The following is a 139,936-nucleotide window of genomic DNA, read 5'->3' as shown; positions in this document are numbered from 1 at the left end:
CACAGGATTGCTGAATCAAAGGTAATAGCAATGATAAGATCAGTGTAGAGAGAGGACTGTGGAACTGAACCCTTAGAGAAATGAAAGCTTTACTGAGTCTGAGCCAAAAACAACATCATTTGTTGACTTTGCATAAATGCATTATAAGATTTGTGCAAATATTTAAAGATCTACAAAGAGAAAGAAAGAGGGAATGCCTGTTGGATTGCTGAAAGTCTCAGTAAAATGATTTCCATTTCACTGAGATTTACAGTAGCTCAACTGAATCACATGCTATATGCTTACTTTAAGTGCAACAATTAAAAAATAAAATAAAATACAGTTTCATATGATCCTTTAACAATTCAATGCATTTTTATTACAGTGAACATATGAATTTCCTCAAATGAGAAAATATATTTTTAAAACATACATACATAATGGATAACTAATATACATATTACAAAAACTAATATGATATTATATCATTTTAATATTATTTTAGTTTTATTTTAAACTTTAAATGAAAATATCATGCAAAACTATTATATACATACAACAAAAATGTATAGATTTTTTCCAAAAATGAAATTAAAACTAATCTATATATTGTAACAATTTAATACACTTATATATATATATATATATATATATAATGAACTTTTAAAAACATGTTATATAACTTTATATTATGTGTATTGTTTTTTTTCTTTAACTGTAATACATAGAATTTTTAAATATAAATTTCACCCCAAAAACAATTTAAATATTATATAATTTTATACAACATAGATTTTTTTTTATTTTTTAAATAAAAATTAGTGCTGTCAAATGTCATCCAAAATAAAAGTTTTTATTTACATAATATATGTGTGGGTACTGTGTATATTTATTATGTATATATAAATGCACACACATGCATGTATATATTTAAGAAAATATATTTGTATATTAAATATATTTATGTAATATACATTATATAAATATATACTGTAAAGCCCCATTCACACCAAGCAAGACAACGATAAAGATATAGTTCTAAAAATCGTTCTCAATATTAGAGAATAGCCGAGTCCACACCACAACTACAACGATAAAGGCACAGAAAAACTATATCATTGGAATTACTTTCAGAACGATTTTTTCCAGTTGATGAACAATACAAACATTGGCAGCCAATCAGAATTCATCCTGCTATAACGAGCTCGAGAATTTAAAGCGGCAGACACGCCTGCGCTTAGATATACAAACGATATCGTCTGCTGGTGTGGATGCTAATATCGTTATCTTTATAGTTATCGTTCTTGGTGTGAACGGGGCTTTACAGTATGAATTTTGAAAATATTTACATGTGTATTATATATAAATATATTTAATATACAAATATAACATTTTTCTTAAATATATACATGCATGTGTGTGTATTTATATATACATAATAAATATACACAGTACACACACATATTATGTAAACAAAAACTTTTATTTTGGATTCAATTAATCAGGATTAATCATTTGACAGCACTAATAAAAATAAAATTCAGCGCTATTTTAATACATTACACTTTTTTTTTTTTTGACATTTTTAAAGCTACAATCTTAATTAGAGAAATGTTGGTTGTAAAGAAAATGCATTAAACAGTTAATACCATATTTCACATTTCAGAAGAATATTACACATCCAATATGTAATCCCTAAAAAAGATATAGTACAAGCATGTCACATGCATGACAACAGATTATCAATAACAACAGAAACACCTAAAGCACCTAAATACACCCAAAAAATGCTCAGGTCTTCAGCTGGGGACGTCTCTCCCGGCACGTACACGTTTGAAGTGCTGATTAGATTGATTCTGACAGGTTGATACACAAAGGCACTGTATCTACTCTCTGCCCAAATAAAAAAAAACGAGCACTTCTTTGTTCATCTGAGCCAACAGGCAACACAAGTGAGGCTTATTTCTCATCAGTGAGCGCTAATGGTGTGCACAGGCGGAAGAGTGAATAGAGACCACACAGATCTCCACAAAGCACAAAAGCTTCTTGGCCAGGTCATGTCCCAGCTTCCTCTGCAGGCATAGAAGCTGCACAGGAGACACTAGAAGGTAGACCAAAGAAAAAAAGAGGCTTGCTTTATTTTTTTAAGTGCACTATAGCATCCTCTTTAGTTGCTAGCAACAGGGGGGTTTTGTGCTTCAAATGGATCAGACGCTTTACTGACACAGCACCCCACAATCCACAGGCCACTGCTAATCCTATTAAAATGAAGGCAGGCCGGCACAGGACAGGAACACCACATTAGATCCATCAAGCTCTAAATCAAAACTCATGTCTCTGGTCATTACCAATCTAGTGAAATGAAAGGAAATGATTTGAGACCTTTGTGTAATGATGAAGCCATAACATTACATCAACATTTTGTGGAAAAGCTTCCAACTAAACATCCCCTGAAGCAAGAGCAAACTAACTCGCATCCATCTTTCTGTTGTTACAGCCAAGTTTTGTTGTTCATTCTTTTACAAGTTCACTCTCATCTGTAATGTAATTTCTGAGAGTGTTTGTTGTATTGCGACTTCGATTTGAACTGTGATATATGTTCAGCATCTAATATTTTCTGCTGCTTAGATAAAGCCTGAAAAAAGGGCAAAAAACAAAAACAAAACACACACACACACACACACACACACACACACTGTAAACTGCAGCTCTCATATTGAGCAGTACAAAAAAACCAAACAAACAAACAAAAACTTGATCAATGTGAATTTGTGGTCTAATTTTGTTTATGTATGATTTAGGATTTATTTATGTATTTATGTATTATTTAATCCATGTCAAAGTTGACTGAGAATTTAATAAAATTCTCATTTATTTATTGTAATATAATGCTGAATAACAACAATGCAAAGCTAAATGAAGGCGAAGAAATTGACCAAACATGCAAAATAATAATAATAATAATAAAAATGATTATTTATTATTCTTATTCTTAGCATTCTTGGAGTAAAGAGTAAAACAGACACAGGTTGTAATTCACTTGTCAAAAAAGTACATTTTTTGGTCCAGTTTGTTTGTTTAATGTATGTGTTTATTTATTTAATGTCAAAGTTGACTGCAAAATTAATAAAATGCCTATTTGCATATTGTAACACAATGCTGCAAAAATGAAGGTGAAGAAATTGACCAAAAATGTATTACTACATTATTCTAACAAAATAATAATAAAATAATAATGTATTACTCGTATTCTTGTTATTATTAAGATTATTTTATGTTATTCAAATATATGTTATTCAAATATTTTAATTAATACAAAAATAATTGTATATTTAATTTGTTTTCATTTCAATTTTTCAATCATTAATTTAATTTACTTTTCCCCAGTTGATTGCGTAATCCTAGTTTTTAGGGCAAAGGTAAGAACAGGACTTCAGTAAAGTGCATACAGTTTATAAGTGGGTATAATTCTACCTTAATTAGTGGCTAATGTGATTAGTTCAATAATTGAAGGGGGCAGGGAGAAGGCGGCCAAAATAATGAATCTAGACAGATAATCTGTTGGGTTTTAATTAAATGACAGCTACAAAGACGCAGTGCGATTGTAGAGGTAGCCATGTGATCCTACAGCGCGTCCAATAAAGTTAATCTGCGCTGCTGTCTTCTACTGTGCAGTAAACCTGCTGTACATATGGCCTCCCTCTTTCAGCGCTGATTACGGCCTGTCTGATTTAGAAGGCCCGAAAGGCCATCAGCTGTGACCAACAGCCCATTTTAGAGCCCCATGGGCAGTGATGGGTCAGGCTGCACTGGCCTGCAGTTCATTTCGGCCCACACATCACAAATGACAATCATCTGCCTTGGCAATCACAGAGAGAAGCTGCTCCCTCAGAGAGCCAATAGAGTGGGACGACGGCCATCCAATCTCAGGCTGTTCTGACAGCGCTTCACTTCAGTAATCAAGCAGGAGGGACAGAGAGAGAGAGAGAGAGAGAGAGAGAGGCCCCCTCTGCTTACCACACGATCGAAAAGAGAAGGGAAAAACCTCGGCTTGCTCCCAATCCCAAGATTTCAGTCTAGACGCCATCTGGACAATGGACATGGTTATCAAGAGGCACCTGCATGATTTAAGTACTTTATTAAAGTACAAATAATACATTTACAGTAAATATGTCTGATGTCAATGTAGTAATTTGCAAATGATTAAAGCATACTTTTTGAGCTTAAATTATTAAAAAAAGAGCTTTGATGTGATGTTTAATAGCTGTTTTCTATTAGTCTCTCTCTCTCTATATATATCTATATCTATATCTATCTATACATCTATATCTATACATCTATATCTCTATATCTCTATATCTCTATATCTCTCTCTCTATATCTCTCTCTCTATATCTCTCTCTCTATATCTCTCTCTCTCTCTATCTCTATCTATCTATCTATCTATCTATCTATCTATATCTATCTATCTATCTATCTATCTATCTATCTATCTATATCTATCTATATCTATCTATCTATATATGACCCTGGACCACAAAACCAGTCTTAAAAAAGAAAAAAAAAAAAAACAGCTGTTCTGAAGTTGTTATATGCACAAAAGTTTGAGAGAGAGTAAAACTGATGCTTTAAATTCATTCTGATTATATCGTGAGATAGCTGGAGATACCAGTACTATTTAGGCCAAGTACCTTTGCAGAACATTTCTTCGGCATTGGTATTTCTGTCAGACACATACAGAATGGTGTTTTTCACTGTTTAAACCCCGGACACAGCAGGACTGCAGTAAATTGGAGAAATGGTTGGTCTGAGGTTACAGCCTTGAGAAAGTTCACCTTACGAGGTCATGGCCATAGTAATTGTTAGTCAGATTACTCAGTGGGAGACACCAAAACCCCACATACATACGCCAGCTACAGTAGAGCGGGTTGTGTTTAATAGTGTTTGTGGTTTGTCAGAAGGCTGCTGACCCAGAACTCAGGGGTTAGAACACGTCACAGAGAGAATGGTCCAAGAGGAGCCTCTCAGAGAACAAAAACGTCTATACATTCCTCAACTTTTAACAATCCATTGCGAATCCAGTTGTTCCTGAGGGCAATGAGAACACTGAGAATACAGTCCAGCAATACATTAATAAAATTTGGATAAAAGCATCTGCCAAATGCACAAATTCAAATGTAACTTTTTATTAAAAGTTATTTAAATATTTAAGTGAAACAATGTGGTAATTTAATTGAGATGTCTTTGAGCCAACGGTTAAGTAAAAAAATAAAAATGTAATAGTAAAAAAAAAACACTTAAAATTAACTTTGTTACACTAACCTATGACAGATAAATTGAGAAAATGTATTATACATTAATATTTGACAATAGTTTTAATAGCAGTAGTAAACAAATTATTCACCATTCCTTAGTGTGGCGAAAAGTTCATTTATTAGCTTATTTTAATTTTAGTTTTAAGTTCATTGTTTTAATACAATTTTTTACATTAAATTAATCAAATTTATAATTTTATAGCTAAATATATAATATTAAACTTTTTTTCTTTGCATATTTGTGATACTCACAATACCATTTAGAGAAATAAATAGAAAAACAAAACTAAAATTCCACTGAGGTTGTCATAAAACACATGCGTTACAGCAGATCTTTTCTTAAGTTGGAGTCGATTTTATGTATGTCACTTACACTTTCGATTTATACTACTTAACATTGCGTTTCCTAATAAAGTTACCATCCAACTGGTTACAGGTAAAGTTACAATTGACTCACCAAAGCCAACTTAACTAGCACTTGCCGCTGGAAGACAGTGTTCATTCTAGGCTCTGATTCCATCTATACACTCAGTCAATGACAGACTACTGTCACGGCATTATGAACTTAAAGCAAAAACATTTATAATGCCGTAAAGCGAATGCAGCTGTTTCAAAAGCAGCTTCAACTCAAATGGCACAGGTGGCTGTTCAATCTGGTATTTTATTTTATGACATCTCTACTCAAACCAAAAGATGAGGCAATACGTTTCCCCCATTCTGGATGTGCCAAAATACTCCCTGAAGTTATATGACTTAACCCACAGCTTGAAGTCTCTTAAACTCGCAGGCCACTGGCACGCACTTGGAGAAGTTTTGCACTGTCTGTGCATAAAAATTGATGAGCCTCAGTTTTAATCTTATCCCAAAAACTCTAAGTATAGAAGTCAACCATTTACTACACCCGCAAGGAAACACACTGCACTAATTAAAAAGAAAACACAACAGACTAACGAACAAAGTGAACAGACACATTCTGCTTGACCAGAATATGCCAATGATCTAACGCTTTCTCGCAAGAGACTCTTTGAGTCAATGGCATAATCACAGTCATCTGGAATGCTGATTTCTACATCACACTCCCCATGAATTGTCCTCAAATAAAAGTACAGAAGAGGAGGAACAAAAAAAAATTAGAAAAAGAAACACCCACAATGCCTTGCAAACATGACCATCTGGACTGAGCTGTTGGAGGATTAAAAGGGGGCCATGTAGGGGTGGTGCGAGCTGTAGAGTGTCTCTCGCTCTAATTTTTCTCTCTCTGAGATAATTACAGGGTACCGCTGGGATGGACGGATTGAGGAGAGAGATGCTCCGAGTCTGGGTTGCCGCCCTTGGTTCTCGACATCACCACAGAGCCAAAGTGTGCGGTCGGATCCACAGGGTGGACACTCCAGCAGCGCCTGAGGAGAACAGAGCCAGACAGCACCACAAAACCCAAACCAACAGCGCAGGCTATTTAAAGCACACACCAGCTCATCCCTGCAGCCTCAGCTAAACAGGCTTGGAAACTAAACTACCAGCAGAACCACTCGGAAAATTGCTTAATGGAGAAGAGTCAGTGGGGAGGTTTAATATGACATCCAGTTCTTACAGTGTAAAGCTAAAAGCACCAAAGAGATGCTGCTTTGAAACATCCTTGCGAAACATATTTTAAGGCATTATAGAAGCAGAATTTACAGTACTCACATTCTTAAAGGCATTATGAACTGTTAACAACCCATTTAATCACATTATGAAATAGTTAATGTTTTTATTATATATAAATCAATCAATCCGTAAAATAACAGGAAAAGTACTGGCAGCTTATTATCCGTTAATTCTAAAACAGTAACATGTAAAATTCAAAATACTGGTGAAACATCTTAAATAAATACAGAAAAAGTCCTTCAAATTATACAGTACATTTTACCATATTTTTACACATTTTTAATGAAAAATACATGAAAATCTAAACAAATGTATGAAAGCAAATACATAAATGTATATTTATTTATGTTTAGAATTTTATAAATATACAGACACACATTAAAAACGGTTTTATTCATGAATGCAATTTCATGCTGCTTGAAGTACTCAAAACCTAATGCTATTTGACTTCAAAAATGAATTTAAAAATAAGTATATCTATTCGTCCAATTCAAACCCTTCTTGTTTCCACATCCACAAAATTTACAAATATTTTATAATTTCTCCTTACATAGCCGCGGTTGCAAAGAAAGGGAAAAAATATTAACTTTTCACGGTCCAGACAAATCCCATATTGCATTATTTTCAGCTCCATATTCTTCTACACTCTGAAGACTGTCACATTATGGAAGATGAATGCATTGCAAATGCCATTTCATGCTGTCTTTATAAGTACTTGTGGAGGAAGTACTCAAAACGTATCTGATTCTACTCGACATGCGAAAGGAAAAAAGAAAAATTACCCATTTTAGGAACTCATTCATCCGACTCAAAGCCTTCTCTTTCCAAAACCACAAACCCCAAATAAATACAGCCCGCGAGAACTTGAAACGGCAATGGGTTTGCCCTCAATTTCAGGTGAATGACGACGATTCCTCATGCGAGTTCATCTATCAGGCCTCTGGACAGGTTCACAGCAGGCCACGGAGATGAGGCCATAACTCAGCCCTGGCATCTATCCACTCTTTGCTCCATCTCTGCTCTGGGTGTGGGGATTATGGCGTCACAGATATGAGCTCCACAAGTTACGGCCTCCACTCTGTAGCGCAGGTGTCAGGGTCGAGTGTGATTTGGAGACAGAGAGCTGATACAGAGGGCTCCCTAGGGAAAGCTGGACACACAGCACTAAAGTTGAGCTTACTGAGCGCCTAATAGACTTGAGTGATGGTATGTCACAACAGCAGAAACGGTACACGGATTAGAGAGGAGGAAGCAGCTGAAGTTTTTAATGAGAAAGCGATAGAAAGTTTAGCTTCCTGTATTAGAGGGGCAATTTCAATTTAGATTTACAGTAACTGTCGTTTCACAAATGGATTTAGCAGTGCATCATGTATAAAACCACAAGAGATGCAGATGCACTTTTAAAAGGCAACTTATTTAAATCAGGAACATGTTTTTTCACTTAGAATTCTGTTATAATCCTTAAGACAATAATTCCTGTCCGACACGAAACATCCACGAGTTGCCTGAAAAAACTAAATGTCATGCTTAAAAAGTGACTAGGCAATCCAGACATATAATGTAATGTTGACGAATAATTCATGCTGCCTTTGCCGTCAAAATTTCACATTTTTCATTTTTGGGAGCTTTTCAGCCAGCATTTTGAAGCGAATGTTTTGTGCATTACTCTGGTCGCAATATATATGTGCAGAGCCACTTTGCTAAGTGCTCCGTTTCCTGTCTCCACATTAAAAATCATAACCCCCATTCCTCAACGCTTTTATTATGCTCCAAAATCAAATGCCAACCTCCCGTTTTTAATAAAGCCCTTATACGACTAGGGATATCTGATAGTGCTCATTTAAATGTTACCAACCTTGGTCCTCACAAGCCTTTGGTTGAATAACAGAGGTCAGTGCAGTGATTTAAGAGACGGTTCTCGTTTACATGTGTGATATCAGAACTCCAAACCAAAAAAAAAGCTTCTCTACCCCCGCCACGTCACATCTGTTCTTTCTCAACGCAAATTAAATGATAACTAGCACAAGAGGCGTAACACTGCCCAGGACTGGCCAGACACTTGTTTCTGCACTCCTTCCACCTCAGGGAATGCCGTGAGACAAAATGTCATTTCTAGTTTTAAATGAAGCCTGCTACTAATTACAAACATGAGGCATTTGAAAACAGAAGGCACTGCTTGACGAATCTACTCTGACTGCAGCTTACTCAACAAAAGCAATACAGTGCACAATCTGCAATACCTGCAGTAACTGGAACTTTGGTATTATTGCCCAGAGGATTCACACTCGCTCTAATAGCTATGCTATGAGGGAAAATGACAGAGAAATGCATGTCTTGACAACCTGAGGAAAATGATAAACCTCATTTTTAAGATTCCACACATTTCAAATGCTACAAGAAAGAAAAACATGTTAAGCCTATATGGTTTGTATAGCATAAGAATGTCAGTAGGCCTCTAATTAAATAAATTAGTCACTGTAAATGTAGGAATCTAACCCTGGAGACACATTCATTTCATAACTGGCGACAGTGGACGCTCTCTTGCTCTATTGCTTCTCAACGGCGCGTAACTGTCGTGCAGCTCTAGTTTTCTTTAATGTTATTATAACGTGCACTAAGGCCACTTAGGAAAATAAATGTGTCATCCCAATGGGGTAGAGGGGTAAAAAGATTACGAAAAGCTACCGTTTGGTTCTCCATGTGAGAGAGTTGATGGACATGTGGCTTTTCCGTCCGTTAGAAACAAGTGGCGGGACCAAGTGTTGAGATATGTTCTACAACGCGTATTTGAATATTACTAAGGCTGGCATCAGAGAGTCATGATATGTTCATGATATTCGAGTTGAGTCGGTTCTTCTCGTACAGTGCGACTGGTACAGTCCGATTCCAGAACAAAATATTTCCATGATCTGGTTCTTTTTCAGCGAATCATAATGATACAACGCGACCGGTGCAGTCCGATTCCCCAGTGAATAACTCTTGAGCTGGTTCCTCTCGACCCGATCTCATGAAAGTACGTATAAATAGTATGCCAAATAAAAACGAAAAATCGTGATACCGATACGCAAAAAAAAAAAAAATACGGACTTTGGGTTGTGCTACGCGATGGGTAGGATTAGGGTTGTGGGGTAGATGCGTATTATATGTAGGCGAAAACTGTGTATTATATGCACGCCAAACACATTCGTATCATACATACGCCAAAGTCCATTTTTGCATATCAATACCATGAGTTTTCATTTTTATTTGGCGTACTATTTATACGCATTTTCACGAGTTAATCAAAGACATACAAAGCGGCCAGTGCAGTCCTATTCCCCAAATAACGTCTCTGTGAGGAGTCGTTTGTTTTAGGGAATTAAAAACAAGTATGAATCAGTCTGAGTGGTTTTTGAATTGATCTGACTCACTTGCTTAACCGCAAATTAATGCCCGATCCAAAATGAACCAATAGCCTACTTAAGGTTCGTTTTAATAAGAAAATGTGTAGTTTTTAAAAAGTCGGTAAAAGTTTGTGTTAACACACTTTTTAATATTATTTCTCATTCGTTGGACTTTATCGGTTTTGTAGATAAGCCTACACGATTCTCTCATTATTTTGGCAACAGACTGCTGAGGGCAGTAAATGCATGCCACAAGAATCGCATGCCTCAAAAGTACTCAAAGCATCATAAATGGAACCGAAACACATTTCCCATACCTAAATATCACCATTTGACTCTAATTCTAAACTGCCAGGCTCAAACACGGTCAGTTCCCCCCGGGCTGACAATTCCCCTGTTATAAATTAACGAGCAGAGTGCGATATTCTTAGGCATCATCACTTTCCCGACAATCACAAATAGACAGCACGTGATTCGCGTCCTTGAGTGCATTCCAAAAAAAAAAAACACACGCTCAAGACTTTAATGTTTCAAAGTTGCACGACTGGCTCTGTTTATCCGCTGACAGTTGTCATGCTCGCGCCGCCATTCCCTGCGCTGTCGCAACATGTAACAGAATGAAAAGAACAAAAGCCGCCGCTACAACATTCGGCTCAACGTTCTCCGGTTGCTATGAAACCGGTGAACTCACTAACATGATCAAAAACGTGCAGATGTATCGGGTTCATTCACAGGCATACCTGTCATCGTAGCAGAAATCGGCGTCCAGTGTGTTGACATACAGGAGCAGTGCCACGGCGCTGCACACCAACTCTGCGATCATCTCTCAAAAAGAAAAGAAGGAAAGGAAATGAAAGAGTAGAAGGATGATATTAAAGCCCTTCTTTGATTTCTCTCTTCGTCTTTGTCAAAATGCCTCTGTCAAAAAACAATATCCGAGTCCCCATCCTTGCAAAGTGTTGAAATGAATTATCCAGACATCCTCCTCTTAACCCATGTTATTTGCGGAGAGAATCCTGTAGGCTAGAGAGGATGGTGCACATACAGTATTTACAGTACGCTCGACTGTGTTTGGACGTCCTTACACCGAGAGTGTTGAGATGATGCATAGTGGACGCCGAATAAATGTCGTGATTGAGCCGCGTGTGGTTAGTGGCTACAGTGCGCCTGCGCACAACCCCTCCTCCTGGGTATGTATACACATGCACACGGTCTGACTTAACCCTCTATTGCACGCATTCTGAAATGTTGACAAAACATTGGATTCACTTTTCTTGCACATTTTTAGTCAACAAAATTTCCAAATTGCAATCCTTTCGGCGCCCTTGGCACCATTAATAACAGTGCTAGATACATTTTAAATAAGGAAATTTGATCTTTTTAACAGGTATGCAATAAAGAATATCAAGATTAATCTTTTGTTGTCTGTTATATTTGCTCTTATTTCTTATAATGATAGTTTGTTACATTTTATGTTGTTAACTGCACACTTTGCACTGTTTAAGTGTTATCATGGTTTATGTCAAAGCCACTCAAGGATGAATGTTGATGAATGATGAATGGTGTGTTTTACAGTGGAAATGAGTGCAGGAGTGTAGTGCATATGCAGAAATTATTTTTCACACAGATATGATGAAATATTTTGGGTGAAATTAATTTTAAGGTATTCATTTAAGTCTTTCTTCTGTAGCCTAAAATGCAGCTCATGACATAAGAGTGCAAGGCATGTCCTTTGAGTGAAATAATTATTCATGTCTCAGATTTAATTTGCTGTGGTGTTAACATTAATTATTGAATCGTGTCACAAATATAGCGGCGTGAATTTAAAATGTGCTAAAACTGCATCCTAGACAAGAAAGTGAAAATTAAAAAGGGAGTAATTTTGTGATTATGCAGATGATCAGCAGACCATTGAGGCACAAAATGAATATTTTGACATGTTTTCTCATTTGAATTTGAAGCAGATGTGTCCCGTTGAAAGAACTGGTGTTTTAGGTCTGCAACATAACCAACAGTTGTGATTGCTGTTGATTTGTCTAGTTTTCAACACTCAGTTCTTGTTAAAACCAGGGGCCTGTACCATGAAGCCGGATTTTCTGGCTAGCCAGGTAAGTTTCAGTTTAGTTTGCACCAATCCTGGGTTTTAGGTACCATGAAAGTGGCTTGGCTTGGCTTTTAGCTGCGTTCATTGCCATAGTAACTTACGCTCCACAGCTAACCTGCTCCAGGGCAGGTAATGTTCTGAGTTAGAGATCTCAAACTGAAATTGGACCAATCAAATGTGAGCAAAGTGACACATCTGACACAAAAAAGTCACTCCCCCAGTTTATCTCTCTCCAAATTAAAGGTCACTAGTACTAAAAAAAAAAAAAAAAAAGATTGTCTGGCTTTATTTATAATTACCTAGAGTTATTTTATATGATTCATACAATTATATGATTTATATTATTATTAATCCATTACACACAAGCAATTTTAGTTTAACAGTTATTATAAATAATTTATTTTAAATGAATGTTAATATGTACAGATCGTATGTAATATAAATAAGCTGTAGAATCAATAGATAATGCTTTAAAAAGGACTACGTGACCTTACATGTTCGAGTCTCTATCGCTGTATATTTCCAACTATATAAACTAACTTAACAAGTTTCACTTGTGACTGCACTGATAAAGCAAGATAATTTCTTTTATTTGTCCTCTTTCATGAACAAGAACTTTTTTTTCATTGCTAATGCATTTAAATTCATCATATTCTTCGATCTCTTGCAAAACCTTTAACGAAGGCTCGTGATTGGCTGTTTGCTAGTGATGTCACACATTCATGTGCACGTGCTCCACAAACTCAGGATCAAAGCCTGAGTTGATAAAGAAAGTTGATGATCAGCATCATGGTACCAACAAAGCCGGATTGGAGTGGTTTGGTTTTGTCAACTCGAAACTAATCCTGTAACTCTGAATTTGTTCATCTACCATTATGGTACAGGTGCCCGGTCAGTTATTATTAATAACATATATCAAAAGTCACAATGATAAAAATGCCAAGTCTATACATGCAGTCCTTAATGAGCAGAATTTTAAAACATCCAGTAGAGGGCCCACATTCAGAAAACAAGCCATTGTCTTTGGCAAAAGTGGGAAAACACTGTCTTTGCAAATGAATTGCTCCTATAATCAGGTCTTTAACCTACACATATTTTTCATTTAGCAGAAGCCATACGCTTTAGGCAGGCTTTATGGGTAATATGTACTGCTTTCTTCAAACAGCAGGGAGTATTTGGATCCCTTTGAAGACTTGAGAAATTGAAGAAAAGAAACTGAGGAAGAGAGAAAAAATCAATCTTGTAGTTGCTGAGGACACAAAGAGTGCTCTATATGGTCCAGTGAATATTGATGCAATTCTAGTTCAATAGCGAGACCCAGGCTACTTAGACAGTCTTCAATGTGGCCATTCACAGAACAGCAGGATGCTATGATGTAATCTATTACAGAACTGAAGGAATCACAGGAACTGACCCTTCTGTCTCACTGTAACAGACTCAGTGGATTTTCACTGAAATTGTCTTATAGGACTGGGTGTGCCGCTAGAAAACCATTTGTTTTTTCTGAGACTGCAATTACCATTTAGCTCCCTCCTGACCGCATTACTTAATTTGAGATAATTCTGTGCACACAGCACTAAAACAGTATTTTACATTTACAATGTTAGCTGTATTGTATTTCATTTTCACAAATTAAAAGTTTTCATAAACGTTACAGTAGTATAATTCTGTATTTTTACCATTTTATTCTAAATTAGTAGGTTCTATGTTGCCCAAATCCTGTTTTTTGGGTATACCACGTATCAGATCTGCAAACAATTTTTGTTTGCCTCCTACTAGGAATATAGACGGAAACCTCAGAATTCCTGTCACTGTGATAATTCTACATAGATAAGGGCAGTATTTAAACTAAGACCCACAAATTTAGGCTTAGCACAGTCTGAAATCCCACAAAAACTCTTTTAAAGCAGAATAAGTAAGTTTGAAGTACGTGGCCCCTCAAATTCATTTGCAGCACAGTGCCAGCTTCAAATTACATGGCAAACTTCACATTTGAAAGTATAAATGGTTTGTTTAAGTTCACAATAAAGAGCTCAAAAGCCTTCATATTGTTTGCTTATGGGTAACACGTTAAGCTTATGAAGAATTATATACCATGTATATTTGATGTAGGTTTAATGTAGCATGCTGAAATGTCATTACCTAAAGTATAATATCAAATTCCCGTACATGAAATAGGTGTAATCCCTCTTGTACATGTATTATTTGTGCATGTCATTTGTCAATGTCAAATTTGTATGATTTTCTAATAATCTGTTTCCTGTGTGGGGAAAAACCTCCATTACTCTAAAGCGAACAGCCTGCTATTTGCATATAGCTTTTAAACCCAGTTGCCTATAGTTATTTATATTTACAACCAGCACTTTTTGCTGCATTATATGCTTCATAAATATGTTCTGAAAATTTAAGAGAGCCCTTGATTCGTGGTTTACCATATATTGTTAAATGACTGAGCCGTTTTTGCAGTTCTGTTTCAATAGAGTGTCTTTTTGGATTGTGGAAATTTTCAGTTTACAAATGCATTTAAAGGAATAATTTACCCAAAAATGAACATATCCTGAAAACATGCTCACTCTCAGGCCATCCGAGATGTCGATGAGTTTCTTCATCAGAACAAATTTGGAGAAATTTAGCAAATCACGTGCTCTCCAATGGATCCTCTGTCCAAACAACTGATAAAAACTTCACAATAATCCACATGATTCACCAACACGACAGTGTGATATTGCTCTAATTTAACATTTCAATAAACAAGAGGTTAATTTTAAGTACATTTTAGACACAATATTGCCAGTTAGTTTGTGTATTTTTGCTCCACTAAAGAAAATAGTTGAATTATATGACTAAAAGTTAAAAGTTTGTACTTTCTTTGTACTTTTATATCCATCTCTTTTCAAAGCTCCCCCCCCCCCCTCCCATGTCCATCTATGCCCTTGTAACTGTTATTTAATGAATAACAGCCATGAGGGAGACCACAAGATCACATGTCTACAATTAAAAACAGTTTCTTAAAGTTGCCTTCAGCCACATAAGTGATATTAAATCATTCTGCCTTGAAATGAAATGATAATGTAGGAGGATGGCGTGATGGATGGGAGAACCTGGGTGGCATATTTGATACCATAAGATAAGAACGAGTGGCACTTGTGATTGATAACATTTGCTCCTTCATTATTCATTTTTGGCTGCAGGTTTGGGAAGCTTGGAACCATGGGCTGCAATTGTACACAATATTGCATTTCTGCTGTCTTTTGTTTCACAATGCATGTTTTGTTATTAAGTTCCCATCAGTGTTTGAAGAGATTTTCCTGGCCAAAAAATAAGCTGACATTTAGCAAGACGCCATTTCAATAACAGACCACTTAGGGAGAAGGGTTCTTTGTGCATAAATTAAAATATGCCATTAGTGAGGCATTCATGAAAGTGAAAGTCATTCACTAGAAAGAAGGTTGTAAGTCAGCCAACTTGTAAAATGAACACATACCTTTCCTCTTCTTTTTGATTTTACATTTTGACTTCAAACATCATGTGAATAACTGCATAGTGCATAGTGACCTTCAACAGAGGTGGAAAACCGAGGCCTTTTGGATGTCTTTCAATGATTAAACTCAAAATTGAATTTGACAGATCTGGGATGTATGAGTCATGGATGACTAACTTTCACATTTCCGGTCATATGTGTGCATGATTTCGACTTTGGTAACCTTATCTGGGAAAAGATAAGATTTTGCCAGTTCCCTACTGAGCACCTATTTTCTCGAAGACGTGTGTGTGTGTGTGTGTGATGTGAAGTATGAATGAATTCTGCATTTGGAAAAGATCCACTAGTCTACATTATGTGAGTTGGAGTGAAGTGTTTCATGTCCATAAAGCCCAAAGAATCTGTATTTTACGCTTGAGTACCCGCACCTGCACACATTCGCAACACATCAGAAGTAGTTAGGGTTATTTCCAGCAGAGATGGAAATCTCATATTACTCACAGAAGTGCGATAAAGAATGAACGGATGAACGACACGGGCAACAGAAGAAAGTAATACAACATTTAACCCAGAACATCACTGTAAAAACAACAGGAGATTATAGATAACCTTTCTTCAGGCTCACATCTACATGAATTTATGTGTAAGGAAATTCCAGGGTGTAAAAGATTGCTTCGTCGTGGTATCAGGTAAAGGATCCTACCTTTTGCAGCAGAATATCTTAAATTTCCCATCTGTTTATGCTGTACGAATGTAGGAATGTGAGCATTTTTGTGGCTTTATTCTCAAAAAGTCATAGACAGAAGGGGGTCAATGACTGTCATTAAGAGGCTTGGATGGAGGCCTGTTCCCCACAACCGGCCCGTTCCAGCTGCCCATAGTTTCTCTCCGCATCCAATGGCTTTCCCACATCTGATTTACATAATCAAATAACCCCGTTGCACAGTTTTTCCACACTCAAAACTCTTGAATCGCTCAAATAAACCTTTCCTCCATATCCTCACACATTTTTTTCCTCACATATCAGTCAAATATCCAAGTAGAGCATGTTTTAGAGTCAAATGTCTGGTATTCACAACCCATTATATGACACATTTCCAACTTGAACAGGATTTTCAATAATAAAAATAAAAATAAAAAATAAGACGGAACTTGATTTTATCTGTCGAGAAATCATGGATCTTAAAAAGTAGATGGTTTGTTGAAAAATAAGAGGCATTGGTGACGTCACCTGAAAAGGAAAGTAATTTTTCTGACTCTATATATTTATTTCTTTAGTATAACATCCAGTGATGAATTGTTTACAATATGACCAGGAATATGTATAAAAAGGAAAATAAAGCTAGTTTCCATTGATGAGAGTATCTTCGGTCCATGCACCATGATGGTCTCCAAACGTATGCTTTAAATGATTCTCTCTAATCCATCACATTTTAGGAATTTCCCCAGGTGTGATTCAGCAGGCATGCTGACATTTGACCTATTCATGTGCACAGATGGTGCGCTGCAGAATGCCTTCCAGTCGTTGGCCGGGCATTCCTTCTGGTGCCTCATCGAAAAGTGGGTCAGCAGACTTGCTGGTGTTGACCTTCAAGTCTGGGACCGAGAGAGGGTGGCTGCAAGACATTTGGAATAATTAAGTTATCTAGATTTATTTATAGGCTAGGATGGTTGCAGGAAACATCATAACAGTTTAAAAAGCCTAAATAAAAATGGAAGTTTTGTGGCTTTTAGTGCATTTTAAGTTTTCAGATTTGTATTGTTCAATGTTGATATATGTAAATGAACAATGTGCAGTCTACCTCTGTTTTAACTGCACACAGAAATCCCTGTTTAATTTCTCTGCAAATGTCAGCCAGATGATGCAAATTGTATCATTTTGTGTCATCCAGTGGATTTTTGACGCCTCCAGGTCTTTTGGAAATAGAGATTGATATTTAGCATTTTTGTATTTACCCCCACAGAGAGTCACATCAACAGTGACGCCAAAATTAAAAGTGAATTATGGGAGTTAAAGCTTTGGGTAAAAGAGAAAAACACCACAGATTTTTTCTCAGTTTTCTCAATCAGAAATTTGTTCGCCTTTCTTCTGCATTAACAGTTAAGTTTTATTAAAAGCCCATCTTTGCAGCAATAAATTACCCCATTAACTCAGTCAATACCTGTTTGTTCAAATTATAGTTTACCCCTAAAAGGAGCACAAACAGTGGAGAATGGCGCTAGTAAGGGCAAGGTCATGGGTTCGATTCGAATCAGGGAAAGCTGATGTAAAAAAACATGTACATTGTATGTGGCTTTGGATAAAAAAAAAAAACACATTTTGGGGGGAAACATAAATACGCATATTGGCATTTCATGTTTTTGCCAGGCTGTGACATAAACTAAATCCTCTGTAAGGAAGTGAATACTGTACTTATATTTCCAATAATTAAGTCATGTTTATCTAGCTTGCATTCATCTGTCTCCACTTTTGAGTGCAACACTTGCATCAAAAAAAAAAAAAAAAAGGTAGAGTTGTTTACTGATGATGACCGGATAATTTCATAGGGCGTTTACAGCGACAACTGTTAATGTTTCATAATTCTCTCATAGCCAAGTACACTTCAAATTTTTGGATGAAAAAATTATTGACAGCTTTGGTGGCTGCACATAACGCTCAGCACCAAGGATCAATCAAACCTTCCCATCAATCATTCCTGCATATCCAGGGTTTGGCACCCTTTGAACTGTCACTGACAACATGACACACTCTTCAACAGAGCAGCTGCAGAGGTATGTGGGATGTTTCTAGACCCAAACCTTTTTGATAAAGGCTTTTACAACCAGCAGTGGAGCAGCGCTGGTTCTGATGAGCAACATGCCATCATAAAGCCAAGAAGCATGTGATGAGATTCCCAGCAGATTGAAGCTAATGTGTCTGGCAGAGGATCCACATGGAAAGCTGAATCATCCTGTAGACCACAGACAGAGCATTCAGGCGTATTACTGCTCTTTGTACGACACACACACACACTTGTCCAGACACACCTGACAGCAGAGCATATTGCGGGGGAGCTTTCTGGATGAGCTATACAGGATAAGATATCAACACTGACAGAAAACAAAAGAGTCTGGAAGGTTAAGTTCATTGAAAAATGAAAATCTGTCATCACTTATTCACTCTCATATCAGATTAGACCCATATTGTCAGACACCCAACACTTTTGAATTTACATGATTCTTCCTTTCCAGTAGTTTCTGATTAGTGAATAAAGATTTTAAACAAACATTTTTATTCAAACCGATTCCTGAATTAATTATTCAGATAAATGTGTGAACCAGTTCAACTGATTCATAAAAATTATCTGTAATTGCTATAGCACGCAAATTCTACACAACACAAGAATGTCTCATCAGATAACTATAAAAATGCGCATTCAGAAATAACATGACTTTTCAGTACATATAAGAAAACGGTAACACTTTACAATAAGGTTCATTAGTTAAACATTAGTTAATGTATTAACTAACATGAACTAACCATGAGCAATACATTTGTTACTGTATTTACTAATCTTCACTAACGTTAGTTAATAAAAATACAGATGTTCATTATTAAATGTTGAAATTAACTAATGTAGTTAACTAATGAACCTTAGTGTAAAGTGTTACTAAGAAAACCTGTTCTTTTAAAAATTTTAAAATGGTCGGACAGTCACACTGATATGATTCAAAATAAAGTGATTCATGAACAACTGCGTCTGTTGCATGAAAAAATGAATGAAAGACTCAGTATGTGAACTAATCATGTATGTTCTCAAAACTGTAACTGCATAATGTTTTCCTTGTTCAGAATATGATCAAAGACTGTGCATGTGGATCTGCTCTGGGAATTTAGCTATTGTAAATATAAAATATTAACAAATTTTATGTAGCATAATCAGAGGCAAAGCAAATATTACAATAACCATCTAGGGTTTAATTTAATGGGGGTAAAAACTTTCAGCTTTTCTCAACTGTACTAGACATTTCAGGGAATTTTACGGTGAAATACCATTTTTGGAAGTGAAAAAGAATGTAAAATTTACAGGGAAAAAACGTAAATTGACGTTCCCAGAATTCCCTGCATTGCATTTCAGATTTTGTTTGAATTTGATGTTTTTTCTTTGAAATAACTAGGTTTCTTAGTTTTTTCTTATCAGTTATGTTTACTAGGATTGTATGTTACATCTAATGGTGTTAAATTAATGTTTATTGCATATTTCAGTTTAATGAGTCTCACCATGATGGTGTTTAATGTTTGTGTGAATAACACTGTGCACCTTCTATATATGTTATTATTTAAAAGCTGCTTGTGATGGGCTTTGGTTGATCATGTGACTTTCTCATCACCACCTGCATTTGGTGGTTATCAGTGTATTTCAAAGGTACAAAACAGATTTCAGTACTTCAATAGGTTGGTATATTAACATTATATCAGTTAATGAAATTACGGTATTTAACTGTAAATTTAAGTTAAAACCGTAAAGCCTAAAATGTTGCTACCGTATTTTTTAAGGTGGGATTCTGGCAACCACATCTGCCGTTTTTTTACCGTAAATTTTTTTTTTTACAGTGTACCATAAACATTCCCTATGAATTATACCATAAACATTCCCTAAAACATTCTCCATTTGTCTCTTGCACTGTATTGCAAGTCTTCAGAGGCCAATGTAGTGAGGAGTGAAACTTTGACCTCTCTATTGCCATCTGTGGTTGAAACATAAACTGCAAGAAAAATAAAACTGTAGTTAAATTGCAATTACGTTCAGATTTGATGAGTACTAAAGAGAGAATTTTAGGCAACAGGAAAAAGTTATATAACCTCTACTTCAAAGCCAAACATAAAATGAAAGCTTTAAAAAGAGATTTAATTAAGCTCTTCAGATATCAGAGAAACGGAGAACAATCAATGCATGATACATCAATGACTAGAGATTGATATTAACTGCAAGAGACCCAGTTATCTGGTGGTGAGAGTGAAATAAGCTTGCATACTGTATATGGCTAATAAATGAGTTTTTTTAAAGGGCGTGAGGAGTAATGCATTATGCATTAGAGCAAATGTAGGTGAGTGTGAACTGAACTCTCACTGGGTATAGAGTTCAGGAAGAGAAAGACAGCAGGTGTTGGCAGGTAATGGTGTGTTACTTTGAGCCTAGACCAGAGATTAACCAGCCTGTGACGCTACAGCGACTTACAATGAAGTGCACAAATCACATGAATGGCAATTATCTGTCATGGAAATAACCATTAACATGATTTGTGCACTTTATTTTAAGTCACTTTGGTCTGAAAGCATCTGCTAAGAACATAAATGTAAACTCACGCTGACCTTGCTGTGTGTTTAAAAGAAAGAAAAGGACATCGGTGCCTGAAACTGCATTTAAAAAACACATTATTGCACATTAAGGCTCTGTTTGCCGTCAACACTGATGCCTGAGATACAAGACAGACCTTCTCAGAAAAATAATCAAGCTTGCTTAAGGCTTTTTGTAGTTTTTCATGAAGAAATTCAAGTCTAATGCAGAATTTAGCACCTCTGAGGAAGCTCACAAAATTGCCTTTTGGTAACTTACAACTTCCCCTCCTAAGACCCATTACATTAAAAGCATTACATGAGGAAGTTTGCCAAGGGCATGTAGCTTTTAAAAGCTTCGCTTTCCCACATAGGAAATAAAACTCACTCTTTTTGAATACTCAGATAGTCATTTACAAGCTTTAAAAAAAAAAAAAAAAACACCTGCATGTACTGTGTGTAGTTTGCAGTTTGACTATTATTAACCAGTGATTTACATTAAGTACTTTTTTGTTCATTCTTTGTTGGCCTGAATAAGAAATACACTGCATATTTGTCACTCCATGGTTCATTTATTCTGTCCCCGAAAGTGTCTGTTAATATGGAGGCTTTTGATATAAAAATGAATAGTATTCGTCTGGTTATTTGAAGTCAATTTTTGACTGTTTATCTTATGCATGTATGCAAACCTGTTCTAAATTCAGTGTTTATTCATTAGATCTGTGATATCTGGGTTTTGTAAAGTTAGTAATTCATTTATAGTGTACAGGCAGACATGCAGAAGGCAAGAAAACTGTCGGAATTGTAATGAGTCCAGTCCTGAATACTAATGCGAGGAGTGACTCTGTTTTCTGCTGCAAGGCACCAACAATAGAACTGGCCCAGTTTACTGACTGCTGATTTACCGCTGAGTGTTTGGACAAAATATACTCTCTCTTTCCTTCTCCTTCTCCTTCTCTTTTTTTTCTCTCTTTCTCAGATTTAAATATAAAAACTATAATAATACATTTTTACAACACAAAAATTGTGAGAAAATACTGCCAAATATGCTAAACTTTGCTGAATATAGTAGGCTACATGAAATAATTGCAGCTTTCGTAAGACAGGGTTTCAGGCATCAGTGCTACAGATACAGTTATTTCCTTGGTTGGAAACTTGCACGCAGAGCACAATTATTATGACAACCATCGCCGCATCCGCAATGTAGTGAAATGCTTCATATGCATCTCCATAAACAGAGAGGACTGTGCTACTTGTGACCAGGGGCATAGCACCAAATGTTGGACCCCAGGCACAGAATTATCTTCCGGTCTCCTAACTGATTTACAGTTTCATAAAATTTAGAGGGTCAAAACATAAATAAATAAATTACATTGTGTTAAGAAAGAATATATGCAACATTATTTATGGTTTTAGTTGAACTGAAAGGGAAAGAATGTATAACTGTACTGCAGTATAGTTGTTTTAATTATTACTTTTATTTAGCAAGGAAAAACAAACAAAACATTTCAAAATTATGTTCTTTTTGTTAAATTTGAAAAAGTTGTCAGAAATCATTGTAAAATTCTTATTTGGTGCTCAGGAATAATTTCTTGTGGAAATATGAGACTACTATTCAAAAGTAAAAAAAAAAAAAAAAACTTTTATTCAGCAAGGATGCATTAAATTGATCAAAAGTGACAGTAAATACATTTGTAATGTTACAAATGATTTCTATTTCAAATAAATTCTGCTGATTATGAAACTTTCTAATCATCAAAGAATCCTGGAGAAGAAAAAAAAAATTTCAGGTTTCCACAAAAAAATATTAAGCAGCAAAAATTGTTGTCAATATTGATAATGAAATTCCATCACAGGAACAAATAATATTTTATGGTATATTTTTAAAACTGTAATTTTAAATTGTAATGATTTCACAGTATTATAGTTTTTACTGTATTTTTAAATGAATAAATGCAGCCCTAAAAATGCAGACGTCTTACAAAAACATCAACAAAATATATTATTTTATACTTATTCTTATATATGTATGTATACATATATAGGAACATCACAAGATTAAATTAAGGGTGAAAATCCTAATGGTCTAGTGGTTCGCTCCTTAACATTACCACTTAGACAACAATGCATTTGGCAAGATTTAAATGGAAAAAAAATAAATAAAAAAAATGATGGAAATACATTATGACAAACTGAATCCCTGGTTCAGAATTTTTTTTATCTGAGTCATGAAACATTAAAAAACTGTGGTCTGCATATTTTCCCTGCATGCAAAAAGTTAAACTAAAGGCACCACATGGACAATATCCTCAGCTCCAGAGGAGCTGCTTTTGTGCACCGCTTGAGGTGCTTTAATTACATCCTACTGGTTACAGCTCTGTCTGAGATTATAGAAGCTCTCTGAGCCGTGGCTTCAGTATTGAGTCTGGGAAGTGATCTGTTTGTGTGTCGTGGGCTTTTATCTGGACATCAGGTCAGCACAGTAGGCATATCAGTATAACACAGAGTGAGACAGATGTACAATGTGAGGGAAAAATATTTAGATTGGTCATATTGATTGATAATATTTTGACAGTCATCCAAAACACAGTCTCTTTTTCCATAACCCAGAGCCATGTCTGTTTCCACTCAGCTGGACTAAAACATAAAGACCACTTTGAATTCTATACGGTAAACATTGCTGAAATATGCTTTTAGGTTACTTCGTGTTTGGGTTGCCACACAAACTATGCACACTGTCCCCCACAAATTACATTTCACCAGTTACTTTAGACAAAAATATTGCCCTGGTCTGACCACACCTTTGATAAGAAATCATTTTCAAATCTTGCTAAAATAAAGCCAAGAAACCATACTTGCACACGTGTAAACAAAGCTGACCATCAAACTGTCGAACATGATACCCTGAACTTACAAACGTAACACACCAACCATCAAATGTTATCTTTTTCTCACCTACAAACTGCTAGCAATGAAAAACAGGATGGAAAATGATTGGTTATCTGTATGTGAGAAGGACAAACAGCAGTGACTGAGCTGGAAATGGTTTTTCCATTGAAACGTCATACTGTTAGGCCACACAGGTCACACCATGTCAATTAGGAAGATAAAGTTTTACTCAACATATTATTTACACCAAGAACAGTAATTTGAAACTGGCTTTCCATGCACAGTATCCCTGAAGATCACTCCATATTGGTCAAATAATCCCAATGACCATGTCTAACGGTGTTCAATTTATACTTAATTATACAAGCTGCATTACAGTACACATTTTCCATTGTTGTTTTAAATTAGCTGATACAGGGTACTGATAATTCTATTCCTAAAAGTATATAAATATAAAATTTTTACTGTTTGTACATGTTAGTGTCACGAATCCAGTTTGTGGCCTTCCGTCTGATTGCCACCAGAGATCACTCTTCCATCATATTGACTCTCACACTACACAGACTGTTTCACATTACCTTGCACTACAATTCCCATCAGCCATTGCACTGACGACACACACAGCTGATTGCACTGATCACACGCCCTACATAAACCATGGGCTTCCTCTTTGCCGAGTATTGTATAGTGTTTATCACTCTCCTAGCGATAGCTACTCTACGGGGCCCACTTAGTTGTCATAGTCCTGCCTTGCCTTGCGTGTTTTGATTCTTGCCCGTGTTTCCTGGATTTACTCCTTGCCTTGCCGTACAGACTCTGTTTGCACCTCTCTTGGATTATAGCTAGTGTACCTGGATTATCTCTCTGCCTTGCCTCATTGGACCTTGTTCGCCGATCGTCGACCCACGCTAGCCCTATGATTACTCTGTGTCTTTCCCATGCCATATCCGTTTGCTATTGTTTGACCCTGCCTGTGATTTGACTATGTTTATAAATAAAAGTTCCCAATAAAAGATCCAGCGGCTTTCCTGAGGAACATTGGCCAGGTATGGACACAGCAAGAATCTTGTTAGCCCTTAGACACGGTCCGCGATCGCTAGAGAACCATATTCGTGAATTTATAGCCATCGCGAACTATTCTGATTTACCAGATTATCTTTTAATAGAGATTTTTTGTGATGGCATTAATCAGCCTCTGCGATCTCAGTTTAGACGCGAGGGTCCGCGTTCGTCACTGAGTTGTTTTTTGGACTTTGCTTTGTTGACTGTTGGCTCACTATTCACTGTGGGTGTCACGGATGAGAATCGTGTCACTGTATCTATGACTGAAATGGTGGCGGCATCAGACCGCACTCATAAAATGGCGGTCATAACAACCGGTCACGTCATTACTGCCATTCATGAATCAAGTCAAGTCACAGCTGCTGTTTCCAAGTCAAGTCACCGCTGATATTCATGAATCAAGTCAGGTTACAGAGATTCTGGAAGATCAGCGGAGACATAACTTGGCACTCGCTGCAGCTTCTTCAGAAGTGGTGGCACATGCTACCGAACCTCCTGAAGCAGCGGTGCTCGCTTCAGCTCCTTGTATGATGGTGGCGCCCAGCAATATACTCTCAGCCTGTTGTGTTGCGGTCAAAGAGACTATTACTGAACTCTCCCTGTGTCCGGAGTTTACCATCGTAGAACCTCCAGAGGTGGCGGCTGCTGCAGAACCTCCAGAGGTGTCAATGGTATCCGTCTGTGATTCCTTGTCCTGCCCTGTCACGGCTATGGAGGCCGTCTGTGAACTCTTGCCTTGCTTTGAACTGGCTACGGAGGCCAATAATGAACCTTCTTTTGCTCATGTCACGGCCATGGAGGCCGCTTTTGAACATTTGCCCTACTCTGACCCGGCCAAGGAGGCTCTCTCTGAACTCTCGCCCCGTTCTGAACCAGCCATGGTGGCTGATTTCGAACTGTCTGGCCATCTCATCTTAACTAATGTGTCTAATTTTGAACTCTGTCTTGCCTGACTCTGCCAAAGAATCTAAACTTGAACTGTCTGTCTTGAGCTCTGAAACCATAAATGCACCCCATATCTGTCCTGTTAACCCTGTCATTGCCACGGAGACCATTAGTGTACAGTCTGTCTGTCCCCTTCCAGTCAATGTGTTTACTCCTGAATTATTTGTCTGTCCTGTTTCGATGAATAAGCCTGACTGTGAATTATCTGCCATTGTTTTCCACACTGAAAAATCTACCAGTGGTGGTCGGCTGCTCAGGTCTGGTGGTCTTCTGCTCCGCTGTGGAGGTCTTCTGCCCTGTCTGCTCCGCACTGGTGGGCTCCTGCTCTGTCTGCTCCGCTGTTCAGGTCGGCTGTCTCGCTCTGGTGTCTGGTGGTCTTCTGCTCTGCCGGGGCAGTCTTCTGCTTCGTCTGCTCAGGTCTGGTGGTCATCTGTTCTGCCGTGGTGGTCTCCTGCTCAGGTCTGGTGGTCATCTGCTCCACCCTGGTGCTCGGCTCTGCCTCAGTCCCCAGTCTTTCACTTCCATGTTGACCTGGCCCTCTGTCCCTCCCCCTGTTCCGCCTCCGCTCCACCACCGTCCTGGATGGTATGGCTCTAGGAGCGTCTGGAAGCCGCTCCTTGGAGGGGGGGGCTCTGTCACAAATCCGGTTTGTGGCCTTCCATCTGATTGCCACCAGAGATCACTCTTCCATCATATTGACTCTCACACTACACTGTTTCACATTACCTTGCACTACAATTCCCATCAGCCATTGCACTGACGACACATACAGCTGACTGCACTGATCACACACCCTACATAAACCATGTACTTCCTCTTCGCCAAGTATTGTATAGCGTTTATCACTCTCCTAGCTATAGCTACTCTACGGAGCCCACTTAGTTGTCATAGTCCTGCCTTGCCTTGCGTGTTTTCTAGTGTTTTGATTCTTGCCCATGTTTCCTGAATTTACCCCTTGCCTTGCCGTCGGACTCTGTTTGCACCTCTCCTGGATTATAGCTAGTGTACCTGGATTATCTCTCTGCCTTGCCCCATTGGATCTTGTTCGCCGATCGTCGACCCACACTAGCCCTAGGATTACTGTGTCTTGCCCATGCCATATCCGTTTGCTATTGTTTGACCCTGCCTGTGATTTGACTAGGTTTATAAATAAAAGCTTGCACTTGGATCCGCATGCCTCACGTCTCATCGGCTCCGTAACCGATAGACTGTAAGCATGTTGAGAATCAAAAATACTGCAAAAGAATCTATGTAAGTGAAGAAGACTGGATACAACACGCTGGATAAATCAGGCTTTTTTGGATCCTCAAAATAAAATGAAATAAAATAAAATCTAAATATTTAACTTAAACTTAAATGAAAATTAAAAATATTGAATTGGCAACAACCTGAAATAAAATAAGTTTGAGTTGAAGTAGCCTGTAACAAAAGCTAGTTTAAAATACCAATAAATACAAATAGCAAAGTAATTTGACTAATGTTGCTAAGAAAATGACCACATATGCTAATTGCTAAAATAAAAAACACAAAGCACATACATTTGCAAAAATGAGTGAAATATGACAGAATTTAAAGGTAAACTATTTTTTTCAGTATTAAGAAAAATGAACAAAATCCCATTACTGAGTGATTGAAATAGCATTATTCAGAACTTTTATCTTGATTCACTTTATCTTGATTTTTGCACTGATTCACTACAATACAATACAATATAAATGTTAAATTGAGCTGACAGGTCAAACTTGGCAGAAAATCGTCAAATCATCTGAACAATCCATGGAAAAAGTGAATCAAAAAACAACTCTGCAATTTTAATTAGCAATTTCATGTGACAGAGAGGCCAAAGTTTATTAATGCACCAATGAACGAATTATGTGAAGTACACAAGATCTTCATCTATATGCATGTGCTAAAACAAACAATGGAATGAATAACAGGACATATGTTAGACAAGTAGTGTACTGTACTCAACTTCATGATGAGCCACTCTCCTCAAGATCATATCCGTCACACTTTATCACACAGCTAAGAGAAGTTATAAATGGATTTCTTTGAAGGCTGAATGGATGGTGTCGTTTCAGTGAGTGGTAATTCTAAGCACTTACTGTACCTTATTTCCAGCATGTGTAGCGTATTGTCAGCATGGCTGCCTGTTGACAGACAGGCTTAAAAATGAGGCCGGCATTCTATTGTGAAAAAAACTGACAGAACTGAACTGTGCTCTCTCTCTCTCCACATGCTGGTAAAATCTCCTTTTCACAAACAATTGCACATGCACACTAAGCACAAAACATAAACACAGGAATTGTCTTCTAATGAGACAGTTTAAGCAGTAGCAAAACAAAATCCCAGACAACAGCATAAAAAAACAATTTATAAAGCCATGGTGGCCTGGGCATCAGATCTCTGGGCTCCAGTCCCAGCTAGCTATAAACAGGTTGTGATAATGTTATTTTTTATAAGTACCTTTAATAACTATACTTTTGTACATTTATTAAAGTAATAATTACATATTTTGAGTAGTTGCAGTAATGCTTTTTTACAGTAATCTGTTAAAATTAAGAAATTTTCATTTAAAAAGTCACTTCCATTCACAAAGATTAGATATAGATAGATAGATAAACATATTTAAGTTGAAGTACTACAATTACTAAAACTAAAATAAAAATACATTAAAGCTAACTAGAAATACTTTAAAAAAAGACTAACAAAATTTCACAAGCACATAGCATAAAAGTACATTTAAAACTGAAAATATAAAAATAAAAGCCGATTTAAATATTAACAAATACTACACTAGTATATAATACTAAAATAAAGTAGCAAAATAATAGATAGATAGATAGATAGATAGATAGATAGATAGATAGATAGATAGATAGATAGATAGATAGATAGATAGATAGATAGATAATTTATAAACACTAATAAATACTATGCAATAGTATATACAGTAAATAATGGTAAATAAATAATAAAGTATTTTATATAGATATATATATATATATATATATATATGTGTGTGTGTGTGTGTGTGTGTGTATGTGTGTGTTACCCTGGACCACAAACCCAGTCTTAAGTCGCTGGGGTATATTTGTAGCAATAGCCAAAAATACACTGTATGGGTCAAAATTATTGATTTTTCTTTTATGCCAAAAATCATTAGGACATTAAGTAAAGATCATGTTCCATGAAGATATTTTGTAAGTTTCCTACTGTAAATATATCAAAACTTAATTTTTGATTAGTAATATGCATTGCTATTTTAAAGGCGATTTTCTCAATATTTTGATGTTTTTGCACCCTCAGATTCAAGATTTTCAAATAGTTGTATCTCGGCCAAATATTGTCCGATCCTAACAAAACATACATCAATTTTTTACATTACAATATATTATAGGGGGCAGGTGTGGCTTAATGGATAGAGAGTCAGACTTGTAACCCAAAGGTCGTTTGAGTCTCAGGTCGGGGGAGTGAATGTCCAGCGGTCTCTCCACCCTCAATACCATGACTGAGGTGAGACCCTTGAGCAAGGCACCAAACCCCCAACTGCTCCCCAGGCACCGCACCATTGGATGTGGGCGTGGGCGTGGATGGGTTAAATGCAGAGCACAAATTCCAAGTATGGGACTGCCACACATCATGTCCTTTCCTTTTCCTTTTACTTATTAGAACCAACTTGATTTAATTTACACATGCAATTGTACTGCAGATAACATTCTGGTACAACCGCTACATATCTCGGACCATTTCTTCATTACATTTACACTACATTTTGCTACCCGTGTGCCACCAACCCCCCTACCGGTTACTTTTAGACGAAACCTACGCTCCCTTTCTCCTTCCCATCTTTCCTCTGTAGTATCATCCTCTCTTCCCTCACCTACCCATTTCTCATCTCTGGATGTAAACGCAGCTACTGAAACTTTATGCTCTACCTTAACTTCTTGTTTAGACGACATTTGTCCTCTCTCCTCTAGGTCAGCACGGGCTGCCCCTTCTAACCCCTGGTTATCTGATGTTCTTCGTGAACATCGGACTAAACTCAGAGCGGCAGAGAGAAAATGGCGCAAATCAAACAACCCGTCGGACCTGAGTAGGTATCAGTCTCTGCTCTCATCTTTCTCTACTGATGTCCACACTGCCAAATCCTCACATTTCCACAACAAGATCAACACCGCTCCAGACATGCGTAATCTCTTCAGAACATTTAATTCTCTCCTCTGTCCCCCTCCACCACCTCCCACCACTTCTATTACAGCTGATGACTTTGCAACTTTTTTTACAGACAAAACTAGATCGATCAGTGATCAGTTCTCACCTCCACGCACACAGGACCCCCAACCAACCACATCCACTGCTAAAACTCCCATCTTCTCCTTCTGTCCCCTGACGGAGGCTGAAGTATCCAAACTTCTCCTCTCCAACCATCCTACAACATGTCCTCTTGATCCAATCCCCTCACACCTTCTGCAAGCAATCTCTCCCACGCTCTTACCGGCACTCACACACATCATCAACACATCCTTCCTCACAGGCAACTTCCCCACTGCGTTCAAGCAGGCTCGGGTAACCCCACTGCTCAAAAAACCTACATTAAACGCTTCTCTTATAGAAAACTATAGACCTGTCTCTCTGCTTCCATTCATAGTGAAAACACTTGAACGTGTTGTCTTCAACCAGGTGCCATTGTTTCTTTTACAGAACAACAAACTGGACGCTAAACAGTCAGGTTTCAGGAGTGGCCATTCAACTGAGACTGCGCTTCTCTCGGTCACTGAAGCCCTGCAAATTGCAAAAGCCCATTCCAAATCATCAGTCCTCATTCTGCTGGATCTATCTGTCGCGTTTGACACTGTCAATCATCAGATACTCCTCTCCACCCTCTCATCACTGGGCATCGCTGGAATTCCACTTCGCTGGTTTGAATCCTATCTCACTGGTAGGTCTTTCAGGGTGGCCTGGGCAGGGGAGATATCCAAAGCACATACACTGGTCACTGGGGTTCCTCAGGGATCGGTTCTTGGACCCCTCCTCTTCTCCACATACACTACATCACTTGGTCCCATCATACAGGCACATGGATTCTCCTACCACTGCTATGCTGATGACACACAGCTCTATCTCTCCTTTCAACCAGATGATCCAACGGTAGCTGCAAGGATCTCAGGTTGCCTGGCGGACATCTCGGCATGGATGAAAGAACATCACCTTCAGCTCAACCTGGCAAAGACTGAGCTTCTTGTCTTTCCCGCCGCTCCAACTCTACAGCATGACATCACGATCCAGTTAGGTTCATCAACAATTACCCCATCAACTTCGGTCAGAAATCTTGGTGTAATCTTTGATGACCAGCTGACCTTCAAAGACCACATTGCAAAGACTGCTCGATCTTGCAGGTTTGCACTACACAACATCAGAAAGATCAGGCCCTTTCTGACGGAGCATGCTGCACAACTTCTTGTCCAGGCCCTTGTCATTTCTAGGCTGGACTACTGCAATGCTCTTCTGGCTGGACTTCCATCAAACACAGTCAAACCTCTACAAATGATTCAGAATGCGGCGGCACGACTGGTCTTCAAGGAACCCAAAAGAGCCCATGTTACACCTCTCTTTATCTCATTGCATTGGCTACCAGTCGCAGCTCGCATCAAGTTCAAGACACTGATGCTTGCTTATAGAACAACCACAGGCTCAGCACCGCCTACATGCACTCACTATTAAGAATCTACATCCCTCCAGAAGTCTGAGATCTGCTAGTGAGCGACGCCGTGGTACCATCACAAAGAGGCTCAAAATCACTCTCCAGAACATTCTCGTTCACCATTCCTGGCTGGTGGAATGATCTTCCCACCCATATTCGGAGTGCTGGATCCCTGTCAATCTTCAAGCAACAGCTGAAAACTCATCTCTTTCGACACTACTTGACTTCACCCTACACATAAAAAAAAAAAAATAAAAACTCTTTCTCCTTATTTATTCCTTCCCTTGCTAGCTTGTACTTATTTAAACAATGCCTAAGACTTGGTGTTACAAGCACTTCGTTTGTCGGATTGCCTCTTCAAGATGACTCGCTTTATGTATTCCCCAAATTGTAAGTCGCTTTGGATAAAAGCGTCTGCAAAATGACTAAATGTAAATGTAAATGTAAACCCTTTTCACGTGTTATATGGGGAGTTTCCTATAACTGCAACCAAAATGCCACATTGAGAAACGTTTTACAAACATCTCATGCTTGCTTGGTTCAGTTAAATGTGCCTGTGCATAAAACTAACAATTCAAATTCAATTACATTTCATCTGCACTATAACATCCTGGTCACTCTCTGTATTCATATTTTCCACTATTCCCCTAGCCAACAATAGGATTCACTAAAAATGAATCACTGAGAGTCGTCTGAACATCCTCCCAAGACTAAAGGTTTTTAATTAGCTTCTTGTATTTATCTTTTCCATATAACAGTTATGGGAAACAATGTTTATTTATTGCGTGACACATAAGGGCACAATGAAAACAACACAGCTCTGTTTACTAACTGGAACCGAGCACATGTGGCTTTGTGCGAGGTGTGCATGCGAGGACCCGACAACAGGACGCAACAACAGTCCCTCTCTCACTGTTTGCCTTAAAAAGTACATGCACACATCTTGAATTGCTTAATCTCATCAGTGCAGTTTTATTTGTGTTGCGGTGTGCTCTGAAGTGGTGGGCTTCCTGGCTCCTGCCTGTTCCACCCATACATAATAAAGGGCGGCCAGATGAGGACAGAGGTTGCCAGAGTCCAATTAGCGTGCCGTTCATTATGGCTGATCTGGAGGCCCTCACTGCGCTTAACTACTGATTAAGAACCATATCTACCAACCACCAAGCTTGACTTTCCACTTAACCCTGGAATCAAACATGGAATATTGCATTAATGTTTTCCAAAAGCTAGAGCTGCCTCTCTGTCCTGTCTATACATCACAGCACACACATATATTGAGTGACATATTGAGTGCATTTCTAATTATTCTAGTAGAGGTATATTGATTGACTCATTGCTGTCCTAAATAAAATATGCATTAAATTGATCAAAAGTGAGAGTAAAGACTGTTACAAAAAATAAATGCTGTCTTTTCTTATTCATCAAAAAATCCTGAGAAAAAAAGAAATGTTTCTTAATCACCAAATATTAGAATAATTTCTGAAGGATCATGTGACACTGAAGACTGGAGTAATTATTCTGAAGATTCAGCTTTGCATCACAAGAATAAAATACATAAAAAAAAAAAAAAAACTATTATTATAAATTGTAATAACATTTTACAATATTCTATTTCATTTGTGTATTTTATTTAATAAATAAATGCAGCTTTGGTTAGCAAAATAAAAGTCCCTGTGGTCCATCCAATGCTGCTTTTGATGATAATAATAATAATGCATATTAAATAATAATAATAATAATTATTATTATTATTAGTAGTAGTAGTAGTATTGTTGTTGTTGTTGTTGTTATAACTGTCAAAAATACTGTAAAATATTTTTTACAACACTTAATATAATTATATTGGCAGTTTTAGGTGCCAGTAAGAGTACAGTAAATTATTAACTACAATTGTACTGTAATAAGCACAACATATGCTATGCACATATACTGTAAATGAGCCATGTTGTTGCAGTTGTCACTGTAAAATTACAATAGAAAAAAATATATGCTTATTATAAATATGTTGCTGATATTACAGGAGCAAATGTGAGCTTACAGTATACATTACATAAATTCCATAAATTAGAGCACTGAAATTCAGTTCACTTTGCTAAAATAAATACAGGTGAAATTTTTGGTTAAAAAAACAAATAAAAACAAAACAAGGGCAACATTACATTGCTGAAACATGAATTTGGCAAAAAGCTTAGAAATAAACATAATCAAAATAATTGAAAACAAATAAAAAATTAACAAGTACCCCTATTTCCCCTAATTCATTATTGAATGCATTTATTAAATAACTTTTGCCAGTGGAAAGATAAAAAAAAAAACCTCATCATAAAGAGCATGTAATCAAAAGTTGCAAGCATTGTCACATCCTATAGACTAGCACTTTGCAGACATGCTGGTATTATATTAATACGCTTTCTGTAGGCTATAATCTGCTGTATTTACGTTAACTCCTCCTTTAAATTAAATTTAAAAACAAAGCAAACTGGTTACTTAAAACGTTGGGTGGAAAACGTCCTGTGTAAGTGTGCAGATCTTGGCCAGAATATGAGTACCAGACTGTGAAAAGTCTGTCTACGTGAGCCTAACACCAGCATAAAACTCACATCTTCTGCAGAAGACCTGTTTATTAGAACAGACCCAGCAGCCAACAGCGTGTCCTCCCACCTATTGTGCTCAGAGAGTGTCTTCAGACCGCGTATGGAGCAGACAATTACCATGGGGCCCAGGCATACGTCTGCCGCCCATATCAAGAGGGAAGCATGCGGCTCTCATCCCACACGTTCACATTACAAAGCCACTGTTGGTCTGTGATACATTTCACGGCATCTGGAGCCAATCTCGCCACGCTGACATACGAGCCCCTCTCAGGCACTGACCTGACTGTCATCCGTATACTCAGCCTTTGTGTTTTATATCACTCCTAATGCATAGAGGAAAAGATTTAGCACGGAGGCAAAATGTTAGAGGGGAGCGTGCTTGGAGATAAGAGACACTTCTCCCTGAAGAAGTGATTTTGGTACCTTAATGAGATGCTGAGCTCAAATATGTCAAAACTGAGTTATGGTGGTTTACAGGAGGTAGGGGACTACGTCTTGTGTATTTAACTTAAAAGCATGACTTGAACGGACCCACATTGCCACATAGGCAAGCCTGGACAAACCAAAGAGCTAATGTTGGCTAGAATACTGGCAAGTTTGCCCCTACTGGTAGATGCTGCAACTACAACATTCCACCAGAAAACATCTTTCATTGTTTTCATTCATTCCATATTTTCATTGACAACCATAGTAGCACATATATAGACATAGATTTACACAAATATCTACCAATTTTATGTAATGTATACAAATGTTATATGTATGTGTAAATTTTTATAATTAAACACACACACACACACACACACATATATATATATATATATATGTGTGTGTGTGTGTGTGTGTGTGTGTGTGTTTAATTATAAATTAATATATATATATTTTTTTTTTTTTTTTTTACAAAAATACAAATTATAATAAAAATAAAAGTGTGCAGATCAAAAAATGAATCAAAGGTACAAAAGAACAGTATTTGATTTGATTTGATTTATTTTTATTTATTTATCTATTGCAAAATTGTAAATGTCTTTACTGTCACTTTAATTTAATGTAAATTAAATTTGCAAAAATATATAACTGTTATAAAGAAAGAAAGAAAAAACTTAGCCCAAACTTACATGATAGTACATGGATAGTAAAAAGGTCAGTAACTATTAACTGAGCACCAAATCAGCATATTAGAATCACAGGAATATTATGCATTTTAAAATATATTAAAATACAAAATAAAATAAATTGTAATAATCAAATAAATTTAGCCTTGTTCAGGATGGAACTTCTTTCAAAAGCATAAAAAAATCCTAATTATTCCAAAATTTTAACCGGTATGTATAATTTACATATTTGAGATGTTTATAAATATATAATATAATACATTTGTAATCATTATAAATACATACGTTCAGGAAATCCTGCGCCTGCTGAGCAACTGTCATTGAGATAAATGTGAATGCTTCCAGATATATGCTTTCTCTGGGTACTATAGACCACTTTAAGACAAAATGATAAATGGATTTGACCAAAACATTGGGGAGGTAGCTATGTGAGCTTAAATGGTATTCCTTCCGCCATTAAACGACCAATTGTTCACATCTTCAGGGGGAGATTAGTGAAAGTGTCCATTCAGAATATCTGCTGGGAAACAGAAAATGTGTGCATGTAAAATGAATGCATCTGGGGCCCAAGCAAATCTCAAATACATCCGTTCACATCTGTGTGAGTGGGACCCTCCTCTCACATCAGCAGTTTCAAAACTGCATTAGCACACAACCCTGGGTAATACAGGCCCAATGATAAATGTGCGTGATGATAGAAAGAATTAAAGCAAAGTTCTATGTGTAGTCTGACAATAGCGAGCCATTGCTCGGAAAATGGGCCCTCAGCCTAATTCATTCTCACCCTTGGGTGATATTTGTGAGGAAGACAGGCGCAAGAGTGGCTAGATCCATCCTTGCTCACTCGCCTCACTCTGCTTTCAATTTACACGAGACTGTGAGATAGCAATTGATGTGAAATGGTGGACAAATTGGTCCTCTGAAAGAGGATGCTCTCAGGTTACATTTGTGATTGATTTTGCTCTTACCTTCACAAAAGATCTATTAAGATCTGAAATTTGATAATTAGCCAGCACAGGATATTGCTCCATTTGAAGGTTGTTTCTGATGGAACTGTGCATCGCTAATAAGAACAGGCTCGTGGGAATGATCAACCTCAGCAAAGAAAAAGATTAGCTATCCTTATCACCTTTAGGACGACACGCTTCTGCATGCAAACAACCTTTATCGGTGGAAGAGATATAATATAATTTGAGAGTTTTCAAATGTGTGCCTGATGCACAATGCTTTATTAACCAATGAGAACTTGTACATTATTAACTGTTGTCATTTTTTCATGTATTGCAGACAATTATCAAATATACATTCAAGGTGAACGTCATATGTCATATAGTATCAAAATAAATGTCAGTTCTATCTATCTATCTATCTATCTATCTATCTATCTATCTATCTATCTATCTATCTATCTATCTATCTATCTATCTATCTATCTATCTATCTATCTCTTTGTGAATGGGACTTTTGAATGAAAATCTATCCATATTTATATGCAGTTTTTTATAAAACATGTATTTTCCATGTGATTCAACTTGAAGGAAGTCTTTTATCCTTGTGAAATATTATTAGAATTTAATATTGTGTTATTACAATTTAATACTGCTATTATGATGGCAAAGCTAAATTTTTTGACAGCCATTACACTAGTCACTTGAATGTTCATTTTCCCCAACATTTAAAAAAAAAAAAAAAATTGTTATATATATATATATATATATATATATATATATATATATATATATATATATATATATATATATATAATAATAAAAAATAGTAATAGATGCTGAAAATTCTGTGGAAGCCAATTCCTCCCAAAAATAAATAAAAATAAAAATCATGCCTTAAAAATATGACATTAAAAGCTGTAATTATGAGATAAAAAGTTAAAATTATGACTTATAAATATTAAATTATGACTTAATTACTAGATAAAAAGTAAATAATTACAAAAGTCATAATTATGAGATAAAAATAAATTATGACTCATAAAGTCCAAAATTATGAAATTGTGACTTTAAAAGTCGAAATTATGAGATAAATCACAATTATGACTTACAAAGTCGAAATGACGAGAAAAAAAGTCAAAATTATGATTTACAAAATCTAAATGATGACTTAGTTGAAATTATGACAAAAGTCGAAATTATGACATACTAAATCAAAACTGTGAGATTAAAAAGTCAAAACTATGAATTTAAAAGCCAAAATTATACAGAAGTCTATTTCTGCCACATAAGAAAAAAATTCATGCATTGAAAAGTCTAAATTATTTCACAATATTACTGTTTTTACTTATTTTTATCAAATAAATGCAGCCTTGTTAAAGATAAGAGAAAAAAAAAACAGTTGAAAAATACATGATAAAAACAATACAAAACACTGTTTTCTTAAAAAACGAAGTTTCATGAAAACAGGAAAAGCCACACACCCGGCACACAATTATATGATTTCAAAACATACACTCCACAGCTGATAAGAGCTCTTAAAAAATAAAACCCGAGAGATATGCGGCGGTTTTCTGATTCAAAGCAGTTCACCATTATGCTGCCAGAATGTTCCTTTCACCCCATTTCAGCCGAGCACCTGTCCTCTCAGGGCGAATTGAGAATATACGATCATCATTAATAAGCCAAGGGAGTCTTGATTTTCTCCCAGCAGGACTGAGCAAACCCAAAGCTCAGGTAGTAAGTGTTTATGAAGCATGCACAGAAACATGGAAAACCCTCCTTTTTTCATAAAATAGAATTTCTCAGCGGTCTAAACTTTGGCAGAAGGGATTAAAAAGAGCAGAAAAAGCTGCTAAATCACGACACATTTGGGAGTCTGTAGACACAGTGCAGGCTCTGCACTCTCTAGCCCAGAGAACTGTCAGGGGACATTACATATAATTAACTCCAGCCCACTGCCATCACCAATCAATACATCTGAGCTTTTTCCAAAGAAATGTGCAAAATTAGATCTGCAGCCATGCCAAAAACATACTCAGAAAACTTTATTGTGCAATATTCTTTTTGAACTGTATGACAAGTTAAGTATGTAAATAAATTAACCAATACATAGTCATAATAATGTTTAATTAATAAAATTACATTTTTCCATACTTGCTCAATGGAAAAAAATATCACAAGATTTGGCTGAAAGTGCACAGTTCTGTTCCACCTTTAAGTTATGAAAGCATGCTTCTGCCATAGGATGTAAAAAAGAAGAAAAAAATTATTGTAGCATTTTATTTCACAATTCTTACTTTTCTCCTCACAATTCTCACAATTTAGACTATTTTTCTTGCAATTATGAGTCAGAATTGCATGTTAAAAAGTTAGAACTATGAGATATAAACTCACAGTTGTGAGAAAAAGTCTGAATTATGAAATAAAGTCGCAATTACCTTTTTTATTTTTTGATCCATTGCAGAAAAAAAAATTGACTTGCGAGATGTAAACTCAAAATTCAGAAAAAAAGGTCAGCAATGCAAGATGTAATGTAAACTCAGAATTGCGAGGTATAAACTTTCATAAACTTTTTCAACTTTCAAAAAATAAGTCAGAATTGTGAGATAAAAATACCTTTTTTAAATGTATTTATTTATTATTATTATTATTATTATATCCTGTAGGAGGAATGAGCTTTCATAATAGAATATAATAGAATAGAATAGAATGAATTTGATTTGAAATATATTTTTTAAATAAAATGAAAAAATAATTACAAATAATAAACAAAAATACAGATAAGTTAATATTGCAAATAATTTTGGCAGGACATTTTTCAGCTGTTTTACAGACTAAAACAGAAATAAACATTTCAAATCATTTCTAAATGTCACAAAACTAGGAGCAACTTTTCATTTTGATCCTCTTAAGTGACTGATTTTCTATGTTTCTTTATAAACAGACAGACAGACGCACAGACAGATGGAAGGATGGATGATTTTTGCCTACAAATTTAGCTAAAATGATGGATCTTATGAGGCAGCGTAATTATATCATTAATCTGTGCTGCCCTGAGATGCTGTCTACATATGCAGCTCATATGGAACAGCACATTTGTGTTAATCTCTTCTTTCATGTCGCTGATTTTTGACTTGGTGGTTACAGACTCCATTCAGACAGAGCAGAGATCCTCCACCATTAAAAGAATAAAATAACAGGCATTATGTGGCTTTCACATAGTCTGTAATCTTGCTATGGTTATTGTAGCGAAATGCAGCTCTAAAAAGAAAAACAGGCAATTTTGCTAGACTGCGTCAGCAGCACTAAGATTATCCTTTCTAGTGTGAATCATAAATGACCTCGAGGTATAGATGTAAACAAGTTTTTGCACATCCTTTTTTTCATTTTTACTTTAATAATAAAGGTGTCCCAATTTATAATTCATGGCAAACGGATATCCAGAACTACCCTATTTTTCACCCAAAGTGTTTTAAAGGGCCAAAGGAAAAGTACAATTCAAGAAGAATAATCTTAAGTGAAACCTTGTGAATTATCGTCACCACTTTTTTCATAATTTACTAAGGGCCAGAGGGTCTGGTTAGTTGAGCTCAGCTCTTAAATACAACGATAGAGCTCCATACATCACTACATGCATCACTCCTCTTGCGAGGAGAATTTCAAAGCTTTCTTAGTTAGAAAGCCAAAATTTAGACACTTTATGTGTCAGAATTTTAGATTATTTTAAGTGAGAAATGATTATAACGGGTTACATATCTAAAATATATATTTTTAAAATGTCGAAGTGACTTTGACAACAATGTGGTATCATCAAGACAACTGTTTTCCTACTTATCACAAACTTACTGTGCATTATTGTAATTCTAATCGATTACAAAAGTAAAACGTGTCATCTCTGACAGTGATGTATTGCACATCTGCAGAAAACCAGATGTAACAGTGAAGCACATATCTGTTTCATTCTTTTCAGCTCTGTCATAGCCATGTCTAACCTCCTCTGTAACACTGTGGTTTCCCTGCCATATGTTTTGAGTAACTCTGTGGTCGTATCATTTTAACACTATGGCAACCTTCTTGTATCACCGTAATAAAACAACACAAGACTCTTGTTACCTCAATAGGTAGTTAGTGTTACATTTCTCATACTGTACCTCTAGGGTGACAACAAGTCAATGGCAGCACTGTTGTGGTAAGAGTGGAAATTTTTTTATTGCTTTCATATTTCCAGGGCAACAATTCGTTAACCCACTGTTCTTTAACTCACTGATCTATGTATTTGCTTTCTACAAAAGCTTTTTTTCCTGCAGGTTACATTGTTACACAACAAATGACTGCGTTTATGAGTGAGTGAGTCAATAAATCATTCATTCAAACAATTTGTTCAAAATACGGATTCATTAAGGAATGAGACAAGTAATGCTTTAGGAGTGAGTTATTTAAACATTCACTCAAGCGATTAAAAACGCTAATTTATTCATGAAAAAAAGTGATTGTCTTCATGTGCAAGTTACTGAATCATTCACTCAAATGGTTTGTTCAAAATACGATTCGTTCTTGTTCAGTGACACACTACGATTTCCGCTGTGGCTATTGGAACTATTTATAACCAAATTTAAACTAAATAAATTGCAATACTGTAACTAAAATGTATCAAAAACAACTTTATAGAACTGTTGTAGTGAAGTAATAGCTCACCCAAATATGAAAAAAAATTGCAGATTAATTTGTTTCTTTGTCAGATTTGGAGAAATTTAGCATTTTATCCTTTGCTCACTAATGAAGTCTCTTTAGTGAATGGGTGCCGTCAGAATGAGAATTCAAACAGCTGATAAAACCATCACAATAATTTACAAGTAATCCACACGACTCCAGTCCATCAATGAACGACTTGTGAAGTAAAAATCTGCATGTTTGTAAGAAACAAATCCATCAGTAAAATGTTTTTAACGTCAACTCACTGTTTCTTGCTAAAATATGATTCCACTATCCATAATATCATGTCACAAGATGTTAACTGATGGACTGGATTACTTACATATGTATGGAAAAACTAAATAACACTTGATGAGATTTTAACTTTGATTAATGCACAAACACTGATATGTTAATTTTGTTGGAAATGCCCAACTTTTTGGGGTCACTGCATACTATGTAGAAAGGGTTCTGCAGGATCTGTCAAAAGACTCAGACTGCATTTTCAATCATGAAAGACTCCATAAGGATAACATTACATGACTTCAAATAAGTGGCATGGCGTCCCTGCCATAATCAGCTAAAGCTAACTTAACTCCACTTAAACCACAAACAATGCAGTCTGTCTTTTCTAAAACCTCACCAAATTTGCAACCCAAAGCTTCATTGGCTCATCTTTCACCATGTGAAAATATGCAAATGAACACAAAAGCCCTACCGTGCAGATGGCGAATTATGAACTTCCACGATGTCTGCTCAGATTTCCCTCATTGGAGCTTGCTTGCGTGTCCGTCATCAAGACACTCTAACTAGTATGAAAGCTGTGTTGACTAGAGGGGTGGAACTATGGAAAAACAGACATTTTTTCACATTTGTTATGATATGTAACATAAGTTCACTTTTTAGAGGGTCATATGGGAATTAAGGAACATTTGCAGACCAGTACTGCTGAGAATCAAGTAGTTTTTGCCTATACTAAGTTGTAATTACAATTTAATGGTTCCTAAACTTAAACCACTGTCCACTTTTACTGAAGGTTTGTTCATATTCTTATATATATATATATATACACACACACACATTGCACATTGCCTTTGTTGCCTTCTTACACGTGAGTAACTCACTCACTCTCACATTCAGAAAAAAATTAATCACAGTGTAATTGTGGTTTACTTGGTCATTGAGCCTTCTCAGACTAAATTTAATCTATCATGATTTCCACTTTAATGAATGAGATCGAGACAAGAGACTGCAGCAAAGAGAAAATTACCCAAACATGCTTTATCTTCTTTGTCAGACAGACATTACATAGAAACCCAACAAATGGCAACAAACACACAATGTATCAGTTTGATCCATTGAAAACAGCTTCAGGGTGAGCTCTCTGTTAGATGTCAGGTTGGTGGGATGTGTGAAGCTTTAGAGTTTCAACCAGCATCACTGGAATAAACTGACTGGCATGCCACATGTATTCGGTGTTCATATGTGAATACTTTATTCATTCTGGAGTTCTAGGGCGAAAGGCAGAGACTTGTAATTATAGGAGAAATTAAAGACACATCAGGTTGTGTGTCAGTGGCTTAAACATGTGAAATCACACATCTGTGCTGCACATGTTTAGAAGGGCATACTCTGTCACACAGGACACGACGGATGTTCTGGTCATATAGAAACGCCTTATAGGGAATGAATTATGTTCGATGGTAATGAAACATGTTTGGACACATTCTTTTTATGAATGTCATTGCATTAGGAAATATAAAAAACCAAATCACATTTGCAAATAATCTCTTACAGAACAAACATTTAACCAACTAACATTTTTGAAAGAAAGAAATATTTCCATTCAGCAAGGACACATTAAATTGTTACAAAATGACAAAATCATTTATAATGTTCAAGCAAATACTGTTCTTTTGAACTTTATATTCATCAAGGAATCCTGAAGTAAAGAAAAAAAGCAGAGAAGTTCAATCAAATTAGCATATTATAATGATTTCTGTAGGCTCATGTGAGTGTCAAGACTGGAGTAATGACTGCTGGAAATTCAGATTTGCAATCACAGAAATAAATGGCATTTTAAAATGCATTAATATAGAAACATACACTGTAAAAAGTGATAAGTTGACTTAACTTAAAAAAATTGAGGAAACCCGTTGCCCTAAAATTTTTAGGTAAATGATAATTTAAAAAAATAAGTTAATTGAATTGTCTAGTTCACTTAACTTTTTTTTTTTTTTTCATTATTATGTACTTAATAATTTTAAGGCAATGGGTTTCCTCAATTTTTTTAAGTTAAGTCAACTTTCACTTTTTACAGTGTAATTATTTTAAATTGTAATAACATTTCGCAATATCAACAGTTTACTGTATTTTCGATCACATAGATGCCTTGGTGAGCATAAGAGCCTTCTTTCAAACAATGGAAAATTAAACAATCTTACTGACCACAAACTTTTCAATGGCACTGTACACAGTATAAATAATTTTTAACCTTTAACTTTTTCTTTTTGTCCACAACTGAGTTTTCCATTTGATTTCTCCACAGTGGAATGACATTTATACATTTCAAAGTGTGGCCTAAATATCCAAATACTTTTTGGGTCCACTGTATGGTTTTATAAATTGCTCAAAGCCTCACAAAGATGAAAATATAAAACACTTTAAAAATGGCTAAGATTGTGGTCTAGATAAAAACAATAAAAAAGCAGCTCAAGTATCACTGGAACCTCAGGGTTGTAAAATTGGACCTGCACTAAAATCGCACAAAATCAACTAAAGCTAGGGTAGCACTAAAATAATACGGGTGATAAAAATGCAAGAATCTGACTTAAACATGTGCATAAATTTAAACATCTATTTAAACATAAATTTTAACATTCTGTCATTAAAGGAATAGTTCCCCCTAAATTAAACTCATGTCATTATTTACTCAACCTCAAGTTGTTCCAAACCTGAAACACTAAAGGAGCTGTCCAAAAATTTATTATTTATTTATTTATTTGCCCTTTTTGGTCACTATAGGCTTTTTCTTATATGACAAAAAGCATTATGCATGCCACAAAATTAATCATTTTGTGTTCCATGGAAGAATAAAAGTCATACAGGTTTGGAACGACATAAGAGTGAGGAAATGCTGACAGAATTTTCATATTTCTTCTGAATCAAAAAGGATACATGTTGATATATGAGGACTACGCCAAACTGTTTCCTTAATCATCCAGTACAAATGCATAGATTTGTCTCTTTTTCCACAGTTACACCACTTCCCAGCGTTCACCCTTGACAGTCTATAAATGAGTGTGTGGAAATGCATGTCAGTAGTAAATAAATCAGTGGACAGATCATAGCGTATTTACATTGAGCCCCAAGCATGTGTGTCAAACTGACACGGCTTGATGTTGACTGATTTGGGTCCGTGACTCTAGTGTGTATGAGTGTTTATGTGACTCAGTGTCCATTTCTACGCGTGCATCCGCTCCGACATCGCCTGCCCATCTATATGAAGCAAAGATGCCTGGGAACGTATTTCTACAAGTGGAAGGAGCAGCTGAGAAATCTCCGCCACAGGATTAGAGCCTGTGAAGGAAACACGGTGGGTTTCCAAAAGTTCCGTGCTGATGTAGAATGGATCGATCCTTCATGTTAATCCCAGTATTTACCCAACACACTCCAGTAACTATAAACACTGGCCGGCACACACAGCGAAACGGATATGTGTGATCAATCAGGGAACAACTGTGGAAAAAAAAAAAAACAGGTTTGTTGACAGGTACAGTGAAGAACGTTGGTTCTATAGAGCTTCATATGCTAGAGGACTTGAATGAGGCTATTTATCTTGCCAATTCAGTATTATCACCTGATCCATCTCGTTCTCAAATGCTGTGATGGTTTCTTGGTAATGCCTGACAGATTTGCATTACAGAATTTAAAGTAGGGAATATATCTTACAAGGAGAAATAAATCCATGTTTATTTAATAAATCAAGGTTTGTACAATGAAGTGTTTTATCTTACCAAAGGAAAAAATAACTGCTGAGAGGTTGATTTCACATAACCTATAGGAGACTTAACACGGTTCTCATTTTGTTTTAAGTTTCTTTTTTATTTTACTCAGAAAAACTTTAGTTTAAAAGATTTTTTAAAAGATTGATAGATTTTAATATATTTTTTAAAACAATTCAAATGTATTTTTATTTTCAATTATTTTAAAGAAAGCGCAAACTCAGTTGTGGAAAAAAATAAAAAATAAAATGCATATACACAAATGTCCAAAGTCTGGTCGATATGATTTGCATAAGATTTGCCTCTTATGCTCACTAATGCATTTATTTGATCAAAATATAGTAAAACAGTAACTGATAACATAGAGCGTTTTAGCGAACATTTGAAATAGAAATATTTTGTAACATCATACACATCTTTACTGTCTCTTTTGATCAATGAAATGCATGTATCCTCATTGAATAAATGTATTAACTTCTTTAAAAATAAATAAATAAATATTACTGACCACAAACATTTGAACAGCAGTGTATTACTCTTAAAGGGGAAGATAATAAAATTATATATATATATATATATATATATATATATATATATATATATAACATAACATGGATACTTTTATCTTAAAAGAATTTGATAAGAATTGGAGCTCATATTAAGACATCAATGTGTGACATCTCTTGTGAAACCACTGAGGCAACATACAAGCCTGAGAAGCATGATACTAGAATGAAAGGTCTGAGAAACATTATACAATAAGATAGAAAGATATCGAAGTGACCTTATTTGTGATTAGTCGTCGTCTTCTCCATTTTTTATTTTTATTTTTTTACAGGATACTACACACCAAGAACTAATACAAAACATGTTCATTTCTATTTCAGCATTTTGAATGGATCAGCTCACCAAAGAGCTGTTCATTTAACCACAATGCCACAAGGATCTCTCCAGGGAAATGATTTCATATGGGGAAATCAGAGAGGGCAAAGGAAACCCACCTTGCCAGGGTCCTTCATCTTCTCCTGCGCTTGTGTTTGAACAGAGCTGTCATAGAACAGAAAAAAGATGTGTAATGCATATGCCCTCTGGTCCTATGAAAATGACAACAGAGAAAATTGATTGCCAAAAAATGATCTTTAATCCATCATGTGCAGAGTTAAAATAAATGTCCATGGGCACAACTTGAAAAGAAAAACAGTGGACACCCTTAACTTTCAAAACAGAATGTCAATAAGATTTTAAGCACACATTAAACACTGACAGATAATGAAATGTTGGCCTAGAAGTCAAATCCATATAATTAATTAAGTCTAAATAGCTGAAAATCAATGCAATTTATGCTGAATATTTTCTTAGGGCCAATTGAATGCATTGTGTGTAATACTGTGAATCCAAAAAGTATTTGAACTATTAAGCCACATTTAAAAGCATATTTTGTGAAATGTCTATTTAAAAACCTTTCAGATTTAAAGCATTTGTTGCTATTATGGTGTGACTTTGTTTTATATTGCATATCTTATCCAGAGCCACACATTTTATTGTATACGTAATTCAATAACATGCATACTGTAGATGTGTTCAAACACTTTTTGCTTTTGGGGATTTTTGCACATCTAGTGGCAACTTTTACAATATATATCCTTAATTATTAGTTGTGTATTAAACTTTGGCCTGCAACTCAATCCACACTGTTTCTGCTAAAACTTTAACTGGAGAAACATTAAAAATAAAGCAACTACACTGTTCAGCAAGCATTTTAAGCCGAATGTTTTTTTCTGAAAGAAAAAGAGAGATTTCCTGTTTACCTTTTCAATGTAACATTTGGTTCATTAATAACATCTTAAAATACATTTGGCATGTGGAAAAGCAAACACCATCTTTGACTTTGTGAGCTGAACCTGTGTTGTCAGGGGCATTTATGTAAGATAGAGCTGATGTTTTCAGCACTCATTTATCATATGTTCTCTCTGGACGCGATTCAAATTCAACTTTACTTGCTCTCGGATGGCCAATGCTATACGGCCCAGCATCCAGTAAAAAACGGGTCAGGGCTTTCCATAGGTCACAACAAGGCGGACAAAAACATTCCATCCCCTCGGTTGTAATGTAACTGTTGATGGATGTTAACAATCTGGCATTTTTTCACATTAATGCACAGTTTCATACTACATAGAATATATGCCGCCCACATCTGTGGTTCATCTGATGGTATAATAAGGGTATAATGCAGTTAGTTTTGAGAATATTTATCATTGTGATTATGTCTTGAGTAGTGCTAAGGGTTTGTGATTAAAGCATTCTCTTGAATTGAGATGAATCACAACATTGACAAGTTTAAAGTACCTTGGGTCTGGTTCACAACTTCACATTAAATTGCTCAGTTATCAGACAAAAGTGTCCAATTGAGATCATCAATGCTGCCGCTTTAAGGGCACACTGGGAATTTGGCAGAATTTGGACATGTTTGCAGGTACACATGACTAATTATCATTTTTCATAAATGCATTGAACGTAAAGAACATAAATGACAGATGTTTTAGTTTTGAGGCATCATTCTAATCATTCTTTGATGAATGAGAAGTTAAAAAGAAAAGCATTTATTCAAAATAGAAATCTTTTCAAACAATATATGTCTTGGTTATGACATTTTATCAATTTCACATATCCTTGCTGAATAAAAGCATTTCTTTCAAAAAAAAGAAAAAAGAAAAGAAAGAAAGAGAAAAAAAGTGCTGACCCCATACTGTTAATCGGTAGTGTACATTGTCACAAAAGATTTGTATTTTGAATAAATGCTGTTCTTTTTATCTTTTTATTCATCAAAGAATCCTGAAAAAAAAGTATCACAGGTTCCAAAAAAATATTAAGCAGCAAAAACTGTTTCACAACATTGATAATAAATCAGCATATTATAATGATTTCATGTGACACTGAAGACTACGGCTGATGAAAATTCAGCTTTGCATCACAGGAATAAATTATATTTTAAAGTAGGCTATGTTAGAATAGAAAACTGTTATTTTAAATCGCAATAATATTTCACAATATTACTGTTTTTACTGTATTTTTGATCAAATAAATGCAGCCTTGATGAGCATACTGTAAGACACTTCTTTAAAAAACTTACTGATCCCAGACTTTTGAATACCTTTTGATACCTTATTAACCTTAACATAACGTGATACCTTAAGATGAATATGTAGTCTCTTTTTGGACTCAAAATATTATGGGAAATCCACACTATAAAGGATGCAAGGGTGACCAAGAAAACTCAATGTAATGACAGTTGATAAAAAAGATAAATATGCAGAAGTATGACAGACGGAGAGGCCTAAAACTGCTGCTACCATCCATGTAAGTAGACAATAATAATACCTGCAGTTCATCCTGTTGTGCATTTCATTAAAAAGGGTGCGTTTGGCAGTTCAGTAATCTGCTGGACTCCATGCTCTCTCAATGTTGAAGAAGCGGAAGTGGAAATTCGACCACCTCTGTGCATGCATATGCTCCTAAAATATGGTGGCAAACCGAAGTTGCTGACTCTTTATTTGTTTGTGAAAAGCATATTTTCTCATCATACAGTAAAGTTTTTGTCTTCTGCTGAAACCACAGAGGATTGGAAACACTTATCTATATTGTCCATGAAGCTGGCTTCCTTCACAACAGCATAATTAAAAGCAAGCAACACCAGTGAATTGTGCAAAACCAGATGTGCACTTGTCATAATGTTGTCACCACTTGAAACAAGCATAGAAACTTGTTATCCACTCCCAAACCTTTTGCACTTTTAATTTAGAACTGTTGCGCAACCTTAAAATTCACACTAGCCATTATAAGAGAGATTATTACGCTGTTCTATTTGATGTTTCATCAATGTAGCAACAGAAAAGAAATCATGTTGTATTCTCTGTACAATTGTATATTTTTGCTTAAGAGATCTTTCCTCCCACATTCCTTGGCTCTGAAACAGAGGAAAGCAGCGTGATAGAGAGAAAGATGTGTGAGAGTGCAGTATTATGTCATTCGACCCAGGTATTACAGGATTTATCACCCATGTGGTGACCACATGTCTACCTTTCAGAGGAGGACACTTGATTCATGCTCGTACACTCAGTCTGATGGGCTTTATCTGCTTCGGCAGCTTTCTTCATTTCATAAAATAGGTGAAAAAATGACCTGAAAACACATGGGTGAACTGGAATATACTCAAGATAACCTGGTGTGACTGTTTGAGGGTTTAGTTTCATTATTTATTATTCATTATTATCCTTTTTTTTTTTTTTTTTTAAAGAAGAAGAAAAAGAAATTAATCACAATGCACAGATTGATTAATCAAATTACAGTTTTTGTTGCTCGTTTGGTACTAATTTCACAAGTGAGGTGTACTTTTTCAAAACTCTTAGTACAAAAATCCAAACTGATCACACTTGTAACACAGCTTGTCATTCGTTCAAAACCTGATGTAATGCTTTTATTCAGTTGCACATATTTTCAGTCCACATAATCACTGTTTCAAACACAAGATTAGTGTAATATGTAATGACAACATTTGGTTTAATCACCGAAACACAACAGTATGATCTTCTTTCAGTTTAATACTTTTAACAGTCAGTTAATTTAATAGCAAACAATACAAGATACATGTTTCAACTCACCTTTGTTGCTGAAATAATTACAGTAATAGAGGCAATAACTGTCATGTCAGAAATTACACTTACATTACCTAGCTTGCATAACTCGCATAAAATGCATAATGTTTGTAAAAGTATTTATACAGTGTGTTACTGGATCAAAAGGTGTGATGAAGATATGACGTGGCCATAAGGTTTGGTGCTAGACAGAGTTTACTGTATGACATATGACTGAATCTACACTGTAACTGCACTTTTCAGATGAGTTATAGTAATGTGCAGTCTCTACCATGGTAATGCCTCTATATACAGTATCACATGGCATAATGTAATGTAAAATGCTGTATTTGATGCCATCTGTCTCCCTTCTTCTGATACATCTCTGATCAATCTCTGATCAGTTCCTCTCCCTTGTATCCTGCTGTATGTTCACAAATTGCAAAACACACAGTTTTACAAATGAGGAAGTCCTCAGATGTGTGTGTGTGTGTGTGTGTGTGTGATTTTATCAGGTTTTGCTCACTTCTTGGTAACAATTTGTCCCCAAAATATGGTTAATTAGGTACACACACACACACACACACACACAGAGGTATTCCTATCATTATGATGACATTTCATAGGAGTAATGGGTTTTATAGCATACTGTACAAACTATATATTCTATCCCCCTACACTAACCCTACTCCTAAACCTACCCTTAAAATTTTTTTTTTTTTTTTTTTTTTTTATAGAAAAAAGGTCTCCCACAAGGAAATTGATTTCAGATATTGCCATCTTTGAGGAACATTTTGTTCCCATAACATAGGGTTTACCTGAACCACACACACACATGTACAAAATAGTGGTTATCATCGAAGATAAATCACCTTTAGTGCAAAAAAAAAAAAAAAAATTAATTATTACATTTGTTTGCCCCTAAATAGCAAACAAGTTCTTTAGAAACGATATCTATTGAATCTATATCTATAGATATATATAGCTGCACCAAATGATTCACTGGTTAACCATTAAGATGAGTTAGATTAAATAATAGACAAATGTATGAAACTGAATGAGAAGACATGCAAATGAAAAGCTTGATAGTAAGAACATTATGAAAAGCAGTTACTGTGAATGAAACATTGATATAGATTAAACAATTATTTTGTGTAGTGAAAAGGATACTTTGTGATTGTGTGTATTGTACTAAGACAATTGAAAATATGCTGAAATGTTTGAAAAAAGTGCATTTTTGATGATCTGTTGAGATATTAGTACTAAGAGTTTTGAAAAAGTACACCTTACTTGACTGAAATTAGTACCAAAGCGAGCAACAAAAACTGTAATTGCCATTGAATGGATGGATGGATGCATGCATGCATACATACATGAATGGATAGCTAGACAGATGGATGAATGGTTGGATGCATGCCTGCATGCATGGATAAAAAGATGGACAGATGGATGGATGGACTGACGGACAAACATATAGATGGATGTATGGACAAATGGATGAATGGATAGATAGATAGATGGATGGATGGATGCATGCATGGTTAGATCAACAGATGGATGGATGGATGGATGGACTGACAGATGGACAGATGGATTGATGGATAGATGGATGGATCAGTGGATGGATAGACTGATGGATGGATGAATGGATGGACTGACAGACAAATGGACAGATAGATGTATAGATAGATGGACAGATGGATGGACGGATGGATGGACAGATGGATGGATGGATTGATACATGGACGGATGGATGGACGGATGGATGGATGGATGGTTGCATGCATGCATGGATAGATGGACAGACAGATGGATGAATCAGTGGATGGATGGATGGTTGCATGGATTGACGGATGGTCAGATGGATTGATGAATGCGTGCATGCATGCATGGATAGATTAACAGATGGATGGTTGGATGGATGAATAATAAATAAATAATATACTATATAAATGAATAATATATTACATAGCGCCTTTAGAATCAGCTTTTCAGAGCTGATTAACTACTCATTAATCAATTCAGAAACTATCACTGTGCCAGGAAAAAACAGAACATGAAAAGAGGATGAGAACATGCAACATCTACAGTACATGCATCTTACTGGTAACTGCCAGAGGAACTCTGTTTAGTGCTGAATTTCAGTGCCAACACATTTCAGTGTGGATTATTTCCAGGGCTGAGCCATCACAACACTGATGAGGCAGGAAATTGGACTGTAGTGTAGCATGGTGCAATGACCACAGACTCCCGTAGGACATTACAGGTGGAGTGACATCATCCATACAAATAGCCAGCAGAAAAGCAGAACATATTGAAAGCACTTAGAAGGAACTGGCTGAACTTCATAATGTTCCCTGCAAGAAAATGGTGGGAACCACAACACACTAAAGGGAAACTAAGACTTGTACCACAACCAAAGGCCTATTTGCACCAAATGTGAAGCAAAAATGCAAAACACATAAAATGTAATTACCAGACTTTAAAAAGAAACTGAGTTCATGTCTGTGCAGTACAGAAAAGGGAAATAAGAAGAAAAATAACGAGAAGATAAATAATACTTAGAAAAAGAATATATAGCTGTAAAAAGAAATGTTACTGTAAATCTACTGTAATTAAGCAAAATATTGTTCAGACAAATAGTGTAATTTTAGTATAACTGAGAAACTATTACAGCTTTTATTGTAATATTTTAATTTTAAATTAAATTTAAGTTTTTGTTGTGTGTCATTTTTTGTAGTTCTTTTAAAGCTGCAGTCCGTAAGTTTTGTCTCTTTGTCGCCATCTCTGTTTGAAAACCTGGAATTGCAGTTACTTGCGGAATTATCTTCCTTGCCTGGGGTTGTGCTCCGGCACGGCTCAGATGAATCTAATGTTTTGAGGAGTATGTGTGGCAGTCAGTCACCGCAACGGTGTGGATGTTTACTGTACAATCACAGATTTTAGCCTATGTCTTGGAATATATGACCCAAATAAGAATTTTCACTCTATATTTCCATCTGAACAAGTAAGTAACAAGTCTGCCACGTTTGTTCTGACCAACTAAGGAAAAAAGCATTACAATAAATCGCGCTATCAATGGTGATTAAATCTAGCGATCGGTTAGCTCATATCACATCAAACCATGCAAATTATTATTATTGTTATACTTTATTCTCAAATTATTAATGTTAACAATATTAGCATTGCGTGACTATGAGTATAATGTGTATTAACGTGTAGATTTCAATTTATGTACAGTCATGTAAAGAAATTCTTCTAATCCAAAAAGCAAACTATGCTCCTTTCGAACTGGTTTTCTTTAAAATACAAATCTTGTGTAATCTCAGGCTATCTGTAATCAGAAGCACATTTAAAACTGGAAAATAATTTAATTTCATTCACATGTGTATCATAAACACATAATCCTTTCTGGATTACAATCCGCCATCAAAATGATACATTTAATTATTCCAGCTGCTGTGAGAAAAGGCTAAACGATCTGCAGGATCCTCACATGCGATAGCCAAGTAGCCAGGACAATTTCTTTATCTTTACAGACGTGGCGTAATGACGCAGTGCCATGCTCGAATTTCCCGCTAAAACCTACCTGCACCACTCAAATTAGAAAACATTATTATAAACTAACCGTTGTGAATCGGGCTAAAGTAAGACAATAGTTTTGAACACTGGCTGGTTATGTACTTTCTCAAATATTGATTTCGGATCATTTTTAACAAAAAAAAGTTACGGACTATAGTTTTCGTTTTAGTTATTTTAGTACATCAAGTTAAACTAAATTTAACTGAATAATTAAATGAAAATTAAATAAATAATTAAAAGGAAACATTAGAAATATTACCTTGTCAACTAGCTGAAATTTAAAAAAATTAAAAGGTTGAATTTTATAGTTTATTTTACTTCAATTAATATCTATTTCAAGTAATGAAAATGTGTGTGGTTTTGGGTTTTAGTTTTACTTTTAGTTAACTGTTTTAACCCTGCAACAAATATTTATTCTTGGTGTGAATGCATTTCAAAGCTTACGGTTTTACATGTCCTAATCATACATTACCTCAGCAGAGCAGACTTCACACAAGGAAATCATTAACTCAACGAGTTGAATTAAAGAGTCTCTGTAGCCAATCAGGCAGCATCTGATTTGGATATATATATTAAAAAAATAGTTCAAACTGACTTAAAAAAGTAAAGTTATAGCATCCAAGAAGTACAAAATTAGGAACCTCTTGCACACTGACAACTCCAATAAGCCTTCCAGAGTAACAGCACAGCCACAGCAGGGTGTATCATGTGAACAGATTGGCAGTTCATTTTAGTTTTGGCCTTGCGTAAGAAAGTTATAAACAATTAATTTATGCTGCTGCAGTCCAAGACACATCCCCCACCAACACCTATAAAGAATCAGAGATTTATTTCCTCAGAGTTTATGTATAATCTGCCAGAGTTTGTGTTTCCAAAATATTTCTTTTTCCATCGTTTTTTGGCTTCTCTCAGCAGCTGTCAGGATCTAAAGCATATTCATGTTGTTCTTGACCTCACAACACCTTTGATGAACACACAGGAAGAATTACAATGTTCACCTTCAACATGGCTTTTGAATGAAAAGCCACAAAAGCCTCAATCCATAACAACTAAAATGTAATAATATGTGTGGAGACTCCGGTTTGAGGGTCTGTCTGTGACATACTACTTTGTCTTTCCCAGCAAATATCATAATATTCAGCTCACGGCTAATTTAGTATAGTGAATATACAGTGTCAATTTCCCAAAGTGAATTCTGCTTGAATAGATATTTACCTCCAACCCACAAACCACTGCAACCACATTGAGTTCCATCTAATTCTTACAAGTATCTTACTGGCTCCTATAAAGAATTATAGGGAATAACAACATTAATTTAATTTAAAAATGTCTTTGAGTTTGGATATCTGAATACATTGACTTTTTGCTCAGTTTTCTGTAATTTAACATTATCATTGTGGTGGGTTTTTTACCGTAAATGAGAGAGAATCCTATTCTAAGCTCCTAAGAGTCCCCGGCTCAACTTGAGTACAAACGTCAATTGAAGCGTGGGAAGTAAACGATTCCCAGCCAAACATTTGTTTTCACTTTAGCCTTCGAGTCTAGTTTTTTCAGTGTTAAAATACTTTCTATCCTAGTTTCATATGCAGAGTCAACTATAAAGCATTTGCAGGTTGATTTCCTGAAAAGTGTACAAACTGTGGTGTAACTATATCGGTTTGTGGGCGGGACTATCTGTCTGTCTCACCAATGGAAGGCTGGCAGGCATTATTTTCTGCAATTCCATTTGGTAACATTTCTTCTTATTCCATTTAATTCAGAAGTATGTAATGGAGAAAAAATGGGTTGCAAATACTGTTTCATGATTACTTCTCCCTTAATATCCATTCAGTTGCTTTGACTTTGGCTGACAAATAAAGAAAAATATACCAGTAAGTGAGGTTCAAGGCCAGATGAACTACTGTAAAAACCCAAATAGCTGGTGTGTTAATCTTGGATGCATTTAAATACAACCCAGAGTCAGATTATTTCTCTGCGGCCCTGACTATCAGCAGAAGCATAAATCAATATACAAACCAAATTAAATAAATCGAAGGTTTTCAAAAGAGGTTGAAAATGTTTTGCTATTTCTGGTTTCTAAGAGGTCAAATGAAATTGCATGGAAAGACCTTGTGCAATGTAGTACCGTTTGCTTTTTTAGGGGTTGAACTTTATATTTTAACAAGATTTCACACTGTTTTGTGCACCTATTAAAATAATGCAAAGCTGTTATTGAAGGATGTGACAGATACAACTATTATGTAAATAAAACAAAGATTATTGGAGCATATTTTACAAGAAAATACTATTTCAGTCATTCTACTTAAGAAATTCATGCCATTTGCCATTTCTTTGCAATTACTTGTGAAATTTACTAGCAATTTCTGCATGAAAATGGATTCATAGTAAATGCTAAACTATTTTTTTTCCATTGGCAGTATAACCAACCTAATACCAAACCAACAGAAGTCATTTAAAGAAGGCAAAAAAATGAATTTTAATGGTCAAACGGTCAAAGAGGATGAGGCAAATGGCAATGTAATGATGTATAAATATAAAATAATATGTAATATCTTCAAATCAATCATACTGCCAAAAGATTATGTTTTGAGTACTTGTCCGACACCCTTACACATGCAGGCTAAAATGAAATAATAGTAAAATAATGAACAATTGCATTTTAATGAACCCCATTTTATTCATTTGCAATCCTCTGAATATATCTTCTTGTCATTTATAGACCACAAAAGCATCTCCAAGACACCATTAGTAATATGGACAGAAACTGTGAAAAAACACCTCCATTCTAAGCGTCATATTCTCCATCAAACTCTCTCCAGAAATCTGTGTGAGTTACAGCCCATGTCTTGACATTTACGGAGTCATCCCCTAAAGCCAAAATTTACTAGGTCCAATTGTTTTAAATTATCTGTAAAGTTTGCCCTGAGACAAAAGGCCAGTAATCTAAATCAAGACTGGCATAAAAGCAAGAAATAGAATGGAGACAGAAAAAGAAATAGAAAGAAAAAAAAAAAAAAACAGTTTGTGTGATCTATTTATTGTATCGCACTTTGACTGCTATACCACTTTTTTATTATTCCTGAAATATTTAACACGTGACGAAGCAAATATATGGCGGTAGGTTTTTGTTTCAGCTGCACTCTCTTATGGTCACCAAGCCTACATTATTATAAAATATTATTACACTTTAAAATAACCTTTTCTGTTTCATTATATTTTAAAATATATTTATTTCTGTAATGGCAAAGCTGAATTTTAAGCAGAAATTACTCCAAACTTCAGTATCACGTGATTCTTCAGAGATCATTCTAATATGCTGATTTGCTGCTCAAGAAATATTTCCTACTATTATTGCTGAAAGCAGCTGCTTAATATTTTTTTAATACTTCAGGAACTTTAAAAGCATGCCATTTATTTGAAATATATCATGTGTATGTTCAGTTTTGGGTTTTGTTCTAGTTCTGTTATGTTCCTGTTTACAGTTATTTATATATATATATATACACATATATAGTTCACTTAACATGCAACACAATCCAATCCAAAATAACTATACACAGAAATGACATTGCAGCTTTTCATGGACATCACAAGTAGATTAAATAAGCACGTCTGCAAAGTCTATGCTAAAAGCCCACTGGGTTACTGTACTTCAGTGATAATCCTCCCAACCTTGAACAAGGTCTCTCCTTCATGTCTGCTGGGCTCTAAATTACAAGGGGTATTTCCACTTCTGTCTGAGTGACAGCCTGGCGTTCACCAACCTCGAACCAAAACATGGATTTCAATGGTATCTGACTGTCGGCAAAAACCAGGGAATTTACCCATGCTAGCAGCAATGTCCACTCAGCACAGCCCTGGGTGGTCCACCATCATCTGGACAGGCTTGAATCAAGTTGTATCCAAGATGCCTCAGAGCAAGCACCACATTTAGAGGAAAAGTATGGTATAATGAGAAAACCTGAGCACTTTAAACAACCATCACCCACCCTCCTTCTCAACACACTTGCACTTCGTTAAGTTTCAGCAAGACACAAAACCTTTTGTGACACGGAGGAATCCGACTGAATTTAATACCTCCAGGAGGTGAACGAAAGCACGATTTACCGCTTTTGGCAAGGAAAATAGAAGGAGCAGGAGTACAGATAAACCACAGCATAAATGCTGGCCAACAGGTATTGCCCTCAGAGAGCAAGAGGGGGAAAAGAAAAATGAAAATAAAAACATTGCAAAGATTAAGGCTTGAGGGGAGACAGAGAGAACCAGAGGAACAAAACAGTGGCTCACATTCCAGCAGCAACCAAGAATCCAAAATATGTTTTGTGCTCCTGAAGAAAAGAAGGGAAAAAATAGTTTTCCCTTGCACCAAAGCTGTCAATCATGATGTCTGTACACTACAGACAAAATGTTCCAATCCAATTTAATATTTTACTTTAAAGTTGAAGTGTGCAATTTTTGGGTGTTAAAGCAATAGTTGACCCAAAATGAAAATTCTGTCACCATTCACTTACCCCCATGTTGTTCCAAAGCAGACGTCCTTTTTTCTCCGGGACACAATGTAGACTAAAATAGTTTATATTTAGCTTGGCGATTACAGAATTACCTGATGATGTCTGCACACTAGATCAGTCACGCTGCTTTGCTCCAAAAGAATCCTCATGATGACCACCTGATGGGTGAATACGGATATAAGCCCATTTATTATCCAGCACTCAACTGTTAGAAGTGCATTCCTGAGGAAAAGTGAGCTCAGTTATGCTCATTCAAAGCAAAAGAAAAGTGATTTTCAAGATGGTGTACAGTATGAAAAAAAAAAAAAAAACAATGCGAGCCAGAGCTCAGTTTTACAGTAATGAACAGTGAGACTCATTTTTACCTCTGTGGCTCAAAGTTCTCCTGCTGAGAGAGTTTCTAAGTTTTGTTTTACAGATGTCAGGTGTACAGATGTGTGTGTGTAACCTTTACTTTATCACTTTACTTATGTACAAATATACATTACAGTAAGTAATGAGAAAAAAAAGAAGAAGAGCCAATCAAAATCACACATGTAGATGAGTTTGTTTCTTCATTGGAACAAATTTGAGAAATGTAGCATTACATTAGTTGCTCGCCAATGGATCCTCTGTAGTGAATGGGTGCCGTCAGAATGAGAGTCCAAACTGCTGATAAAGATTTAATAATCCACAAGTATTGCACATGACTCCAGTCCACCACTTAATGTCTTTGTAAGAAACAAATCCATCTTTAAGGGGTTTTTCCTTTAAACTGTCACTTCTGGCTAAAATACCAGTCCATAATAATGCTTCCTCCAGAGAAAAAGTCAATCTCCCGTTGTCCTCTCAAATCAAATCCAGCAACATATTTGTTAAGAACTGTTTTGGCTTGTAAACATTGCTTGATCTGTGCAGATTTCTCTCCTGATTCAGGTGAGATGACATTTCCACTGGAGAAAGCCATTATTATGGATAACGGACGTGTATTTTAGCCAGAAGCAATGGTTTGATGGTCATCATGATGGATTTGTTTATACTAATAATTATGGCTGAGTAACAATAAATAAAATAAAAATGCATGACAAAATACAACCTATACAGTTGTGTACATGAGAGGTAAGAAACATGATCGCTTATAGTCTAGGCCAAACTACAACTGTTTATAGTTTTCATTGATTTTGAGAATAACATACTTTGCTTTAGCAAAGATTTATGCAAATTACATATGTCCATGCACACCTGTTGTATGCTTACTTTGCATGTAAATAAACAAATTCTATAAAATTAATAGTGAACAAGGCTCGCTGAGAACACTGAATAGGATATGGACTCACATAATTGCTGAATTATGACTAAATGTTTGAGTACACTTTCACATGACAACCAATGTTTGGTGCCCACTGTTTAACATCTGGTCTTAACACTTCAAATGAAACCAACATGCAGTTGTTCAAGCACTTATTTAGTTGCTAGGTTACATTAGTTGAACTTTGAACTATATTTAGAGGATTCAATTATTTCTATAGCCAAGACATGAACTAATTTAAAAACTAATTATAGTGTGAGCATGATATCACATAGCAAGTTAAGTTTGATGTTTCAAATATGCCTCTTCTCTGTGATTACGATTCATTTAAGGAGCAAATTATCATGTCAAGAACCTCTTTATATTAAAACTGTTCTCCTTTTGGTTAGACTTCAGTCTTTTCCACAAACAACTACGTAATCTTTGATCACACCATAGCAGTTTATGTCATTTGGTGACTCGGCTACCATTAAAAAACAACATTAATGCATCAGCACAACACAGTTCAATGCAGATTTTCAGTCATAAAACCAGACTCAGCAGTGGCACGAGGGACTTATGCTTTTAATTGGCCTGGGTTCTGCTGAGAAATGAGTTCTAAATCTGGATGTCTAACATTGGCGGTAACAAGCACACGCAAGGTAGTGATTACTTTTGCATTGTTGAACCAAATCCGCTGGAAAACAAACTACCCTTGCATCTGACCTGCAGTATTCACAAACAAATATCAGGAAAAACACTGCAGCAAATGCTAGCCTTATTTAGACACACAACGAGGCTTTTGTAAGTCTCCACAGACATTTTCCTTTTTTTTTTTTTTGATAGAAGAAAGATATGATCAACTGTTATATGATGGTTTACTCAAATACAAAGCTGTAAATTACTGAAAAACTGGAAGTTTATCATTTTAATAAATTACACAATTGCAAGTATTTTTTTCTGTTGTTATGCTTCTCTTTATGTAGTTTGTAATATCATTTCTCAATGAATTTGTCTCTCTTTTCAGCAAAATATATAATGCTGGGTCAAAAATAACACACAGTAAATACAAATCTGCAATGGCCTTTTGTTGTCGGTGCTATTGATGATGGATTTTAAAAAGAAAATGCTTAATTTTGCGTAAAAATAGTGTCATTTGGAAAGAATTGGCAATATGGCTTTCACACTTTGAAGATTGGCAGCACAGCTTGACAGATAGACGACATACTGTGACTGCTTTTAGCTGCTCATCACAATGTCATCTGACTCTCTGTGGTAAGTAATAATGGCACTGACTCTCACTTCTGCTGAATTTGCACAGTCACTCCCACTATTATGGCACTGCCATGGGTGAATGCCTTCACAAAATGAAGGAAGACTGAAGTGTCTGACACATTTGAATTCAGAATGTCATTCCGTATGATTTACAATAACAATAGGCTTAAAAAACATTATGCCAATTTACTGAGGAAATGTGTTTTTAATGTGTTAAAAAAGAAATAAAATAAAAATACAATGTTGTGTTACATTCTTATTCATTCTTGACTTTTCTTTTATGCTTTTTCTTGCATTGCCTCAAAAATTTGTGGTTGGGTGTTTCTTCAGCTATGGGCACTTTTATGTCCTCTTTTATGAGGCCAGCTTATTCAAACTACAGAAAAAGAAAAGGAAACTTTTCTCTTTGTTATATGCAGGTTACATAAAACTGTCTTGGACACTTTTTAATGTGCCTTCATCATTTATTTTTACTATTTTTTTTAATGCTATCAAATGCACTGTTTCACCTTGGTCTAAAGCTTAAAATAAGAACATTTTATTTTATTTTCAAAAGTCAACAAACCAATTATTATGTGAAAATAAATTAAATACATTTTTACACAAATTAAATTGTAATGTATTTTCAACCATAACTAATTATTAGTGCTGTCAAACGATTAATCGCATCCAAAATAAAAGTTTTTGTTTGCATAATATATGTGTGTGTTCTGTGTATATTTATTATGTGTATATAAATACACAGACATACTGTATATATTCTGAAAATATTTACATTTACATACGTATCTATATTTATATTCATATAATTTATATTATTATAAATAAATAAAATACATTTTATATATAAGTAACATATTTCTCTGAAATATATACATGCATGTGTGTGCATTTATATATTATATACATAATAAATATACACAGTGCACATACATATATTATGTAAACAAAAACTTTTATTTTGGATGCGATTAATAGTTTGACAGCACTACTAATTATGTTTCAGTTTTTAGTGAAACACTAGCTAAATTACAGCAAGAGAGTTAGCTATTTTATTCCAGAAATGTTTAAAATGCAATTTAATCCAGAATGTCATCAAAAACAATATTTCATATGAGATGGAAAACTGACCGTTCAATTTCAAATTACTCTCATAGGCTCAGTTCAAAATAACCACACTGTATATCTGTTAAGCACATTGAATTATCATGCAAACTAGTTTATCTTGAACCTAAATGACTGTAAATGAAATCAATCAAAATTTCTGCTGACACAAATATTATTTTACTAATAACAGAGAGTTATAAATGACTCAAGGAGAAAATGCTGAGATTGATTAATAAATTCATTCTATGATCTTTATATCCAGGAAGCTTCCCTCCAAGTTAAATATTGTCTCTCAGACCAAGTAATGAACTGAAGAAAAATATAATTAAAATGACATTTAAAGGCCAAGCTGACTAAAACAAGTTGATAAATCAATCTATTATTTATTGCAGGATCTGTAAGGCATATATTATGTCTGGAATTTCATTTCCATGTTGGAACAGCTTGTGAAAATCAAAGGCAGTGCACCTGTCCTGAGGGATTTGAAGAATTATAGGACAGATTAACTAAATATTTTTAGCTGTCCTGGTCAGTGTAGGTTAAATGACACCATGGAACATAACTAAACATTTCATATATGAATGTACAAGGGAAAATCTTCAGAACAACATTAAATTGACTTGCGTATTGTATTGCATGTTTTTGCATTAAGATAAATTGTCATATGGATGCTATGGTTCAGTATTAATGAGGATTAATATTTTTTTTTTTTTAAATTATATATATATATATATACATAAATATACATTTTTTACATCAAATCCAAGTTATATAGTATTAATGGTTTCAACAGATTTCTATAAATGACTAATTTATTTGCAAATGATTTTGAAAGGTGTTCTCTGAGAAGAGAACGTTGACATTTCTGAGTGACTCACCATCTACATTTACAAAGCCTGTAATATTAATAGATTTGTAATTTAGTAGAACAGCACCAAAACCAGCAGTGTAAGTATTTCCTTTAGCTGTTTTGTGGTTTCAGCCTCAGATGTTTGTGGTCTTGGGATGACAGTGACTCACAAGCAGTTTGGAAGTGTTGGAGAAGAAATGTAGAGCGCATGCAAAATAAAAGTAAGCCAAACATAGACCTGGTGGTGGTGAACTATGAAAGAAACTGATATGAAGTCAAGTAAAAAAAAACAACAAAAAAAAACAGTAAAGTCTGGAGTTTCATCTAATGTCATTCGCTTTATTTAGAGAGCCAAAACACATAGACCGCATTCTGAATGGTTTAGCAAAAGCTTTAAATATTTATCTTAAAATATAGACCGTGGATTCGGCGAAATAACACCTGCTATTCATTTCTATTTGCAACATGTATATTTATGTAGTGCAGGTTAAACCGTTCGGTCTCTTTCCTCTGTAGAGTCTTGGGTTCTGACTCCAGTGGGCTGTAAAAAAGGTGATTTTTGAGGAACTAAGCCAAATAAAATGCATAGAGATAATGTTTTCACTTGCCGTGGTAAGAATTGGATCTGGAATTAAAAGGCAGGTGTTTAAAACTACACTCTTGGTGACTAACTGAACTAAACAGTCATGTGGTCCATCAGTTTTAATGCACCTCTGACATTACGTGAAAACACCTCACAAGAGAGAAGTTCTTCAACCACATAACTACTGTATATCTTCAAATAAGATGATGTTTGACAATTTTGAAGAAATTTAAGGAGGCCTGTTTTTGCCATGGAATAAAATAAAATAAAATAAAATCCAAGCTTGGTGATCCAAGCCATATTTTTCATAAGAAGAGTATGAGCTGATGAGGTAATAGGTATAAATTCAATACATTATTGAATAATAGGAAACAGGGTTTGTGGGAAATGTGTGGGTATAGTAAAATGCATTTAGTGTATGAAAATGGAATATTAATATTGTGTTTTTTTGTTTTGTTTTGTTTTTGTAATTTGTAATTATTATTTTTTAATTTATTTTGATCTTCTCTCTTGACTGCTCAAGACAAATTTCTCCTTATGGAGACAATAAAGAAATAAAATAAAATAAAATAAAATAGTGACTTTTAATTTCACAATTCTGAGAAAAATAAATAGTCTGAAAAAGAGGGCACTAATCAAAGTGTCATTCCAAATAAAAGTATGCAACTACTGTCTTAAAAATGAAGGTTCTATGAAAACCTTTAACATCAGGTTTTTTTGTAGTGGAAAAAGGTTCTTCAGCTTATTAAAATATTCTTCACATACGAAGAATGATTTTTTTGGGGAACCAAAATGCTTCAGGCATCACTGTGAACATCCTCTTTTGGAATCTTTATAATTAAGAGTGTAAATGCATTCCTAAGTTTGGCGTTTACATCATCATGAAATGTTTTTTATGTTTTTTTTTTGTTTTTTTTACATACTGCTTTAAAACCTAAAAATGCCTTAAAATTAAGGCAATTGCAGCTGTACTGCAAAACTTTATTATCTGTAAAAATGCATATTTTGCAGTATAATGCATGCAGTGCTTCCATTCTGCACCCCAGGACTAAAAATGAAACTTCTATGTGCTTTCATTAGCTAATGGTTATTGGGTTTATGCACTGTTTGAATTGGTAAGTATGCAATGGAAACCATATGTTTTTGTAACATTCAAATATAAAAAAGTGCAAGCAGCTCAAAAAACAGTTCTATCTTGGTCTTTAGAATAACAAGTGCCTTTCAATCAGTGGTGCTTTCACAGGCTGAGTAATTAATTACTAGTAAAAAGCCTGTGCTAATCTCAATTGGAAGCAGGCAAGGTTTTGGACCTCTGACAGCTGGTTGGGGCAACTACTGAGACTTCTTATCATAGAAGGATCTGGCAACCCGCCCCAGCTCCGGCTTGCTTGAAAATGGGGCGTATAATTACCTTGTCCAGCGCAGTGAGGCAGGACACGCTTAGATAGTAAGTGACAGCGTCACCCAGAGAGAGAGAAAAAAACAACCCCTTCAAAAGATTACAGATTTTCTTCTCTCATAATTTAATGGCATTCTGCTTCATATAAGCACTCATGTCTACAACTGCAGGCAAATGCGTAAGCATCAACTCATGTGGTCTTGCCCACATTTTCCACTTCCAGGCTATTTACAGGTAATTCTTACGTTGACACTTCTCTCACTTTACAGCATAACACTTCATATGCATTACTCAAGTCGGGCTCCTTTTTCTTCGATATCATTTGCATTCATGGAACAAATTTCAACATCTTTTGCAGACATGAAATCAGATCAGACTCAGGGACACGAGGCTTGGCATAAGACTTGGTATTCTGTAAGCTAAAACACTGCAGAGGTCTAGCTTATAGCCTTAAGTACTTTCAGTTTAAAATATAGATGTTTTATTAATTCAATGAATCTATCAAATACCAAAAATATGATTGACTTTATAAAATGATGATATGAAATTCCACAAAGAGTTTGAATGCATATTCACTGAAAATGATGGACGTCTTCGCAGTTTTCACATCAAATTATGGTTTAACCAAACTGCACGCCTTTAAAAAAAAAAAAAACATCAGTCATTTTTGGTTATGAAAAATTACAGCTACTGCTGCTATTCCTTGCTACGGAAATTCTAGATTTGTTCATAGCACATTTAGGGACCTTTCCATTTTAAAATGAGGAAATCCAGGTATAAAATCCTAGGAAAATGGGTTGCAAGCCATTTAGAACTGTCTTGAGAATGCCTTTACATTCTAATTTACTATGTGCACTACTACTAAGCAAAGAAAATGCAAAACTGCATTTCAAATTTGAATGTAATTTTTAAATAAAGGCTTGTCAAGACAAGTTTTAAAACTTGATAGAAAGATATAATTATAGATATACTTTAGATAGATAGATAGATAGATAGATAGATAGATAGATAGATAGATAGATAGATAGATAGATAGATAGATAGATAGATAGATAGATAGATAGATAGATAGATAGATAGATAGATAGATAGATAGATAGATAGATAGATAGATAGATAGATAGATAGATAGATTCTACACTAGGCACATCAGACAAAAATAAGCACTCATTCACCATTCAATATGCAGTGAAGCCCATTTCTAGATGTAGATGTTCCTGCTAACGAAGCAAACTACTGGAAATCTGTCTTAAGAAGGCATTCAATCAGAAATGCATCCCTCAGTTCGGATGTAAAATTATATATGCATTTCATGTGGTTTTTGCAGAATCAGACAACAAACAACTAAACAGACTTTAGTTGAATAAACAAAAAGAAACAATTTTTGCGGCCTGTCTGAACAAAGGCAAAGAAACCCATCTATTTTCTCAGAAGGACAGATTAAAGGCTTGTTACAGACGACTCTTTTGTTCCCATGCAGTCTGGCCTGTGATTGCTCTCGCTCTCTCTTCTTCTCACTGTTTCCATGCTCTTTCAGAACTGAGAGGCTTGTGGAAATTGCTCCTGTGGGTACCATTTCACTCTTCTACTGTTAGGTGTTAGTGCTGGAAACAGAGACAGTAACTGAGCTTATTTAAAAGCACAGATGAAAGAAAATATTGAATAAACCGTTGCTTTACTTTTGTATATTTCACAAAGCAACATGTGATTCATAAATACACAAATGCTTTTATGTGAAGTCATTGCTAAAGTATTGCTAAAGCTCTTGTTTAGCCTGTATGCTTCCACTAAGTCAAATAATGAGAAAGAACCAAATTGCCTATCACAGCTATGCTGATGATACCCAGATTTACTTACCCTTATCTCCAAATGACTACAGCCCCATTGACTCCCTCTACCAATGCGTTGATGAAATTAACAGTTGGATGTGCCAGAACTTTCTTCAGTTAAACAAGGAGAAAACTGAAGTCATTGCATTTGGAAACAAAGATGAAGTTCTCAAGGTGAATGCATACCTTGACTCTAGGGGTCAAACAACTAAAAATCAAGTCAAAAATCTTGGGGTGTTTCTAGAGACAGACCTTAGTTTTAGTAGTCATGTCAAAGCAGTAACTAAATCAGCATACTATCATCTCAAAAATATTGCAAGAATTAGATGTTTTGTTTCCAGTCAAGACTTGGAGAAACTTGTTCATGTCTTTATCACCAGCAGGGTGGACTATTGTAATGTTCTCCTCACCGGCCTTCCAAAGAAGACCATTAGACAGCTGCAGCTCATCCAGAACGCTGCTGCCAGGATTCTGACTAGAACCAGAAAATCTGAGCATATCACACCAGTCCTCAGGTCCTTACACTGGCTTCCAGTTACATTTAGGATTGATTTTAAAGTACTTTTACTCGTTTATAAATCACTCAATGGCCTATAGGACCTAAATACATTGCAGATATGCTCACTGAATATAAACCTAACAGACCACTCAGATCATTAGGTTCGAGTCAGTTAGAAATACCAAGGGTTCACACAAAACAAGGGGAGTCTGCTTTTAGCTATTATGGCGCCGCAGTTGGATCCAGCTTCCAGAAGAGATCAGATTTGCTAAAACATTAGCCACATTTAAATCCAGACTCAAAACTCATCTGTTTAGCTGCGCATTTGTTGAATGAGCACTGTGCTACGTCCGAACTGATTGCACTGTATTTGATGATTTCCTTGTTTTTATTGTTGTGATTATTATTTTTTTTAATTCCTTCTTTTTATTGTTGTGATTATTATTATTATTATTATTTTAATTGACTATTTCACTTCCTTTTATGTAAAGCACTTTGAATTACCACTGTGTATGAAATGTGCTATATAAATAAGCACATTTGCCTTGAATCACAACTGTCTCAGTCCTGACTGGCACACTGCATCTTTTTGATGAAAGGTAAACTTTTTCTTCCTGCCAAACAAAATCAGTGGTTTTCATTTTATTGTTACCAATAACATCTGTGGATCTGAATATCACCCTTCAGCTTGTCAGTAAACATCTGCAAGCATTTTCTTGCAAATCCACATTTGAATGATCTAATCATTTGGCGCCACCAAGTGGAGGGTTAATGTAAGCTCAAGTGTCATTCTTAAAGACATAGTTCACCCAAGAATGAAGATATGGAGGAAAACTGAAATAAAAACTATACAAATATATTTACAATAATAAATAATTATAAATAAAAAAAATAATTAAAAAAAATCGGGAAAAAACTCGATGCTAAAATATCATCAAGCAAAATAAATAAATAAATAATCTAAACAATACTACAGAAAAAATGTTCAGAAGTAAAATGATTAAATCTGCTAACATTTTTTTTTTTTGCTATTCTCTGACAAAACCCAATCAAAATAATCTGAACAGCATGAGCCAATAAATTAAAATGTAAAGAGCCACAAACAGATGTCTGAACAAATAAAAAGTAAAAAGCAATCAATGAAAAGCAATTTGTATACAAATTATCCTGATTGCAGTGCATGCTGGCAACTCAAGTAGGCTTATAATATCAAATTTACATTATTAAAATCATTACAATTATCCCAACTACTCTGAATTTACTTGTGATTGAACTAAAGAAAGAAATCAAGCTCAAACTTTTAAAACAAAGTAGAAATGTTAATAATTACTGGCAATAATTGTGGCAAGTCAAATGAGTGAAAAACATGTCAATATATCAAAATGCAGAATATATACAATACATATTTAAACTCCCACGTTTAGTACTTCAGTGGTGGGCACAAAGTCAGCAGGGGATTTCATTAATTCTGCAGCTTACTTAATCATCACTTCCTGGTTAAAATTTTTACTTTGCACAACCACAAACCCCAGTAGCCAGTGTTCACTCTGTCTATTGAACACGCACAACCACAGGTGCATGTGCATATGCAACTGTGCAATTACTATTGTCAAGAAAGTAATTCAGAGAAACCATGCAAACACAAAATGCTGATTTATGCTAAGACATTCACATTTATAGTGAAACATGTAGTGCAGGTAAGCAGTTGCACATTGTCAACATGAAAGGAAGGGTCTGTGCTTCACAGACAGGAAACCCGACATGGGCTGGGTTTCTCAAAAGCATCATGAGCTAAGTTGATCGTAGAGACCACAGGTGGCAATGATTCAAAGATCTAGGCTTACAATGCTTTTGAGAAACGCAACCAGCACCACTGCTAAATGAACTAAACATGACTCAGGAGTCCAAACTGCCAGGGCCTACTAGTAACACAGCGTCTATGACACCTAAATAATTGCATAGGCCAATTTCTCAATTTCAATATTAAAAACATTACCTCAGCACAAAAGTATTAGTATTTGAAGTTACCTTATATGTGTAAAATATTCGTGTCAGCTGATTGCCTTGAGAATCTGCTTTAAAAAACACTAGGTGGCACTGTACATTATGTATGTCCTTACTTCAAATTAGAAGAAAAAAAAAATTCTACACAGTGTAAATTGTATTTTTTTTTTTTTTTTTTTTACGAAATTACCTTTATTCAGCAAGGATGTGTTAGATCAATACATTTATAGTGATAGTAAAGACATATTGTAATAAAATATTTCTATTTTGAATAAATGCTGTTCTTTTTAACCTTTTATTCATCAAAGAATCACAGAAAAAATGTATCACAGGTTCCAAAAAATATTAAGCAGCACAACAGTTTCAGATGAGTGGTAGACTAACTTCCGCGAGCGTTCTTCTGTTGCTATAGAAACAGACGGATGCAGGTCCACGTGGACGCGAGTCCCTCCCTGTGAGCGCGCACAAGTGAGTGTTTGCTCAAAGTTGTTGGCAGTTTTCTGTAGTCATGAATCCATAACAGTTCAGTTTCACAATCTTCTGGACGTTCAGTTAAACTTCAGTCTCAGTTATTGTTTGCTAAAATTGTCTGCACTCGGTGTCAAATTGTGGAAAGTTTCGCTCTTAACAGTACTTTTCAACAAGAGATTGTCGCTTCATGGATGGACTTTATGAAGTAAAATCAGCGGCTGCCTGTTTAAAGGTACAGTATTCTTTTTTACCTTGATCTGTCTGTTTAACTTGACAATTTCTGTTTCGTGACTTGGCAACTCAGAACAGGAAGTATGAAAGAAAGTGTGAGAAGGAATCTCTTACTGAGAGAAGGAAACTAATGTTCCTGTTTTCATCAGCTGCTTGTAGAGTTGCGTATTGTTTTCATGTAGTACATGGCTTTTGAGTATACATGATTTTGAAAGTGCATTGCCTTGTCTTTGTCCCTGACATTACATTTCACTTGAAGTGAACAGTATATTTAGTAACACGACAATTGTTTTGTTCTCTTTTAAATGTAGAAACTATTCAAGAGTCGATTCACTAAGCAAAGCAGCATTGTCTTCAGCTATTGTAAGTGTAGTCTAACTGGACTGACAAGAAATGCTTTCCATTTGAGTTTTGATACAACAAAATGTTTGCATAGTGTAAGAACTTTGTTGAAGCTACTTTGACACACAAACTACTGTATCTTTGTGCTAAACTTCAGAAGACAGGTGTACTGGTAAAGTCATTTAATAATTCTCCAAGCTACTTATCCGCTGTAGGGTCACAGGGATGATGGAGCCTTTACTGTTAAATGCATACCTCAAATGTACTGTATGTTGCTTTGCATAAAAACATCTGCCAAATGCATGCATTAAAAACTAAAAGACTTCTTGTCAGTCAAAAAGAAACTTTGTCAGATCAAATACACTGTGAATTAGTAGAAAATGTTAGGCTGTATCAAAAGTGCAAATGGCATCATTTTGTAAAATGTTCTTGAACATATTTCCAGTCCAGTTTTTAGACGTGATATTGAAGTGAGTAAGTCTGTCCATGAAACATTTTGAACCTCATGGCACACTACGTTGTTCTCTTTATTGACATGGCAGCATAGATAAAGTGTTCATGCAAAGCAGTAGTGAAATATTCCATCTGAAGGAAGTTCACAAGAGGGAGGCTTTTATTTACTAATAATTCAAAACAAAAACTTTTATTTTTTGAAAGAATTAATAATTATATTCAGCAAAGATGAATCAGTGAAGATATTTATAATGTTATAAATATCAAGCAGCACAACTGTTTTCAACATTGATAATTACAAGAAATGTTTCTTGAGCCACAAATTAGCATATTAGTATTTCTGAGGGATCATGTGACACTGAGGACTTCTGAAAATTCAGTTTTGCCATCACAGGAATAAATTATATTTTAAAATGCATTAGTTATTTTAAGTTATAATAAGATTTCACAATATTGCTGTCTGTATGTTTTGATCCTAATGAGCATAAGAGGCGTTTTTCAAAAACATAAAAAAAAATGTACCATCCCCAAGCTTTTGAATTGTAGTGTTAGTGTACTGTATAGAGACTGTACATTACATTTGTGACATGAATTTATAAAGTGGGATGGACAATGAAACATTTATCTAAGCGTTGCTTCTTAGCAACTTGGTCGTGTTTTTGTTTAACCTTTTTTTTTTTTTTTATTGGATGAAGTAGCAAAGACCCCTGCTGTAGACAGACATCTGTGACATGATCTTGGTCTCTCTTTAGTGGGCTAGTATGGTGATTGATGGTTGGGTTTACTAAGGCCGCTGAAAGCATCATTATGTGCCACTGCACTCAGAAGTTTGAAACAGCAAACTTGAGGCTTTCCCGGTCAATACCCAAAGGAAATGCGCATCACCACACTCGTATCTGTGGCATGGCTTGTCGGCTCCCATCAATCCCATATACTTTTAACTTGTGGTCACTGCACAAATAACGTCTGTATTCTGCTAAATAAGAGAGACGTGTGTTTCAGTGTTCCAATCCACCAGTTTCTGCTATTCTCAGCAGCCAAAGACTTATTGCTTTTTTTCCTGTCCAGATGTGTTTTTTTCCCAAGACCCTTATGAAATTCAGATGTAACGTAAGTGCCACAACTAGTTTGTAGTGGTTGGCCATAAAGTTCCTTTTGAAAAGTTTGGGAGAGGCATGACATCAGTTTTTACTTAGAACCCATCATGAAGTCCTTTTTAGTGAATATAGTCCTAAAGAAATACATTACTAGTACAGAAGTATTTAATATATCCATGCTTTAAATTATTCACTTTATAGTGTTAATTGACTATAATGAAACAATTAGACAATTAGGCCTACCTCTGATATTTGAAAGTTTAAGATAATAGCTTTACTTATATCTAATAAACATTTTTTGTTGTCAAATTCACATTTTGCCAAAAAAATTATGTAATGCTTTTCAAAATAAAGGACCGTTTCACTTGTCACTGTTTCACTGCTTGTGACAGTTTATAGGAAAAACAAATATTCAGTCAATATGAAACCTAGATAACTTATCTTGAGTCTTTGACCACCTTAAAAATGTGATAAGCATAAAAACATTTTTGCTTGCTAAGCACATTTTTACACACAAACATAATTGTAGGATATGCCTGACAGCCTTCCAAAACCTTACCTGGAATATTACAGCCAACTAACTCAATTTAATCAAGAAGCTGTCACAGAAAAGTTGTCAGTGAGATGTGATGCTTTGCAGGCTAATGGGCTTTACAAACTTTGAAATTACTTTCATGCAGCAGAAATGCAAAGTAAGTTTGATTTTTCTTGTTAGACAAAGGAAATCAATAATGCACATATTCAGGCTGTTATGACAGGCAAACAAAAGTTTTTATCAACGCGTCTGCCAAGAAACCTAGAGGTGCAATCATTATCCTTAAGTTATTTCTTTTTTATCTGCTTTATCTGCTTTCTTCATTTTACCTCAAAACACCATACCATACATCTGCCGCCTCATTAAATGAGGACATAAATACACGAACAACATCTCCAGAACTGCTCTGAGAGTCACTTCATGAGCATTTGACCGTTTCATTTGAGAAAAACTATTCTCATATCATACACACAGAAATGTTAAGGTATTCGCGGCAACCCGTCAAAATAAAAGTTCGGTTTCACTTGAAGACATTGGGCAGAAATATATTACTATTGTTCAGTAGAACGTACATAATAGGCTACTGCTACAAAAACTATTAAAACTTTATCTTTAAGGAATAATCATACAATGTCTTCAGTGTTATTATCAATATTAAATCCCCTTTATTTTCCAAAACATAAGATTTGTTTAATTTTTATTAATTAAAATATAAATAAAAGGAATGTTTTTATGCCGGGAAAAAAAAAAAAGGAACCTCCCCATTTGTTCAGCCACCATTATGGTACAAGCCCCAGAATATTATATTGAGGTGGAATTATTTGACTTGGTCCAGTAAACAACAGCATGGTAACATGTTATCAACCACTCCGAACACCTTAGAAACTACATAAAAACACCCAAAACACCCCATTCTTTGTTTTTGAAAGAAGTCTCTTATGTTCACAAGTTCTTATGCTACACTGATTCAAAATATGTAAAAAAAAAAAAAAAAAAATATATATATATATATATATATATATATATATATATATAAATTATTATTATTATTATTATTATTAATAATTATATAATTTTATTATTATTATTATTATTATTATTAAATAACTGTTTTCTATTTTAATATGTAGGCCTATTAAAACTTAATTTATTCCTGTGATGGCAAAACAGAATTTTTAACAGCCAGCCATTCTTGACTGTCACATGATTCAAAATCGTATAATATTTCTTATTATCATCAATATTGAAAACAGTAGTATTACTTAATATCCTTGTGGAAAGCATGAAACTTTTTTTCCAGGATTTGTTTCTGCTTAATATTTTTGCTGTTTAACTTTTCACAACTCTTTGCCGAATAGATGGCTCAAAAGAACAGCATTTCTTTTTTGCCACTTTTGTTCAATTTAATGCATTTTTACTGAATAAAAGTATTGATTTCATGAAAAGAAAAAAAATTATATATATTGACCCCGAACTTGTAAACATAAGTATATATACTGTATATTTAAATAGTATTTTTTACGTTATAATAAACAAATCCTATAACTTCAGGGTGTCCTTTGTCACAGTTCTCTGGCAATTGAAAGCAGATCCCTCTGTGGTTTCCTGTCTTGAATATCATTAACTGTCAATGAATTGATTTATGATGATTCAGCTATGACATGCATAATGGGCTGTAAATGTGATGATGCTTTCTCTGAATTCAGAAAATGGACAGTTTATGACCATCTGTACTCGAATAACCTGAATGTTCACCTTGACAATTTCTCTATCTTCCTCCATTTTTTACACTATTTCTTTTCTTGCACCAATCTCAGTGCTCTCGTTGTCTAATTAAAGAGGCGGTTGCTAAGAGATGGCGCTCGTCGGCACTCTAAGAGGATGTGATGTGGTGTAACTCAAAAGCTTTGTTCTCTCTTCTCTTCTGTCAAGGGCTGACCCATGTGAGGAGACTGGAGTTTGCACACACATACATACGCATACACACACACACACAAACACACACACACACACACACACATGGACGGCATGGCATCTTTCTCCAGCACCCGTGGCTCCAAGGTGGACCGGGCGTCCCATCATAGAGGAGAAGACAGGCAGGGGACGCCCAGTGACTGCAGTGCTGTGCTTGAGAAGACCAGAGAGTTCTTCCAGATTTGTGACATCGAGGGCAAAGGCTTCATTACACGACGGGACATGCAGGTAAGGATGTTGGGAAGGGCATCCACGTGATTTGTCTTTAAACCTGGAGTTGTATCTGGTTTCCCTGACATTGTTTCAGCTGCGAACCATGAGCTAATTGAGCTAATTTGTGTTTGCTCACCCTTGTTCACCTAAATCACCTAAATTGTTTACTTACAACAGAAGACAAGCAGCAATCTGAATAAAGTAATTAACTTACAAAGAAACCCAATTAAAGGCATAGTTTGTTAAATATCTAATTGGCAATTTGCTGTGAAAAGGAATGTGCTGCTGTACTGAAACTCTTTTCTTTTCTTAATACAAATGAATAAAATCATTTGTTATGGAAATTATTACAGTGAATAAATATCTTTCTAATTATTTTAAGCTCTAAAATCTTGGATCATCTACCACCACCACCATATTTTTATTATTATTTTCTATGATTTCTGTTCCACCAATTGGTCATAGTGTGTGAGATCTATTTATCTCCCATCAGTGTGGTTGATTTATATGAAATATGACGTTTCGGTATAGCTTTTTGCAGCTTGTCACAAATGTAGGAGCTTGAGAGACCATCCTAAAATTGTTGTGGGCGTTTTGAAACAGTTATATTATTGTGCAGATTCGATCACCTCTTAGATTTTCCATTCATTGCATATGTTTCCTTTGAAGTCCGGCTCTCGGGCCTTGCTCTGAAGAGCCTTTTTCAAAAGCATCACACCTTTGATCCAGTGTCTATGGAAAAAGCATTAATAAACATCAGTTCCTTCCTCATCTTTATTTAAATGATGTCTTTTGTTGTTTCAACCCATTTGGATTAAATAGATCATTTGGATTCAGATCAAATCCATACGTATTTAAGTCTTTCTGTTAAATGATTGTGTAAATGCTATTGTGAAGACTGTGACAACTTTTACGTGCTTGGCAAAGTAACTTGCATCATGGGTCCACCACATGTTCGTCTTGCAGAAAACGCTGACAACACTATTGGGGTTTCAAAGAGCAGCATTTTCGAAACCTTCGGGCCGTCAGAAAAGCCACAGGAGGAGTTGTATTGCTGTTTTTAGAAGCTGTCACTTTGGTTTGCCGGAGGAACTGGGTGATGGCTCGCAGTTTGTGCTCATTTTTACGCAACTGTTTTCACACGTCCATCAGTGTTTACAACTGACTTTTACAACTACAGAAAAAGCCAAAAGTCCACGCTAAAGTCACACAGAGAATTATATGTAGTGTTTTATGGGACATCTGATCCCAGAGCATTTCTGAGCAAACATGTGTCAGGTTCCCACAAAGGGTGTGTTATTTGCTCTCTAAGAATAGTAGCGTTCTTACTGTGTGTTAACTGGGTTGATCACTGAAATCTACAGCCTGACACATTTTTAAAGGTGTCAAATGTCAACCTAGTTTGAGTCCTTACTCATGACATACAAATAACCTGGTAAAAAATTGGAGAATATGTGGTCAAGTTTGGTTTTGTAATGACATTTAGTTGCCTCATAAAAATGTTTTGTGACTTTCGATTTACTTTGTAAGACCAATTAAATATATTATTTATTTTATTTACATACAGCTTGTATGCCTTATAAGCTATCTGTAAAGACCATTTTATACATATGACCCTGGACCACAAAACCAGTCTTAAGTCGCTGGGGTATATTTGTAGCAATATCCAAAAATACATTGTATGGGTCAAAATGATTGATTTTTCTCTTATGCCAAAAATAGTTTGGATATTAAGTAAATATCATGTTCCATGAAGATATTTTGTAAATTTCCTACTGTGAATATATCAAAACTTAATTTTTGATCAGTAATATGCATTGCTAAGAACTTCATTCGGACAACTTTAAAGGCGATTTTCTCAATATTTAGATTTTTTTGCACCCTCAGATTCCAGATTTTTAAATAGTTGTATCTCAACCAAATATTGTCCTATCCTAACAAACCATACATCGAAAAATTTACCTTTATGACTGGTTTTGTGGTCCAGGGTCATATAGAGAGAGGGAGAGAGAGTACATATTATCTGTTGTTGTTTTTTTTTTTTTTTTTCAGGTGATGAAAAATGCATTATGCTTTTCATAACATGTCTGTATTAGTGCTGTCAAATGATTAATTGCGATTAATCACATCCAAAATAAAAGTATTTGTTTACATAATATATGTGTGTGTACTATGTATATTTATTACGTATATATAAATAGACACACATACATGTGTATATTTAAGAAAAATGTTATGTTTATATATTTAATATATTTATATTTAAATTAAATTATGTGAATATAAATATATACATGTAAATGTAAATATATTCTAAATATATACTGTAAGTGTGTGTATTTTTATATATATACACAGCACACACACATTATGTAAACAAAAACTTTTATTTTGGATGCGATTAATCGCAATTAATCGTTTGACAGCACTAGTCTGTATCATTTGTCATGTGTTGTAGAGATTAAATGGAGAGCTTCCTCTGAGTGCAGAAGAATTTGAGAATGTCTTTGACTCTCTGGACGCAGATGGCAATGGATATCTTACCCTTGAGGAGTTCTCATCCGGCTTTAGTGCGTTTGCATTTGAAACTATACAGCATTCAGTTCAATATATATAAAATGTGTGTGTGTGTGCTTTCGATTATTGAAACATCTGATTTATATTATATGTTGTATTTAGGGTTGTCTGTATCCTTTAAAAGTTTGCTAATGTATTTATGTCTCCCATTCAGGTGAATTTATGTTTGGTCCAGGTGTGGTGTCAGTAGATCCACATGCAGGCAAGGAGCCAGTCTCCGCAAAGACTCCAGAAGTGCTCTACGAGAGCCAATGGGAGGAGAAACTCAGCAGGGGAGACGATGATGAGGAGCAACACTTCTGCATGCTAATGGAGAACCTGGGGGCAAGCAACATCTTTGAAGAGTAATTTCAGTCAACCACGCTATTTGAAATGGATCCTAGAATTAATATTCATGGTTGTAGTGTAGTTCCTAGTGCACTTCCATGCAAGAATATTCCCACTAATGTATAAATTCTGAAATAACTGAAATGGATAACAACCTAAAATGAGTTGGTATATATTTCAGTTACAGCAATTATACATTCTTAGAACTATTCTTGCATGGAACTACACTAGAAAATACATTTTTATCTATAACTAAAGTGTTTTATATAACTATAGTTATAGATAAAAATACATAACTAAAGTGTTTCATGCTATAAAACACTTTAGTTATGTATTTTTATCTATAACTATAGTTACTGTATTTCTGAATATCATAAAAATATAATTTAAATTTAATTTAAAAAGCAACTTTACATCAAAATTAAAAAAGGAATTTAATCAGCTACATACAACACAAATGTCTCCTAAACCAATTAATAGCAAGAGACCGCAAACTTTTTTTCTTCTTCTCCTGGGAAAAATTTAGGTTTTCTATCAAATATCAAACTGTAAAAGCTTACATATTTGCTATTTTTTTTATATTGTGATATATATATCACTCTTTATTTATTTATTTATGTTTGTATATTTATTATGTTTGCCATGAAAATAGCCTTTGCTGCTGATATGCCATTAAATAAATAAATAAAGAGACAGCACATTCCCAAAGGAAGACACAACACCTTTGATAAGAACAAGGGATGTTAATAAAGGTCGATTCTTGTCTTTTTATTGACCATATGGTGCGTTGAGCCCATTTTTGTAACACATGACCGGATGCACTTTCAGCAAACTGCCGCCACTCCTAAAAGGCAAACGGTGATGGTGGAAGACATCAATTATAAAAGTTCATCCTTCTGACTGACTGTAATCCTTGTGTACGTTTATTGCTTTTTCAAGGAGGAGCTGACAGTTTGGATTAGATTCTGATTGCATTTCGTATACAGTCAGCTTCATTTTGCTGTTCGATTAAAAGGAGCTTTTTTTTTTTCTTTTTACTGTAGTTCCACAAAATCGTGATGTAATTTTGATATCCGTTGCTAGTATGAGCGTTTTTCTGCAACAGAAAAGACTGTGAATGTCTTTACTGAGAGCCTTTATGATTCTGAATTAATGCATTTCCAAGACGTTACTGTACTGAAAACATTTGTCAAAATTTTAGTTTAGAATTTATCTGACTGTGGCCTTTGTACATTTATAATTATTTTTAACAGTGCAGCACATTTTTTGTGGAGTGCGATTGTAAGATACTATAATAGATACAACTTGGTCATATAAAGGTAAAACATGCCGTAAACTCTAAGCATCACTGAGTTTTGTCATTTTTTTTTAAAGAATTTTGTGAGATAAATGATGCAGTAAACGTGTTGTGATGTCTCAGGCCAGGAGAGGTGCGGAGTCTTTGGGTGCAGCTCAGAAAAGACGAACCTCACCTTCTGTCCAATTTTGAGGAGTTCCTTGCCAGGGTCACTTATCAGATCAAAGAGGCCAACCAGGAGAAGAAAGAGATGGAGACGGCCCTCAAAAGGTCAGATGTCAATTAAGCACCTTTATTTCTGGGATGTTTCTGTTGTGGAAAGTTGTAATGGGGAAAAAAAAAAATTTTTAGTACAGTATTTAGACACTTAGACTACCGTTTAAAAGTCTAAGGTCAGTAAGATTTAATTTATTTATTTGTTTATTTTCATTTAGCAAGGATGCATTAAAAATGACCAAACGTTATATTAGAGAGCATCAAAAAATATTTTTTTGCAATCTTTTTTTTTCTGGACTTGAAAAATGTTTTTGTGCTACCTTTAAAATAAATGGGACTTGGTTTGATATTTTGTTATTGTTATCTACTCAGTGATATTCATACATTTTGAGTGTCAGCCCACTATATGAATCACATGTTGATTGACTTGACAGTCACATAGTATTGTATCATGACTAATAAGACTCATAGGACAGATGTGATGCAAGGACTAGGAAAGTTGGCTTTTGCATGAGATTTTCACAGTTGAGCCTGACTGTAGAACTGGTAACAGCTGGCTTTTTCTATGCTTCAAAAGTTGATTTTCAGGTAGGATGTTGGTGTTGAGAGGTGAGTTTGCAGTATTCTGTTAACCATTAAAGGATCTATTACAAGCAAACAAATATATATTATTATTATTAGCATCACTTGGTTTTCAAATATATTGATCCCTTTAATTTATACCCCATTTATTCTCTTTTTAAAAATGGAGCGCATGTACCTAGGCTTGATAGTTATGTCTGCTTTTAAAGATATATATATTTGAAATATCTCAGTCTGACCTGCCAGTGATCACATAAATGTGGCATGAAAGGTAAACTCATTTACAGATTTTGTTGGCTGCCTTTGTCACCTGATTTGTATCTAACTTTAATATGGTCTCCTAGAAAACCAAAAAAAGCCATGGGAATGAGTTGACAAAAGATAAATCGCATCTGAGTTAAATGGAAGAGAATAAATGCCTTTTGAATGACGTCTGTTCCATGTACCCAATGAATAGTGTTTTATTCTTTCATATGACTAAGTGACTTAAAAGCTTTTTGAGTGATCCTGACATCTTTCATAGGAAAGCGGTGACACATGATGATGAAATCCAGAGGCTGTATGAAGAAATGGAGCTACAGATCAAGAATGAAAAGGACAGGATACTCTTAGAGGTGAAATAACTATTACTTATTAATTACTCAAATTGGTCATTTAAAAAAAAAAAAAAAAACTTTGAGTATTAAATGTGTTGCCATGGACCTCAAGAAAACATAATGAAGGACTATAAAAAAGGGAGAGCGTGAATCTCAGACTTTCATTAATGCAATATGTAGAGACCAGAAAATCATCAAGATTTAGAAAAGGGATCTTTTTACTTGGTCCAAGAAAGAACCACCCAGAACACCCACTGTCATTATCAAAACTAATTAAAATAAAAAAGATTCTGAAAGGTTGTTAGACTAGGAATCTCAAATTAAGTTATGTTTACAGTAGAAACACTAACTATTAAGGCCCGTTCACACTATAAAGATAACGATAGATATAGTTCTAAAAATCATTCTCAATATTAAAGAACAGCAGAATCCACACCATAGCTATAACAATAAAGGCACAGAGAAATGATATCGTTGGAATCCGTTTCAGAACAATTATTTCCAGCTCATGATTGATACAAACATTGACATCCAATCAGAATCCATCCTGCTATAACAAGCTTGAGTATTTAAAGTGGCAGATGAGCGTGTGCTTAGAATAAACAGACAATATCATCTGCTGGTGTGGACCCTAATACTATCTATACAGTTACCTTTATAGTTAATCGTTCTTGGTGTGAACGGGCTTTACTATGTACCATGGTAAATTGTATGGGTCATGTGATCTGTGTGTTCTCCAGGATTCTGAGCGGTTCTTGTCTCGCAGTCAGGACATGGAGCATCAGCTTTCCACTAAAGAGAAAGAGCTGGAAATCCTTTCTAACAAACAGAAACGGGTGGGTCACAACAAATTCCTTTGCTTGTCACTAAACCAGTTTAACTAGCAATATTTATGAAAACATTGCACATCTATTCACTATTTGAATAATTCATTTTATATAGAATAATACATCTAAGGAAATAACCAACGGAGTAAATGTTTTTAATTATTATTATTATTATTTTATTTATTTTTTTTATATTTAAAGATGTGTGAATAAGAATTTTACAAGGAGTGGTATCATTTCCTGTAAGGGTTTTAATCCTAATGAAAGGTCAAGTAAAGACTGTAACTTGAACTCAAGAACAAACTAACATCTACATTTTAAGGACTTTGACTCAAATACTGTATGAGTCTTAATGCTCAGAAGTATTACTCTCAGATTCTTTAACGCAATCACCAGGTGTTGTTGATCATTCGCTGGAAATTTGTGTTAAGCTTTCAGAAAACCACATCTGACAGTGCTGACGCACACAAAAATAGACACTGATCTATACACACAATAGATAAAACCCAGCAAAGCCTTTCAATGCTAATGAATGAACAGAAAGGAACAAAGTCTTAATGCTTCCTTTGCCTCTGTCATTACAAGCTTCATTTTCTTCACTTCGCATTAGCGAACAATTAAAGCAAATTAGTTCCTTTATTGTGCTCTTTGCCGCAATGCAACTTTGTGCAAACACGAGCAAAACTGCTTTTCTGCTGTGAGGAGCTGAAGTGTGGTACTGTATGTTTGGTTATAGACGTGGTATTGTGTCTATATTTAGCAGCATAGCTTTCTTATCATTCCATTCCTCCCACTATGTCCCATCCAAACATTCACATTAACACTTCCAAGGTTATCCTTCCAAGTTCTTGATAGTGGTGTAAATATACATGACTGGCATGTCTTGTTATCCAGCACAATTAGTTTAAAAGAGCTTCTTGTTATTCAGTTATATTTATGATAGCTTACGTGTTGATTGTTTCATTTGTATGTGTGTTTGTTTGATGTCTGTTAGCTGGAGAGTCAGTGTCGAGAGCTGCACAGCGAGCAGCGCGAGACGGCCGTGGAGAACGTCAAACTGAAGCAGTATAATGAGGACTTGAGCCGTGAGCTGGAGCACACCACCCAGGAGCTGAGTCTGGCCCAGGAGCAACTCATGCTGCTACAGGAACAGTCCTCACGCCTGCACGAGGAGAGAGAGATGTGAGGATGATATGCCGATATGTACTATACAATATAGTAATAATACAATAAATGTATTAATTTCAAAAGAAAAAAATGAATTAAAATGTAAAAATTTTTTTACAGTACCATTAGTACCAATTCAGTTCTATACCTGCTTATAGTCAACCGCTTTTAAACGCTCCTGTGTGTTTTTGTGTGCGTGCTCTGGTTTTGAATGACAAAGTCACACGTTTATTTACAACGTGCTTTTGCAGTGTTGAGTATTGTAGCCAATCACAGGCATCTATGTTGAAAGCAATGGCCAGTCAGAGGTGTTTTCTGTAGGTTAGTCAGAATCCGCTCTGAGCTCATTTTTGGTTTCGCAAGAAGAGTTCTACACACTTGCAGATCTACCTATTAGAATGGGAGAGAGAGAAAAGCATACACACGGTGTAAATAAGTCATTGATTGTGTAGTTAGTCCTTGATTATATCATTGAGTTTTCGCGTGATAAAGCTTAGTCAGTTGCGTTATAAGAGGAGCCCTTTGATCAGTTTATCTACATAAGCCATTGACAATTTGAAGAAAAGTTTTGTTTGTCTACCACAGCAAAAAAAACGATTTTCTTACTTTAGGTTTTTTGTAGGGATTTTCTAGACAAGTATTGTCTTGTTTTCAGAAAAAAACAAGTCAGAATTAAGTAGGTTTTTGTTCGAAACAAGCAAAATAATCTGCAATGGGGTAAGCAAAATAATCTTGTTTTCTGTTTGAAATAAGATTATTTTTCTTACCCCATTGGCAGATTATTTAGCTTGTTCTAAGCAAAAACTCACTTAATTTTGACTTCTTTTTTCTGAAAACAAGACAATAATTTTTACTTGTCTAGAAAGTCCTTCTTGATTTAAGAATTTTTAGATATTTTGGCTGGAAACGAGACAAAAAAAATCTAAGTAAGAAAAGCATTTTTTGCAGTGAATAGGACCGAACATCCACGTATACTGTTTCAGGAGTGACAAAAATTATACACGTGAATCCACTAAATTGTTCAGCCAGTCATTTTTTCATGTCATCTCCATGAATGAAAAGTGAATCTTTAAAGTGAATTTTACAGCACAATTGTAGAGCCAATTGTGGGTTGCGTGTCTTTGTCTCCTTTTTCACCCGTGATGAGTTTGCATCCCTGAAAATATACATATATTTATACATATATTTTTTTCAAATTGTTTTTATAATTGTGATTGTCTTACTTATTTTTCATTATTTTTGTAATTGTCATTAGTTTCTCCCTGATTCTCTTTACTGTTTTTAATATAATTATATACTTATTGAAATCACCAGAAGCTAAGAAATATATCACAGTATAATTTACATTACTTTTAAAATTCATAACATTTGTTTATTTCATTTTGGCAAAGCTTGTATCTTATAATGCCAATTTAGTTAGTTAATTTTGTCCCTTGTTTGATTTGTTATCAGTCTTGCTGCCAAAGATATTATCATTAAAAGAGTTTGTATTTTTTTCTTTCAGGGAGATTTATAGGGTTACAGAAAGCTTGCAAAGAGAGAGGGCAAGTCTTCTCAAGCAGCTTGATTTGCTGAGGTAAGAAATAACTATCAATGAAGGGGCGGGTCTTTTTTTAGCCCATATTTCATGTGTTTTGTTTCATTCCTCCTAGGGAAATGAACAAACACTTACGAGATGAAAGAGACATGTGCTATCAAGTAGGTTCTTATAGATTTTATATAAGACATTGTACTGATCCTGCATTTTGATCATTTCAAGTCATTGTTTGCTGCCTTTCAGAAACCAAATACTTCTGCTGCAAAACTCTCATGGAAACAGAGGCCTGGGTCAATTACCATGAAGCACTCTGAGCGGAAGCAGTCATTTAAGAGGTATGGCTGTGTGAAAATGCCATCTGTACACTCAGCGGTACTCAAGATGAAAAGATACAATGGATCTACAAAATTAAAAAGGATCTGACTCTCCTAAGATCAAAGAGCTATTCATTTTAGACTTGAGTTTAATCAAAGCTTGTGAAGATATCAATAAGATGTTTTCTTTATATTTATAGTTTGAGTAATCCAAAAAGGTAGCACTCTACCTACCAAATAAATAAGCATACATGTGGATGTTGTTTTCTCCAGTGATGAGGATGAAGAGGTTCTGACGCAATCTAAGCGGAATAACATGATTGGCGTAAATGGGCACAGTATGGACCTGGAGGACATGGTAGATGGACGACCTCCTTCAAAACACCAGCTCCAGAGGATCATCTCCATCGAGGAGGACCATCTTCCTCAGCTCCTTCAGCAGGGTTATCAAACCCAGCTTAGAGAATGGAGTGAAGATGAGGAGTTGGAGGAGGGCATGGACCTCCAGATGAGCAATATTTACCCCACAACCAGCACTCCAACCTCTGTTTCACCCCCTTCAGGAGTCGCACCCACACCCACCTCTCCCAGAGGACAGCCTGTAGGCAAAGAGACAGTCCAGTCTGTAAGAAAACAGCTTGATTTGGTCTGAACCTCAGACATTCATTGAAGTTACAAAATGAGTACACTCTTTAAAATAAAGGTTCTTTATTTGCATCAGTGAGGAACCTTTAACATCCATGTAACATTTCCATTGCACAAAAGGTTCTTTATAGTGGAATAAAGTTCTTTAGAATATTTACATGCTCTTTACACTAACATCAAAAATGTTCACTAACAGGTTTTTGGGTCACATAGACCAGGCTTTCTTCCCCTTTTCTTTAATTGTGGTGTTTTTTCCAGGAGGAAGGGGCCAGTTCAGGTCCAGATCGTCTATTTAAGATTGTTCTGGTGGGAAATTCTAGTGTGGGAAAGACATCTCTTCTACGTCGCTTTTGTGACAACTGTTTCCACTCTGGTACATGTGCTACTGTAGGTAAGTGGCCTTCTTTCATATATTTATTAGTGTCTAGGGGTATTTTTATTCATTTAACCTAAATAGCCTCAATTTTAAGGCACTTGTTCACCCAAAATGAAAATTCTGTCATCATTGACTTGCCATCATGCTGCTCCAAAGACATGTCTTTGGGTGTGAGCCCACAGCTTGTTTCACAATTTCATGCCGTGTTGTTGGGTCTGTTATTTGTCCACATCCTGATGACAGTAACACTGTTAAACCATAATTAGTCTCACATAACTTTGAGGTTTTGCTGATTTCGGATTTTAACCTTTAAAGCAGTCAAGACTATTTTTCTTACTGAAGTATACCATGGTACAAAAAAAACCCTGTAATTCCACGGTACTTTTTTGGCTAATTTCTTTAGCAAAGTATATGTGCATACAATTGAACAGGTAAAAATAAAGTGACGACATGTGTATCCATTGCATGGTTCCTATTTAGCTGATTGTTTATCAGTAACTTGGTATTCACTAAAAGCACAAATCAATTCCGCCTGGCCTTTAGTCAGGGCTTGTGTGTGTGGAGCTTCTTCTAGGATGGAAACAAAAGCATGAAAACATTAAATGGCATGACTCCCTTTCCTTCTCCTTCAGACTGACTTCTTTCATTTTGTTATGTGTGCAGGTATTGACTACAGTGTGAAGACTCTGACGGTGGACAACAGCCAGGTGGCCTTGCAGATGTGGGACACAGCAGGACAGGAGAGGCGAGTGATGTTTTATTGATTTTTCAAATAGATTTATGTTTCTGTTAACGATCTTAATTAATTATAATCAGTATGTAAGACTAATTGTTCATTGATCGCTCCATTGCATCATTTAACTGCAAACATAAGTGAATGCTAAAGACGTTTTATTGTGGGGATCCGCCGACAGGTATCGCAGCATCACTAAGCAGTTTTTTCGCAAGGCCGATGGCGTGGTAGTGGTGTATGATATCACTAATGAGCAGACTTTCACAGCAGTGAGGCATTGGCTGGCCAGCGTGCAGGTGAGTGATTCATTTCCACTTTCTTTATGAGTAAAAGATAATATTTATACTTATATACACCACAATTGAAATATCAAAGAAATATGGTGTAAAGAAATATGTTGTCCAGTAAAATGCGCTTTAGATTTAAACACTGATAAATTATAAATACTACCTGCTTCCAACTAGTAATAGCAAGTAGCAATTGGCTAACACACTTTATTTCATTCTCTGTTTATTTTTATTAGTGGTAGAAGTGCAATTTTCAATAGGCTTTTAAGTAAATTTGCTGTTGACCTACTGGCCTAAAAATAGGAATTTGTTTCATTCAACTTTTTGTTTTAATAGATAATGAAAGTCCTAGGTTCAAAAGTTTGGGGTCAGTAAGTTGTTTTTATTTATATACTTTTATTAAGTGTCACTTTTTATCAGTTTAAGACATCCTTGTTGAATAAAAGTATGACATTTTTGATAACTTTATTCAGTAAAGATGTTTTAAGTTGATCAAAAGTGACTGTAAAGACCAAAAAATATGTAAATATGAAAAAGAAAATATCGACTAATTATATTCATCAGGAGATCCTGGAAAAAATAAATAAATAAATAAAATATATATATATATATACACACACGAATATAAGACGATGTTTTTTCCTTGGAAATACATCTGAAAAAACGCGTTCGTCTTATATTCAGACTTTGACATGTCAATAATACACCCACAACAATAGATGGCGCCAAAAACGCATAAAACGAGTATGCCATGAAATTTGTAATGTAATGTGTGTTGTAAAGATCGCGAATGAAAACAAATGAAAAAGAAAAGCTTACAGCAGCATGATCGTGACTGTCACGTTAGCCTGATGGGACCAAACTTCATCTGTAAGTGATTTTAAAACATAAGACAGTACCCAGATATGAAGACTACAATAAGATTTCACGTCTACTGATAATAACATTTTGGTAGGCTACTATGAGTTGGATAGTCTAATTGTTATATAATTCAGATGGCTAACGTTACCTGTTATTTCAATGGTATATCAAAAATTTCCAATGTCATTGTTGGTACATTTTACCAGTATTTACCATACTTTCAAAACAAAAATTAGAATTGGAAAAATATGCAATATGAAAATAATTTAAGAATAAATGTGTTTTACAGAGAGAGAGAAAAAAAAAAAAAAACAAGATTTGGTTTTCAAAAAGCCTTTTTCTAACAGGTACATCTGGAAAAAGGGGGGTTGTCTTATAATCAGGGTCGTCTTATATTCGGGACAATACGGTATATATATATATATATATATATATATATATATATAGCTACTGTTTTTACTATATTTTTTATTAAATAAATACAGCCTTGGTTAGCGTGAATTTTTTTCAAAAGAGCTTATCAACCCCAACCTTTTGAACAGTAATGTGTATAATGGAATCAATAAATAGATAACAAAAAAGCAATGGAATTCTTATTTCAAGCAAGTTATCTGTATAATCAATACAGTAAGGCAGTTTTAATTAGTTTTAATGGAAAGTGTTTATCCTTCTCTGTCTTTCAGGAGGGAGCAGGTGAGGACATTCCCATCATGCTCCTGGGGAACAAGACCGATCTAGATGGCCAGAGAGAGGTTCCACTGGGAGTGGCAGAGAAATTAGCCAAGGTGAGTGAATCTGAGCCCTGGAGTGGCACTATTGGATCACCATTTAACCATTTAAGCATGCCGGTCTTGAAGAAAACAAGTTAAAGAAGTGAGTCAGAGCTGAATGAGTATTCGGCCGTGAGGTGCATGTGAGGAAATTCTTTCTCCTGTCTCAATGAAGATGCATAAAGTGGCTTCCTGTCAGTTACTGTTGCATGAATTCAGCAGATAAAGAACCGCACTGAATGGCACACAGTAAGAATTACCCATTATGCTAAAAAGATCTTATGCCTTTTCCTTTTCACTCTTTCAGGACTTTCAACTGATTTTCTATGAGTGCAGTGCTTTTTCAAGCCACAATGTGACAGAGTCCATGATTCACATGGCAAGGTAAGAGGTTATTAACAAAGACTATAGAATACCCAAGACATGTCACTTGTATAGTTTTGAATGGGGGAAAATGCGACGCTCAATATGGCCGCTCAATCGCAGGAAGCCCCGCCTTCTGAATGAAAGAGCCAATCACTAATCGGTAAAGTCAACGCATCACTGCAGCTGCCGTTAGAAGTCCCGGTTGCTATAGAAACAGTCAGCGTTTTGAGACGTGCGCTTAGAACTGCGCATGCGCACTGGCTGGTCTAGCCTGAAAAATAAGCTTTTTATAATGCTATTTGAGCAAAAGAAACAACATTTATGATACAGTTGTTGTCAGATTTCTTTGGTGATTTCAAATATGAAATTTAATCGTAAGCTTAGAGAACAGTTTTGGAGAATTTGATGTTTCCCCATTCAAAGATATAGGAGCTGCACTTGGATGCCCGAGAGGCGTTTCAAAGATGGCCACCGAGTGACATGACTTGTCTTAAAGAGACTTTGTTATTAAACTATGTAAGTTTTTTTTTTTTTTTTTTTTTTTTAAATGAGTACACAGAAGAGTGCTTTTGAACACATTCGTGCCAGATTTTTGACTACAAGAATATAAGTATATATGTTGGTCATGATACATTGTTTATTTTATTTATTTTTAAATATTCTTAAAAATAATCATAAACATGACAAAAGCATAAAATATTACTAAAACTTAAAAATAAATGCATTACTGTATATAAATAAATTTATAGGAAGTATATAAATAAACCAGAAGCTAATATTGGAAATTACAAGACAAAAGAGTGATTGCAATACAGTGATGTGGTAAAATTGTAAATTTGTTTTTCTAGTAACTTCATGCGACTACAATATTTTTCAGTACGTGAACAGACTTTTGGCATAATAATTCTTAATATCCGTTTATTGCATATGCAGCTGCATAAACAGCCAGGTTATTCCCAGATACAATTTTATTTTTCTTGTACTGCACCTTATAAGATGTGCTATTTTTTTTTCTCTCTCCGTCAGAGTTCTGAAAGACCAAGAGGACAGAGAAAAAGAGAAAACTGTTTCACTAGTAGACAGCCAAGCTAAGAAGAAGTCCTGCTGCTAGTAGAAAGTCACCCATAAACACTCACAGAAACCTGCAGATCTTTCAAACATTTTTGCTTTTCATTTTAATATGGTTTGGTGTTAATGTTGATCTGTTTTTCTTCCTCTTATATGTTCCTGTTTTCTCTTTTTGTATGACCGCTGTGGAGTTAAAAATATTTGGTCTTTTTATATACCAGTACCCCTTTATAATGTGAAACGGATGCGTTTTATGATAACAGTTTGATGTAGGGCTTGAAGTAGAGCACTATAGTTTTGTACATTACACAGTTGTAAAGTGCGTCCCGATTAAGGTAATTTAAATCTCTCGTCACACTGTATTTTTGTATTGACAGTTGTAATTTATCTTTTTAATATGAAGGTCTTGGAAAGTATATTTAAATGAGCAAAATAAGCTCCTACACACTAGTTTGCACAGTCGTTTGCACAAATGTATTATTTATTACTTATGATGAATTGAAGATCTTGAATTATTCCTTTATTATTCTTTGCAAGCAGACATATTCTGAAAAATGGCTCTATTTGCTGTCATCAGCATGAATTTTTTTTTTAATACACTGCCATGAAGCGAACATATGGTTTGCATAAGGATTCGGTTTTAACAGGGTTCTGTGTCGTTCGCTTTACAGTACTGAATAAACCATTAGTCCAATATTGATTTCAGATCACTTTTTGATTTGTATTTTATGTATTGTGCCAACAGTACTGTGTGTGTATATCTGTATTTACTATTTAATGCAGTCAGTGTTAAATCAGTAAAAATGTCTCACAGCAGTTGTTGATGTTCACATTTACCATAAATAATTAGAGATGCATTAATTGTCCACCAGACAGTGGATTTATGCACATTTGAGATAAGGCCTGTGTTTTCTCAAGTTTTTCACAGTATGATTCTGGATCTGTAACTTGCGTTTTCATATCGATTCACACATAATGTATGGCAAGTTTCTCTAGCACAGCTACTGCATGACCAATGGGTGGAATGACACTAGATTTGAGCACAATGTGGATGTTTTAAATAATTTCTCACTTATTTAGTCTTATAATTGTTCCTGCTTTATTATGTACATGTGTAATGTGTAAATACTAAATATAAATGTATTTTGAGTGAAATGTGAAAATAAAGAATACTTTGTTTGGATTAATTCCAGTTTGTGCTTTCTGAGACATTACTTTCATTTAACAATGAACTCTAGAAAACAAGGACAACGACTTTAGATATTTAAAGCTTGTTCTGAAAGCTCAGACTGAGGTTCAACAGGTTTTACCAGTTTAAATAAACTCTTTAAATGTTTCAGTAATGTTTTGCATACTATGAAAAATATATTGTACTAGTATTCCATTTCAAACAAAGTCAGGGTGACAATACGTCCTCTTTGTCTAGGCCAGAATGTCAAAATTGCCTAAAATGTCCGGTTTTGGCTTTGTTTTCATGCTTGCTGAAGGTAATGACTGAAAAGTAGTTTGACCAATAGCGATTGTAGATTGTAGATAATCGACCAATCAGGTGTGAGAAGGTGGGATCTACAGAAGAACGGTTTAACAATGTAACACACATATATTGTATGAGGACTGTAGAGATGTAAATAGGAAAATAAAGGCAAAACCCGGACATTTTAGGCAATTTAGAAATCCCAGCCAGCATAAAAAGGACGTATGGTCACCGTAAGTACTTCAGATAGACTTGTGTCATTTATTTTATATTTATAATCCTTTTAAGCCCCCTTGTGGACTACAAGTGGAGCTACATTTAGAATAGAGCACAATCAAGCATTACACCTCACATTAATGGACAAATGACTTTTATTTGCTTTACCATCTAACATCACCCACGTTTCAGAACTGTTTATTCTTTTTATGTTTTTAATCACAACAGCAACATGTCTTCATAAACAGCCAAATACGCTTTCAAAGGCATGCTATTGTACACCTATAAACATTTTACCTAGCTTTAATTAGTTTTAAGCAATTTTATTTACTATTATCTCGACAGATGCTCAAATCATGGCAGAATAATCATTTTTTAACATGTAAACCTCAAATTTCAATACCAAACACCCAGTTGAAAATGGATAATGGATGAGGAAAACATTCCTTGCACAGAGAAGATAGTTATTCACGCTTCCCAATATTGCAAAATATTCCACCAAGGAATCAGATAAATACCTATAGTAAAAACAAACTATGAACAAGAAATATAATGCTAACGAACAATGTGCTTTGCAAGTGAACTGAATGTCTTTGGTGAGGACTTGAACAGTATAGTCAGCTGTGACACGGGGGTCACAGATGGACCGGGACGATCCCAGCCATGGCCTTGGCAAAGACTCTAATAAGAGCACAGGTGAAGAGCAGCAGGTGCCATCTGAGTCCAGCTCATCAAGATCTCACCGCAGACAGAGCCAGAATTTCACATGCCATCTATATTTTGATATGTATCGTGTGCTGTTTCTATTTTTCTATTTTCATCTCTGTGCTCAGTTAGCAGATGTAAGTGGAAATGTAATTTCACACACCTAGAATCATAAATAATACTTACACTACATATTGCAGTCTTATAAAGTTACTAGAAAAACAAATTTACAATTTTACCACATCACTGTATTGCAATCACTCTTTTATCCTTCAGTTTCCATTATTAGCATCTGATTTGTTTTCCTCTGATGATCATAGGCAAGAAAAAACTGTTATCGATGCCCCAAATCTCAAATTTTATAATCGATGTGCTGTTCTCAGGAAATGGTGTCCACACGATGTACTATATATAATTAATAGGATGCAGAACCTAATTATTTTATATTATAAAATTACATTTGGCGTGTAATTCAAAGACCTTTTAAAATAAAACATAAATTATATTTTTAAAAGCTTGGTTTTTATTGCAGTATGAAACTGCCATGCAATTTGATTCCAATTTGGATGTCCCCATTCATCACAATATAATATAATAATATAATATAATAATAGCTAAATTTAATTTAAATATATGTCAATTTAGCTTTAATTGACATTCAAATATTCTTTAATGGTCTATGTATAATTACTCAGTTAAAAAATTGCAGCTTATGCCATGACATTTAAACATAACTGATCTTTTTGATAAAACATTGTGGTGAAAAAAATGTTTCACCACAATGTTTTTCTTATGGATTTCATCAATATTTATGTACTAATTATATTAGCTTCGTAAAGCATCAGTTGTATTTGCCAACCTTGTAGGTGCAAAAAAAAAAAAAAATTCTTAACGTTGGCCAATGATATTTTAGTAAGCAGTAGATTATTTTTAGCAAAAAACTGTACTATTTTCTGAGAATGACCTGGATTTTGTTAAAACCTGATTTAAATTTAAATCTATGAGATCACTTACCTTACTTTTCTTAATACGATATGTTAAATTGAGATATTCTTAATGCCTGGGACAACCTTCAATATTAAATATCTTATCTCACACTCCCAATGTAAAAGCAAAGTGTAACCATAAACTAACACTTAACATTCATAAGAACATGACATTCTTTTGTTTGCAGTGGGGTGTAGTCATAGTTGGCCCCTGAACAGTCGGAGAGATGGCGTACTAGTGCAGGCTAGAGTCGGCGAAGGCAAGGCTGCTATTGCTAGAAGTGCCACTCCGCTCCAGAAACGTTGGCAAGACTCCCAGAGATAACTTCTGTGCTGGTCTTTCTCTCTGTCTCTGTCTCTTCCCAGCAGCAGGGCTGTAGCTGTGATCCGGAGCGGCCCCTGCCTCTGCTTCTCTGAGTGCTGTCACAAACCGTCTCTCACCACTGCTGGATACTTAGCGCATCTTATAGTCGTGAGCGATAGCGGCCTCACATAGCTGACCTTTAAAATCCAGCTCAAAGGTAAAGTCCAGATCACGCTGGATAGATAAACAAGAATGTTAAATTGCATTTTAATTATAAGAAAAAAAATATATAAGCAAGTTGCATTGAACTATACAGTACCATTCAAAAGTTTGGGGGAATTATTATTATTATTATTTATTTATTTTTATTTTTTCAAAAGAAGGTAATACTTTTATTCTGCGTGGATGGATTTAAAAGACTTTTATAACATTACATCAAAATTCTATTTTAGAAAAAAAAATCTCAGATTTCCACAAAAATATTAAGCAGCACAAATGTGTTCAACAATAATATAAAAAAAATAAAAAATTCTTGAGCACCAAATCAGCATTGGAATGATTTCTGGAGGATCATGTAACACTGAAGACAGGAGTAATGATGCTGAAAATTCAGCTTTGCCTCCACATTACATTTTAATTGCAAATTACAATGTACAAATGAATCAAATTACATTTTAAAACATATTCAAATAGAAAATAGCTATTTTAAATTGTAATAAAATTTCACAATATATTTTTTATCAACTAAATCCAGCCTTGGTGAATGTAAGAAACTTAGATTAGAAAATCTTATTGACCCAAAACATTTGAATGGTAGTTTTTAAAAATATGGAAAACATATTTTTGACTATACTTATATTAACCAACTGAAAATAGAATAGAATAGAATAGAATAGAATAGAATAGAATAGAATAGAATAGAATAGAATAGAATAGAATAGAATAAAATAAAATAAAAAATAAAAGAGGGTCTTGAAAGCTAATTGAATTTTTTAATTATTAATTAGGTGGGCTCTTACTGCGTTCTTCTCGTTTGGCTTCATGCTGACGGTGCCGACTATCTCCTCTCCTCTTTTCACAGTCAAATATTCCTCCAGATAAAACACTGTCTGCTTCCAGTGTGTGTACGGGGAATCTGGTGCTACAGTAGAGAAAATATATACAATAAAATATTAATTATATAACACATTGTTACGCTGCTCTATGAAACACTTGATTCTGATCAAATATAATGGCCTCTACTGACCACTCCAAGCTCTCTTTCTTCTTAGCCTATATATAATTTAAACTTCAATATCTAAATCTATATTTCATGTCCAAGTATATCATTATTTCAGAAGCAGCCATGCAATAAGAAAGATGAACTACAGTGAGCTGATCAATATTTCAGGGTCATGATCATCCTGTCTGTTTTTTTTGTTTTTTTTTTCAAATAGACAAAACTATACAACATAACAAAATACAATAGTGAATCTTATAGTATTGCTGACAAATGCACTTCACAGATTCAGATTTTAAAGCTTTGCCAGACAGATAAACCTCTGTAAGCCCATATTTCTTTCAAAACCGCTGCCAAATAAAATGAAAACATTGTGTGTGCGTTAGAGAGAAAATAACGACCCGAAGTCTGTGTCTGAGTGTTAGTTTTCTTGCCAAACAAAAGATCACTTGTGCTTCCACCCATGAGGAAACGCCTGTGCTGACTGAGCAATACACCGAACCTCAAAGGCCAATAGAAGTTAACAGCGCCCTCAGATCAGTGTGTCTGGGAATCACAAAACACAACACTGCAGCTATTCGTGTCCATATATATATATATATATATATATATATATATATATATTTGGACAGGCTGTGTCACAACTGAGCCACTAGAGGGCAGACACTGACCACAAAGTACACATTCACATACACCACTGTGGCTCAAGATGCAGAACAGAGAAATTTTAAAACAGACACCTGTGGAGAAGCCAGTCTTTTTATGACACTTGGTGAATTCGATATTGAAGTAAGTGACCAGAGCGTGGACATAATCGTTTCTCTGGATCTGCAGACAGAAGGAGGAGGTGAAGGACAGTTCCTCTGGCTTCACTGTGTAGATGTCCACTTCCTGAGAAAAGATGAGGAAAGCTTAAATTGCTATTTCATGGCCTAAGGCACTTAATGACATTCTCAGCTGGGTTTCTTTTAAAGGAATCGTTTAGCCAAAAATGAAAAAATGCTGAAAATGCACTAACCCTCAGGTCATCCAAGATGTAAATGAGTTTTTAAGAAAAAAAAAAAAATCCATCATTAAGGCATTTTAACATTAAACCATTGTTTCTAGCCCAAAATATGAATTTTCCTCCAATGGAAAAGTCCATCCTCTATTGTACTCTCACATCAAAATTCATTGGTATATTTGTTTAGAACTGTTTTGTTTTTGCTTGTAAATGGTGCTTGATCTGTGCATATTTCTCTCCTGATTCAGACAAGATGAGACAAGATTTCTTTATCTTGAGAAAGCAATATTATGAATAGAGGACTCATATCTTAGCTGGAAACAATGGTTTGAAGTCCAAAAAAAATGTTTTTTTAAATTGTGGATTACTGTTTTTATCAGCTGTTTGGACTCTCATTCTGATGGCACCCATTCACTGCAGAGCATCCATTGGTGAACAAGTGATGCAATGCTAAATTCTTCCAAATCTGTCTCAGTGGTGAATCAACCTCATCTACATCTTGGATGGTCTGAGGAAAGGTATGTTTTTGGCAAAAGAAAAAGAAAAAATTAATTTCTTTAATTATCAACTATGTCAGATTTTTCTGCTAACATTCCATATGAGATCATTTTGTTTTGGAAGAATTTAATACATTTTGAGTTTAGTACATTCATTTAGTACATTTTGAGAATTTAGTACATTTTGAGATCTTCATTGCCGACTTCTGAACACATTGTGTGACATTGGAGGAGATGTATGTGAAAATATTGAGGTCTTAAGATAAATCTGAGAAGCAGGAGACTTCTCCATTTGGTCTCCATTTAATCTCAATGTTGTCTAGGAAGAACATGAAATATCAAAGAGATCTCTTTAGTAATTTCTCTTTACTGTGGGAGAGAGTAAAACACTTGATCTCTTTCGCTCTCTATCTATCTCTTCTTCTAAAATGTCATACTGTACGGCTAGCATTTCAATAATCATGTTAGGATGTTATTACTGTTCTTGGATCGGTATGTTCAGACAGCTGTTTCAGACTCCATCATTTCCTGACAGTAAACTGAGCCCTGCCTCCAACACTGATATATTTACCTGAAAAACAACAGGAAACTGTTATTGAAGTGTAAACCTTTCTCTCTTTCTCTGTGGTTTTATATTCCTCTCACTCTCACTTTCCATTAGACATCAAGTCTCCCATTTGTAAACGTGTCCGATCTACTTTAGATCAAGTTATAAAGCTCAAAGTTTGAAATGGAGCATTAATCACCATATCAAACAAACCAACAATGTGTGCGTCACACTTCCATTCACCACTTAATTTAAGTGCCTTCATCCATTATGTCCCAGCTCTGCTTCATTTGACAGATCTGATGTTTAAAATGAGTTACTTTATTGAAACTTTAAAGAAGGACTGGAGTAGAATAGGCGGAAATATCAGGATATAATTTCCTCTAAGGTCAATTCAGGACATGCTTCAATCAGTAGAAAAAGGAATGGTTCCAAACGGTATTTGGCTAATTATATGGCACTTAAAAATGTCATTGCATTCTATTTAAAATATATTTTATATTCAGATTTTTAATACTGGTGCATACTTAAAGTTAACTAGAAAAATGGCTGTCATTATTTGATTGTAGACTATTGTTTGATATTATGATATTTAATGCAATACAATTTATATATTAAGTAGCTTAAAAAATGCCCACTATATGTGCTTATCTATATTTGTACAAATAATGATTGACATATATGACCCTGGACCACAAAACCAGTCTTAAGTCGCTGGGGTATATTTGTAGCAATAGCCAAAAATACATTGTATGGGTCAAAATTATTTTTAAAAACTATGCCAAAACTCATTAGGATATTAAATAAAGATCATGTTCCATGAAGATATTTTGTAAATTGCTCACCATAAATGTATAAAAACTTCATTTTTGATTAGTAATATGCATTGCTAAGAACTTCATTTGGACAACTTTAAAGGCGATTTTCTCAATATTTGGATTTTTTGATACATCAATGGAAAGCTTATTTATTCAGCCTTCAGATGATGTATAAATCTCAATTTTGAAAAATTTACACTTAAGACTGGTTTTGTGGTCCAGGGTCACATATACAAAATTCTCAAATGACTTTATTTAGACCTCAACATATCAAATTGTACTCTGATTTACATCAAAGTTTTAAATTGGATTAGTTGTGACAGAGCTGGTAAATTTATATCTGTAAAAAGCCGAAAAGCCTTTTGTTTCAAATATATATTTTTTCATATTATCTTTCAGCAGTTAAAATGACAGGTTTGCAGATGCATTTCACAGTCCATCTTTGGAGCCATAAACTTTCCAGGCTTGATGAATCCAATTCAACCAATGATCATCTCATCAGAACCTTCTCCAGTGGTTTATAATGAAATGAAATTGCATTTCAACGGATCATTATGTACCTGTCACACTGAGTGATACAGCTAATGATCAGTTACATACTAATGCTGCTGTATTCTCTGTGGATCTCGCTTGAGCTTCTCGTCTAGCTCACATGCGGTGAGAAACACACACATACAGTACATGATTTTTGTGAAGTATTTTAATGGCTGACCTTGATCAAGCAGGCGTTGGATACCACTTGTTTTGAGTCCACGATGTCCACCAGTGGTTCTTTCATAGCTACATTCCTGATGCAGGTCATGTCAAAACCATAAACGTTCTCCCACCCTGCTCAAATATAAAATCATTTGATTTTTGATAAACAGCATAACTAAGGCCCAAAAATACTCTACACAAGTATGTAAAAATAAGCACTTGATTACATGTCTCAAAATGTATTGGAATGCACATGTATAGTGAACGATATATGCACTGTAGAAGGCATTAGCATAAACTGCTTGAAGAACACTTTAACAGCTTGAAGAGAATCTGTAAAAGTTAAATCTCATTAAATCTAACCAAGGTAGATCCTACATATTTCTAACCTTTCATCTACCATCCATTCAAATAGAACAAACATGACATAAACATCACTTTTTTTAATCACTATTAATATTTATTTTATTTATTTATTTAGTTTTTTGAAGGAAATTGCTACTACTTTTAGCAAGGATGCATTATTAAACTGATCAAACGTGACAGTAAAGACTTTAACACCTTAGACTTTAAAAAATATATATTTCAAATAAATGCAGTTCTTTTGAACTTTCTTTTCAATAAATCAGAATTAGCTTTATTAATAATGCTGAAAAAAGTATTTCTACAAAAAATATTAAAGCTAGGGTAGGCAATTTTGTCTAGAAACATTTTTTTGTAATACTGGTTGAGGTAGGCCCTATTTTAACATTATACTATATACTTCAGAATGCACAGAAACAGCTAAGGGCGTAAAAAAAATTCTGTATTTTAATATTTGTGAGATACAGATCTGATTAGAAGGATTTTTTGTTTGTTTGTTTTTTCCTCTCCCATTCCTCCATCTGAACTTCATGCTCCATCCCAGTTGGTTTGCCAACCACCATCAAATGCAACAGAAGCAGCAGAAGAACATAGGTTTATGCTGTTTAAAAGATGTTTTGATATTCTAACTGAAGGATACACACACAAAAAAAGTTTTTAAATGTATTTATTTGCTTTTTTTTTTGCATCAGCTTAGAAACTTGTAAACATGATTGTATTTGGATAGATAAAACCCTCCTTTAAGAATACAAGATGTTTGTGTGTGCTCGTGTTTTGGGACTCACAGTGAATTTTGAAGTCCTTGTACTGCCTGTCTTCAATGGCCACCACATATAGAGCAGCCCTGTCTGGGAACATCAGACCTCCAGGTTTCTAAAGATGAAAAACACAGAGTGTTTGTTCATTCTGCAGAGACACTGGCTGTATATACAGTACACACACTCACATGTACTTTCTGTACTACACACACACACATAAACACTGACCAGCCATTTATCTCTGGCGTAGATGACTGTGTTGAGCATGGACTCATAAAAAAGGCAATAACCCATCCACTCTGAGATGATAATGTCCACCTGATCTACCGGCAGCTCTGTCTCTTCCACTTTCCCTTTAAAGATGGTTATAACTGGAACACAGACAAATAAGGCCACAGAGACACTTGACAGATCCTTCCTACTCTGTAGAAAGTCAAACCAATCAAACATCAGAGAAACTCCAGCTAAGACTGCAGCATCAGCTTTTGTTGAACTCTCAAGAAAAGATACATCAGTGGTCTAATGCCTGATCAAAAATAGAGCATCCTGTTATAGGATAAACTATTAGAAATGTGCGGTTTTCTTGTTAACTAAAGGCTAACTGAAAACATACAGAAAGTGAAATGTTTAATTTTACCTTTAACTATGACGTTTTTATGACTACAAATAATCACACTGTGCAGCAATTGAGTACTAATAAAAATATGTTTTAGCCATAAAATCTCTTTTTTGATATATATATATATAGAGAGAGAGACTAGTATTTTGTCTTGTTTTCCAGTAAAAACCAGCACTTCAATTACTAAGTAAATCTATTTTGTTTTAGGGTCAGGAAGAGTTTTTATTTATTTATTGAAAGAAATTAATACTTTTATTCAGCAAGACTACATTAAATGGGTCACAACTGGCACTAAAGACTTTTACATTGTTATAAAATAAAAACATTATATTTCAAATAAATGCTGTTCTTTTAAACATTCTATTTATTCATCAAGGAAAACGGTATCACAATCTCCACAAAATATTAAGCAGCACAACTTTTTTATTTTCAACACTGAAAATTGTAAGAAATTATTCCTGATTGAGAGAAAAGAGTGACTTCAAAAAGAGTGATTTCTGAAGGATCATGTGACACTGAAGACTGGAGTAATGATGCTGAAAACTCAGCTTTGCCATCACAGGAATAAATTACATTTTTAAATGTATTAAAATAGACAACAGTAATATTTCAAAATAGTACTGTTTCTATTGAATTTTTGCCATGGTAATCATAAAAGAGACTTCTTTCAAAAACATTAAAAAAATAAATAAAAATTAATGACCCCAAACTTTTTTTTTAATTTGAAAATGAGACAAAAATACATATTAATGTCTTTTTTGGGAGGACAGTGTCCTTGATAATCATTGTATCATTTATATTTATTATAAATCATACTGAACATTTACAAATTCTCTCTTAATATTCAGATACTGCAGATGTTTTAAATTATGTATATTTAGGAGGCTGAATAGAAGAACGCTCAACAACCACTCTTTATCCTGTCGACGTCTCATCCTATTTGTCATTCTGTTTCTCTCACACACCCACACAAGCAAGCTAACTACACAGCAACACACACTTATACAATATCTACACACATCGCATCTGCTTACCACTGTCCAGGTGATTGGCCTTGATGATTTTCTCCGAATATTCTGATATACTTGAGCATTCAATCTGAGGAAAGGGGGAAAAAAACAGAACAATATGAAGATTTAAACTTTCTAGTTTGTTGATTCTGTTATAGCTGGTAGACCTCTTATTACCTTCTCTTATATCCCCTTTTAGACAAGACTGAGACTGATTAGTCCGATTCGTGTGATTTGAATCCTTGATGAATAACATAATTTCTTTGAAGAAAAAAAGAAAATGTACAGACCCCAAGCTTTTGAATGCTAGTGTGTCTTGTTTTTAATGGCTTACACAGACATTCTCTCAACATCGAGAGCTTATGATTCTTGCAACTTGCAGTCCTGTCCATTAGACACGTTCCTCTGATCAGCCTCCAGCCACCCAAAGAGCCCTATTTAGCATTCACAAACAGTCCAGATTCCTGTCCCGTTGTCAGACAGAAATATACGTAAACGAGCACACAGAGTAAAGGGGCTGTCAGTGGCCCGAGGCAAAAAGGAAGAGGAGAGATTAAGTAGGAAGCCGTCAGCTGTATAAGTGAGAGGCTGATTCCAGACAGCACAGATCCCTCTGCCTCATGACATCCCTTGTGTTTTTCCAGCCGTCGTTAGTGTCTATAGCCATCGCCGTCAACTCCAGTGGAGCACACGGAGTCAGTCAGCATCGCTTCAACTGACAAACAATCAGAATCTACATGGCAGGCCCACCTGTTTCTGGAAAAGTTTCACGTACTGCAGTGGGTCAGCATTGAGTTTAAAAGTAATCAAAGAAGCCCAGAACACAGTCAGCACATTTCCACTCTCAGAAGAAAAGTGCTTGATGTACATGATCAAGCGAGAGGAAAGTGCCTGGGCATGAGCTGCAGTAAACAAGAGATCAAGGGCAAAATTTTGCAAACAAGACAACTTTAAACATGATGATTTTATCTCTTTCTTTCATTTACAGTTTGAGTTATTTGGTGAAAATATCCATTTTAGTATAGCTCAACAGCATGCTTTGTTCATTCAGAAATATTTTGCTAAGCATTAATGGACTTTTCCTAGTTCAATATATGTCATTCAAGAAATTAACAGTTTGTGAAACTGTTCACTGTAATGCACTCACAGTGGAGTCTGTGAGTCTTTGTATCAGCGTAAATGTTAAAACCACAGCCATAATACAGCAGAATTCTATGTTAACATGTACTCAAATTGATTTTTGATGTTCATTTCATTTAAAGAATTTAGTTTGATTTAATACTGGATCAAACTTAAAAACAGTTACTATTTGGCTTAACTCTTTCATTTTGAAAGAACATGTTTCAACCAAGTAGCTCAATCAAAAAGGTATCTTACTGTGCTGATTTCCCCTGTACACTCATGTCATGATAAATTTAAGAAAGTAACTAAGTAAGTTTTGCATGGTATGTGTAGGACATAACAAAAGGACTGTTTCCAATGAAAAATTATGCTGGTAACACATAACCATGGGTTTATCCACCTAAAACAGCAATTAAAAAACTGCTTTTTGTAAGTAAGTAACACAGTCACAAAATTATAAGTCCTATACACTTCTCGTGAAAATACATTACTTTAAACGTTTTTTGCAGACTAAGGAATGAGTCAAAATTAATTTATGATAATTGACCACGTTATAGCAAGTTACATGTGGAAGCAAATAATTATCTAGTTTTAAACATCATGAACATCCACAAAGTTATGAGCTATAGTAGGTCATGAATATTTTACATTTACATTTATGAATTTGACAGACGCACCTGAAGCGGGTTATACTGCATTTTATGCTGTAAATTTTATAAATGTATATATTCCCTGGGAGTTGAACCCATAATCTTGGCTTTGCTAACACCATGCTCTATTTTTACAGAAGTTATGCAAAATGTATTATTATTAATTATAAAAAATATATGATTAAATACATAACCAGCTGCCAACCAGTTCGAACAATAAACTATTCAGTTTAAAATTATTTTTTTAAATAATTTATAAAAAATAAACATATATAAATTATTTAAATTGTTAACTAATGTGGTAATTATAGGGTTTGCTAAGGCAGTATTTCACATACTTCAGGGTTGAAAAATATGTCTGTAAACTTAACTGATATTGTCCTGGAATAAAATTACTAGTACCCCTTTGGACCGAGGGGGACGGTTGGACTTGAGTTTAACTGCCTGCTGCCAGGGAAGAGACAGGAGGGACCCGGAGCAGGAGGACTCCAGCTGGACCCAGGCCACAGCCCTAACAGCGGCCCACAGTGGAGCTGACGGAGGGAGGAGCCATGGAGGAGGAATGGCCACCGACTCCAGGGGGCCGACCAACGGCAGCGGAGCAGGTGGTGGAGGAGCCCGAGGCAGAGATGGAGAGCCGAAGAGCAAGGGCGAAGGGGAGGATCCGGAGGGCCATGGTGGAGCCGGAGTGACAGAGGACTGAGGAGGAGCCGAAGGGATGAAGGGGCCTGACGAAGCCTGAGGGACGAAGGGACGAGGCGCAGTCGGAGGAGTGGAGTCCCGAGGCGCAGGATGGTCGACGACAGACCAAGGCGGAGCCGGAGGGACGAGGGAGCCCGGCGGAGCCAGTGGACAGATGGGCCATGGCGGAGAGGAGGGAGCTAGGAGCAATGGTGGAGCCGACGGTTCGACAGGCTGAGGCGGAGTCCGGGCCTCGGAGGCTGGAGGCGGAGGTGAAGGATACTCCAGCCCCGGCGACGCTGGAGGATGGCAGTCCCGTGGGGCTCGCACTGTACAGATAGGGGGCTGAGGGCGAGTGGAGGGGCTGACAGACGACGTTGCGGGCATTGTTGCCGGCTCACACACCTTGACTGACATCATCAGCGGTCCTGGCTCCACGGCGATCCTCAGCACTTTCGCTCCGTGTGGCGATGGCTCGTCGGTTGCGGCGGGCTCCGGCTCTCCGTCAGCGGTGGGCTCAGGCATGCGCTCCACGCAGCGGGGAGATGGTGGGCTGGGCACTGGGTCCGGAGTGTCCACTCCACAAACGTGGCGAAATTCGCTCGAAGGCCTTCCTCGGACGACGGCGCTCTGTACGCGGAGTTTAAGCTGGCGTCATAGAACACACAGAGCGCGTCATCCGGGCAGCTGGAGAGGTTGGTGAGTACCAGGAACAGTCTGGTGTGGCCCTCGAGCGATCTCTCCCCCTGCTCCAGCAGGAGAAGGAGGTATTCCAGGTGAAGAAGTGGATCCATGGGGACACAACGGAAAGAAAAAACACTGGGAAAACACGGAAAACAAAAACGGAGGGTAGACGCAGAGGTAACTGTATCGGTCGGTCCTTCTGTCACAATTCAAGGAGTCAAGAAAGCCAGGAATGAGGAGACGAGGAATTCACAAAACAAGAGTCTTTAATAATCCAACAGGGAAACATAGAGCACAAGGAAGACATTCAAGGACCGACAAACACTAACTGCAAGGACTGGGGCTTTTAAAGACAGGATAATCAGGGAAAAACGAGACACACCTGGAATCAAATTAGCAATCAACACGAGGGAGAAACTAGGTCACAGGGAGCAAAACACAACACAGACAGGTCCATAATCCTGACAGTAATAATAGCATAATGAAATAGTTTTGGCAAACAATCCAGTGTATCTGCCCTTCTGCTTTGGAAAGCGTCAAATGAATTTACAATGCATTTTTGCAGACGTGAGCAATGCAGCCAATCACAGACATGTTTGTTGATTTCTAAAACGCAGTGGCCAATCAGAGGTGTTTAGGTTGGAATCCACGCACTCACCGCTCCAGTCACCATTTTTGTGCTGAGTTCTATCATGCTTGTAACTTCTTTCTAACAAAGACATTAAAAAAGGTTTCATCGTGTAGTCACATTCGTTGTTTTTTTGTTTTTTTGGGGAACTTTGTGAGATCATGATGAATGAGTGACAGTTTTTAAAGGGGTCATCGGATGCCCATTTTCCACAAGTTGATATGATTCTTTAGGGTCTTAATGAAAAGTCTATAACATACTTTGGTTCAAATTTCTCAATGGTAGTGTAAAAAACACTTTTTTTTACCATGTCAAAATCAGCTCTGATTTAGCAAGCCATTCTAGTCCATGTTGCTGTAAATGCTAATGATCTCTGCTGACCCCGCCCCTCTCTTCAGTGGGGTGACGAGCAGTACTGTTTACTTTAGCCGTGAAACTGGCTAACTAGCACGTTATTAAGAAAGGCGATTTGCAAAGATTCATAAAAAACCCTTATACTCACTTCTTCTGTAGATGAAGCTGGATCACGAATGATTCGCGCGAACATAAGACGCATTTATGTAGATCGGGATCAGCGCATTCCCTTCAAAACGAAAGTAACGTTAATCCTCTGCATCTTCAGCGGCTCAGATGTCGGGACACATATATTCATTATTACATCCAACAACAAAACACCTCAATCACTTGTCTTCCCTGCACCGGAGTCGGCGGACTGATGAGTGCTCACTCAGGGCGGATCTAAGGTAAGACGGTCTTGTCAATCAACTATCGTGGGAGAGGTCTGTACAGGACTACGTCATTCTGACAGGAATCTCAGAACAGCCTGATTTGAGGAAGGGGATTTTAAAATAGGGATTTAAAAAAAATTTTTTTTATCATTATCATTATAGGGTGGATGTGTACACACACTTCCAACACATATTTATGTTCAAACAACTTGGAAAGTGAATTTTGCATCTGATGACCCCTTTAATAAATATAAAGTGAGCACTCTTTGCATGCTGTATACGATAATATATTCAGAATTTAAATAAAACTTGTGTTTTTCATGCTTGACAAGCGGCCACATAGAGATAGCTACCTACTACAAAAGATAATAATTTCAGAAGCACAGATGTGATTCTGCAACCGAGCCTGGTCCAAAGCAGGATTTAAGTAAGGAAACGGTTATTATTTGTATGGGCTGCCATGCCAAATTTATGCACACCTGCTTGCTTTTCTGTTTAATTTAACACGTGTTTTTGTGAACATACTGTATATATGCTTTAATAACAATTAATTGTAACACTTCACAATAAGGTTAGATTAGTTAATGTTAGTTAATGTATTAAAGTGTATTAACGTGTTAGTTAATTATTGTAAAGTGTTACCCAAATAATGTATTTCGAGCCCCACTAAAAAATTATATATAATTGATAATTAATATAATAACAAATACCCGTTTGTAACATCAATCAGCATAATGGACTGTTTTTGTACATCTAAAATAACTAAACAACTGAAACCCTGGCACAATTCAAGTTCAAACATGGCAGTGTCCGTTCATGCGTTAAAAATAAAGTGGATATAAAAGGCCAGAATATTGTGGCAGAGCATTTTGAGTTGGCAAGCATCACTCACATTTTCCTCAGAAAATGTAATAATCTAGTTTATATTCTGCATTGCAATTTTGAGCAAGTGGTATTTTTGAGTTTGTGATGAGCACTTTAACATAGACACTGAGGAGAGTTTGCACTCTCTGGCATTTAAATATGATGAAGCCATTCAGAGAATTGTTCATTATCACAGTGCAACTGGATAAGAGCAGCGAGGTGCAAATCATATCAGCTCAATTACAGCAGAGACCGCAGCTCAGACAGAAACCCGCATGCGGCTCAGCTTCCCGAGGTAGTTCACTCTCCTCTGAAAACCGAGAAAAGCTCTCAGAACATTCTGTCCCAAGAGGTTTCCAGGACACATAAAATCGAGAGTTTCTCTCTCTGCTCGTACTCTAACTTGGCTTAACAAGCTTTGGCTTTAGTTCTCAAAGCGAAAGTGCAAAACAAGCACCACATGGTTAATGTGGCCTTTTTGACCTTTACTGCTTTTTTCCCACTGTCTCTTTCTCAGATTTATCTAAAGAACCAATTACCACAGCCTCACAATGTAGTGTGTTAGAGCCTGATATATCAGCATGGCCAATAAAGGCTGCCCGCTAAGAACCTTTACTAACCACTGGGGAGGAATGCATTGAAGGGGAGAGCTTTGAATGGACACGACAGGAAGTGAGAAAGAGAAATGGAATGAAATGAAATCGAAGGTATTGCAAGACAGAAAAATGGAAGGGGCCCCTGAAAAAAATTCTATGGTGGTGTTATGGTATAGTGCTGGTATAACATGGTAGTCCGGTTGTGTCTTGATTGTGTGTGTGTGTGTGTGTGACCAGCCGATTAACTTTAATTGCATTACATTATGATGGGAAAGGTAATATAAATGTAAAAATGATTAAATGAGCATGCAAAATTAATTATCTAATTTTGACTGATATATAATGAATACTGAATGATTAATGAGTTATAACATACAAGTGTTTGCGATAATATACAAACACATTTATACAGTATAAAGAAACTAGAATATCATATGTTGTTATGGCTTTTAAACAGACTATTTTCCTGTTTTGATCTGCTTTGAACTTATATTTATGATCCTTATTATGAAATAAGTAGGTGGTAATATGACATCATATTTCCCTACAAAAGAGGATTATTCGTTTACACCTTCAAAAGCTCTTGGTGCGACTGCCACACATGATGCTATTTTGAGCTGTGCGAATGGTTCCAGCAGGGTAGGAGGCTACAGGCTCATGTGGTTTTAGGCATAAGGAGGGCCGCCCTCTTACCCCGTACACGTGCTTGGCTCCGGCCTTGGCAGCAAACATGGAGAGGATGCCAGTACCACTCCCCACGTCCAGCACGATCTTGTCCTTGAAGATGTGTTTGTTATGGTACATGGAGTTCCTGTATGTCAACGTCCTCACTTCGTCCTTTAGCATTTCCTGTACATTCATGCACAGATGTACACACATATGGTCACATTTTAAGGTCCAGTTCTCACTATTAACTAACTATTAACTTTGCCTCAATAAACTCCTAATTTTCTGTTTACTAATAGTTAATAAGTTAGGAAGGGATATTTCACCCAAAAATAAAAATGCATCATGGTACTCTCCTGAACGTGCAGCGAAGGCTGACACGGAAGAAAAGAAATTGTAAAATAAAGTTATTATTTTTGTTTTCTTTGCACACAAATGTATTCTCGTAGCTTCATAAAATTATGGTTGAACCTTTGATGTCACATGGACTATTTTAACAATGTCCTCACTACCTTTCTGGGCCTTGAATGTGTCAGTTGTGTTGCTGTCTATGCAGGGTCAGAAAGCACTCTGATTTCATCAAAAATATCTTTATTTGTGTTCCGAAAATGAACGAAGGTCTTACGGGTTTGAAATGACACGAGGGTGAGTAATTAATAACAGATTATTATTATTTTTTTATATAGGTATGTGCAGTATGTTTAATGGATCTAAAATACAGCCATGCAGAATAAGGCATTAATATGTGCTTTATGAGTACTAATAAACAGCCAATATGCTAGTAATATATACATACAATATATAGATATATAGTAACTCTTGAGTGCCAACTGGAGTAGGTTTTACAAGAAAATACTATTTCAGTTTTCCTACTTCAAAATATTCTGTTTAATTCAATGTTCTACTTGTTTATTTGTAGGGTTTGCAAAGGGGCGGAAAATTTCCGGTAAATTTCTGGAAGTTTTCCGGAAACTTTCCATGGGAACTTCGTCTGGGGAACTTTGGAAATATTCCAAATTTGAAACTTACCAGGAATTTATGGGAATTTTGGGGAATTTAAGGGAATTTATGGGACTTAATTGGAAATTTATAAAACTGTATCATATACAAACAGAATTATATATTTTTTTGATCATAGGCTCACTTGCATGCAAACTAATACAAATTTAAAAAATTACATTTTGGGGGGGGGGAATCTGTGATGCTTTTTTCAGGATTTATTGATGAATAAAAACTTATGAACAGTTTATCAAAATATAAATATTTTCTAACAATATAAGTCTTTGCTACTACTTTTTAGTTATTAATTTAACTAAAAATTAAAAATTAATTTAACACATCCATGTTGAATAAAAGTATTAATTTATTTTAAAAAAAAAAAGAGAAAAGATACTGACCCCAAACTTTTGAATGGTAGTGTATTGTTAAAAAAGGATTTCTATTTTAAATGTTTTTTTGTTTTTTTAAAACTCTTTATTCATCAAAGAATCCTGAAAAAAGAATCACAGGTAATAATAATAATAAAAATATATATATTAAGCAGCACAACTGTTTCCAAAATTGATAATAAATAAGCATATTAGAATGATGTCTGAAAAATCATGTGACACTGAAGACTGTAGCTTTGCATCACAGAAATACATTATATTTTGAAGTATATTACAACAGAAAACCAATATTTTAAATTGTAATACCAGCAATACTGCACAATATCACTGTTTTTTTTTTTCTGTATTTTTGATCAAATAAATGAAGGCTTGATGAGCAAAAGATATGCAATGTTTAAAAACATTAAAAATAGTAATGTGTCCAAACTTTTGACCAGTACTGCACTTCTGTATGATAACAGAAAACTTGCTAGCAGAAGGAGCATCACAGCTTGAGCTATATAGCACACAGCCTACCTCATAAACTGTCTAGCTACTGTATAAACACTTTTTGGTATTTACTAGTTAAACATGAATCCCATAGATCAAATATATTTAGAATATCAAAACTTCGATGTAGTCTTTGGGCTCAAATGCAGAAAGTGCGGCTTCAGAGAAAATGTAGGGGAATCCCCCTCTTAGGTGACTAGAGAGGATTTACATTTACATTTATGCATTTGGCAGACGCTTTTTATCCAAAGCGACTTACATTGCATTCAAGTTACAGTTTTTACATTTGATCAGCTCTTGTTTTCCCTGGGAATCGAACCCATGATCTTGGCGTTGCTAGCGCCATGCTCTACTATTTGAGCTACAGGAAAGATTGTGTGTGGGGGAGGGTCATTTTTAGACTTTTGTTTTATTATTATCTCACCTAAACGTTTGTTCAGTCAGTTTTTTTTTTTTTTTTTACTATGGTATAGCCTAATTTAGTTGCACAGTATATTACACACAGCACAAGGAAGTTTTAAATATTTTTTGTAATATTCATGTAATTTATATGAATACTTACCAATATGGACATTTTGATATTTTGTGTGCAGGATTTAAGAAATGATCTGTGCATGTAATGGTAGATAAGCACAGTGCATGTAGGGGGCGTGGCCTCGATAGCCCCGCAGTAAGCAGTGTGCTGTGTGCGATTGAGCAATGTGTAGAATAGAAATTAAAATGAAATTGCATTAAAACTGGTTGTTTTAACCAAGATTATGCTGCAAGTTTTTGTTCTCAACTACATTTAAGTTCCCAGTTCCTGCAATTTAGCAAATTTCCAGTTTATTCCCATTAATTCCCGTTAATTCCCATATATTCCCGTTAATTCCCATGGAAAGTTTCCAGTCTTGAAAATTCCCGGAATTTTGCAACCCGAATTTACTAGCAATTTCTGAGTTGAAATTGTTTAGTAAATCCTACACCAATTATTTTCAGTGTGTATTAATATGGTAATAACTCATTAGCATGGTGCATATATAAAAATACCATGGCATTACTAATACATCACTGCAGCATGGGTTAGTTAGATCTTTTGTCTAGGTTAGTTAGAAAATGTTGTCTAGGTAGGCAGCTCACTTTGTATTGAAACACACCCAATGAATTATTCAGTCTTTACACTTGTATGTGATGTTTTTTGGACATGGACATATCTTGGTATATCTTACCGTATCATTCAGTTTTAAAACACAGTCAACAAATTATTCAGTAGATTTAAACAAGTTTAACCATATAAAGCCTTCTGTATCATATGTGATACACACACATTTCTTAGGCCTCTAAATGATTAACATTTACTATAAATATCATCTTACTGAGACATATTATTAGGAGATATAGAGGACAAGTGATATTTATATGCATTTTATGTACATAGTCTGCTATTCTGTTTTAAAGATCTTATATAGCAATGTGATTATAAAATCTAATCAATAAAAATTCAATACTTAGTGATGTGTCTGTCTAGGTGACAATTTCGGGCATTATAAGTGTGTTTCAAAACATACATAAAAAGCATTATGGTATTGTCTTGTTTTTTAGACATGATTCTTATTCATATATTTATTTATTTTGTAGTACCATAAAAGCATATATTAAACATTTTTCATTCACAATAACTATTATTAGCATTACTGTACAAAAACCAAAATAAGACTACTACATGGATCTCTGACAACCTGTGATAACGTAAAAAAACTTGCTGTCACTATTACAGCATGTCTGCTCAGATCTATGCAGCTTTTTGGGTGTACGCCTCTGTCACATTGAGATGAGGGAAGGGAAAACTATCTGACCTATATACTAAAAATGAGTCTGAACAAAATTAATCTTGCAGGTCTCGCCTGAACCTCCTGTTCTCCCTGCTCTCTCATCCTATAATTCAATGACACCCCCACCCCGTCTCGCTCCTGCTCCATTTCTCTGCATACTCTACATTATACATAACTCCCGGCATAAATCAACATGACTGATATTGATTACCACGAGTACTTATGTCCTACATCACACGTCTCAGCATGTCTTTTAAATGCAAGCAACCGCTGCTCTGATGTGCTCATACCTCATGAATGCCGAAGTGGGCGTACGAGTCAAAATAGTAATCCCTGGAGGTCATCTCGTCGGGGTTGAGGAACTTGGCCATCTTTCCTCTGCCGGGGCAGCTGGGTAAGTTGGCAGAGTGAGGGGTGTGAGGCGCGTGGGACGGGTGTGTGGGCCTCTGGGCATGATGGACCGATGACACTGGTTTGGGCAGAGGAGATGGCTGGACCGACTGGGATGGGGCAGCACTCAGGGGCTGTTGCTATAAAGGGGAAAAGAGAGCTTCAGCAGGTGAATCTGACAAAGAAATGCTAATTTATTTACCCCAAAATAAACAAAAAAGAAATTATAGCTGTGGTACTTTGAAAAAAATAATTACAGCTATACAGTATCACAAAAAAATATGTTGACACTTAAACCATACATAAAAATGTTTTAATGTCTAACAAAGTAGCGAACTAAGAAATATGACATATGAAATATACGAAATATGATAATGCAATACATACATGCATAAATGATACATACATTAATAATATAAATAAAAAAGTTATTTACTATGGAAGCCTTTTTCTACCATGGAATAAAATACATAAAGGTAATTGTGTTATAAAAAGTCCGAATTACAAGACATAAACATTACAATTTTTATAAATTAATTTATGAAATAAATTTTTATTTCATGGCAGACACAAAAAACAACCGTGTGATGTAAACTCAGAATTGTGAGAATCTTGAGTTTATATGAAACTAAGAAAAGGTCTAACATTTTTTTTTTTTTTTTTCATATGCCGTTAGGTTTGACATGTTTCTAATTTAATAGTGTCCAAATTTTTCTTAGAGTGACTGTATTATTTAAATGTAATGTATTTATAGATTATTTATTATATTACAGAACATATTTTTGTTGTATTGTTATTTTTTTAATAGATTATTTTATTTTATTTTATTTTATTTACCTGGACTGTTGTTAATGATATCACCCAAACTGTGACAGATTAATGTGGTACATGATCCTTTAAAAAGCAAAATGAATAGTGACACTATATTCAGTGCTGTCTAAAAACTGTCCTATATCATGTCAGGAGAGCCTTCCCAGAATGTCTAGCAATTCCAAGACCTGGCAGAGGCAGTTTGTGCCCTACGAGCAAAGGGAGCACAGGACAGTTAGACTGGCGTGGAAATGACTTAAGACAAGCATTACATATGGTGAGCCTCTCGGACTCTGATTAGCACATCTACATCCTGCAGAGAAGCTTGGCCATTCCTCTACCTCGCAGAGAAAATACTAATGAACCATTATCCCACACTGTAGACAACAAATGAGTATGAAATTGCCATTAGCCACTAAAAGCTTTGACAAATACAGATTTTCTTTAAAAAATATATATAAATATATATATATATATATATTTATATATATATATTTGTTATGCATTATCTAGTTTATATGTATTCTTATTTACTAAAAGTAATATATTATAAAATACATCTTTTTCATATTAAGGGTCCTGGAGTTAGTTAAGAGTCTGAATGGACAGACCATGACTATGTAAAGTTTGAAAACCTCTAATCTAGAACATTTTTCTCCTATAAAAGCACAAAACTCTTCATGTTTGGGCCTAATATCCTACATACCGCATATGTTGTTTTGCAATTTTTGGATAGCGAAGATATGTGTGGCTGTATTTGTATCTGCATAAGTGTACCTATATTTGCCTGTGCGTGGGTGGGTGGGTGGGTGGGTGGGTGGGTGTGTGTGCAGACTCTCAGCTCAGGGGATTTAAAATAATGAGTGTCAGCAGAGGGGAAGAGCAGCTGTATCAAGAGGCGTAAAGGTGTTCGGACTGCATCTATTAGAATAATGGGAGGGGGAACACATGTCCTTGCCCCTCCAGTCAGCTAACAAATCTCATTCACATTCTATTTTTAACCTCAACAAATGGCACATTTCGGCAACACCCCACCTTTCAACCATGCTCTTGAGAACTCTAATAGTTTTTTCGTGACATAACTGGATTGATGTGCGTGAGAGGAAAAATAGGTGCTCTTGGGAACCTTTCACAAATAGAACTGCCAGCGTTTTATTCTAGTGTACATTTATGACAGGGAACAACTTAAGAGTTTAAGAGTTGTTTTGCATTGCATATCTAAATCATTAATGTGTTCAGAACAGCTCTTATGAATTTTGCAGATTCATGGGCAGCCCTCTCTGCTTTGGCTGGACATCGTCTAATAAAGCTGCAACTGCCAGTGTGCATTTCAGAACTAAGTGGTGTTTTCTCAGGCAAGAACCACTACTGTAAGTGTTATACTTTTGAAACCCAAACAATTGCATTCAGGTTTATATCCACTGGAGAACATTTAGATGCAGTTATTTTGTCAACTGGGTCATTCAGTGGCAACTCAACCAGAGGTCCCCATCTAAAAATGTTGATTTTTATCACTAATTTAAACACAAACATATTTTCCTTCATTCAACATGGCTGCAGTCAGTTTGATACAGTTTCTGTAAACTCTTGAGATTGCGTAAAAACCTGGCATATCCACTAATTACCAATCAATCACTAATTAGTCATTTCCCTTATGCTTTATACAAAGTGTCTGACAGACAGTACACTTATTACAGGAACAGTACTTCTGGAGCAGGTTGTGTGTGTTTCTCATTGGATTAATCTTTGCAGCAATTGAACCTACAACTTTTTGGTTACCAGCCCAGATCTTTAACTATTTGTCCACCCCAAAGCAGCATTTAATTATGCAACTGTTCCAGCAAGATCACTTGAATGTTACAGCCAACTTGAATGTTCGCTTCTATTAATGTGGGTTTGAAAACCTGTCACGTATATGTAAATATTTTATGTATTATATATTTTAAAGACATGCATCAGTAATGTATTGGAGGTTCCTAAATAATTAAAATGTTCTTCACATTAAAAAATCAATAAAAAAATGGCTCATTTATTCACTGAAATGTTCTTTGGGGAACCAAAAGTGTCAATTCTATGTCATTACTCATTACTGTGAAAACCCCTTTTGGAACCTTTATTTTTAAGATTGTAGTTCCATCTACTCTCTATGGAAGCCTGTTTGACAGACTAACAGCCCTAGTGCAGAGCAGTCTTCAGTGTATTTGCTATTTTGGGAGAGGTTTCAGAGGTCAGGCAGGATCCATCACAGTGTTTTAAAGATCCCTTGACATTATATGCTGACCTACTTCTGCGCTGAACTTCGAGGAACTTATAACAAAAGCTTCCTTATATACGGCCCTTTTCTTCATACTTTAATGAACCTGGATTAGATTTCATGCTTTCATGACTATGTCAGTACATTCCAGCTGCCTAATCCCTCACTGAGTATTGCATAAAGTTCAAGGCCACTAATGAAAGTGGAATTCATCAAAGTGTTTTGCTCAGTTGCAGCACCAAATTGCAACCTCAGTAACCTTTCTGTCCCGTGCATTGTTTCCACTCCTTGGTAGTCCTGCGATTTAAGCCACCAGCCAACTATGTGGATGATGACTCAGATATTTAGCTTTCTGCCCAGCTGTAAACACCCTCACTGCTCTCCACTAAAACTCTGGCCTTACACTGATATGGGCACTTGGGTGCATCAATAAGTAGTCAACACGTTCAAGCAAGATTCAGCTATATAATGAAGGTAATTTTTATCCAAAAATTATGTCAGGTTAGTAGGCTATTTGTTTAGATGTTTCATGATTTATAGACTACTGTTTAAGACTGCAATACATTTTATATATTTTAATGTGGATTTAATATGAAAGATGTTTTTAAAAATAATAATCAAAAGGATATTCTTCTTAAATCAGTGTAAATAAGTTCTTTCTAAAACAGCTGCTCTCCCCGACGCAGGTGCAGCACCAAGGACAGCGACCAGACTCCAGAAATTGAACCTACAACCTTTTGGTTACCAGCCCAGATCTTTAACCATTTGTCCACCCCAAAGCAGCATTCTAGGAAGCAACCGTTCCAGGAAGATGACGACTTTAATGCTCGCTTCTATTAATATCGTACGCCAGTGAGTTTACAAAATTATCATGTATATGTAAATATTTTACGTTTCAACAGCGTTTTCAAATATTATTTCAATAACCATAAAAGTTAGCGTACACGCTTCGCTTGTTTTCACAGTAAACGCTTAAGAACAGAAGTCGCGTGCACCTGCCTAGGTAACCATAGCAACAGAACGCCGCTGGAACACTTTCTTTTATTGACAAAATACAAACACAGTCGATATTTAGCACTTTATTATTATAGGCTTACATTTCATAAAAATTAGATGACATGTGAAGTGTGCTAGGGATGGTAAAAGACAATTTGGTTCGCGCGAGAGAAAAAATTGAAGTACATTTAAACACGTTTCCCAACTTCAGAGTTCAATGTATAATTCTTACGCTAATTATTATATTTGTATATCTCGTTATATTTGATCTGTTAATCCACGTCGCTTACCTCAGTGCTCTCCGTATCCGCCATTTTTCTCCTGAGGAGCAAACAGCGGGAGGAGTGTTTAATTCCCATAAGAGCCGACGAGGTCTTCTCCGGATCGTGCGATAAATGAATGACAAAAACCTATTCAAAAGTCTTCAGTAACCCTGCAGCTTTCGCGTAATTACCTCACAAAATCGCAGAATCAATTCGAATCATGTTCCAGAAGATAAACGAGCCCTAAAACTTGTTGAAAGCCCTCCTGCATCCATGGTATAAAAGTTACCAACAGCAGAGGTTCCCAAAGGAGCGCATGGCGAACTCTCCATATCGTGGGAAAATATTATGTAGCCTACTTATAAAAAAGCGCCCCATCGTTCCATGACTTAATATTTGATCAGCCGGTCGAGTGTTAATCATTCATATCTCCATCCTTTGGATCTGGAATAAAGTCCCTAAGTAACCCTTTAAAGCTCTTATAGAGATCCCTCGTGCACCACAGAAATCTCTCTATTATAGGTTATTTCAGTGAGGCAAGAAATATTGCTTTTTGCTGCTCTTAAATCGTTCGTCGATCATTGACGAGATTCTCTTACATAGGCTGTATAGAAAAGTGGCTCAAAGACGTTGCTCCACGCTCCAAATCGGATCTTCCAAAATTTATGCTCCCTTTCAGAATATAGCGAACGTTTAAAGTTCCTCTTACGAGATGCTGAAGGATCTTAAAGGACAAACCAGTTGGATTCCTTTAAATGGAGCAGCGGGAGCCAATGAGATGTGTTTTCACCTCGCCTCCATCCTCTGACCGGCTGAATGTGATGAGGAGCTGAGCAGGTCCCAGTGCTGCCAAGCCCCCCCACACACGGTAAACTTCAATTAGCACTCACAAATAATAATCTACTCAAAGCGGAAAATAAACACACCAGGAGTTGTTTATCTGTTTGGGTTCTGTTTCTCTATCGCTTTTTTAATATATTTGAATTAAAACGTTATATATATATAAAGGACTAGCACTTTCGAGACATATTGTTAAAATGTTTACAATCACATAAACTGAAAACTCAAAACATGTCGATATTCTGAAATAGCTTTTTATATATAAAAAGCTATTTCAGAATATCGACATGTCTTGAGTTTTCGTTATATATATATATATATATATATAGTTTTTGTTTTATTGTCCAAGCCATTTAACATCAGTATTTTTATTTATTTATTTATTATTATTAGTATTATTATTAGTATTATTATTATTATTACTATCTCTTGGTAATCGTTTTTTTTTTTTGTTATTATTAATTATATAAAGATTTATTTATTTGTTTGTTTGTTCTTTCTTCTTTTCTTTCTAATTAAACACACTTAAACATAGTGAAATGATTAGCACTTTTAGAGACATTATTAAAAATGTTTATAATCAAATTAGCTGAAAAACCCACAGGTAACTCTTCTAGAAATAGATTTTTATAGTTTTTATTTTATTGTGCACTGTCATGTTGATATTCATATTTTATTTGATTTTTTTTCTTTTGATAATCTTTCATTTGTCATCGTTATTTATTTATTTATTTATTTATTTATTTATTTGTTTAATCATTCATTCATTCCTTCATTCATTCATTCATACATACACAAAGAAACAATTTCCACTTTCGAGACAATGTTAAAATGCTTACATTCACTGAAAACTCCAGACATCTTCTATAAATGTTGGCATTAGTAGTAGTAGTAGTAGTAGTATTTGTTGTTGTTGTAGTCATTCATTTGTCATCATTAATTGATATATTATTATTCTTTTTTTATTTAATTAATTTAATTTCTTTTTAAGTTTGCTCCATTATCAACCCTCTGTATGCTTTATCAGTGTCCTCACATTTATATTATATCTCCCATATATCTTCTCAAACTGCTTGGATTCTCTTTGAATCTTGTTGCCCGTGATGTTTAATGGAGCTTGTGGTTCAAAGAGCTAATGACAGCAGGGTGGATGTAGCATCCGCTCTCTCTTTGTACTGCGCTGAAGAGCTGCTGTTAGCTGTGATGTTCTATGAATTACCTCTCTTGGCCTTATCAGATCGCTCTCATCTTACAAAGTGCAGTAATTTAAGATATGGCCCTCTCAACTCCTAGCATAGGATAGGTGGTATGAAAAAAGCAACAGGATGGAACAAACGATAATGGTATAGTCTCAACAAAAGATCCCTTATTTTTGATATGTCATTCTTCAACTGCTGAATATCTAGAATGGTGTTTGTGTCACTGCATTGATTTTATTATGCAACACGTTGTTGTACGCTATTTTCCACTTCTTTTAAATTGCATTTCTTACATTTAGGAGATCTAAATATAGAAATGAAGTGTGGGAAATGTGTGGGGGTTTTCGAGTCTTTAATTATAAAAGAAGAATGATTATTGTAAGTCACTTGAAATAATCTGGCTTTGCTATTATTTGCATATTAAGATAAGGATTGCGGCAGCCAAGAATTTTGAGCGGAGCATGAGGGAATATTCTGCACTCTTCTGAGAGCTGTGGGAGTTGTGGTGCTAGAACAGGAGCACAGGCTTGTGGGTGTTTCAGGAAGATTAAGCCGAACTGTGCACCAAGTGGGTGGACAGGCGTGGATATGCCAGGTTTTTACGCAATCTCAGAGTTTACAGAAAATGTATCAAACTGACTGCAGCCATGTTGAATGAAGGAAAATATGTTTGGGTTTAAAACCCGAATTCTGGAAATGTTGGGACGTTTTTTAAATTTGAATACAATGAAAAGTAAAAGAATTTCAAATCACATGAGCCAATATTTTATTCACAATAGAACATAGATAACATAACAAATGTTTAAACGGAGAAATTTTACACTTTTATCCACGGAATGAGCTTATTTCAAATTTGATGCCTGCTGCAGGTCTCAAAATAGTTGGGACGGGGGCATGTCATGGTGTTGTTACGGAACTCCAAGGAAGATGAAGACAAAGATAATTCAAAATAAAGTTTTTAATTTTAATCCACACGAATACAGGAAGAAAATAACTCAGGGTAGTTGTAAAACATGTAACACCAAACAATAACCAACAATCAACTGAACTGAAAGATGACTTTAAGTAAGGCAGCTGATGAGGGGAAAACAGCGCTAAACAGCGCTAAACCCAACAGGAACAAAACCATATAAGGAAAAACAGGAACAGGCAGATGTAACAGAAAAGGGCAAAACTAAAGATCATAATCCTAACAGGTGTAGCATCTCCTCTTCTTTTCAAAAAGTTTGAAGACGTCTAGGCATCGAGGTTATGAGTTTCGGTGTTGAAATTTGGTCCCTTTCTTGCCTGATATAGGTTTCCAGCTGCTGAAGAGTTTGTGGTCGTCTTTGATGTATTTTTCGTTTAATGATGCGCCAAATGTTCTCTATAGGTGAAAGATATATAGGACTGTAGGCAGGCCAGTTCAGCACCCGGACTCTTCTACTACGAAGCCATGCTGTTGTAATAGCTGCAGTATGTCGTTTTACATTGTCCTGCTGAAATACACAAGGCCTTCACTGAAATAGACGTCGTCTGGAGGGGAGCATATGTTGCTCTAAATCCTTTATATACCTTTCAGCATTCATAGTGCCTTCCAAAACATGGAAGCTGCCCATACCATATGCACTTATGCACCCCCAAACCATCAGAGATGCTGGCTTTTGAACTGAACACTGATAACACGCTGGGAGATCTCCCTCCTCTTTAGCCCGGAGGACACAGCGTCTGTGATTTCCAACAAGAATGTCAAATTTGGACTCGTCTGACCATAGAACACTTTTCCACTTTGAAACAGTCCATTTTAAATCAGCCTTAGCCCACAGGACACGACGGCGCTTCTGGACCATGTTCACATATGGCTTCCTTTTTGCATGATAGACCTTTAGTTGGCATCTGCAGATGGCATGGCGGATTGTGTTTACCGACAGTGGTTTCTGGAAGTATTCCTGGGCCCATTTAGCAATGTCAATGACAGAATCATGCCGATGAGTGATGCAGTGTCATCTGAGGGCCTGAAACCATGGGCGTCCAACAAAGGTCTTCGGCCTTGTCCCTTACGCACAGCGATTTCTCCAGTTTCTTTGAATCTTTTGATGACGTTATGCACTGTAGATGATGAGATTTGCAAAGCCTTTGTAATTTGATGTTGAGGAATGTTGTTTTTAAAGTATTCCACAATCTTTTTACGCACTCTTTCACAGATTGGAGAGCCTCTACCCATCTTTACTTCTGAGAGACTCTGCCTCTCTAAGACATCCATTTTATAGCTAATCATGTTACAGACCTGTAGTCAATTAACTTAATTAGTTGCTAGATGTTCTCCCAGCTGAATCTTTTCAGAATTTCTTGCTTTTTCAGCCATTTGTTGCCCCCATGCCAACTTTTTTGAGACCTGTAGCAGGCATCAAATTTGAAATGAGCTCATTTAGTGGATAAAAGTGTAAAATCTCTCTGTTTAAACATTTGTTATGTTCTATTGTGAATAAAATATTGGCTCATGTGATTTGAAAGTCTTTTAGTTTTCGTTTTATTCAAATTTAAGAAAACATCCCAACATTTCCGGAATTCGGATTGTAAGTGTAAAGAGACCGGATGAATTCTGGTTTGTGTACATGAGTTTTAGTGAAGAGCCAGACTATGTGTTGTTTTAATTGTAATTCAAAAGGCGTTGGTTGCTAGGTTTTTTGTCCTTTGTGGGTTTTGTGTTGTGCAAATACATGTAGAAAGTCATGATCCTGGTTCATGGGGTTCATATCACACTTCTCATTAGCACCCCCTGCTGTTTAGTAACTCCATTGGCATGTATGGAGCAAATCACAATTTGCTCCTGATGAAAAGTATAAAAATGTTATACTATAATTTAATTTCTTTAATTGAAATTAAAATAAATATTATATTATATTATAAAAATTCAAGTAAATAAAAACGTATTATATTATGTTATATTTTATTATATTATATTATTAGATAGATACTAAGGGAGAAAGAATATTCTGTGTGTGGCAAGATATTTGATTCTCTGTGAGCACCATTTAATGAATATACCAAAATAGGCATATCAGTATTTACCAGTGGTGTTCATTTTTATGCATACCCAGTCGTGACACCTGCTAACCCACAATTGAGACTTCACTCTGAGCCCAAGAGAGCTCTTATAATTGGATGATTGGCAGGTGGATATGGCAAGTGTGAAAGCTCATTAAGCATGTGGCCAGTGTGATGAATGTAAGTTTTATAATTTGTTACCATGGAACTATATTGATGTAAAGCATTCGAGACAAGAACCCAAAGTGTTTCTATTTAAAGAATGACATCGAGGCTCTATAGTTTAGCCAGCAGAGTTGGTTCTTTGGGATCACTATAATGCATTTGTTCTGACCTTTTACAAGACTGAAGGCATTGTCACTATAACCTAAAATTCCGGTCTGTTCCAAAACCTCCCAGCCTCGAGTCCTGATGCCTCGAAATGCTGCCTGTGTAGGCAGTTCAAGTCAGATAAAGAGGGGTTATAGGAATAGTTCACCCAAAAATGAAAATTCACTCATTTTTTAACAATTATTTGTGTGTAATGAACAATTTACTTATCCTCAGACCACTGAAGATGTAAATGAGTGTGTTTCTTCATCACTTCCAAACCAGTGGATCCTCTGCAGTGAATGGGTGCCGTCAGAATAGGAGTTCAAACAGCTGATAAAAACACCACAACAATCCACAAGTAATCCACACTGCTCCAGTCCATCAATTAGCAGCATCTGTTTAAACTGTTTTGGACTGTAAATTGTTCTTGATCTGTGCATATTTCTCTCCTGATATTCCTGATTCCCTGGAGAAAGCACTATTATGGATAGAAATTGTATTTTAGCCAGAACCAAAGTTAGAAACACAGTTTTTCACTTCACAGGGTGTTAATTGATGGACTGGAGTCGTTTGGATTACTTGTGGATTATTGTGATGTTTTTATCAGCTGTTTGAACTCTCATTCTGACGGCACCCATTCACTGCAGAGGATCCATTGGTGAACATGGGCTAAATTTCTCCAAATCTGTTCTGATGAAGAAGGTGAGTTAGTTTTTAGCAATTTTTCATTTTTGGGTGAATTATCCCTTTAAATAGACACTCTCAGAATTGCTTTTTTGGAAAAGTATGAAAGTGCCAATAGAACATTCTGTATTTTGACAAATCCAGTCCATGCATGGTAACAAACAAGAACATTTACATATTTTTCACAGTTTCAGCAAGGTTGTTGCGACACTAATAATTAAGGAGTGAAAGAAAGTTCTGAGCAGAAGTGTTTTGTATCCTCTCTACTTTTTAATGTTATTATGAATATGTACTGTATGCAATCGACCGTCACAAAACTCAAATAACAATTCAGCTTATTAGCAATGTGGCTTGGTGTTAATAAGCTGACATGTCTGGTACTTTTGAAGAACACACTTTCACAATAGGGCCAAGCTGCTTTTGTTTGCAGTAATTGACTCTTCTGCACACACTTCTCTTTGAGCTGCTACAGCAGTGTTGCACTTTAATATTTGCTTTTTCTGTGCTTTTATCTTGTGAATGTTTGAGTGTTTGAAAAGGTTTATCTTTATGACAAGCAGGAGTGTACAGTGCCTTACAGAGTAAAGAATCATCTTGAAAGCATTTGAGCCTTTGTTTTCAACATGCCAAATACATCAGTGTGATCAGAAATTGAACTTTTCCACAAGAAGATTGCACTGTGGAGAAGTAAGCTCGAAATGCAGTAGCAATTGCACACATCCATTCAGTACAAGAGGATAATTGTCACTCAGAAAGTCTTGGCAGAGTGGATGGCATCCATTTGCCCCATAACCTATGCCCAGCTGTGACATTGAGAAATATCATTGTCTCTCCGTCTCGAGCATATATTTTATCTGGCAGCACAGAGCGAGGAGCCCCTTTGACACTGACTAATCTGAATCCCTGCAGGAGGAGCCAGCTGAGTGTGTGTGATGTAACGGCCATCTAGTCTAGTATTTTTCACCCATAGACATTTGCTCTGCTCCAAAACTAGTGATCTGTCTACACTGGCAGCATTTTAAGGCATCATAAGTGCATCCTTGATGCAAAGGCCTTCCAAAAGGTATATCTTCTAAGGAGCCATTCACAAAGAAAACATTTTTCCATTTCACTGCACTACTTTTCCATTATTTTTTTCAATGTAAACACGCTAGATGGACATCTTTGACCATCTAAAATCTTTTGGGTCTTGAACATGACACAGCTAGCGTTCCAAAAACACAATGCTCAAGTCAAAATAACTTAAGCTTTTAAAAAACACTGTTCTGTGTGAATGGGCCATTAGATGAGTTTTTGGGCCAAATTCTGAAATGACAATGTATTTATCCTTTTCTGAGAAGGATCCTATGTATTGCAACAAGCTACAAAAATAAATAAATTAATTAATTAATTGAAAAAAAAATACAAGATGGTAGATGAAGAAAGAGATATATTCATTGTAAATATATTTTTTATTCAGTGGCAAAAAGTATAGATTACAAAAAATGCATAATTAATTGAAATTGATTATTAATTACATTAAAATATAAATAATTAAATAGATTTATAATAAATTATTAATTCTATGAAATTAGAAAGTAATGTGTCTCTGTGTGTGTGTGTGTGTGTGTGTGTGTATAATGTGTATATATATGTATGTATATATATAATTATAATTGATTATTAATTATATATTGTATATTATAATTTGATGTACATACTGTATATACATATATATGTGATATATATATAACTCTTTTCAACACTGACAATAATAAGAAATTTCTTGATGCATATTCGAATTATTTCTGAAGGATCATGTGACATTGAAGACTGGAGTTATGGGTGCTGAATATTCAGTTACATTTTAAAATATATTAAAATAGGAAACAATTATTTTCAATAAAGCTTAAAAACATGCTAATGTCAAGACCTAGTAAAATCAATTGTTGATTCTTTTGTCTGTTTCGCATCAAGAAACACTGTTTCTGTTTCTTCTTTCTTCTAGAGAGTTGCTCATGTGAGATCTTCTTTAAGACACTGTAGTCAGGAGTTTTGTCCTCGTTACACATGAAGGGATATAACACAAATGATACTTGTCAGAAATTGACATTGCTGTTCTGAGTGAGTTTGAATTGTGTGCAGCAAGAAAACATATTTGTTGTCAAAACATAATGACATCTTATTTTTGCTGCCAAAATATTTTTATTGCAAAATAATGTTCAGGCATCCTGCAGCAGGAACACTGTTAGTGCTAATAGGGCTTTGGGAAATAGTTGCCTATGTAGGCAGTAGACAGCAAGGTAGCTCACTAGGATTTGGAACACAGACATAGACAAAATGCATGCTCATCGTTTAAAATGCTATATGGATTTGCATCAATGCACATCCTGCTTAGTGTGTGTGTAAGATTGTATGTGTGTGTCGTTTGATGGAAGGAGTCCAGGTGGCATGTTACTCTCAGGTTAATTAGACTGCTGTTGTGTCATGTTTAGTGGTTTGTGAGTGTGCAAGCCTGGGTGCATGTTGGGTGAGTGTGTGTGCTGCCTTGTGGCATTGACATTGTGATGTATCTGACATATTTAGCACTAGGCATCTGGCCCTGGTTAATGGTGTTAGAGAGAGAGGGCTGGGGATTGTGCAAAAAAAATCTCTGCAGCTGGTGTTACCCTGCAGTGCTGGTGCTGATCCAAACCTCATATACATGCAGAGAGTGTGCCGTAATATTGGATTTAAAATCGGACCGGAGATCTCATAAGACTAAGGAGGAGACGTGATGAACATGACATTTGGTTACTCTCACTTTTTTCTCTCCCCCGTCTGTCTATTTTGGTATGTGACTCTTTTCCTCTCTTTACACTTTGACGGGGTGGGATTCATATTTAATGATCCATGAGAAATAGGCCACTGCAGAGCTAACCTGAGAAAAGAACAGCACTCTCTTCAATAATACAGTCTGCCTTTAGCCTTTTCTAGTCAGGCAGGAATCCTGAGGTAACACAGCCTCAGTAGATCTCTGAGTCAAATCTGTTTGACGGCTCTGAGCGTATAGGTGAAAAGAAAAGTCAAGGCATGGCTAAATGACTTCAGAGACAAGGAAATATGCCAAAACATCATTACTGTATAACCTCCTGTTTTTTTATTTTTTTATTTTTTAATAAAATTTCTGCTAACTAAAGCAATGCACAACTGAAGCTGGCTTTCCATTCATTGTTTTTGTTCTTTATATGATAAGAAGGCAGAGCTACTGTAAAATGGAAGTATCTTCATAAAATGAATTTCTAGATTAAAACATTCATGATAATAGTTGGTTTCAGTTTCCAGTTTCCTCTAAATTGATTTTATTTTCTTGAACACATGGGAGAGAAACACCACTTTATTCACAAACTGTTTTAAACAAATGAATCACACAGCAGTTTTTACTATATATATTTGATTACTTTGAAAAAACAAATATGTGAGCCTGGACCACAAACCAGTCATAAGTAGCACGGGTATATTTGTAGTAATCGTGTTAAAATTATCGATTTTTCTTTTATGCCAAAAATCATTAGGATGTTAAAGGGATCATATAATGCCATTTTTGTACAAGCTAATATGATTCTTTAGGGTCTAAATTGAAAGTTTGTAATATACTTTAATTAAAAATTCTCATTAGTATTGTAAGAAAACACTCATTTTACCTGCTCAAAAACAGCTCTGTTTTCAGCACACCGTTTTAGTGCGTGTGTTTTTAAATGCTAATGAGCTTTGCTCGCCCCGCCCCTCTGTTCTGTGGGGCGTTTTTGACACAACACACGTGGAGTGTTGCCTTGACAACAGTTGAGGGTATATTTTGAAGAATGGCAGCGGGAGTCTCTGAGGATACTGTGCAACCTTATCAATTCGAACCGGAGTCGGACCCGGAACAGGATGACGGCCCCGAAGAAGTTCGACAATTAAGGCTCGAACGGGACGTTTCTGAATGGTTGGTTAACGTAATGTCACTTTTATCTATTTTTGTGTGTACTGTCAGGTAGAGTAGTGAGATACGAACGCTATGTGTTTACTGATACGTTAGTTCATTGACAGATTGATGTTACAGCTAATGGTCATGAAAAATAAATTCGGTAAATGTAGGCTTGTCAGTGATGCGTAACGTTATTTATGCAGTGTTAGGTACAACTCTCAGGGCGGAAACCATTCATTTTCATGCAGTTATAACTGTTTTTTATTTATTTAAATTTTTTACATTACTTCTTAACAGACACCATTATAAACCATCTACAAAAGTAAGCTTAGTGTAGTGTTATCATGTTAACTTTAATACCTGCGTACACAGTTTGTAATAACACAATAACCATAACGTTTTGTTCATTATAAACGTGGGATTATTAATTATATTGAAAACGTCAGAATAGAAAACATGCATGTACCCTGAATGTAAACATTAGCCACATACATCGTGAAGCGTGCTAGCGATTTGCAAAGATTAATATAAAGGTTAATTAAACGTTACACTCACTTCTTCTGGAGGTTCAGCAGGAACACGAATAGTTGGTACCGATTCTTTTTCAGGAGCAGCTTCTTAGCAAAACCAGCTTTATACTGACCTTCATTTATAAAGCAGTCTGGTGAAAACGATTCGTGCAAACATGAAAACATTGACGTTGCTCGTGGGGAATATTCCTTCAAAAGCAAAACTCAGCCACTGTGTCTTCAGCGGACTTAGGAACATCAAAATGACTGCTGTGTTCATTATTGCACCCGAGAACAGAACACCACAATCGCTTAGACGCCATTCTGCTCATAGACAGCTCCAGCGTATATCAACAATGACGCGCGGACTATGATTGACAGCTCGCTCACGAGCAAGGGCGGGTCTGTGTTGAAACACTGCTGTCAATCAACCATCGTGGGAGGGGCGTCCGACCGTGTGGCGTCACACGGTCGAACAGCTTGATTTGAGACAGGGTAAAACAAATAAGGAGATTAAAAAAACACTGGATGGATTTTTATCATTTTATGATGGTTGTGTACAGGCACTGCTAACACACATTTCAGTACAATCAACTTGTAAAAGTGCATGTACCATTATATGACCCCTTTAAGTAAAGATCATGTTCCATGAAGATATTAAGTAAATTTCCTACCGTAAATATATCAAAACTTAATTTCTGATTAGTAATATGCATTGCTAAGACCTTCATTTGGACAACTTTAAAGGTGATTTTCTCAATATTTAGTGATTTATGATTGTATCTTGGCCAAATATTGTCCGATCCTAACAAACCATACATCAATAATCAAAAGTTCAAAACAAACAACAAATAAGCATATTAGAATGATTTCTGAAGGATCATGTGACACTGAAGACTGGAGTAATGATGCTGAATTCAGCTTTGCATCACAAGAATAAATTGCATTATAAAATATATTACAATAGAAAATTGTTATTTTTTATTTTTAAATGATAATATTTCACAATATTGCTGTTTTTACTGTATTTTTTATCAAATTAATGCAGCCTTGGTGAGCATAAGAAACTTTCCAAAATCTCATCGACCCCAAACTTTTGAATGTTTGTGTATGTTATGAGACTTTGGGGTTTTTGCATTTACATCAATAAATGATCTGATGTGACGTTGAAAAGATATACATTTGAATTTAGCACCATTCTTTAGATGATACAGAAATCAGGTTATTTTAAGGTTTTGATCAGATACAACCTTTAACATTTACATGAAAAAGACACCAAAACACATGCATTTTACATGCCTGTTTTAAATCAGTGCAGCTTAGTTTTGCCAGTGCGGTTGTCATAGTGACCTACTTGTCACTAGGACTTGAAAACTTCCCTAGTGAATCTAATGCCAGCGAGACAGTTTTTCACAAAAAGTGTCACATTCTGGCGTCCGCCTACCGAGCCAGCAGATTTCTCCACCAATCCTTAGAGTGCGCGGATCAGTTGCTTTACAATCTGTTCTTTTCTGAGACACTTAATACAACTGCCTTTACTGAAGAAAAGCCCATCTAGTATTCAAGAGTACTTGACCTCACTGCTTACGTTTGGAAACCCATCCCTAGGATCATAAATTAACGTTTTCTTGTGTTATTTAGAGGGCATAATGATCTTAACTGACACTGTTCAGAAGAATTTTCCTTGATTTTGGGGAAAAGTATCTATATCTTGCCTTCAAAGCGTTCTCATAACAAAAAATAGTTTGATTACCAGAGGCAGATCTCACACAGCCATCTTCCAAGATCTGATCGAAGGCGTCAAGCTAGGTTCACACTAAATTTACAACGCCCCTTTCCCAATTATGATTCTCTTTATAATAAATAGCTTATCTGAGTGTTTTCATTTTCGGCCCAGGATGTGTGGAAATTGATTGGGTTCTGTGTTGATATAGAGCCAGCTGTTTGTTTTGGAACCTCTATCATCTTTGATCTTCATCTTATTAGGGAGAAAATGAGGCGAGGACAGATTAGTCCTGTGTGCTCGCTATTCCGAGACAAGGACTTCCATCCACTGAGTTCATTCGTTCACGCTGGGAAAAATAAAGGCTACTCCACAAAGAAGTCTGGAAAATGATGCGTGTGGTGCCGTTTATAAATGTGGATATATAAAAGGGCACATTATGTTCTATTTTTAGCCCCTTCTTATCCATTAAAGCTAAAACAATCAGTGTAAGATGGAATCTCGTTATTAAGAAAACACAGCCGTGTTGAAATTATAGCTCCAGGGGGCACAACACAACAGCATTAGCTGAGTAAACAAACAGCTCTAGTCTTCAACAGAGCCACATAACGTGAAACAAAACGGCTCTCTTTCAGTTAAAATTACCTTAGACAAGGCAACAACATAAATACACATTAATAGAAAGAAAATGTTTGTTTTTTAAGTAAATCTGAGGGAGCTAAATTAATATTCTATTCTATTCTTTTATATTATGTTTAATGAGATATTCATATTTATTTGTTGATTACATCTTTTTCCCCCTCTGTATGCATAGCTATTTTTGAATGGATGTCAAAGGAGAAATATTATTTTTGGTTCTAGATGGTATTTTCATATTGGCTACAGTTACTACCCATGCCAAATAGTCAAAGCTTGACCCTTTGACCCTTTAAGTAATTAAAAAACTGGAGTGATTATTGTGCCTATAGCAGTAATCTAACCATGAGTATGTCTCTGGGTAACAGAGATCTCTAAAGCTGATTATTGTTGGCTTAATTGTTCCGAGAACATATTGGAAAACTAATTGTCCAAGGTTTAGTCATCAGTGGGACTGACTGTGATCTAATTATGCAATCAATAATTCTCTAATGTTATTGCATTCATTTTATCACATTGAATTGTCTCTCCTGAGGACTTTAAACAAGTTTATGTGGAAGAAGCATTCGTCCTATTTATTTTTTTTTACAGTAGATTTCCATCAAGTGCATTAAAAGTTAAGTTAATTCAGCTTGAACACTTCTGATGTTATTTTATTTAGAGGTAATGCAGTTTTATTGTCATTAATAGTGTATAGTGCATAGAGTTTTTTTTTTCTGTTTTCTCTGACTATGAGAATATTTTAGAAAGATTTAATTTCTTTAATTAATGGTGTTGTATTGTATGTGAAGTTAAACACTCTCATAGCATTTTGTTACTATTTCACATTTGGTGAGTTAGTGGCTAATCTCATTTGTATGTTTTCATACGATACGTTTACTCCCCATTGATGGCTAGGTTTTGGGCTTTTTTCTAAAAAATCATTTTCAGTGTTTTCAAACAAAGCAAATCATTCGATTTCATACTACCTTGTAAAATGGTTACGTTTTCTCTAGTGATGATGCTACTAATCACCACTGACTTTTATGGTAATAAAAGGTAATGTCTTCTGCGCGTACTGAGAGTATGATTTTGATACATCAATAAATAACATCTGGTTTTCAGTGCATTCATTTAGGTAATTTATCATGAGTTGCAGACTCATCATTAGGTGACACATTACTTAAAGGGATAGTTCTCAGAAACACGAAACACAAAAGAAGATATTTTGAAGCAAGTGGAAAACCACTGTTGGGTGGCTCAATTTTAAATCAATGTATGCTCATTTTAAAAAGCATTTTGAAAGTGCTTATGGCATATAACCCACCATGCTGCCTTTTACACCTTTTGACATTTACAGCAATTTAACAGCAGTCAAGTTTGTCCTGAGGCAAGCAAGTTTTTTTTAAGGTGGTTGTATATTTAGCTCTCAGCCGTAACAGCCACACAATCACAAACTATTAGAGTCATAGTGCTTGACAGGAATGATGTTAAAGGTTCATACCCACAAAACATCATTAGTTCTCCTCCTGTTTACATTTATATGCTGTACCTGTACTATCAGGTTTGTTTTTGACCATTCGATAGTTTCATATTCACAAATGACTCAAACAGATCCAATATTCTTCCACAGTGTGACAAGTAGGCAATATTTCAGGGAGCGCAGATGAGCTGCAAAGCCATATTTGCCTTGATGGCACAGATGCAGGTAGACTTACTGGTTGTCAGACATTTCTGATGTTCTCGCCCACATCTTGGCTGTTGGAGACAGCACAGTGAACAAGCTGAAGATTGAAGTAAATTGAAGTCTTGTGTTCTTCCAGCTCTCTGTCCCGTAGTGTAGCTGCGCTGGAATGAGACATGATTAATTGTCATCCCAGCCTCAGGCAGACTGAAAACACCAACTGTCGATGACAGAGATAGATATTTCACAGATTCCATGTCCTTAAGACAAAAAGATTTATTGCATATAAACATTAGATATCAGTAAACATGGTCGGGAGACATACATTCTATTGTGGTTTTCTGGATGTGGTTTGTAAGACATTTTGGTTCTGCTTAAGTTCTTTTTCTACTTCAGATTTTTTTGAGAAACCCATGACCCAGTAATAGGTCCTTATATACTAAACACAAGTAATACTCCAAATCACTATTATTGTATCTTGATTTCTTGATTATCCTGATTTTAGCCTTCCTATTCAAGTATAATTTATAACAACAACACTTTAAATGTATATCTTTAACTTGTACTGTTTTATCATCTGCTCACCCTGATGTCATTACAAACTTGTTCATTTCTTCCTTCTGTGAAATAAAATATATATTCTATATATTGTCACGAATCCGGTCTATGAACTTCCGTTCACTCACCACCAGAGGTCACCCGCTCACCACACGGACTCTCACACTACACAGACTGTTACACTATACCCTGGACTACATTTCCCATCATCCATTGCACTGATTACACACACACAGCTGAATCCCATCAGACACACTTTATAAGCCTTGGACTTCATCATCCAGAGTCACGCCACGTCACAGCTGATCATCCAGAGTCACGTCACAGCTGATCTTCCAGAGTCAAGTCACGTCACGTCACGTCACGTCCTGTCTGTCACACCCAGATATTCAAGGTCAGTCCTTTGGTATCCCAGTCTGGTATCCAGTGTGAGGGATCTTCACGTGCAGCTGGTATCCCCAAACCCACTCACTGTAGCCCTCCTGTTCCTGAATTGATTTCCCTGTCTGAAGTGCTTCCCATGATGGGGATCGCTTTTTGGTGTGTTTGGGCTGCATACACCACCACAGAACTCCCAGAGGCGGCAGAGGTGCCGGCTGACGCTGTAGAACCTCCTGAGGTAGTGGCGCTCGCTGCTGTGTTCCCCGAAGCTATGGTGCCCGCTGCAGTTTTTCCAGAGGTGGTGGTGCATGCTGCGGTGCTCGCTTCAGTTCATTGCGTGGTGGCACCCAGCAATACACTTTCAGCCTGTCATGTCACGGTCGAAGGAACCATTGCTGAACTCTCCCTGTATCCTGATGGTACTACTGTAGAACCTCCAGAGGTGGCAGCATTCACTGCAGAACCTCTAGAGGTGTCAGTGGTACCCACTTATGAACTCTCGTCCTGTCCTGGCCAAGGAGGCCATCTGTGAAATCTCGTCCTGTCCTGTCACGACTATGGAGGCTGTCTGCGAATCCTCGTCCTGTCCTGTCACGGCTATGGAGGCCGTCTGTGAGCACTTTGCCTGTCCTGTCACGGCTACAGAAGCTGCTTATGAACTTTTGTCTTGCTCTGAACTGGCCATGGAGGCCAATTATGAACTATTGTCCTGTCCTGACCTAGCCGAGGAGGCTACCTCTGAACTCTCAGCCTTGTCTGTCACACCCAAGGATGCGGTCTGTGAACTTCCTGACTGTTTTGCTGTGGCTACAAGGGCCGTTCAGGAACTCTCGTCCCTACCTATCACTGACAGGAAGCCTTAAATGAACCTTCTTTATGCCCTGTTAACCCTGTCATTGCCAAAGAGACCATTAGTAACAGTCTGTCTGTCCCCTTCCAGTCAATGTGTTTAATCCTGAGCTATCTGTGTGTCCAGTTTCAACCAATAAGCCTGAGAATGAGCCATCTGTCTGTTCTATTTTAAGTGATATGACTGATTGCGAATTTCCTGTCAGCCTAGTATCTGTCAATGAACTGTCTGTTTGTCCAGTTTCAACCAAGGAGTCAGAGTATGAGCAGTTTGGTTATCTCTTTTCTGTCTATGAGTTCAATTCTCAGGTGTCTGTCCGGTTTAAACCTATGAGTCTGAGTTTGCCGGTTCAGTTGTCACCATGCTCTTGATTTTGAACTATCTGTCTGTCCTGTTTCAACGAATGAGTCTGACTGTAAATTGTCTGCCATTGTTTTCCTCACTGAAAAATCTACCGGTCCAGTTTCAGTTGATGCACCTGGTTATGAACAATCTTTCGGTACGAATGTAGCTTTTGAATCTGACTTTGAACTGTCTGCTGATCTGGGTTTTGTCAATGCCAAGTCTAATTTCGAACCATCTGTCTGTCCCATGTTAATTAATGAACCTGTTTATGAATTTTCTGCCTGTCCAGTTTCAGTTAGTGAGCCTGCTTATGAGCTATCTGCCTCTCCAGTTTCTGTCAGTGAGCCTGCTTATGAACTGTCTGCCCATTCAGTTGTCATCAGCGAAACTAGTGATGAACTATTTGTGTTCCCTGCCTCAGCCCTTGGGGCCATAAATGCTCTGCCTGTCTCGTGTGTCTCAGTGCTCCCTAGGTCCCAGTCCCTGCCGTGGTCTTCAGTTCGGTCTGCTCCAGCCTGGTAGACTTCTGTCCTGTCCTGGTGGTCTTCTGCTCCGTCTCCTTCACCGGTTCCGCCCTGGCTCCCTGCTCTGTTGGTTTCATCCTGGTTCCCTGTTCCACCCTGGTTCTCTGCCCCGCCCTGGTTCCCTGCTCCACCCTGGCTTCCTACTTCTCCGGCATCATTCTGGTTCTCTGCTCCGCCCTGGTTTCCTGCTTTGCCGGCGTCATCCTGGTTCTCTGCTCCGCCCTGGCTTCCCGCTTCGCTGGTTCCGCCTGGGTACACTGCTCTGCCCCAGTCTCCGGTCTTTCCACTTCCATGTGGACCTAGCCCTCCGTGCCTCCCCCTGTTCCACTTCCACTCCACTGAAAGAAAAAAAGAAAAAAAAAAACCTCTGCTGGGAATATTAAATTACAACTGTTCCTGGATTAATTTTGAATTGGACACAACTGATGTATGATTTTTGGCACAGTGAGGAAGTTAGATGTGATATATGATTTTTGGGACAATGAGGAAGTTAGTTGTGAACTCTGAGCGTTTCATGAGCTTAATAAGTCTGATTCAAACTGCTAACTCATGAGCAAGGATCTTCTTGAACGGTTCATAAGAGTAATTTGTTTGTGAAACAAACATTAGTTGTTGCATGTAGGAAAAATCCCACTCTAAAAAGATGATTTTTGATGCAGAATTGGAGTTAAGACTATATTTTAAATTTAGATTTGTTTTTTTTTTCACTTGCATTTAGATTAATTTTTTTCTCTTGCAGTTGTAGCCTGCTGGTTAGAGAGTCTGCCTTGTAACCCAAAGGTTGCAGGTTTGCATCACAGTTCGGGCAGGAAATGTAGGTAGGGGGAGTGAATGAACAGCACTCTCTTCTGCCTTCTACTTACGACTGAGGTGCCCTTGAGCAAGGCACCAAACCTCCAATTGTTCCCCGGGTGCTGTAGCAAATGGTTGCACACTGCTTCGTGTGTGTGTGTGTGTGTGTGTGTGTGTGTTTGTTCACTGCTCACTGATGTGTGTGTGTGCACTTGGATGGGTGAAATGCAGAGTGCAAATTCCAAGTGCGGGTTACCATACTTGGCTGCCACATTTCTCACTTGCAACCATTTTAATTGCAATCATTTATTTTTCCATATTGATGTAAATTCAGTTGTGGTGCAAGAATAACTATAAGAGTATATAGTGATCTGTCTACATTGGTCATTAATATATCTGAAATGTCATGAAAATATTTGGTTCCAGTATTTTTAAAAACAGAACTGGTTCTCAGTTCCCTATGTGTATCTGTGAGGATAAGGTCCAGGGGAGAGGATTGAATCAACGTTGATCTGTAGATTAGAGATTACAGCGGTGCCATGTGTCTGACAGGAGGCCAATGCTTGTGTTGACAGCCCTGTTATTAACCAAATGAAGTCCAAATGAAGGGCAGAAAACTAAGTCTGGCTGAATTGGATCAAAAATGATTAAAGGGATTTGTGTTTTTCCTTAGGGAATTCAAGAATCTTGGTTGATCTAATTAAAGCATTTCAAATTGCCATCATGATCCGCAAACATGAAAATTAGGACTAGACATCAGGATTAGACTTCTAGTCCTGTGATAAGAATCAATAGATTTTACGACTTCCTTTTCTCCTCATTTCTCCCGCTCAGTTTGCTGTCCAACTATCAAAGCCTTGTCAAAATATCCGTTACGCAACTGAATGTTTTGAACAAGACTGCAGTAGCTTTTTTTGAGTCTGTGGATGTGCCCCCTCCCCCCGTACTCTGGACTTGAACTGGATTAACTCCCCTGGGTGATTGTGTGAGTTAAGATGTGCATGATTTTTCAGCCGTTTGTGATTTATTGTTGCGCCATTATCCACAGAGTGGCATTATGGAGCACTTCCTGATGGTTGAAGCCTTTGAACTTCAGCTCGAGGCGAAAGGAGTCCTATCTGGAGCATGCTGATAAAACCCTCGATCGACTCTGCAAATCTGACAGTGCTGTCAAACACTCTCTGGGACTCTGCCATCACCTAGCTAGCAAGGACACCTAAAGGCTATGAATACCACCTGAAACTGCTAAAAATAAGTCCATCTGATGGCTAATATTTCTTGTCCTTGTGACATTTTAGGGGAGAGAAGTGAGTTGCATTTGGCACAGTGTGTGTAAAATGAGAGGAAGGGGCAAAGAATTTTAGAAAAACAGCTATGGAAAACATTTAAATATTTTTAAGAAATGTTCTCTGATACCATTTGTTAACCAGGATCACCTAAAAAAAGTATTTACAAAATTCTGTCATAATTTAATAACTTTCATGTCACTATATAATGTATTTATGTATTATATAATATACTTCACATAATATATAATTTAAAAAGGTTTTCTCATATAGTTTTGCTATTATTTTCAGCAGGGTTAATATAGGAAACTAAAACTCAAACCATAAAAAAAAATTGTTACTTGAAATAAAACTGAAATAAATTATAAAAAATAAAAACATTTACTTTAGCTATTTGCCAAGGCAACATTTCTTATTTGATAATAATTTAACTTGATAACTAAAACTGAAATGAAAAGTAATAACATTTGTTAGACATGTACAACAAAAATAAAATAATGAAAAAATCAAAACAACACAAAATTACAAAAAATGTTAACAAAAATTTAAATGGAAAATCTAAAAATTTATAAATAATTTATAAATATATATAATAATATAAATATCAGTAATCAGTGTATTAGAAGTTTTAGAAAACCATTTGCCATATTATTTATTCTAACAGATTATGTTTTTTGCATTTGCAATATACTGTATATAAATTTAATATCAAAATAAGACTTTTTTAAAAATCACAGAAAATTCTCTTATCTTCATTTATTATGTTAACTTAATATGTTATCTGTGTAAAATATAAATCAGGGTTAAATATCTACAGTAAATAGACTGACAGTACTTATTAAGATTATTTGCACATAAATCAGTTCATTAATATGCATCATGGTCTGTTGAACTTTCATAATAATTGAGTTCTATTTTCACAGTATCCTTATTTTTTGTTTGTCAAATATAATCCAAAGAAACTGAACAAAGCATGATTGAGGGGAGGCAGGATTCCTATCAGTGAAATAATAAACTGCCAGCTGTGTTTGTTTTTGTCTGGCAAGGGTTTGGATCCTTCACAGAAGCTGAGCAGAATGCAGGCCTTCATCAGGCTGTAGATGTCAGTGTCATTACTTGCTGCTGCCTCTCTCATGTGGTGGGCCATGTATTGTGGTATCACATTTGATCACTGATGTTATCTTGATGCTATGAGGATGCTTGTGCAGATGGGACCTCCTACGCAACTATACCATTCACAGCGGACGGCCTACATCAGCTATAAAAATTGAATTTGACTGTTCATATTCATGGAAAACCAGGGGAGAATTTATATTCGAGTTATAGTGAGCAAATGCAAGCCTTACACATAGCCTTACACATCTTTGACCTTGATGCAAATTGGTTTAAAGTCATTGCAAAAATAGCTAAGAAAAGCAAAGTCTAAATATGATCAGTGTCTGTGTGTCCCCAAGTAATAACGAAACAGAAACCCATCAAACATCCATTGTGCCACAAGGCAGGGTGTACCGCTTTATTCCTGCAAGCAACATGAGTGTGAGAGTGCTGTTGTTTGATCGAACCAAATGTGTTTATCTGGTTCTAATGGCTGGAATCTCTCTGTATCTCAGTGATGGGAAAGAAAAGCCACAGAGCTGTTTCACTGTCAGTCTATTCTTGCCTCTGGTGATGGCGGTTTGAACATGACAGTTCCCACAACTTTAAAGTGGTTGTTAGTTGCCCTCGGATTCTTTGATTTATGAAATTCAAGCATTTTCCTCTTGTGATACCCCCGTAACGTGTGGTACAGTGTCACGCACTCCCATATCGCTTCTAACCTTTTCTTCACTTCCTCACTGACTCATCCCAAACTTGTTGGGAGGTTTGGACACACATCTCCACCCATTTTTATTTTTATTTTTTTTGCTAATTAAAAGCTTTCAAGCCCTGTGGAGAAAGATTTATGAGCTTTCACGTAATGTATCTCATGGATATTTTGTGTGTGTGTGTGTGCAAAGCTTGCTCTTTTGTAGCTCAGGAGATTTGATGGCGTTTCCATTCATGCATGTTTCACGTTGTCTTAGAAGTTTCCTTTGGAGGACTAAAAATTAGACATTTGTGAGACAATTGTTGATTTACGAAAATAGTATAGAGTTATGAAATGTATGTAGATAATATAGCTCATGGAATTTGAAGGATTTGATAAGAAATTAGGTCAAATGGGTGAATCTGCAAATATGTGAATTGAGTTTTACGAACTGGTTCAATAAAAGATTCACTGAAACAAATTGAACCAATTTTCACTATTTCGCTGCTAGTAAATGTCACAAATAATTACAAAGAATGGAAAAGTAGGCTAACTCATTGCATCAGAAATTCAATTCTGAATTCTTTTATTTACGACTTCAAAAAATTATTTTTACAGTGCTTATTTAGATTAACTTATTTAGTGGCCATTTGCTGATATTACAAACATAGTGGTTACAAATCAGCATCTTTGTGTAATATATGAGTCATTGAATAACAGAATTATTTTGCTCAAAAACATGGAAACATGTCTTATGCATATTTTGAATTTGTCTACAAATCTGCTGTGAGCTTTACAAAAAATGTCCTTGTGTCATATAATGTGTCATCATTCATCCATGGCTGTGAACGAGAGACTCATTTTCCAAATTACGTGATCAGCATGCTTCCTTTTGTTCGGTCTGACAGCAAGATGCCTGATTAGTTTATACTGTTTACAAATGAAATGTAAATTCAGTTCTTTCATGAAGGTGAAGCCTCATTCAGACTCAAATCTCCCAACTAGTTCAGTGAGTGGATGCATTCGGTCAGGTCCATCCCATTCCTGTGATATTCATTCATAACCTGCACTATGCAAAAAAAAAAAAAAGATTTCAAAGTTCCAGCAGATGAGATGATACTGTGTAAATTAAATGGTAAAAAAAGACATCTATTTCAGTCTGTTTTTCACACAAAGCTATTGTAGGATTTCAGACAATCTGGAATATAGTGCACAAGTCTTATGGGTCACTTTTATGGTGCCTATTGACAGGTCACTATGAACTCTCAATGTATTCTCCATAAAAGATATTAAAAAGAATGTCTTTTGTTGTATAACAAAAGGGTGAATGATTAGTTTAAGCAAAAGTCTTCCTTTGGTCTGCTGTAGGCTACAGGACAAACTTTTATTAAAGTGCCCCTATTATGGGTTATGAAAGGTTCATATTTTGATTGCAAGGTCAAAAAAACACGTTCATTGTCTTATAATATGCATTTATTTTTAGCTTATTTGCTCAACGACTCCCAAACGATTCGTTTAACGATTCATTTTCCCAAACCCCTCCTTTGCGTGACGCTAATCTGCGGTGATTGGTCGATTTCATTTCCATTTCATAATAAAAGCAGCGTTTGCAGTGCTGCTTTGTTTACAGCCATTACCAGCAGGGATTAATCTATTTTACCGCTCCAAAAGCAGCACCTAGGGTGAATTCCAAATGGCTATTTTGCGCCCTTGAAGGGCACTTTGGGAAGGGGACGCCATTTGTAGGGACGTTCCAAACAAAAGTGAGCAATTGAATGCCTTCACGAAGGGCCCTTCCAGAAGTCCGTTAGCGAAGGGAACATGGCATGGTCACTTCACGGAAGTGATTTCCGTTTGTGATTGTGTGATCTTCAGTTAGGCGCTCTTGCGATGCATTTTAAAGCAAAGTTGGGGTTAATTTCGACTTCACATACAAACGTAAGGCTGATTAAATTAGTCTTTATTCGTGATACTAAATATTTTTTTTGTCAGTGATAGAAATATAACACGACGGTAAGCAAGTTTAAGCACGTTTATTTTGAAAAAGTTTAATAGTAAATAAGACACAGTGAGAATATTGAAATAAAATAATAATAATGAGAAGAAATACTTATTTGCAACAGCTGTTGGAGCGCTGAATGCTGCACGCACACACAGCGTTGTCAAGGTAACATCTGGTCAGTCATTCCCTTTGCCAAGGGAGTTCCAAACACTTATACGAGACAGTAATGCCCGCCTACACCCTTCAAAGAACTCACTTCAAAGGGCTCTGCCCTTCGAAGGGAGTAGTGCATAGGGGTGCTCACTTCCGTTTGGAACTCACCCTAGTGGCAAAGAATGAATTTGCATTTTCATTTAGACCAACGCTAAGAGACCAACAAGTGGGCGGGCAATATGCTAATGTTTCACGTTGGCGTAAACATGAAACGGCTTGGGATTCATTTTAAAAATGACTCGTTTTAATGATTCAGAGTCAACTCTTTCTTTTGAGAGACAATAACTTTACACAAGGTGCATTTTTAGATTTAAAACTTTGCAGGATGTTTTCATTCACTTAGAGCTGTGTTACACACTGCATGAAAGGTAATTTTCAAAAATCCATAATGGGGCACTTTAAGACAAGAAACCACAGGTGAATAGGGTAAAAATGTAACTAATATATAGGCTATCACCATATACTTCCCCAGTTAATTAATCACAGTACATTAAAACAACTGTTTTGCATTACAAGTTTTCTGAAACTGTATATTTGTTGTGTTGAAATATACAAATAAGGTGTTATCTAATTAAATACAAATTTGAACACTGAACATGAATCTGAACATTGGATAGAGACCAGTTAAAAATTCCTGTTTGTACATGCTTAAAGATTTTACAGAGGGGATTTTGGATCTCTTTTTATCACTCCATAAATCAGAAAATGCTGTCAGGGTCAGCCATGCTGTTTTTAGGAATAAAATATTATAAAAACCAGGAAAATGTTTTATGAGCAAACTCCTTCAGAATATAGATAGGAATAAAACTGGAAAATTTGGTCTACTTGAAGTGGAGATTTCTGGGTGGAAATCATTTTGAGAAAACAACTTTAAAGATATGTACTGTAATGCAAATGTAATAAAACACTCACTTAAATTTGTATTTTTTTTTAGATATTTTCTATCCTCTAGTCTGAAAGAAGACATGCTATGGAAGCGAATAGGCCAAAATGCATGAAGAAACAATGGTTTTCCCATAGACACTGAAGAGATCTCTGATTTTCTTTTTAATGTAAGGCTTTCACAGATCCACAGAGTTGTGTGTGTGCTGAAAGTATTCAATATTTTACACATTTCTTCTCACCGTGTTTGATGTGCAAATGAGGTGTCGCTACACAATGCAACTTTTCGATTGTACAATTGAAAAATAGCTTTGCCGTTCTCAGTACTGCAATAGTACTGTGCCATTTGCTGAATTACTTACTGTGTTGAGAGCAGTGGACCCTGTGTAACTCTCCTCCCAGCAAAATGGAGCCACTCACTGTATTTGACAGGGTCTGTAATGAGTTCCCTGGGAGATGAGGCTACATATCAGACCGGCCTCATTAACACCTCATCATGCAGATGGGCATAGAAGCTCCATTCCTGTTCTCTTGCTGTCTGGAGGACATCTGCTGGAAGCTGCTCGAGGTCCAGACAGGTGGCATTCCGGGCCCCCGTGACATTTTGTTCGCTGACATGTCATTTTGATGATGACACATCATTTCACTCGATCCCTCAGCTCCTCGCTTGAAAAATACAGTCCTCGGAAAACACTCCCTTTGCTTAGCCTTTTCCAGGCTGAGCAACAGAAAGTCATTACCGTGAGGACAGAGAGAGGGTTGTCTGGTGGTTCAGTGTGGTCTGCTGAGCTGCTGCCTGTAGCGCTGTTATTCTGGAGTTTATTAGAGGGGATGTTCAGAGCACTGGCTACTGCTCAAAAGCAACTGTTCTTCTCTCATGTCTTTTACTTTTCAGCACTTTTTTTTTTTTTTTTTTGCTTTTTCTGTATTACCCTTGAGAATGTGGTACTGCAAGTATTGTTGGCTCTTGTGTGATAAATT

At 35.8% G+C, this 139,936-nt stretch overlaps 3 protein-coding genes across 12 annotated transcripts in view; 1 reads left to right on the top strand and 2 right to left on the bottom strand.

The window, feature by feature from the left end:
* The window catches only part of tmtc2b (transmembrane O-mannosyltransferase targeting cadherins 2b), a 112,810-nt gene extending 101,332 nt beyond the window's left edge, over positions 1 to 11,478 (bottom strand). For 2 of the 3 annotated variants that reach the window (XR_009266963.1, XM_058751202.1), the window contains exon 1: positions 11,065 to 11,478. Coding sequence is in view for 2 of the 3 variants with exons in the window: in XM_058751202.1 (XP_058607185.1) it covers positions 11,065 to 11,147 (83 nt within the window). In the remaining variant the exon portion in view is untranslated. Of the gene's footprint in view, positions 1 to 6,565; positions 8,092 to 11,064 lie in introns of all 3 variants that reach the window. The other variant, XM_058751203.1, reaches the window with a different exon arrangement.
* Positions 11,479 to 69,149: 57,671 nt separating this feature from the next.
* On the top strand, positions 69,150 to 89,767 carry cracr2aa (calcium release activated channel regulator 2Aa). Of its 2 annotated transcripts, XM_058752138.1 has the most exons (18): positions 69,150 to 69,421; positions 73,780 to 74,049; positions 76,493 to 76,604; positions 76,766 to 76,955; positions 78,359 to 78,505; positions 79,557 to 79,647; positions 80,370 to 80,465; positions 81,451 to 81,638; positions 83,128 to 83,199; positions 83,276 to 83,321; positions 83,404 to 83,495; positions 83,748 to 84,099; positions 84,378 to 84,510; positions 85,159 to 85,240; positions 85,410 to 85,524; positions 87,060 to 87,161; positions 87,454 to 87,530; positions 88,539 to 89,767. In XM_058752138.1, exons 2-18 carry the CDS (start codon positions 73,867 to 73,869, stop codon positions 88,621 to 88,623), a joined length of 2,163 nt encoding a protein of 720 aa, XP_058608121.1. In that variant the 5' UTR covers positions 69,150 to 69,421; positions 73,780 to 73,866; the 3' UTR covers positions 88,624 to 89,767. The 2 variants fall into 2 exon arrangements, with proteins under 2 accessions (XP_058608121.1, XP_058608122.1); XM_058752139.1 differs by lacking the exon at positions 76,493 to 76,604.
* Positions 89,768 to 90,207: 440 nt separating this feature from the next.
* LOC131524742 (protein arginine N-methyltransferase 8-B) lies at positions 90,208 to 115,676 on the bottom strand. 7 transcript variants are annotated; one of them, XM_058752037.1, is made up of 10 exons: positions 115,525 to 115,676; positions 110,393 to 110,632; positions 106,442 to 106,597; positions 99,820 to 99,883; positions 98,395 to 98,537; positions 98,194 to 98,281; positions 97,062 to 97,177; positions 94,225 to 94,375; positions 93,285 to 93,406; positions 90,210 to 92,499 (listed from the first exon to the last, which is right to left on the bottom strand). In XM_058752037.1, the coding sequence occupies exons 2-10, from the start codon at positions 110,471 to 110,473 to the stop codon at positions 92,416 to 92,418; spliced, it is 1,005 nt and encodes a 334-aa protein (XP_058608020.1). In that variant the 5' UTR covers positions 110,474 to 110,632; positions 115,525 to 115,676; the 3' UTR covers positions 90,210 to 92,415. The 7 variants fall into 7 exon arrangements, 6 of the variants coding, with proteins under 6 accessions (XP_058608018.1, XP_058608020.1, XP_058608021.1 ...); XM_058752038.1 differs by having other exon boundaries at positions 115,554 to 115,617; XM_058752040.1 differs by lacking the exon at positions 115,525 to 115,676 and adding an exon at positions 115,415 to 115,518.
* Positions 115,677 to 139,936: the final 24,260 nt, after the last annotated feature.

This window comes from Onychostoma macrolepis, chromosome 18, assembly GCF_012432095.1.
Source record: "Onychostoma macrolepis isolate SWU-2019 chromosome 18, ASM1243209v1, whole genome shotgun sequence".
NCBI classification, from domain to species: Eukaryota; Metazoa; Chordata; class Actinopteri; order Cypriniformes; family Cyprinidae; genus Onychostoma; species Onychostoma macrolepis.
Note: the sequence above shows the minus strand (reverse complement) of the source record. Positions and strands in the feature narration are given on the sequence as shown.

Excerpts from the sequence above, each read along its gene's own strand:
- LOC131524742 (XM_058752034.1), bottom strand. The coding sequence starts at position 114,911 with ATGGGAATTAAACACTCCTCCCGCTGTTTGCTCCTCAGGAGAAAAATG. Across the intron at positions 98,538-99,819 it reads GGCCAATCACCTGGACAGTG|TTATAACCATCTTTAAAGGG; the intron begins GTAAGCAGATGC and ends TCTGTGTTCCAG. Across the intron at positions 97,178-98,193 it reads CAAGGACTTCAAAATTCACT|GGTGGGAGAACGTTTATGGT; the intron begins GTGAGTCCCAAA and ends ATATTTGAGCAG.
- cracr2aa (XM_058752138.1), top strand. The coding sequence starts at position 73,867 with ATGGACGGCATGGCATCTTTCTCCAGCACCCGTGGCTCCAAGGTGGAC. Across the intron at positions 76,956-78,358 it reads GCAAGCAACATCTTTGAAGA|GCCAGGAGAGGTGCGGAGTC; the intron begins GTAATTTCAGTC and ends GTGATGTCTCAG. Across the intron at positions 84,100-84,377 it reads GCAAAGAGACAGTCCAGTCT|GAGGAAGGGGCCAGTTCAGG; the intron begins GTAAGAAAACAG and ends TGTTTTTTCCAG.